General features: G+C 43.4%; 1 protein-coding gene across 2 annotated transcripts; it reads right to left on the bottom strand.

Annotated features, from left to right (window-relative positions):
* Positions 1-21,124: 21,124 nt before the first annotated feature.
* Positions 21,125-120,502, bottom strand: LOC117002486 (contactin-3-like). 2 transcript variants are annotated; one of them, XM_033071649.1, is made up of 22 exons: positions 120,390-120,501; positions 106,794-106,913; positions 95,201-95,335; positions 71,488-71,583; positions 58,802-59,005; positions 58,219-58,321; positions 57,060-57,244; positions 48,232-48,368; positions 46,080-46,209; positions 45,039-45,189; positions 37,377-37,504; positions 35,937-36,112; positions 32,854-32,971; positions 31,542-31,700; positions 31,311-31,460; positions 30,413-30,483; positions 29,049-29,283; positions 28,409-28,524; positions 27,631-27,817; positions 24,546-24,658; positions 23,297-23,465; positions 21,125-22,738 (listed from the first exon to the last, which is right to left on the bottom strand). In XM_033071649.1, the coding sequence occupies exons 3-22, from the start codon at positions 95,256-95,258 to the stop codon at positions 22,635-22,637; spliced, it is 2,790 nt and encodes a 929-aa protein (XP_032927540.1). In that variant the 5' UTR covers positions 95,259-95,335; positions 106,794-106,913; positions 120,390-120,501; the 3' UTR covers positions 21,125-22,634. The 2 variants fall into 2 exon arrangements, with proteins under 2 accessions (XP_032927540.1, XP_032927539.1); XM_033071648.2 differs by lacking the exons at positions 21,125-22,738; positions 23,297-23,465; positions 106,794-106,913 and having other exon boundaries at positions 24,594-27,817; positions 120,390-120,502.
* Positions 120,503-141,351: the final 20,849 nt, after the last annotated feature.

Raw genomic sequence — 141,351 nt, 5'->3', positions numbered from 1 at the left:
CCCAAAGTTTGGGAGTGCTCTGCAGCCATCTCAACCTTACACAGCATCTCTGACCCCAAATGTTCTGGGAGTGCTTCTGGAGCCAGCTCAGCCTACATAGCATCACCCAAATGTTGGGATGCTTCTGCAGCCATCTCACCTACACAGCATCTCACCCCAAATGTTCTGGGAATGCTTCTGGAGCCAGCCCAGCCTACACAGCATGACCCCAAATGTTTGGGAGTGCTTCTGAGCCATCTCCATTACACAGCATCTCCTGACCCCAAATTTGGGAATGCTGCTGCAGCCTTCCACCTTACACAGCATCCCTGACCCCAAATTTTGGGAATGCTGCTGGAGCCAGCCCGCTTACACAGCATCACCCCAAATGTTTGGGAATGCTGCTGAGCCAGCCCAGCCCTACACAGCATCACCCCAGCCCCAAAAGTGTGATTGCTGTTGAAAGCAATGTCAATCAAAATGGGTGGTTTCTCCAATGTTGTGATCTACTTGGAAATAACCTACTCCTAACTCAGAAGGGGAGCAAAAGAAGGAACAGAAAATTGCCATTGTGCCAGGATTTAATATTTACATCTCAGGCTTTGCCAAATAGGTTTGTTATTTATATCAGGAGCAGCAGGAATATTCATCAGTTGCCATGGACATATTAAGCTCACCAAGTACAACACTGAACCACAATCTGCACTGGAGTAATTTTTAAAATGCTTTCACACCGAGCGAAATAGTTTGTATTAAATTTAAGAGTTAAATGCTGGGTTTCTCCAGTGCTGTTTCTGGGGTTTCAGATATAAAAATGGAAATGCTTTATTGGAAATTTAATGGGAAGAGCAGTGCTGTATACAGGAACCCTAAAGAACTCCCCGTCACTAGGCAGCGTTCAGGATCGCAATTTACAGGGCTTAAAAAGCAGAATATGCAATGAGGGTGCCTGGAATCCCATTAATAGGGATATATTTCTGACGAGTTGGAATGCTAAATGTAAAATAACATTTTGTAATTTAAATGGAAACACATTTAGGGGCTGGGTACTGCCTTATTGCTGCTGGCATCTGTATTTGAAGTGTTGGTTGGGGTGTCTGAGCCAGGGCAGTAATCACACATGACCAAATCCTCCTGTTCTGCTTTTGGGCAAGCAATCCTCATTTCTGAAATGCCAGGATTCTAAAATATTGCTGGAGATGCAGGTTTTTTTTCTTTCTTGGGCTAATTTAGGGAAAGAAAAGACAGAGAAATTATCCAAGGCTTTGTAGTCAGAGCCTGTGCAAGGGGTTAAATCTGGGCAGGGAAATCTCAGCAGACATTTACTGGTTTTCCACTGAACCTGCCCTTCCCCAGCCCAAAGAACAAATCCAGCAGTAAAAGAACAGCTGAAAGCTGTCAGGCTTTAATACCCATAGATAAGGTCATTCCTTAGGGAGACCTGCTCAAACGCATAATAATATAACCAGGAACTGGAAAAGACACCGAGATATATTAAAAGATAAAGTAAAGCAGACTGAAGTTCAAACATAGAAAAATCTAAGCTTTATGTGGTGAGAGGTAAAATATTCTCACAGACAAGTGGAGGCTCTTGAGAGAGGAAGTGTTTGAAAGGCCTGGGAGCTGGAGAAATCCTCGGGGATGAGCGTTTGAAGACTTACATGATGCAGATAATGCAGGAGGAGGGGTGGGAGGGGGCCTGAACTCACCTGCCACAGTGGTCAGGGGGTCTGGAAATGCAGCAGGGACTGCAGCATCTCTGGCCAACTGGAGGAGCAGCAGTAGCCAGTTATAAAATAATAACCCCAGGAATAACCTAGAACCCAATGGAGCCTTGCTCGTGGTGTGGCCAAGGCTCTCTCCAGGGGCTCTGGGATTTTTGTCTCCATTGTAGTTTGCAAATTTTTGTGTTAGAACTGAGAAGGTCTGAGTTGGATTGTGGGTATCTGTTTTGAAGGGATTCCTCTCCTAAGCCTGTTTGGATTAATGTTGGCACTTTTTTGTTGTTGCTTTTTGTCTTTGATTTGCAGGTTTTTTAATGCAGCATCATCCTGTAAATCCTCTCAGTGGGGCTCCAGCCTGCTCTGGAAGCCCCAGCTCAGAGCACACGTTTGGTGAGGTTCAATATTCCATCTCCCCTGGAAAAAAAAGAAGCAGATTCCTGCTGGCAGTCCTTTATTAAAGCCCTGCCCACTCATGGCTGAGGGACAGCCCAGTGCAGGATTCTCAGTCCCCACCTGGCTGTGCTGGATGTGTCCAACAGCATTTTCAGCCCGGTGTTTGTGCAGGGACCAAGAGGCTGCTGGTGGGACAGGGCTCCCATCACTGGCTGGGCTGGGAGAGATGGATTTTGGGGGGGTGGTGAGGGACAGTGACAGCAGTTTGGGAGGAATCTTCTGATTTCTGAGAGAGCTGAAAGCTGCCAGGATGTCTCAGCACCAGCATTGGACCTGGTTATGCTTTGGGAGTGCAGTACAGGAAGGATTCAAGGATCAGTTTTGACACTGAAATTACCCACACTTGGTCCAATCTGTGAAATTTTAATAGTTCTATGGTTGAAGAAACAAAAGTGATTATGAGCTGGACTTGGTGAAGATGAGCTCCTTAAAAGTGATATTGCAAATGGAATTGGAGGGTTGGGAGTGTTACACCCTGTTAATTAAACTTTTCCCTGGCTAAGTGGTGCCCTGGTCTTTGCAGGCTGCTCGTGTTCCTCTCCAAACCCTTCCCTGCTGCCAGAAGAGCCTGGAACCCTTCCTAACGAGTTTCCCTTTTCTTTCTCAAACAGACTAAGATGTACTGCAGGTATTTTCTAGTTTTAGCATGGGTTGTTGTGCTCAATGTGCAGTTGTTATTTCCTTGCCAGCAATACTGGAACGAGCATCCCTCCACTGCTGCTGGATTCTCTTCCCTTCCATACAACGTGTGTGGGAGGGATTTCTCCCCTGAGACAGGCATGAAATCCCTCACTGAGCTCCTCAATGTGTTTTTTCTTACAGAGGAAACAAATATGAAGAATAATGTTAAAAAAAAAAATGATGTTTCAGTTGTTCAGTTTTGTATTTTCTTAGTGCTCTCACCAAGCAAAAGGGGGGTGCAAAGTGAAATCCTACTTACAAAATTCAGCATCTCTTGATCCTTCAAATGCTCTTCCTCCTCCCTGAAGTGCAGGGCAAAGGGGATGAATTAACTCTCCAGATTATTAGGAAAAAAGGATAAAACAGAGTGCAAATGATCCCTGCTGGGTGTGCTCACTGCATCTCCCGATCACCTCCTGCTGCCCCTCAGGGCCTCTTGGTGCAGCACAGAGCTCCAGCAGGACCAGTTTTCCTGCCTGGATTCTGTCTTTAGCTATTCTCCCCCCAGTATGAGTACATTTTGTCTAGACAAACTCACTTTTGACTCTGATTTTAGAGTTCACCTCATTTCAGCTATCCTGCAATATTAAGCATGTCTTTCTGAAGGCTGGGAAATCCCAGCTATTTGTGATTTAGTTAAAATGGCTCTTGTTAGACCAGGAATGATCTGAACTGAGGGTAAAAAAAAGAAAAATAAAAGATTTATGAAACATCTCTGGAAGTAGAGAAGTCATCAATGAGGTTTGTGTGTGTTCACTGTTTCCATTTTGTATTCAGAAGGCTTAGCCCCAGCTACTGCAGGAAAGTTGGGGAATTACCACTTGCAGATAAATCTTGTGTCTAAATTGTACTTCTTGGTTGCTAATTTTGCTAATTAAAATATCTATCACCCAGGCACGGCCTCAGACGGATTTAAAAGAGGAGCATCACTGTCTGTAATTTAATGAGGAGCTGTACATGATCCTCAGGTTCTTGCCTGTGCTGGAATTTTTCCCTGTGTTCAGGATGTGAAATGTGTGCTGGGTGCATTTGGACAATAATCCACATTTTCATGGAAGGGTTTGGAAATGTCACAGGGGGTTGTTCTACACTGGGGGCACCAATGACAACAGGACAATGGTTTTAAATTAAATGGGTTTATGATTTAATGGTTTAAATTAAAATTAGAAGAGGCTAGGTTTAAACTGGGTATAAGGAAGAATTGTTCTGCACTGGAACAGTTTCCCAGGTTGGACAGGGCAGCCTGACCTGCTTGAAGCTGTCCCTGCCCATGGAATTGGACTAACTGATCATTAAAGCTCCTTCCCAACCCAAACCACCCTAAGATTCTCTGATTCTGATTCACCAAGCTCTGTTTGCCCACAGCCTCGAGGTCTCAGGATCATGTTTTTTGTGGAAACTCTCATCAGATTCCTGCCTTGTCTCCTGGGGGAGGAGGAAGGGACCCTGCTCCTGTGGGACATCCCCTCTCCCACTGGGAATTCCCAGCTGGACCCCACCCTCACCCTCCTGAGGCACCAGGAAATGTGTTTGCTGCTCTGCCTCTGCATTCAAATGGGAAACAGCTTCCCTGTGCACTAATGTGCATCATCAGTCTTCCAGAGATGCTTGATTTCTGTTTGATTCTTAATTATTATAATAGTTAAGGCACTTAACATGCTTTAGTGATTTACTTCATTTAATTGGATGTAGTGATTAGAATATCTTTTATATTGCCCTCACTGCGGTTTTAATTTAAGATTATAATCTCATGGTTCTTTTCAGCTCCTCTGGCTTTCATTTAGATGCTGCTTTTCTTTTCTGATTTCATTTTGTTTATTCGTTTTTCCTGCTGATTCAGTAAACATGCTGCTAGGATGATTTCTTGGGAAACCTGAGTGTGGTTATAAATTCTTTCATTCAGTGCAGACATTAATGAATTAAAAAAAGATATGAAAATGATGCATGAGCCTGCACTCACCCTCTGGAGCTGTCTGTTGCTTTTTGCAGTAATTGGCTAGAATTAAAAAAAATAAAAGAGAAAAGAGAAAAGAAATTGTTCTCTTGATGGGGCACATGGAATAAGGAGATGGAAAGTGGTAAAGTGATGTCCTCTGTGTGTGTCAGTGAGGCATGTCCTGCCTCAGCAGGTTCTGACCCAGCGTGGCAGATTTTGGCATTGATCCCCAGAGGAGGAACTGCTCTGCAGAAGGGAATTCCAGTCTGAGGCTGCAGTTCAGCCACCCCTGCCCTGGGCAGGGACAGCAGCACTGGGGAGGAGGGAGGAGAGGAGGGAGTGCTGAACAGGCTCTTTCTGTGTGATCTGAGGAACAAACAAGCACTCCTCTGCAGGGACACTGGCAAATTCTCCAAATTAGTCTGACACATACAAAAGCATGTTCTTTTTTCCCTGTTGGTGCTGCACAAAAGTCACACAGATAATCCAGGTGGTTTGCCACTGTACAAGTATATATTATCTGTTTTTTTTTCTCTGTTCCAATGCCAAATTCCAGGAGCCCTCCATGGCTGCAGTGCTGCTCTCAGAGGGAAAGGGCCAACACAGATTCAGACAAACACAGGAACTTGGAGGAGCAGCAGGAGAGGAGTGGCTGCTTTGTGAGAAATTCCCATTTGCAGTTAGGTGGGAAAGCTGAGACATCCATTTTAAGGGCTGCTCAGTGCTTGGGGCTTTGTCCAGCTGAAACCCATGGAAGTAGAAAAGTGGTTTATGTGCTTTCTGTCCTTGGCAGCACAGACACTGCAGCAGGAACAACAGGGTTTGCTTGGATCCTAACAGGACTCAAATTACAAAACACCTAGTCTTTATCTTTAAAACTCACCAGGATCCTGTTCAAACAGAATAAAGGATGGGGTCCCTTGTGCAGGCTCCTGGTCCTCCAAGAAGGGTCTTTCCTCATCCCCCACATCCCTCAGCAGCAGTGGAACACAGGGCTGGGGAGCAGCTGGAAATACAGAATTCATTTTTCTGCCAGGACACCCAACATGGGGAAAGCCACTGATGCATGCAGGGCCTCAGAAGCAGGCTTTGATGAATTAGTTATTTATCCTGTCTCATCACCCTTGTGTGGAATCCCCTCTCTGGAGTGTGGAATGACCCTTCCAAACCAGAGCCCAGTGCCTTTCATCCATCCCTGAGCGCTGAGCTTTGTTTCCCAGTGAAACCAGGTGGGTTTTGTGCAGGTCAGGGGGCACCTGGACATGATTCCAGGTACCTGAGCCTGGCTCTGGGTGACCACAGCATCTGCTCTGACCATGCTGGAGCATCCCAGCCACTGCAACATCATGAAACATCAAAACAGCTCCAGAGCTTGGAGCTGCCAGCTGTCAGGCCCATGACACACATCCTAAAGCAGTGAAAGAGCTGTTGTGAGTGCAAAAATATTAACAAATCGTTGGCTATTTAAAGGGAATCATTTAGGGCTCATCTGGCTAATGAGGAAGAAAAAAGGGAGCTCGGAGTTGTAGGGAAATGTCTGAGATCAGCTGTGGTAGGAAACTACCAGGGAGCACACCTCGTTAGCTCCCTTGTGGAAAACTCCTTATCTGCCTCTTATTAGTCTTTCATTAATTAAAGCTCCAGAATTCGGAATTTTCTGTTAGCTGTTCTCTCAGCATGAAATTCAGCTAATTCTTCTACTATTGGAAACAAAGCTCCCAGAATGAAGTTTATTCTTACAGTGTTCTTGCAGTTATTTATTTCATATTGCTGTCATGCATGGATGAATTTATATGATGCTCTGATGACCTTTAGAAATTCTTCTGATTAAATGCTGTTCTACTTCATTATGACATTTCTGTACTTGTAGTACCCGATTTGATGTGTACAGCTTAATAACACAACTAGACATGAATGCTAATAACTTTACAATTCATTGCATTGCTATTTTTTAATGTAGATGAATTTTAAAACAAGTTTCTCTTGCTGCGGGCTTACATGAATCATATAAATTAGAAAGTAACAAAAGAACATATTAGCATTTGTTAGCCTGGATGCACAAATTTTGTAGTAACCATTTTAATATGTACTACAACTTTTCCAGCCTCAAGTTTAATATGTACTACAACTTTTCACCCTCGATTTTTCAACCAACATCATAATTGAATTGGTTTCCTTCTTGCCTAAGGATAATGATTTTACACTGATGGAATCATTATTAGATTCTAAGGATTATACTGATGATGCCTGTTTTACATAGAGCTAAAAAAATTAAAATTATTCAGCCGTAAAACACTTTTTTTTTTTTACACAAAGGCTACTGTAAGTTGGAGATAAATGAATTAATTATTGTGTTTAGGGTTGTTGTTAATATCCAGCATCCATAACTGGAGCCAGCTCCTTGGTGCAGGAGGTGTGGAGAGGTTTGACAGCCTCACACCAGGGCGTGCCCTTCAAGTGCTGCAGGTGGGAAGGGGCTGTGGTGGGGCTGCTGCTGGGCAAGCAGGTGTTCATGGAGGCAGGAGAGGGCTCCTGCAGAGCTGCAGGAAACTCCTCATGCACGGGCACAGCCCCCAGCAGGAGCAGAAGAAGGGTGGGAGAGGGGAAAGGAGGAGGCTTTGCCAAGGAGTTTTATGGCAGGGAGCTTGGGAGCTTTATTGGAGGAGCTGGGGGTTGGCTGAGGTGAGGTTTGAAGAGCTGGGTGTTGGTTCAGGTGGGATTGGAGGAGCTGGGTGTTGGCTCAGGTGGGGTTTGAAGAGCTGGGGGTTGGCTGAGGTGGCTTTAGAGGAGCTGGGTGTTGGTTTAGGTGGGTTTGGAGAAGCCGGGGGTTGGTTCAGGTGGGGTTTGGAAGAGCTGGGTATTGGCTGAAGTGAGTTTGGAGGAGCTGGGTGTTGGTTGAGGTGAGTTTGAAGAGCTGGAGGTTGGCTCAGGTGGGTTTGAAGAGCTGGGTGTGGGTTCAGGTGGAGTTTGAAGAGCTGGTGTTGGTTCATGTGGGGTTTGGAAGAGCTGGGGGTTGGCTGAGGTAGGTTTAGAGGAGCTGGGTGTGGGTTCAGATGGGGTCTGAAGAGCTGGGTGTTGGTTTAGGTGAGGTTTGAAGAACTGGGTGTTGGTTTAGGTGGGGTTTGAAGAGCTGCCCCTCACCTTCCTGAGGGGTAAAATGGCTTGAATTGGTCCAGGTGAGTGAGACCCAACTCACCTGCATCCATCACTCCTCCCTGAACATCCAAGCGCTGCTTCTGGGATGGAGGGAGGGGAAAACAACCCAGGTTAAGCATAAATGATGAATTTCTGCTATCCTGAAACCCATCAACATTTCATGGGTAATTACACTTCAGGCTGCAGAAATAGCTGTTGAATTAATTGATTTTGCAGTTACATCCTGATGTGCTGAGTGGGTGTTGGTCTGTGTGGACGTGTCAAAATAACATCTTCAAAAGTCTCAGGGGTGAAAGACATTTACCTCTGTCTGTTGAGTAATCAGCAATTAGAACACAACATAAATATCTGAACCCTTTCCTCTGAACAAGAGGAAGAAAAGCCTTTAAATGCATTAAATATTTTGTGCAATTTTTACCTGTCAAATGTAAAAGTGCCTGGAACTGAAATTCAGCAAGTAGTCCTCTTCCTCTGGCTTTTTAAAGCTGGAGGTTAACATAAATTAAAAAATATTTAAAAATCATGTTTCTTTAAGCATCTATTTAAAAAAAATTTAAATCATTGGCGAGAGAACAGTCAGCATAACTCCAAGGGACTGAGCTTCTGCATGATTTTAAAAAACCTTTGTGCTTGATGACTGCTGCTGGATGTCACTGCTGAGGTCAGGGAACATGATTGCTTCCCCTCACTTCAGCTTCAGTCAGTTTTATTCACTCCAAAAACAAGAGCAGGGAGCTGCAGCAGCTGTAAACTTGCACTTACTGCACTAATTGTGTACAGAGTGATCAATACATGAAATCAAATGCTCTGTCCGTGCTGCATTAAAACATTATCAAACTCCTGTGCTCCTCAGCCCCTGCAAACGTGGCTCGAGAGCAGCACAGAGCTCCTGTTGTGAGTGGTTCAATAGTTTCCCTAAGCTGAGATGTAAACTTGTCTCTAAAAGAAAAAACAAGCTGACCTACAGGTAATAGAGCTGCATTGAATTCATCTGGAGCACATGTTAAATATTCTTGACACCATTACCCTTTTCCTTAGGGAACTTCAGAGTGGTCTTGATGAATAATGAAAATAAGGAAAAACAACCTGTAAAAGCAAACCAGGAGAACTCAGTGGCCCATCTACTTTCAACCTTTTGCTCTTTGTATTCTCAGCAAAAGAAACAAAATCTCATCAAGCTTTCTTTTCAGCATTGCACAGGGCTTTAGACTATTTCCTATGCTCAGCTCTTTGGAACAACAAAACAAAATAATTAAGGTGTTTCCAGCAATGTTAAACCAAGTCGATAGCAGGAGACAAGATCTCCAGATCCCAGCCCAGGCTCTGCAAAGCACTTATTGAACAACGTGGCCTAAATTGTTTAACCTATTTGCTGCTGCTCCCCTGTCTCAAGTGAAGGCACATGAAACTGTCCCTGTCCTGGTATCCACCACTGAGGGGTTGGTTTTTATTTTGGGGGCTTCTGGAAGGGGATTTCTGGTCCAGGAACATTCCTAGAAAATCCCAGGGGTATTTCCAGCTGGTTGATGGTGTTGGGAGGGACCAGGCTGTCAGTGAGACATCCCTGAGCCTCAGCTGGGAGTGAATTCACTCCTTTTTGTTCAAGGTGTAAATCCCCTCCTGGCTGGCTGCTGGGAGCAGGGCAGCTCACAGGCACTGCCCCACAGCCCTGATGCTTCTGCTGCTTCACCAGCTTCATGAGCAGCATCTACTTTGGGGTTTTCTTGCTCCCCAGAGCTGGAATTAGTCTAAAAATTGGCCAGATTTCTTTAGATCTCTAGAGGAAGAGTAAAATCTGTTGTTGCAGTAAAGCCTCATTATAGACGTGGTATTATGTTCCATCAGGGATCAGTTTGGGAACATCTGTCATTGCTCTGTCACAGAAGGTGGGGAGTGGAGCTGCAGAGAAGCTTTAAGTTGAGTTTGGGGGATTGGGCATGATCAGGGACCTTGCCATGTGCTGTAAATGAAGGGCTGCTGGCAGAGGCCAAGCAGGCAGAAAAATGTTCCTTCCTCAGCTGCTGTGCCCTCTGGTGAGCTCATCCTAACTTCCAGCCTTGGATGGAGAATTAAATTTGGAGGTGGGAGAGGGGATGTCCTGTCTCAGGGGTGCTGTGGTGACTGTCAGGGTGTCCAGTGTGCACAGGAATGAAGGAAAGGAGCTGATCTCTGACCCACCACCCAATCCCCAAATTATCCCAAATCTGCAGGGAATGTTCTGCACCCCAGCTGTGTGACTGGAACAACCAAATCTGCACCACTAAAGAAATCTTGGCCCATAGGCTTGGAGCACACCTTTTCCTTTCCTTTTCCTTAGCACAGGTGATCCCAGGGGGATGTGCAGCAGGAATGCCCAAAGGCAGGAGATGTTCCTGAGGACTCCTGAGCTGTGTCTGTGCTGTGTGGGACTGGCCAGGATCCTGCAATCCTGCAGAGTCCCTCTGAGGAGCTGGGAGCAGTGGCCACGTTTCAGCAATTTCTGCATCCTGCAGCTGCCTGCTCAGGCAGGGAGAGCCATCAGCAGCCAGAATCAGCCATCAGCAGCCAGAATCATTCCAAACTGGGCAGGGCTGGCACTGATCACCCTCTCAGGAGTGACTGCAGCACAGAGATCTGTCACTCTCAGACTATACCTGGAATAATTTGGGTGCATCCTGTTGGACTTGTGGCCTCCCTCTTTGCAAAGAATAGGATTCTGCATTTGCTAGGAGGAAAGATTTGTTCTTCTGTTCCTTCCTTTCCAAACATTTCCTTTGGTGAAAGTGTGAATATTAGCAATTGTGTCTTAGAGTGTGGGAGCTCACGTTGGGCTGAGACGGTGCCTTGGTGTTTAATGTACAATGCACATAGCTTGGATGGATGCATTAATCATATTCCTATTGCCTTTGTTATGGTAATGGCAGAAACAGGCTCTTGGGAGGGGTTTAATTAAAAAAAAGAAGGAAAAAGGGTTGGGATTTTTTTTTTTTTTTTAAGATGCATTATATTTCAGCAGCTAATGAAGAGGAAATAATGATGACTGTGCACTGTAATCTGTATTAGAGCACTAATTAGACTATAGCAGAACTGCTTACAGATGTCTTTTAAACACCTGCCTGGTAATTTTCAGCCCCACGTGCTCCTCCTCTCACCAGAGCATGCGTGATGGGAGGGCTGAGGTGCCATGGAACAGAGCACACATAATTCTGTCTCATTTGCTGCTCCATATCTTCAAGACAAGGATAACATGGATGGTCACTGAAGGCCCTTTGTGTGGGCTGGGATCTCCATTAGCTGTGGCAGGTTTTGGGAAAGGACTCAGACACATTTCTGCCTTCCTCGTGGCCAACCAAAGGCAACGTGGTGTCAGGACAAGAATTCCCAGTGCAGACCGTGCTCCTGCATGTCTGTTAGTCCAGAATGTTATGTGTTGTACCTCCAACGTTTGTTTGTCATTGATTCAATTGTGTGTGTGTGGTTTTGAGACCATTAAAAGCTCTAAATCTGGAAATAATGCCGACCTTCATTTTTGAAGTTGTCTTTTACTGTCATAAGAAACCACAAATATTTTCACTCTGTTGTCTTATTTGCTTTTACGTTTCTGTCAATTATGTAAATAGTGGAATTCTAAACATGAATTACAAACATGCCCAAAATCAAGCAGATATTAGAGTTCCTCACTCAGCCTGTGATTCAGCTTGTTTCTCTCAACTCTTCCCAAAGGGAACCTTCCCTGACTTCATGTTCAGGTGTTGGAGGATATGGAGCTGTTGGTGCCTGAGATCCTGAGCACAGCCCAGGGTGCTACAGGTGAGTAACTCTGATTCAAAGCCTTTAATTTTTTTAAATCTTTGTGATTTTCAGCAGATGCACTGAATCCAGAGATAGTCACACATTTAAATGGAATATGACCACATTTTTCATGGAATTAATTTAAACATAACTGATAATATTTTAATTCATAGGTATGTCAGATTTTTTTTTTCTATATTTTGAAAATTTTGGTACTACATACAATTTCATAAAACCCAATTTCAGGTGATCATTGAGAGCTACAAATGATCTCATCCCCTCTGAGGATCAGTTCTTCCTTACAGAGGTGTTGCTGCTTTGCTGTGTGGCAGATGTGCACATTTATTCCTGCTGCAGTAGACTCACATGGAATTTCCCAAGGTTTTGGGGCTGGTGGCAGAGAAAATCCCCAGGATTTCACAGGGTGCAGTATTCATTGTCCAAGGGATCCCCAGGGACTGCAGCAATGGAAGGTGCTGCCCTCGGGTGGGAGGTTTACAGGCAGAAAGTAAGAAAAAATTGACTCCAAGAATAAGACAAGGGCCTTGTGCTGCCTGTCACTGTCCAGAGGAGATGGAACCATGTGCCACCTTGCCAGCATGAGGGGAATGGCCAGTCCAGAAGAGCTGAAACAAAAACCCTCTGCAGAGTGTCTGGGGTCAGATCAGTCCCTCCAGGGGCCCTTCCCTGCCAGCTCCCCAGGGCATCTCAGATGAATCCAAGGATCCTGGCTCATGTTGCTGTTTAATTGCTCACCTATACCAGCAGTATTCCGTGAGCCATATCAATCTAATCACAAACCCAAACAAAGCAGCAGTCACTCCAGTCCTTTATCTATTGGCAGGCAACAGCAAGCCCTCATCTCTTATCCACTCTGCATACACACAGTTTTTCTGCAGCCTTCATCAGCACCAGGAATTCAACAGCTGAGACCAACATTTATCTCAGTAAATCCAGCCTGTGTGCCTGCCCCTGCCCTGACTATTCAAACACGCAGCCACATCAGTGCTGCTCGTTTGGAAGGCGATGACAAGGGTCATCATTTTATTCTTTATCTCCCGCTTCACCTGCTCCTGATTGCCAAAGCAAGGCAGGAAACAGCATCCTGGGGAGCTCAGGGGTGTGGATGACAGCCCTGCCATGCCTGGCAGTTCATCAGGGTGTCACAGGAGGATGAGGAGCAGCGGGAGGCAGAGCTGAGCATCCTTGCCTGGGAGGGAGATGATGCTGCCAGCCCTGCCAGCCAAAGGGCAGAATTGCCATGGCAGGTAGGAAACCTTCAGCCTGGTCAAAAGCCAGTTTAATTTCTGAAGATGAGGCAGGTTTGGATTGAGTTTGAATGTCTCGTTCTTCCCCTCAGGGCTGTGTTTTTGGGAAGGTTTCGTTCGGCCGCTCTCCGCTCACGCGGCATTGACGTGCCTGAAAGGATTCAGCTGTCACAGCCTGACAAGAGCTGAAAAGCTCTTGTTAAGGTCACTGGTATCAGAGAAGTGTCTCTCCTACAACATCCCAGTGACTCAGGGCTGGTGGCACTGGGAGACAGGGGCTGGTGTCAGGACACAGGACTGTGACCTGCTGTCCCAGCACGGTGCCTCCTCCAAGGAGAGCCGTGGAACTCTGCTCCAGCTCAGTGCAAAAAAAAAAAAACCCAAAAAAACCAGCTCTAAACACCCCTGACCTTTAAATTCAGGCTGCAGCGAGCAGATCTGCTGCTAACCAAAAATCCAGGCTTGCTTTCATGTGTCTGAGCATTCAGGGAATAGATGTAGCTTAACATGCAAATGCTGGGCTTCCTGCAGCACAGCACAGCTTTTCAAGCTCTCTCATTTCACGCTGTTACCTCCATCCCTGCTGTGTCTGTGAAAAGAGCCTCTCTGAGGAAAAGTTTCCCACAGACACAAAATCCGACTGATGCTGTAAAAAAGCCCAACAACCATTCACTTATGGTTTAATTTCTGAATGCAGTGTCCGTCTGCAGCCTGGCAATCAGCAGCATCTCTGCTGCTGGCGTGTGGAGAAACCAGTCCCTCACTCCCTCAGGTTTCTGGGTGTGTATTTTATATATTTGTCCTCATGTTTAAGTGAAGGAGGGCTGAATCTGTGAGCCAGGAGCACTGTCCTGCCACAAGTGTACAGGGGAAGTTTTCCCTCTGGAGCAGTGATGCTCCAGTGCTCTTTGGTGTGTTCATCCAAGCATCTCTGTTTTGAGTTCCTGTGCTCACAAAATTCAGTGCTCTGCACAGAGAGGGAAATGGATGTCTCTTGTCCCAGGTAACGAGCCATAAGAGAGGGAAAATGGCCTCAAGTTGTGCCAGGGGAGGTTTAGATTGGATATTACGAAGAATTTCTTCCCTGAAAGGGTTGTTAAGGCCTGGAACAGGCTGCCCAGGGCAGTGGTGGGGTCACCAGCCCCAGAGGGATTTGAAGAAGGTGTAGATGTGCTGCTTGGGGATGTGGTTTAGTGCTGACCTTGGCAGGGCTGGGTTAATGGTTGGACTTGATGATCTTAAAAGTCTTTTCTACCCTGAATGATTCTGTGGCTCTCTGTTCAAATGCTTTTTTCCTTATCACCAGTGAAAAATGCCCTGCAAGCCCATGTGCAGCAGCTGCTGGGCAGGTGGGACTCACCAACAAATAATGTTTCCTTGGCACTTCAAATATCTTCCTTGAACCTTTTTTGAATCCTTAAAGCAGCACATGAGGCTTTGTTGGCAGGTGAAATAGATAAAATGTTCGATGTTTCTCTAATGCTCTTTTTTACTCTCTTCTAATTTCAATTTTTTCCCGTTCTATGCCACTAAAATATAATCCAACATTTTAAGCAAATTGTCCCTCATAGTGTCTGCTTGTATTTATAAGCTTGTATAGTTATTTTGGCCACAGGAGACAGCATGAATTCCATCAGCAATTCCTCTCCTTGGGAGCCTGGGGGTCCCAGCCCTGTGCTGCCCCAATGAGAACACTTTGGGAATGGCAAACTTGTGGCTGCACCTCAGCTGGGATGGGACCTGAGAAAAGGGCACGTGGAATATTGGAAATTAATTGAAGCTGGAGGAAAAAAAAAAAATGAGACTTAAACCTGATTTTTGTCAATTCAGTCTTGCAGTTGTGGCTGTATGTGATGGAGCCTGTTAGCAGAAGATCCCGGCTAAAAATCAAACCATGGTCTCTAAAATCTGAGCTTTCATCCCAAACATGCAGCTGGGTGTTCGTGCTCCCCAGTGCAAGGGAATTCTGATCCATGGGGCTCCAAGAGATGTTGGATTTTAACCCTGTCCACACTTTCTAGCACCAACTCCAGTTTAGCAGGGAAGGCTCCCCAAGCAGAATCTCCTTTCCTGAGGAACAGGAGCAATTCCCAGCAGCAGGAGTGACTTCTTTGCAGGAAGGGGAGGTGCTGGGAGCAGTGCCTGGCTCTCACCTGGGCTTTTCTCAGGCTCCATCCCCTTCAGATGGCAGCACTCTGACCCCCCATCACCTTCTCCATCCAAACAATCATTACAGAGCACTCCTGAGTTCTGGCAGCACCCACCCAGCACAGATGGCCTCTGACAGCTCCAAAGCATCACTGAGCTCTCATCTTTTGAAGAAAACCTTCCCCAAATGGTCTCATTTAGAGCATGGCCTCTCTCATTTCTTCCCAGAGGATAGCTAATTAATTGCAGGAGGGACAGCTCTGCTCCTCCCAGGGCAGGCACGAGTGGGTGTTTGATATCAAAACATTTATGGTTTGGTTTGGTTCCAGCACATCAGTGAGGAGAGATGATGAACTCAGTAGAATAAATATCAATAAATGTTTTGAACTCCTCATTTTGTCTGAGTTTGCCAGAGCTGGCCAGCAAGAGGAGAAATACCTTGTGAAAAAAATGTCTCTAATTTTTTACTGCAGTGGCCAGCCCCAATTCAATCTGTGTCATCTCTCACAAGTTCTATTAATAATCTGCTGCCAAAATTGGTGGTTGCAGCTGAGGAGCTCAGAGGAGGTTGAAATAAAGTTCTTGTCTTGCTTTCCAAGGTCTGCCTGCTCCAATCCAATTCTTCCTGGCTGCCCTTTCCCAGTCAATTGTCTGTGGTGGGAAACTTTATTCTCTTTTTCTTCTTGTGCATCAAAATGGCTCCAAAAGTTTCTTCTCCTCCAGGCAGGAAAGCCTGGAAACTCTGGATCTTTTCAATAAGCTGCATCAAAATCTGATTTCCAGACTTGTCTCTCTTCTCTTAGATGAGTTATAAAATCCCTTCTCTCCTCCCCAGCTGAACTAAAAATGGCCAATTTTTAACATGCTTTTTACAAGCGTGTCTACATGGTAGAAATGAGGAGTTCTGGCTTATCTTGTGTTATGTAAATATTTTTGTGCTTCCCAAACAAAGTTTTTCTTTCCCTTTGATCCAGCTTTCTTGTAGCCAGTTTAACCTCCAGAAAGAGTCAGGAGATTCACAGAGATTGCCACTGGCATCAGTCCTGAGGAAAACTGGAGAGAGAAAAGAAAACTCCAAATTACTGCTGTAAACAGCTCATTTAGAAATGGATGCTCACCAAAGGGAAGGGTTGTCTTTCAGTGCCCTTTTAAAGCAAATTTTCACTTAAAATAGCTGGGACAAATATAAAAATAGCATTTGCTTAGTGTGATACAAGATGGAAGTGGTGCTTTTCCAGCAGCCTGGGAGTGGCTCTGCCCAGACTTGGGCTGTGGGCAAGATCTCAGAATTACTGAGTTATTTTTATCCTTCCACACTTTTTGTGCTCAAAGTTTTCCCTGATTGTGTTTGCAGGGGGTGTAACATTCCCAAAAGAAACTTTTGTGACAACTTCAAACTCCTACAAGAAGAGACTGATTTCACAGAGTTATTTATTATTAGAGTTCTTTCAGAGTTATCCTATAGAGTTATATTTCCTAATTATAAAATTAGCACCAAAGCACCAGTATTAGAGGGAGGAAAAACAGCAAGTGCAGTCTGTAGATAAAAATGTTTAATTACACTTAGAAGTTATTGCACAGAAGATATAACAGTAAAGATTTTGGCAGTATTCTGGGTAGAATGACAGCAGAAGGTCTGGCCGAACTCCTGGTTCTGTGCCAGTGGCCAGGACTACCAGAATGGTTTCTACCTGCAGAAAAAGAAAAAAAATATATGTGGGATTTATACAGGGCTTGCATATATGTTTTCCTGGACATTTATCAGGTCTGCTGCTTGTACCTGCTTGAAGCAAAAGTGCATTTATTATAAAACCAACCAGCTGAAGATGTTATTGAGGTCATGGACGTGAAGGCAGGAGGAACCAGTGCCCTGGGAGTGCCTGCCTGGAGCCTCCTGGTGACTCTGCAATCACAGGCAGCAGCAGGACTTGGCAGAGCTTTGCTGTGCCTCAGCCCTGCCCTGCTTCAGCAGAGCTGATTGATCAGCCCAAGGCTGCTGAAATTGGGGTGAGGGATTCATTAGCCTGGGATCAGGCCCTCAGCACTGGATACACTGCTTGCTTCAAAACAGGTAATTAATGGTGCTTTATTTTCCACGTTTCCAAGGCAACACAAACCCCCAAGACATTGTTTTCCAGACCATGAACTGATGCTTTTGGCTGCTGCAGAAGCTCCCCCCATCTCTGAGGCTGCTGCAAAGGTACCAAAGCCATATTTTTTGTCATTATAGTCTATCTACATCCTATATCCAAAAAGTGATGATGATCAGATGCTGAAATGATCTGCTCTCACTGCAGAACTCATTCAATCAGCAGAGAGCTCTGCTATTCAAATAGATAATTAGTGTTGTGACAAGGGTGACTGTAAGTGCCTCAGTTTGGTGGCAATGTTAGGAAGTGTGACAAAAATTAAATTATTTGTCTGCCTTAAGCATGGCCCTCCTTGGATTGCTAATGAGGGAAATTCTTGTTAAACACATGTCCTGTTCTGACTCCTTCACAGGTCCTGGGAAAATGATTTATTTATTCTTTGTATCACCAGGGGGAGGAACGACAGGGCTTCCCCGTGTTTTCTCTGACTCTTTTTGTGTTTTTATCTGATGTAACAGATCACTGCTTGTGTTCCAGCACAAAAGAGAAATCCCCCAGGGACAGCAGTCCCAATGGACACCTTTCCTGCCCTTCCAGATCCCTTCTTTAGAGGGAATTGGCTCAGGGAGAGTGTTTAGGTGCTCCAGTCTCAGGGGAACATCCACAGCACCTTCCCTGGAGGTGACAAAATCCACCTGCAGGTTCAGGGTTTGTCCCCAGTGTCCTGGAAGTCCCTGCCTCACCTTGCAGGATCAGGAGACTCCCAAGGCCCCTGTCCCTGAGCAGGAGGATGCTGAGGAAGCAGGGAGTCCCTCTGGAGCAGCCCATGGCTTTTGTTCAGAGGAATCACTTTTATTGTGCATTTTCATCGCTGGCCACTGCTTTGGCAGCTGGGTTTAGGTCCCAGCTCTGACCAAGGGCACTCAAACCCTCCCTGAGTCCAGCCCTTCAGCCTTGGCTCTTCATGGAGTGAGGAAGCAAATCCCTGTCCCTCTGCACCCCCAGGACTGCAGGATTTGGGGGGATTGGGGCACCCAGCAAGGAGCTGGACTCCCCCAGAACCTTCCCTTTCCTGATGGACAATTCTGGCTGCCCCACTGAACTGTTTTGAGTTTAAATGATCATGGGCTGAATTAATGAGCATCCTGAAGTTGCATCCTTTCACAGGCTCCTAATGGGGGTTCTTTTGGTTCTTCCTTTTTCAGCCTCTGCCAGTGCCTTGATGTTCTCCTCCCCAAAGGGAATAAATGGCTGGGAAGGAATGAAGAGCACAGCACAAAGAGCAGGCATGGTTCAGACCTCACAGGACTAATTATGCTCTTAAAGGGTAAGAAAATAATCTTGGGTGCATTGGGAAGAAAAGTGTCTCAGTAATGCTGCATGGGGTTACAGGCATGTCTCCTATTTTGTGCATTTAAAAAAAAAAAAAAGAGAGTTTCAAAGACACTTCTTGACCTCAAAAAGATCAGTAAGGAGTTCAAGAAAAGAAATTTAATTCCAAGCGAGTTTACCAAGTTTTCTTGACCCTTAAGGATGGAAAAAGCAAAGGGAGGATGCACATGAAGGTCCTGTGAAATTCTAATACTAAAACACTCTCATGCACAAACTGTGAAGTCTGAAAACAGAGTTCAAACCCAAAGCAAACCGAGAGCAGGGTATGAATTCCAACGAGGGCAGTGCAGACACTGCAGCGTGGCAGCTCGGGCTCTGCAGGAGGAGCAGAAGGAAAGGTGATTGTGGAAACCCCAAACTTCTGGGGTGGCAGGCAGGACAGAGGGCTGGCAGTCACAGCCAGGAAAACAGGGAAATGGATCCCAGATTGGTGCCTGGGTTATTTGGGAGTGACTGTGGGCTGTATTTTGGCAAAGTACTCGTGCACAGACACACTGTGCCTCCCCCAGGGACAGTGCCCCTGCTCTGGCACCCCTGGCAGCAGCACAGAGTGGCAGAGCTGGCACAGGACTGTCCTGGAGGGGATGCCAGGGAGGTGTCCACACCTCAGCCAGCTGGGGAAACACCAACAAGCCAAAGGTGAGGCTTTAAGAGCTGCACCAGAGCTTGCTGGGGCTGCTGAGTAGGAGTTCAGACTGGAAAAAAGAGATATCCTGTCTCCTTTCCCTCCTCAGAGACCCAGGCTGTGACCTGGGGACTCTCAGGAACTCCCTTTTCTCAGAGGACAAGGACAAGGCTTTTCTCAGAGGATAAGGACATGGCTTTTCTCAGAGGACAAGGACAAGGCTTTTCTCAGAGGACAAGGACAAGGCTTTTCTCAGAGGACAGGGATGCTCCCCAGAGCTCCACATCCCCATCCCTGGCAGCTCCCCCATTCCAAGTGCCTCTTTTTATCCATCAGCCCTGATAAAGCAGCTGCAAGGTGCACTCAGGTCTGTCTCTGCTAAAGCCATCCCTTTTATTGCTTCTCAGCACTTCACAGCATTAGCATAAAACAATCCAGGCGTTGTTTCCCCTAAGAGAGCCAGGGCCTGTTTACAAACTCGTTTTATTTTCACAATATTCCATTGTTATTTATTTCAGACAGAGCTGTCAGATGAATGCACTCCCTCACGCTGGACAGCTTGCTTTATTGCCTGTTATTAAGACATAACAGATAGAACCTGGCAGGCTCTGCCCACGTCTGCCTGCCACCACTGAAAGGCAAATTAAGTTGAAAATGGAGATCTCCAATATTTCTTTGGCCCGAAGTGATATTAGTTTTTAACTCATTTTGTATTCATCGAGGATCCTGCATGTTTGTAACATATCCCACAGTAAACTGCTCAAAGGAAAAGTTGGGTTTTTTAAAAAAATTTCTTACTTCAAGTACCTCTGAGAAATTCAGGCTTTAGAATACAGCTCTGGTTTTGGATGGGGAATCGAAAAGAATGCAATTTCTAAAACTGCAGCTGAAGCCTCCATTCTTCCTTATGAGATTTCAAATATTAGTTGTTACAAAGTGCTGGTTATTTTGGGGAAGCACAAATCCAATGGAATGGCAGACCCACCTTCCCCCCCATCTCCAGTTCTTTTTGTATAAGTAATTCTATTCTTCTATTCATATTTTCTTTTTTTTTCTTTTTTTTTTTTTTTTTTCTTTTTTTTTTCTTTTTTTTTTCACCCACCCCAGGACTGAGTTGCTAATCTGGGATGGTCACAGGAGCTGCTCTGGAAATGCCTGCAGGAGGTAGGATTATCCCTTACTGCCTCTCCACCTTTTCCTCCTGCACTTTCCTAATGCCAGCTTGTTTTTTATCAACTCACTGGAGAACCAAGGCACTTCTATTAATGCAAATAACTCTGAGCTGCATTAACATGATATGAGGGAGAATTAGTTTAAAGGAAAACTGGACATAGGGGAAGAAGAGTAAGGCAGGAGTGTCCACCTACAACCACCTGAAAGGAAAAAAAAATCTGATTTACTCAAGAAAAATTACTTCAGTCTTGTGTCCACACTTGTGATTTGTTGGGATCATTATTAACCCTTATTGCAGCATCTGGGTCAGCTCCTTATTATGCAGGTAAAACTTTAAAAACTTAAAATAAATAGTTGTGCTGTGCCTGTGCTCCTAAGGAAAAGGTTTTAGAGCTGGAAAATCTCAGGTTTTATGGGAAGCTGCAGTGTGTAAGGAACAGGCAACTGCAGCAGGAAACAGGACCTGAATTTAATGCTAAATAGTGATACACTGAATAAATCATTATTAAAAAAACCGACTCTTCTTCAGTATAATTATATTGGGGTATTTTTTCCACTTTAGGGAAGAGGAAACAGCCTGATTGGATAGATGGGAAGTGAAGCCAGGTGGATTTTTGCCCATCCTGCTGCCAAGCTGTAGGTAGAAGCTTGGGCACAACCATTTTCAGATGTATTAAACCCCAAACATGTGCAAATGTGTAACAGGAACAAGCAATAACACCTTGGGATGTTCTCTTATCCCTCAATGTAATAAATATTTTATTAGAGCCATAGAAAAGAATGCATACAGATAACCATAGGATACACACACAACTGGAAGTTCAAGGATAAATTTCAACCTTTTCAATATGAAACAAGGTACTGGGTACATATCTCATGGAGATATAGAACTAGAAATCAAGTGAGAGTACAATGTAAGCGCATGAAAAATGGGCAGTACAGGAACCTGGACTAGAATTTTGTGAAACAAGAGTCACCCTTTGTTGCATGAAATAGAACTATTTACTCACTAGGAACACCTGGATTTCCATGTCCCACCCACCCCCCTGTTTGCAAGTGTCTGAAAACAACACTGGTCAGCCACATGGAGAAACAACTAATTTTTAATTCATTTATAGCTCTCTATGTACAGTATATACAGCTCTTGCTTTCCTCAGCAGCACTTTGTCTCATCTGGAGCTCATCTGCCAGCTGAGTGCATATCAAGGTGTTTCTTCTACAGTGCTACCAACATTTGATTAATCCTGGTTCTCCCTTTGTAGTTCTGTGTGTTGTAACAGTATTGTGAAATGATAAAAAACAAACCAGTCTTTAAGAGGAGATGCTTTATGTCACCTGGAGCAGGGATGCTGTGACCTCTCTGAAAGGTGTCTAAAAGGCTGATTTCACTGAAGCCACAACTCTACAAGTCAAATAAATCAGGCTTAATGTATTTTTAATCTACTGCCATGAAAGAAAACTCAGATTTCTCTACAACAGCAAGTCTGAAGAGTTGTACTATTTTTTTAAAATATCTAATATTGCCATGAACTTCCCAGACTGAAACACTGCCAGGAGGGCAGGAACATCATCCTTGATGGGGGAACTGGGGTATGAATGAAGAGCCTGGTTAGCAAAGGTGGGGAGATGAGGAAATGCATTTCAGAATTTACTGGTGAAGGGTGGGTGGATGAAGGTGCAAACATCCTCAAAACACAGCTGGGATCATTTCTCAGGAGCAGCAGTGGAGGCCCTGCCTCTGCCCTGCTCCAGATGGGATTTCTTTTGGGATTTCTTTCCATCTAGAGCAACCCCCACAGGAAAATGATCCAAACTCCTGCACTGCCTTGGGAGCTGTGTCACCCTCCCACTGGTACCAGCCACACCTCTGATTTCATCTTTTCCATGATAAATGTTATTTCAACAGTGCAGAACAATTCAGGGCTGCTGTAAAAATGGAGTTTTTCACTGTCCCTCCTAGCCCTGACCTGGCAGTGCCATCCCTCCCCTTCTCTCACACTGTATCTGAAGTATGTAGCATGTAAACTCCTTTGGTTCAAGTATTAAGGCATTTTAGATTCCCTTTTAAAGGATCTGCTAAACTTTACATGGTATTTTTACTTCAACTTACAGTGAAATATAAAGAATTTAAAAACACGTCAGGATAGAAGAAAAAACCATGCATTAACCACTGCAGTTTTTTTTTTAAAAAAGCACTTTAGTAACCAATTTTTTTACTCCCCAGCAAATGCAAATATATCAGCACAACATGGAATTAAGGGTCAAGGAAAATATTGTTGCTAAGAAGCTGGAGACACTGAAGATACTCAAGACTGATGGAGCAGAGCCTCTTGCATCCATACCTGTGACAAAGGAAAAAATGAATTGAGGATTAAATGAAAGCATAAGTATGTGCTGTGCCACATTATTACTCTTCCTAGATGCTAAGCAAAAATTACTGTAATTTTTTTTTTCTTGCAAGCACTAGATATCTACAAAAATACAGTAAATATTTTAAAATTACAGAGGTATCTTGCAAAATGCTGGGATCATGAATAGCTCTAGTGTTCTGGTTTAGCTGACAAGGTGCTGTTTGGTCAAAGGTTGGACTCAATGATCTTGGAGATCTTTTCCAAACTTAATGATTCTGTGAGCCTACTTTCAAGGTAATAGGTTGGGTTTTTTTTTTATTTTCAAAAAGGAGAAAAAGTAAAAAACTTAACATTTTTAATACCAATTTACATGTTAATTTACCAGTTCAGCAGAATGGAGTTTGCCATGCATAAGGGCATGAAGAATTTAACTGCTTTCCTTTTGATTACCTTATTACCATACAACATCTTCACATTAACTTTATTTTTTTTTATTTTTTCCCCCATCAACAAAGGAAGCAAAGACAAAGCAGAAGTGGCTGAACCTACTGGCTAGCCTGGGGATGAGGATCTGCTCACTGCTGCTGCCATCTCCCCCCTCTGTGGTGGCTCTGACCTCGATGAGATAATCATCCTTGAGCTGCAGCCAGAGCTCAGCCGTGGTCCTGGCCGTGCTCAGCACCTCCACCCTGCTCTGGCTGCTGGTCCTGTACAGAACCTGCAACACAGCACAGTCAGCGCTGCCCTGCCACCTCCAACAAACACCACTGCACTCTTAAAGGAGATGGGATGAAAGAAAACAGCTGGGGTTTGGTTAATATTCCATTTAAAGGAATAAGGGAACATCACTCACAGCCTTTTATTCCAGATTTAATTTAAAATGATGATAATACCTATTATATATTATTTTTATGACAATAATATGAAAGAATGGGTGGTGGGACACTGAAACAAGCTGTAAACATGTTCTTCTTGCCAGTACAACTCGGTGGGTAATCAGATCTTCAGCCTAAATCTGTAATTCAGGAATATATCATGTGGGATCCAGCTGTACAGAGCTTATCAGGAACATCCTCAGCTGTTCTTTAACACACACTTAGATGACATATTTAAACACTTCTACATTAGTGAGCTGATCAGATTTAAAGCAGATGCAACAGTGTGATTTCTGTCAGGGAAATGAGCAGGGCCCACAGCAGGTAAGAGGTGAAAGGGTTTAAAAATATCAGTTTAAGATATGTGATAATATATAATAAATATAATAATTATAATAATAAATATAATAAATATAATAAATATAATAAATATAATAAATATACCTGGGCAGCAATGGAAGCTACATCCATCAGGTAAAACCTTTCTGTTTCTTTCAAAGTTTCATCCATTTGGGTAAGTGTTACACATTTAAAAAGTGTTATGGGAAGGGTTTAAGTGTTCTAAGATCCAGGTGTGGGTGGGATCCAAGAGCTGGGCAGTGCCAGCATGGGGAGGGAAAGGGATTAGGGGACATTAATGGTGAGACACTGTTAGAATATGATTTAAAATCCCTAAAAAGGAGACCCCAGTGATGGGGCTGAGGGGTGCTACTGAGCATCCTCTGAACATGCACACAGGCAAGGGAATGCCAGCTCTGTCCCCAGTTCTGTCCCCAGCTCTGCCCCCAGCTCTGTCCCCAGCTCTGTCCCCAGCCCTGTCCCCAGCTCTGTCCCCAGCTCTGCCCCCAGCTCTGTCCCCAGCTCTGCCCCAGCTCTGCCCCAGCTCTGTCCCCAGCTCTGTCCCCAGCTCTGTCCCCACTGACCTTGTAGCCCGTGACCTCGGACTCGTTGTCCATGGCTCTGACCTCCTCCCAGCTCAGGATGACTCTGGAGTCTGTGACATTCCACACCACGTTTCCTGGGGGTTGGCTGGGTGCTTCAAACACACAACAAAAAGCAGGACTTTAATTTAATTGGCACTGGTGATTGATCCTCCAGCTCAGGTGACTGGCTGTCGTCACATTTGGGATGCAGCAGCTCCAGTGCAAGCTCCTCTCTGTGCACTTTATGGTTCAGAGGATAAATTCCAAAAACAGAAGGAAGGAAAAAGCCAGAATGGCACAGAAATGTTGTTTCTGAAGCTGAAATATCTGTTGCTGGTCCTTCCTTCAATACAGCCAGACAGAAGCATGTGCCTTAGGACACGGGTGATTAATTAGAACAAACTCTAATGATGGTAACAGACAATTTCCAATTTTAATACAGTGCCAAGAAAAAATTCTTCACCATAGATTGTTAGACAAATTTAGTCTCAGTGAATATTCAAATTTACCCACTATGTTGATTTACTGTAAGATATTATGTAAAATATTTGAAGGTTTTTTTGTCTGTTGGTTCTTCCAACTCGAGTTGTGGTTCTGAACTGAGCCTGTGCCAAAAGTGGGCTTTGGCCAAGGAAACCTGCTGGGATTTTTTGTTCATTAGCAACCCAAGCCTGTTATTTCCAAAGCAGCTGCATGCTCTGGGCTCTGCCCCTTCCTGCACCTTGGAGGTGCCAAGCTTTCAGGGAACTGCAAACCTCTTCAAACACCTCAGGTTGGTTTCCCAGAAAATGGGTCCTGCAGTGACACAAATCAATGATTAAAATCTTTTCTAAATGTGTTAAGGAAAACAATTTACTGTTGCTGTCACCTAGTGGAGGCAATTGCTGCTTAGGTGGACTGAGCTGTGCTTTGAGACTGGAGGTTCCAGCTCTGAGCACTCAGAGTGGTTTGGAACACTTGCATCCATTTGCTTATGGATTTTTTCCTCTTTTTCCCCTCTCCTCTTTTCAATTCTTTCACACAGGAAGTTCCCTGCCTTCTTTCCATAAGCAGCCAGATCAAACCTCACCTGAACAAAAAAAGATTATACTAAAAAAAAAAAAAAGATAAAAACCCTGTGAGGCTTAAAAAAAAATTATTCCAAAGTCAACCAACCACCCACAGCTATTTTTTTTTCATTATTTGTCTTGTTCTATGTACTGAGGAAGATTTAACCTGATATTCTAATAATAACCACTTGTTGTAAATGTAAGAGGAGATTGTTTCACTCCTGAGAATGAAGTGTTACAGCATGTATGAATCGTTTTCACACTGAGATATTACAGCTGAATTTCAAAGGAAATGAGTCATCCTTGAAATCCACAACAAAATATTAAGATGACATGTGGGAAAAAATGAAGAGTAATTATCTGTAAGAGCTGCAAGCCTCTGTCTGTGGGATTCAGAACTCCATTTGCTGCAGACACCAAAATCCCCAGCAATCATCATGTTCAGAACCTCGTTTGTGGCAGGTCCTGATCATCAGGACACGTCAGGAATGTCCAGGGAGCTGCAGGGATTTCTGAGCTGCTCAGGTGCTGAAAGCTCCCAGCCAGGAGCATTTCTCACAATTAGCTGATGGACACAACCCTGGTTTATTTTAAATGTGAAATAATTGTCACTTGGCATTTCACACAGCAATATTTAAATCTCCACTTGTTATTCCAGGCTGTAAATATGAATATTTCAAATTTAAAAGCAAAGATATTTTAATTGTCAAAGGCTCAATTTCAATTTGAAATACACTGCCAGTAGAATTGAACTATTTGTATTTCTTGACATGGCAAGAGTTTCTGAGATGTACCTGGGGGATGCAAATCCTTCACAGTGAAAACCACACCAATCACAAATATTCAAATTAAATTACAAATTGGGATTGATTACAGATCACACATTTGAATGAAAAATCAGTTTCTACTGCAGTAGCATAGAGAATTATTTTTCTTAGCAATTCAACTAATTCATCAAAATCTTCAGACTGACATTACATGGTCTTGCTCTCCTTAAAAGATCCATGGACATAATGCAATTAATTTTAATTTTTAATTATTCCAAACAGCAGTGACTGGCCCAAGAGCCTGATCCAGATCCTGGTCACATCAGGGGCTTGTCCAGCTCTCAGTCACACATCCCAAAAGTGGGGGGAACACTAAAAAAAGGACTGAAAATCCTTCAGCTGACCAGCCTGGCACCACCTCCAGCGAGCAGCCACCAAGATGATTTAATTAGAAAAAAATTCCTTTTCCCATGCCCTGTCCAGGCTGCAGGCAGTCAGTCACTTCAGCCAGTTCATGGTAATTGTGCACATAATACATTTAAACTCTGGCAAATCTGAGCTGGTTTAGTCCTCAGTGACAGACTGACACTCATTTTTGCCTACAATAATTTCTGATAAACTAGCTAATTCCATAATATTAATGCTACAACTCCGTCTGCTCGGGGGATGTTAATGACTGTTGCAGGGAGTTTGACCCTTCAGACAGATTTAATTGTGTGTTCTTGTGCCTCTGACAGAAACACTTCAAGACTGATGACCCTGATTCTGAGCTGTATTACAATGGAAGAGCACACTAAAAATATTTCCACTTGTAGAAAAATTAGTGCAGCCTTTGACAATCTGTTCTCCAGCTTAATTTTGCCTTTGCAGCAGCAGAGTGGCCTCCTGTGCAATTTGTTCAAGGGGAAGCAGTGGACATGAAGGATTGTTTTGCATGAACTCCATGAGGTTCATTGCATTTCAAAAGCCATGCCCCAGAGAACTTATAAATATGTTATAGAACACTGAAAAATTCAACAAGTCTCTTTTTTTTAACCCCCTTCTAAATAACAGAGATTTTTCTTTTCAATTTCTCCCAGTCATTAGCAGCATAATAAAGGTTCTGTGCAGAAATCCCAGCTCTTCCTTGGCAGGATTGGGTTTTACTCACCCTGCTGCAGCTCTGTGCAGAAATTTGGGTCACTCACATGGTGATTCCCAGCAATGCCCCCTCCTCCAAGTTCTGCCACCCCATTTGTGGCTCTCCCCATTTCTCAGGCTGGTACTCACGTGGTTTTTTGGTGGTGGCATTGACGGTGGCACTGAAGGGCCCTGCCCCAGCACTGTTGTAGGCACGCACTGCTGTGAAATAAGCCAAGTTGCTCCTCAACCCCGTAATTTTGATTGATGTTTCATTCCCTGCTGCTTTCACTCTGTTTGAAGATTCTTCTTTTTGGCCATTATTCCAGTACCTAACCTAGGAGATGAAAACCAAAACCATTTAAGGCTTGTGTGGAACTCGACTCTTTTAAGTGCATTCCTTTTTTCCTTCAGCTGGAAAAGGTAGAAATGCATTCAAGTTTCAGAAATATGTTTACTGGGCAAAAATAAAATATTCTTATCCATCTGCTTCTCACATTTGCTGCTCTTTTCAGTGTGACTGCAGGAAAAAGGCAATTGAAATATTAGATCTTGCTTGAATTAAAGAATGACAAGAGGAAAAATATCACTTCATTAAGAAGGAGACAAGCTCAGGAAAATGTGCCTTATAAAGTTTCTTTGAAAGTAAATGTAATTCTGAAAAAAAGTTTGGAGTTATGTCAGATACATGACTATCTATCAGCACAAGAAGCAAAACACAATATTCTGTGAGGTTTTTTTAAACAAAGATAGAAAAAATTATCCTTCTTCTGGCTGCAGGTGGGGCAGGAAGAGCAAGATCTGGGGTGAATGTGTGTGGTTGTGCTGCAGCCTGCACAGCCCTTCTGGCCCTCTTGGCAAAGAGGAGTGGGTTTTGTTTAACAAACAGGGGTGATTTAGTGAAATATTTTAATTTGCACAGACTCACCTCATAGCCCAGCAGCCTTCCATTGCTCATCTTCCAGGGGATGGCTGTCCAGGACACCTGGATGGCCGAGGAGGACAGGCTGGTGGCAGAAACCCCCGAGGGGGCTGTGCTGGGCTCTGTTGGAAATCAAGCAGGGAGAGGTGACTGTGGGATCAAACCTGTCCTCATCCCAACACACCTCTGCTCCCTGAGCTGCTGCTGCTGCTCCTGGGCTCCCTGCTGGGACAGCTCATGGAAGGGTTTCAATACAAACAATACAAACAGTTTCTTCATGTAGAAAAGCCAATTCTTTATTCACAAAGCTCATATTTATAGAAAATATCAGAAGGCACCGTGTCAAATCTAACTGGCTAGCAATACACTGAAACTCAGTTTACTTGTTGGTAAATGGCTTGTGTGCATGTCCATCAAATCTCTCTATTTCTGCTTAGTGTGGATTTTCCTCACAGATTCTCATGGGACAGATCTTTTGTCATTACAGGTGCAACCTAAGAATAGATTGCTATGCAAACTGATTCCTCTGATTGTTTCACAGGAGAATTTATAAGCTAGCTGCCAACTTAGCTAGAACAGCAGGGCCCAAACCATATTTTATTTATTTTCTTTGATGGCATGCAGCACTGGGAGGGTCTGGCTGTACCTTCCTCAGCTGAGAACACCGTGGTGACAGCGCTGAAGGGCCCCTCTCCTTTGTTGTTGTAGACCCCGACTTTGACCTCGTAGGGCGAGAAGGGCAGGATGCTCTCGTTCCTGAAGACGTATCTGGGGGTGTCAGGGGAGGTCACCACGGTCTGGATCCACGTCGTAGTGCCCAGGGGCCGGAAGGCGACCACGTAGCCAAAGCCTTCCCCGTTCTGCAGCTCCTCAGGGACGGGCTGGGACAAAGGCACGGGGGAAATCATGGGCTGGGGCAGGTGCTGGCACTGCCCTGGCATCAAACCCTCAGCCAATTCCCTCTGATACTGATGCCTTACAAAGCTTTCATGTTTTCCACATTCTGCACTGCATTGGTGACTCTGAACTCCACACAAAGTATTCCAGGGTCACAGAACAATCCTTTTCCAGCCCAGAACCAAGGACACTCTGCAGCTCCAGCCCCAAAAAGTGCAAACAGGGAATGGAGGAGAGAATCTGGGAGGGTGGGACTGCAGAGCCTGGAGCTGGGATGGGACAATGAACCCAAACTGATAAAAGTGTGAAACTCCTGACTCAGGGTCCATCCTGGGTGCAGCCATGGCCAGGCTCTGGCACTGCCCAAGGTGAATCCTTGAAGGGTTTTAATAAATCCCTGCTTTATTCCTGTAACTCTGCCCAGCCTCTGCTCCTGGCAGCCTCTCCAGGCATCAATACAGCACAGCAAAATGTGCTCCCTTCAACCTATTTTAAAGTCTGCATTTCAAGAAGGGAACAACTTTCAGGTATAATCTGTTTTTCTCTAAATATTCTGCTTCAACACTCTTCAGTAAATACAACTTTTCTTTCATCAATCCACAGTTCAAAAAAAATAAATAATTGCTTGGTCAGCTATTAGAGAATCCAATAGCACCTTCACACAGTGGCTTAAACCTTCTTCTGATGTGATTATGATTAGATAACCACACAGAGTAGTCAATGATAGGAACAGCATATTAACAGTTCTTTAAATCATTAAAAAAGGGATACATAATATAAACTGTATTGGTTAGCATGTGCATCCAGATTTAATGGTGGGAAAGCAAGAACTGCAGATCTGCACTGCAATTCTTTGGCTCAACCATCCCCCTTCCCTCTTGCCCTGCCCTCCTGCCTCCTTTTTAGCATTAACTTTTGTTTGAGAACAGAAGCAATCCCAGCCAAACTGAACTCCCTGGGGATTCCCATCCAGCACAGGACAGTGACAGAACCAAGGGCAGGGCTCTCATCACACATGGACAGAGGAGAAGCTGCTGCAGCCAGGGACATTCAGAGAGAGCAGAAAGAAAAGAAAGAAGTTCTGTGAAGCAAACTTCTCCCCAGCAGACTTACATCCCACGTTATGACCAGCTCAGATCTGCTGCCTCCTCCCCCACTGACCTCGGACGGGGGAATTTCGGGAACTGTGGAGAGGAAATGCAGAGATGTCTGCAGGGAGTGGAGACAGGAGAACACACCACATCCCCCCATGCATGAGTTCAACCCATATTCACACTCCTGCTGCAATCAGGGGAATGTTTCTGGGGTAGCAGGGGCAGTTCCCCAGCCCTGAGCCACTTTTATCCTTCCCTGGGCCAGGCTGGGTTTCCCCTGAGCACCTGGAGAGCCTCAGTAGCTCACAGATTCCACCAGGTCTGCTGTGTTTAGGGACTTGGAAAAACTGGAGACAAGCTTCATTTGTCTAGAGTGAACTCAGGGAATGGCCTGGGTAGGCAGAGAACCCAAAGATCATCTTGCTCCAGGCACTTTCCAGTAAAGCATGTTGCTCAGAATTCCATGCCCTTGAACACTTCAAGGGGTGTTACGCAGATAAATTGGGAAATGGCCTCATTCCAAGTGAGCTGGGGTTATAACTGATGGGTTCTTCTGAGCCACATGCTTGTTACATGGAAGGGTTTCACTGATCAAACCCCAGGAATGACAAGTCCCTGTCAAAATTAACCTCTTTCCATCCATTAATACCTTCAGACTCTGCAGCGCTGCCTGAACTGGCAGATTTTGGCACAGTAAATGCAGTTTAAATAGATTTAGATGTTATGCTTCTGTGATGTTCAGTAAAGCAACACAAACTGTCCCACAGCTCAATGGAAAAATATGAACAAACTTGTTACAGGCTTTATATCAAATGGAAATTGCAAGCTTGTCTGCAAAGAGCCAAAGACATGAACACTGCTTTTCTTTGAAATATTCAAGATTCTTGAATTAAAAACAAATAGAAGGACCCACTAACCTGCCTCTTCAGTTCTTACTTTTTCTGAGGGCAAACTAGGCTCTCCACCTCCTATTTTGTTACTGGCAACTACACGAAATTCATATTCAACCCAAGGATTTAAATCCACTACTGTGCTGGTGAAGGTTTTCCCATCGATCACATCCGGAACTAGGGAAGAGAAAAGGAAAATGCAGCTCAGGAATGATGCCAGAGGCACTGCCACAGGGCTGGGCTGGGAGCTGTGCTCACCTGTGGTGGCTCTCTGCCAGCCCACCGAGAAGGGAGTCCTGGCCTGGATGCTGTAGGTGGTGACGGGGCTGTGGTTGTCTGTGCCCTCCTGCCAGGAGATCTGGGCTGTGGTGTCCGTGACCTCGTCCACCCTCACCTGCCCAGGGGGCCCAGGAGAGCCTGCAACGGATGGCAAACAGATTTTTAATTTTTTTTAATTTTTTTTATTATTTTTTAATTTTTTTTTCCTGCAGCAGCCTGGAAATCACTTCCAGCAGCATGGATTTTTTTTCTGTCCTTTTTTTCCTGTTTTTTTTTTCCTTCCTCAGGGATGAAGAAAACAATTCAGACTGAAATAAGAACACTTATAATTATGGTTTTACACTCACTACACTTAACTCTGATAATTTCAGCCTGAAATACTCTCAAGGGCAGAACAGATGACTGGATTTTGTTTTTTTCACCAATAACCTTTGCTTAGCACATCCCTCTGTCTTTCCAATGTCTTTTCCTTTAGTCCTAAATGTCCTCTTCAATCTACAGATACATCTCTGTAGTCTGGAAATCTTTTACCTATAACTTCTTTACTGTAAAAGGCACTGGAACAATTTTTCAGCACCCCAAGCAGCAATTCAGTCAGAGAAACTTCCTGCTGCCTTCTGGAAAATCCTCATTCTGGGCATTTCCTGGCCAAAATGCTGGATTTTGTCTCACCTGCACCAGGAAATGGGGTAGAAATGGGTAACAGTGCATTAACAATGAGAAGATATCTGAAATATTTTAAAATATACTAAGTGCTGATTATGTAATGTGCTTTTCTAGATCAAAGCTTTTACCTTGCAATAAATGTAGCTGTAACATCAGCAAAGAAAGCCCCAGTTCTGGCTGAACTGTGAGCATTCCAGCTCGGAATGAAAAGCAATAATTCTGCATTATAAGCTTTAAACCCTAGGACAAAGCCTCTCCTGGGCTCTGGCAGAATTGCCCATTTCACAGCAAGGATTCTGGAGTCCCCAGCACTTCAGTCTGCAGAGGCAGCAACTCCAAGCACCTCAGTGAGCTCCTCTTGGCCCTGACCTGAAGGACTGGCAGTGAAAAGAGATGTGAAGTCACTGTTATAACCTGCAGCTCCTCATTTTTCTGAGAAAAATCAGGCTTCACCCAACACCTGTAATTCTCCCTAGCTGCAAGTCAGAATGACACAATTCAACTCCCAGCCATTCATCACCCCATTCAAGCCATGGATTGGTTCTGTACCTCCAAGATCGGCTGTTTCTGGAGTTATTAACACAAAATAAGGTGGGAAAGGAGCAGGGCTGGGATGTGTCCTCACCTCTCACAATGAGCTCTGCAGCAGAGGCCACACTGTCCACCTCTGTCTTCACCATGCACACATACTTCCCACTGTGCTTCAGCTGGATGTTCCTGATCATCAGATCCCCTGAGGCACTCTGGGGAATACAGAACATTTATTAATGCAAATACACCTCTGTGCAGTCCGGTGTTTTCTCTGCAAAGGGGAAAAAAATCCAGCAAAAACGTGAAGTTGTTCAAAAGCTGCTCTGCAGGACAGCAAATTACTGCTCATCAGCAGCTCCATGACTGTTGTCTGGGAGCAGTTTCCCAAAAAAACAGGAGGTAATGTCCTTTTTTTGGGAGGAATGAGCTCCAACATGGGGAGCTCATGCTGGGAAGCATCTCCTGCTTAGAACCCCCAGTAACCTCAGTGCCCTGTGACCATCTGTCCCAAAACCCTAAAAAGAGAGAAATGTGTTTTCTGTGACCATTATCAATTTAATTTCTAGACAAAATTAATGGAGTTTTGATCTAGAACTTGTAAGTCAAGCCATGAGAGATTTTTAAGACTAAAAGACAAAATTGAATTCAGTCCATTCTCCAGGTTATTGTGAGAACTTTGATTTAAAAGTTGTTCTAGGCTAAATTTCCCATTTTACAAACCCAAGTTCTGCTCTTTGTTATTCACTGAATATTTAATCTTTAGTCTTTTTTCCCATTGTTCTCTCTCAGATCACAGCATTTGTTTTTTTCCTGGATCATGAGGAACAGAAATAAAACTTGAATGGAACTGTAACTCCCTATCACTTTAGGGCTCTTTGTGCACTGTTTGTTTTCCACACCACTGAACAGAGAACCTGATATTAAACCTTTGCTAGACAATGTCCCTTAAAAAAAAAAAAAACAACTCCTCTTTGTGTCAGCTGAATTACTGCCTTAACTCAGTTCCAGTTGAATTTTCCAGGTGAAAAACACCTCAGTCAGATTTTAATTTTTAAATTTTCATTTTCAGGAGAGGCAGCACTTTCTTCAAGGGCAGAACCCTAATTTGTGGGTATTTTCAGCTACTTTGGCCACTGATCCATTGGCAAACAGCAGTTTGGGAGAAAGGCAAAGACACCATTTTGAAGCTTATTTTATTCTTGGAAAAAAAACCATGAACCTTTCAAAACATTTGGTTATTTTTCTTTGTTTCAGCATTCCAATGTCTCAATTCTTTACTCAACACAAGCTGAAGCCAATTCTGCCTGATTCCCTTCCATGTGTGTGCCTGGTCTTCTGTGAAAGCACAGATGGAAGTTGTTTGCAGGACAATTCAGTGCTGATTGCTTACAATAAATTAGAAGTTGAGTCAAAAGCAATCTAAAATCCATCTCCTTGATTGGGAGTGGATATTCAGGGAATGCCCAACACCAGCAGTGAATGCAAGCAAATCACGTCCTGCACAAACTGAGCTCAGCAAACTCAATTTGAGACATCTCCACAAAGGGGAGGGGAGCTTCAAATAGAACAGTTTTACTCAAAATAGCTCCCAGCAGAATGCTAGCATGACATTTAAGTTTTTTTTGTGGGATTTGGGAAGTGTCAAGGGGCTGGGAAAGCAGCAGGAGGCTCCCCTGTAGCAGAGACCCCTTTTTTCATGGGGTATCCCATTCCTGCCTGGTGACTCCAGCTTTGGCAGGGTGGACAAGCCCAGGTGAGGGTGAAATCTCCTCCAGCCCTCCCCCAGCTGCCTGGAACACAAACACAGAGTGTCCCATGCTGCTGGAATTCCTCAGGCCTGCTCTGGCTGCAGAACAACCCCAGCATCACCAGTGATGCTCAGGTTTGGGGCAAAACTGCTCAAAATTTGGGCATCTGGTTGGTCTGCCATGCTCTTTAATAAATCACCTGGATGAGAAAAAAAAACTCCAAAAAAAGCAGCAAGACAGCCTCACATCCCACAGATTTCCAACTATCTGGAAGATCAGGAGATGATCCCAGAACATCCCAATAACTACAGGATGTCAGAGGCCCAGGCCTTCCAGACATGGGTACATGGAAATCTATCCATCAAAAAATAAATATTTCCCAGCCAAGAAGGCTGAAGTTATTTTTGCAATGATATTTTCATTTAATAAATACACACTGTACCTACTGAAGGCTTAGAACATATTTAGAATTATTTACTCATCACGACCTGCATGTAACTCTAGACTGAATTATTCCACTGACCTTAATGTGATACAAAACCCATAAAATATTTTCATGGATCTCTTGGTAACCTGTCAAGTGTTCTACAAACGAGATCAAATTCCTCTTTACACAAACAACAGCTTAAAGAACCAAAACTCCTGAATGTCTACAGTCTGTAAAATCCCTCATGACGAATTGCTTTGTGTCTTTGGTTCCTTTGTCTGTCATTGTTGTTTTTCATGTGATCTTGAGGAAAACCAGGTAAAAAGGAGGTAAGAATTTAAAAACTTAAACACAGGGCACAGGAACAGTGAGTGATGGGCAGCAAGCTGGGCCAAGGGACCATTTCCTCTTTGACAGAAGAAGATTCTCAAGAAATAAACATCTTAATTTTTGTATGAGGAAAAAAAGAAGCTTGTGCTGAGGGAAGGGAAGGGAAGGGAAGGGAAGGGAAGGGAAGAGAAGAGAAGAGAAGAGAAGAGAAGAGAAGAGAAGAGAAGAGAAGAGAAGAGAAGAGAAGAGAAGAGAAGAGAAGGGAAGGGAAGGGAAGGGAAGGGAAGGGAAGGGAAGGGAAGGGAAGGGAAGGGAAGGGAAGGGAAGGGAAGGGAAGGGAAGGGAAGGGAAGGGAAGGGAAGGGAAGGGAAGGGAAGGGAAGGGAAGGGAAGGGAAGGGAAGGGAAGGGAAGGGAAGGGAAGGGAAGGGAAGGGAAGGGAAGGGAAGGGAAGGGAAGGGAAGGGAAGGGAAGGGAAGGGAAGGGAAGGGAAGGGAAGGGAAGAGAAGAGAAGAGAAGAGAAGAGAAGAGAAGAGAAGAGAAGAGAAGAGAAGAGAAGAGAAGAGAAGAGAAGAGAAGAGAAGAGAAGAGAAGAGAAGAGAAGAGAAGAGAAGAGAAGAGAAGAGAAGAGAAGAGAAGAGAAGAGAAGAGAAAAGAGAATATTTTCAGCTCACCCCTCCAACCTTCTCGAAGTGAGAGGCATCCCTCTGCAGCTCTGTGAGGGTCCCATTGAAGTACCAGGTGAAGCTGATGTCCAGCAGGGGATCGTGCTGCACCTGGCAGGGCAGCACCACGCTCTCCCCCACGGTCACATCCATGTTGGAAGGTGCCAAGGTGATCCTGGTTGGCTCTGCAGGGAGCACAGATATTGGTTATTGGGTTTTTCCTCACTGCTGAGCTGTGCCTGCCTGCTCTCCCCCTGAGATGGGATCACTGACAGCCACTTCCAAAGCACAGCTGGGCTGGGGATGCTGCCTGGAGCTTTGTGTCCTTGCATTGCCCAGCAGGAGCTGCTGGAAAGGTGAATTGGAGCCTGCTGGGTGCAGCCAAGCAAGCTGAATCCACAGGCAGGAATTGCCACCCCACAGCTGCCTGCTCTCAGCAATCCCACTGTGCTCTGAAGCAGCAGCAGCCCCTGGGCAGATGGAGAGGTGGGAGTGAGGGAAGAACCTAATAAACCCAGAAACTGGAGGAAATCCACTTAAGGAAGAACACACTGGATATTTGGGTCCATACATCACACAGAACATAAATAGTGTCATTAAGAACAGCTGTTTGTTATTCTGGAATCACATTAATGGAGAAAAAATTCAGCTACTGTAAATACTGTAAAAATAAAATTTAATTCTAGGAATTCTCTGTGTATAATTCTATTATTTCTATATAAAGGGACATGAATCATTTAGGAGCACAGGCTGAAAACATGAAGCTGTTAATTCACTGAACAAAATAATTCTGTTTGGACCTATGAGATATACAGGATATGTAATGCAGTGGGATAGTAGATCATTCTGAGTTTGGGAAATCTTTCAGGTACTAAAACCTTTGAAAAAGAACATTATGAGAAACAACATTTTTAGATAAACTTCACAAACTCCTGGCTCTTTTCATCCAGTATCTCAAGCAGCAGCCAGGAAAGGACGACTTGGAGGAAGGATCCCTCTGAACAACAATTCTGTGTAAAATTTGCTTTTGAAAGACTTTTTTCTCCTGCCTGTGGAGCCCCTGAACGCTCCCCTGCAGCTGGAGTTTCCACCAGATCTTTTTCCATAAGCAAACAGCATTTAAACCTCTTCTGGGCAAAACAGATATTCGACTGGAATATAAAATTACCTCCAAGATTATTTTTTTTTTTGATTGACATGTTTTTTTCATAACAAATTAAAAACCCCCACGAACTTAAAAGCATAATTGCACTATTTAGTGTTTAGAGAAGTGAGAGGAGGGAGGGAAGTGTTCAGAACTCCCTCACATCTCAGAAGTATCTCTGTCAAAGACAGAAAAATCCCTCAGTGCCTTTTCAGCTAATAAAAGAGCTGTTACAGCTCTCCTTTTATCTTTACACATTAAATAAATAACTTCTCACACTCTTCACGCTGTCCCAGCTCACCCACCTGTGACTCTGAGGCTGGTGGAGCCCCTGGCTGCTCCAAACTGGTTGGTGGCCAGGCAGGTGTAGCTGCCAGCATCGCCCTTGGTCACGTTGGCAATCCTCAGTCCTCCATCCTTTAACAGGGTGACCCTACAAAATCACCAGAACATTTTAAAAGGCGCAGCTTCTGCAGACAAAACTCTTTCATAGTTGGTGTTACCTCTGACATATTAAACTATTAAGAAGAAAATGAGCTCCATGCCAGCTGAAGCCAGGACAATTACCAACCTGGGGTTTGAAAATGTTGTGACCACCCACTGACAACACACAACAAATCTGAACCAACCATGTATCACTTTGGAAACATCATTTTGGACACCAGTGGAACTAATTTTTCAAGAGATGTGGGTTCATGTACATGTGTCTAAGAGAGAAATCCCACATGAGCTCCACCTTTTTCAGCTGCACCAATTGAAATAGGAATAATTTTTAGCCCTTGTGTTGTTTACCTCAAACAATCTTGCACAGTAACTTAGAAATAACTGTGATTACCATGACAACTCCATGGGATTGTTCATGAACTTCCTTTGTGGAAGGACTTGCAGGACAGAAAATTCCCTTCACCCCACACCACCTCCCACAGTGAGAGCATGGAAAAGCAGGAAGGTGTTTATAAAAGATGTGCACAGAAAAAAATCTGTGGGAACCCAGCACATCCCTCTGGCTGCCCTGGATGGTTCCAGACCCAGGCAGGGGCTCAGGAGCCTGGGCACAGAGCCCAGAACCCCTGTGCCTTGGATTTCAACCCCTGGGAAAAACTACCACCCTTACATGAAGAATTACAAGTCACAAAAAATAAGTAAAGTGTAAGTTAGATTATTATAAGGTGAAAAAGTAGGTTTTTAAGATTGTTTATAATAAGGGTGTGGGGTCAGGATGGAGGAACCTGGGTGTGTTCTGTCCTTCTTTCTCCTTCTTCCTGCATCCATCTTTTGGGTGATGTTGGCACTTTTAGATTGGTTTAGAGCAGAACCAGACTGTACAATAGAAGTGATAGGTATTGAAGATAATTGTAAATAATGTTGATGTAGTTTATAGTATAAAAAGATAATCCCAGCCCAGGGTGGGCAGTGTGCCTGGGGCTGAGCTGCTGAACGGACCTGGGCTGGGCAGGGAAAGAACTTTGAGATGAGATAAAATAAACACCTCTGGAAACAACAGAAGAGTATCCTGACTCTTTCTCTGGTGCTGAGGCTGGGACACAGAGACTCTAAAACAGCACAGGGGGTGGGCTCAGGCTCTGGAGTCACCACCAGCCACAAAAACCCCCAGCCCTGGCAGGGACAGAGGAGCAGCAATGTCCCCACAGCACAGGTGACATCCCAAACAGCAGCACTGGGGGCATGCACAGGGAAGGCTGATTTGAATCCCTCTCTCCCTATTTCTTCTCCTCCCATCTGTTCTATCCACTAAGACAACCTGCAGCAGCAAAATAACTGCATCTCTATAAAAATGCCCACAGTGATTTACAAAAGGCACCCATTTTCCTGACATGCCCAAGTCAAAAGAGCTTCAGAGCTTTTCTCTCCATCCCATCACCCCAGGTGGGAGGCACCAAACTGGAGCACAGCCCCTGGCTGATGGTGATTTGGAAATGCCCTGAGCTGAGCAGCAAACACAACCTCTCCAGGCAGAGCTCTGCCTGCATTAGCTGGAGTCTTGCTCGGTTTTCAGGGCAAGTGCCAGCTGAAAAGGCAGAAAATGTCACCAAAGTCAGCACTGCCACCCTGCTGCCCTCCCTCAGCAGAGCTGGGAGGGTTCTGCCTGCTCACTCATTACCCTGCTGCTTTCTCAGCACAAGGGAATGAATTCACTGCACACCTCTGCTGCTCTCTGTGTTTGCAGCACCCTTGGTGTCAGCAGATCCCTGTCACTGTCCCAGCTGAGTTCTGGGGTTAAATCCTGCTGTTGGGATAAACTTCCCCAAGGCTGCCGGGAGGGGTGGCTCAGTCTCTTCCCCCAGTGACAAGGAGCAGAGGAATGGCCAGGGAGGCTCAGATTGCATTTTGGGGAAAATTTCTCCAGGAAAGGGTCATCAAGGGTTCAGTGATCTCACCCTGACCCAAACCCACATTCCCCAAACGCAACCCACAGCAGTGGGAGCCCAGCAGGGCTCTGAATTCCACTGCCCCGACTGCAAATTCATCCTCAAATCTCCAGGAGACTGTTTCACCTCTGGAATCAGCAATCTGGGCTCCTGCCACACTGCTCCAGACAATGATTTTTGGAACTACAATACAGAAAAATATACACAACTTCCACACACTTTCCCCTTAATTAGCCCAAATTGCATTTTGCATTTCTTTAAAGAATGTGTTTCAGCTCTCAGTGCTGTAGCTGAGCTCCTCCTCTGGGCAAAGGCAACGCAATAATGAAATTAGCAGCTGCAAATTACAGCAGATAACAAGTCACCCTGTTAGAACAACAGAAAAGCACCTTATTGGGGTGAGAAAGAGAGCTATAAATAGGCACTTTAATCCATTTATAACCACAAAGCATCCTGAGGTAGCTCAGCTGATGAGGTGGCATTTGAGGTGGTTTTTCAAGGGAGGATGTGCCTCGCCAGTGACTTCCCCGAGCTTCATTAACTTGTTTGGGAAAATTCCTAAGTCATATTTGGCTGCACTTCATGTGAGATGGAACATTTAAAATTAATTAAACCGTGCCATATGGTTTATAGGTATTTTAAATGTGTTAAAGACACGAGTGATACATTTTATAGGTAATTAGAATGACATCAAAAAAAAGGTGTTAAAATATATCAATTATAGTTACAAGCAAGTGCTGTTGCACTTTATAGCTGAGGCTTCATCTACTTTGATGCAATTTCCAACAGAAAAAAATACAAAACTAAAGAAACCCCAAGTGCTGAAAAAGCCTAAGATCAAACAAAGGAAAAAGCAGGATCAGGGAATAAACCTGAAAATGTCTATTGTTTAATTAAAATGAATCACTTTCAGAGTGCTCTAAGCTACCTGCAAGCCTAGCTTGCCTAAAATAATTAAACAGAAAGCTTATTAAAACCCAGATATAATTAAGAATATTTTTTTTTCTAGAATTAAAACCAAAAAGCAAACAATACACCAAAAAAAAAATCAATTTGAGAAAAATATTATAATCGAAATAAAATCTTTACCGGTAAATTAGAAAAAGTTACAATTACAGAACAGTAAACACAGCTCAGAGCCTATGGAAACCCTGAACCCAGAAACTGCTCTGAAATGTGAGACAAAGCACAGCTTTTAGGTTACTCAGAATTATTCAATATTCACACAGGGTGCTGGAACTCTGCCAGGGAGAGCCCCAGACCTGTGACACACAGAACCAGCAACCCAGCCTTTGGAATTCCCTGCCCCTGCAGGTGTTTTTCCAGAACATTTTGCTCAAGGCCAGCAATTTTCCATGGAAATTCCATTTTCCACAATCTCCTGATACACTGGCAAATGGCACAAAACCTTTAGAAGGGACCATGGGGGAGTGATGGTCCCAAATCCACCTCAGCTCCAGCTGGAGAGGGATTTAGGAGCTGTTTGCTCATCAGATCAAAGCATCACTGACAAACTCAGCATCTACCACTAATTCCTGAGCAAAATTGGGGGAAATTGATGTTTGCAGAGATTCTTTTTCTCAAATAAAACTCCCTTAACTCCCACCCACACCCTGACACTGAGGTCACCAGGATGGGGAGGATTGAACAACTTCAGGACTTTGGGCTTCCCAATTTTTATAGAATTATTAAAAAATGACACCTCTTTATATATTGATATTTAGAGAGAGTAGACAGAAAGTGCCTCAGGATCCACTGGAATTTGGTGTCATTAATAAAAGTGTTAATGACTGAAACCTGTTCATCTTCCCAAGGCAATGCTCTCTTACTGAGCTACCAGACATCACCCAACTCAGGAATGACAAAAGCACAACTATTCCAGATATTATTGGTATGGTAATAAACACAAACACAATCCTTTCCAGTCTGCAACACTTCAGTGCAAAGGAACAGTGGAAAAGTGGGTCACAACTGTCTTTTAATGTATCAATCAAAGTCCAACTAAATTAAAGAAGATTAATTAACAGGCAAGTCAGAAAAAAAAAAAAAATCCTGTGCGAGTACTGCTAAATAAATGCATTACTTTTCACATCACAGCATTTCAAACTCTAACACAAAATGAATAAAAATATTTAATTCAACCATCAACCTCTAAGTATCACAATTTTTTATCAGGAATCATTTCTTTCCTCCCTTAATTTTCCATCACTCAGCCACAATGACAGCTGCTAAAACTGGAGTTTTCCTAAGGGAATTGCACTGGGAAGTCTTTTAGAGAAGTTTTTGCAGCATCTCCTCATCTTTTTCTAGTCTTGGTAAATTTAGAAACATCTAGGAATAAAGGTGAGTTTGTTTAAAGGTGAAATGCTGCTCTGCATTTTCACAAAATCCTGGTTTTAACCCTTTTCCAGTCAGGTATTTGAGCCAGGAGTTCAGGAGGCACCGCAGCCCACAGGCAGTGACTGTCAGGTACAAGCTGGAAATTAAAAGTCATGTACATCCATAAAACATTAAGGAAATCTTGGAAGGGGTTATGTCTGGGTTGGAGCTATTTTAGAATTTATGCTGTTTTTTAGTGAGTTAACCTTGGTTAAACATCTAATCCTCTTTTTATAGAGGATAAAAAGATAACAAAAATTTTTTCCATCTGGAGGTGGAGGTGTCTCAGGCACCTGATAAATTTAATTCCCATTTTCTGTCTTTCCTTCTGCATGTTATCCTATGCTTTCACTTCTCTCTGTGCTCCACTGCTCTTTAATGTTTAGCTCTCTTTATTAAAGATATTCTTGAAAAAAAAAATATTACATACTTTGCAAAATTAACAAGAAACAAGATTGCTTTCTTCAATGCTGAGCGATTTCTCAGCCCAGAGCTCATGAATCCATTTTGAATTATATTTTCTCCCCTCCACAAGACACACTATATTCAGCTCATTTAATTAAAATTTACTGAGTCATTATCCAAATCTTCTACATACAGAAAAAGCAGCACCATTTAAAAATAAATTAAGAATACGAGCAACAGTGCCACCAAAATGAAACTCTCTCAGGCTTTACTAAAGCATTGTGGTCAGTACCTCAGTGAAACCCAAGTTCTCTGTGACAAGAAATTCAAGTGTATTTGTGCTTTATCTTTATTACTCAAATAGGAGTTTCCTTAAGACACATCAATTCTAACCATGCTGCTGTAAATGTAATTAAAATTCAGCTCCTTCTGCCTCCCCACCTCTCCCAGGTGCTGTCCATGCTGGACCCACCTTGTGGGAGGAACTCATTCCTCCTGTTTGCTGCAATTGAAAAAAGAGCAAACCCTCCCCACCAGACTTCTCCACTGGAAATGGGAGTTAATGGCTGAAAAATGTACTGCTAATTTGAAACCCTTTCCTGAATCGCAGGAATTTGTGGAACCGCGTGAAATTCATGAATTGCAATTATTCACAGCAGACAGTAATGAACTCCAGGGTTTTCTGCAGAGAACCACACTCTGCTCTTCTCCAAAGGCCAGTTTACTTCATTTAGATTAATTCAGGATTACTGCCTCGTTATTGTGCTTCCTCTGGAAGCCATTTACAGTGTGTTGTCAAAAATAAACGCTCTGGGTCATATTTTGGAATTACCTGCACTTGGCAGAAGTAACAGCTGTAATTTATGTTCATAAACCTAAGCAGGCAGCATCATATTCAATTCATTTTTGGAAACTGAGTGTGCATTTTTTCAGCCTGGTACTATCACCCCAGATGAAACTGGTACCATTCTACTTTTAATGGAAATGGAACTGGACAAAAGGAATTTTCCTAAATGGACAAAAATCAGGTGCCGTGCGTTTTTTGCATTTTACAAAAGCAGCCATAAAAATAAAACCGACTGAGATCCATCAAAAGGCAACAAGTTTCACATCAATTTTAGAGGCCATCGTTTAATTTAATGCATTAATATTGTTTAATTAAAGGCTAGAAGTATTCAATAAGCAAGCAGAGCTGTTTTGGAAGGGATTTTGCTCGCCTGCTCGCAGGCAGGCAGCCAGGGAGGCTGGGGCACCACGGCCAGCTCTGCAACAACAGATGCCCCAACTTCTGCCAGATTGTCACATTTGACAACACTTAACACCAGAGCACAGGAAAACTCTTGTGGCCCCTGTGAACAAAGAGCCAGGGCAAAGATGACAGTGCCCAAAGCTTCTGGGTACAAGGAGACAGCTCCAGCCTGTGATGGAACAAATAAAGGTGTCCCTGCAGCCTCCCCAGGTTTCATCCAACTGGGAGCAACTTCTGTGTTTAGAAATTGCAAAAGAAAAGCACAACGTGGTGTTTTTCAGGAACAGGACCAGAAGAATTCTGTCTAATTGAGAAGCAGGTTCCTGATGCCAGGCTAAGCTGGGTTCAAATCAACACCCAGTCCTGGAGGAGTCCAGTTCCTTAAATCACAGCACGCTGCCATGGCAATCCTCCTTCACAGCCCAAATGCTTGGTTTCTTCAGTCTCACATCTTCTGGGCTCTTTTGTGACCTTCCAGGGCTGATGCAGGGACTGCAGCCTGTGCTACAGCAGAAAGGCTGAGCTGGGGCCAGAGTGAACTCCCAAAAAACAATTCTGGCTCCTCTGAGCGTGCACAGCCTGTCCTGAGCAGAATGCCCAGAGTGCCACACTGACCTCACCCATGCTAAATCAGACCTGTAATTACCTTAATCACACCTTTCCTCCAAGGAGCTGCCCCAGCTCACTGTCTGTAACTCCCAGTCTGTGTAAACACTGAAATGTGGAGCAGAAAGGCTGGGAAGTCAGCAATGCCCAGTGAGGAGAGAGGCAAACCCAAAGGCAGCCCCAGAGCAGAGAGGCACAGCCCTGCATTGTCTCTTTGTACAATTTAACCACTGCACTTGAGCAGTTGCAGTTTATGACTAATTCAATTATGCTTTAATGGGTATTGCTGGGGAAAAAAACATTTACAGGTTGTTGGAAATCAACAGCTGGGGGTATGGGTGAATCACAAACTCTCCCCTGAGAATTACAATCCCAAAACACATCCACTCTCACTCCAACCCTAACAAATAAACACACAGTGATGACATCTGTTATCCCTGCTAGGATCATGGCTGCTTGAAAAGAACCTGCAAGTGCATTTTCCTTTTCTTTTCATGTTTTCATCTGCTATTCTTGACCTCCCAATTAACTTTTCTTTCTCCTCTCAGCTATATCATCCCCATGGCTGTTACACATCTCAAATGCCCCTTTGCCAACATTTTCAGAGCATTTTATTGAAGCCTTTTAGTACTTTTGACAGGCTTTGCAATCCCAGTTTTCTACCTGGTTCTCTCTAAATCAGACCCAACTGTACATTAAACTGAAAACAAAATCTGACCCTGACCTTAGAGAAAGCAGCACACTTGCACTCTCAGTGCTCTCATACCATCACAACAAAAAAAAAAAAAAAAACCAAAACAACAAGCAAAGAACCCCAGGCCAGGCAGACTTCAGAGAGACTTTACAAGTGTTTGGATCTCCAGCTCACACCACTGCATAAAAAGACACACAAGAGCTTCTTGTAAGATTAAAACAAATAAACCAATGTAACGTGATACCTTTCATTTTCGTGTAGCTGCTCACCTCCCTTCTTCCAGGAATATTTGGCCTTAGGGAAAGCTTTGGGTTTGCACTCAAAATCAACTGTGCTGCCTATCTGAACCTGGATCAGTTTCTTCATTGGACTCTTGGAAAAATCTGGAGCAGAAGCTAAAACAGAAGGGGTAGTAGTAGTGAAATAAAGCACTTTTAATGAGATTAATGATACTGCTATTTAGCACTTACACTTCTCGGATTCCAAACGTAATTAACGCCATTAATTAGCTCAGACAGATCTGCTATTGGGCAATTAGGCATTTTCTCCTTTTCTGTACCTCATCCTGCCACCCAGGGTCTGAGCTGTGCAGGTGAGCACCCAGCAGGGCAGGCACAGAGGACAGAGCTCAGGGAGTGCCCAGCTGGAGGATTTACCCCATCAACCTCATTGCATCACACCAGGAGCATCACTGAACCCAGGGACTCAGGGGTCCCAGTTTCATGGCTCAGAGGGCAGGGAATGCCAGTGCAGCTCATTCTGGGTGAAGTTTTCATGAAGTTTGGAAAAGGCTTGTGGCCTATCCCTGTGGCAACACTGAACTTTGAAAGGAAATTCAGTGTTTGAGGAGAGAGAAATGCCCAGGTGTGAGTGTGCCAGTGCCCAGCTGTCACTGGGAGCTGGGGTGGATGTCACTCCCTGTCCCTGCCCCACAAGGCTGCACACACAGGTTTTTAACCCCATGGTGGCCCCAGCAGAGCTGAGAGCAGCTGATGGAGCCAGCACCACCTCCACACCACACCAGAGGTTTTAATCCTCCTGCCCAACCCCAAACCTCCATCCCTGCTCTTCCCCTGGTGAATAATTTATCCTGTTCTCTTTTAAATGAATGATTGGCCTGAAAATCCTCTGGCAGCAGATGACTCAACTCCTCAGCTCTGCAGATAAAGACATCAGGTTGACAAAAATGTTTTATTTCAGTGACAGCAGCGGAGTGAGTTAAATCTGAGGGGGTGTGGAGAGGGATAATGAGGTTTGTGTTTTAGTGAAAAAAGGAATATCTTACCTACAACCCTGAGCTCTGCACTCGAAGAGATGACACCATGTTTATTTTCAGCTATGCACTGGTATCTGCCAGAATCTGTCAGATTTAGATTTGATATTGTAAGTGCACCATTTTCAATTTGGATCCTTCCCTGAATATTAAGAAAAATATCTTTATTGATGATATATTTCCTGTGAAAAATTTAAAACAAGTAAGGAACAGAAATAGGACAGCATAAATACAATGAACAGGGTAAATGAAAAATCATAATCATGAAAACAGTTCTGAAAGAAGTGACACAACTGCATCGTGGTACAGCAATGGTGACCAGATATGGAGATCAATGCAGTGCATGAAGTAATTCTTCAAACTTGCACTGAGGTCTGGCAATCTCAAATGCCCTTTTATTTCTCCAGAAATATGGACAGAATCCTACCAGCCCCTCAGACAGAGCAGAGTAACCAAAGTGTGCAGATGGCACTGGCATTTTGCACTATTTAGAGATTTCACATGTTCCCCTTGCTAACGAGCTCTCTGTAACACTGCAGAAAAAACCCACCAGCCACTAAAGCAAAGACACAAACTGGAGTGCCTTGGAACAGCACAGCTGCTCGAGGATCTGGCTCTGCTCACCTTGCTCATTCTTGGAAAGCTCAGTTAGAGCAGGAAGTGACTAATCTGAGAGGCAGAACTGGTGAGAAAAGAATCCGTGAGAAAGGCAAAACCAAAGGAGCATCAGCTTTGGGGAACAACCTCTGAGGAGAACACAGCAATGGACTAAAGCCCAAACCATCCACCTAAAAGTGATTTCTGGGGGCTGTTTTTGGGATCTGGACCCAGAGCAATCGCTGCCTTTTGCCAAGGGCAGCACCCACAGCTGGCCCAGCTCAGCTCAGCTCCTTCCCCAACAGGTCCTGAGTGCAAAGGGCTCATCCAGACAGAACTCAGCCCCAAAGAGGAAAAACCTGAGCCTCCATCTCCTCTGTAGCTCCCCAAGCTGCTGCTCTGAGAAATGATTTGTTCCTGGAGAGGGGAGAGCTGAGTGAACAGGAGATGTTTGTGCAGGAGACCCAGCACGAGGGATGAGTGCAGGCAGGAGCAGAAAACCCCTGATAACTGCACACAGAGAGCTCCTCTGGGCTCTCAGAGCTGCCTCTCAGAGTTCCTTCACTGCTGCCAGAGGAGCTCACACTGCTGCCAAAAAGCTGGACAGCAACGCTCCAAACTGGAGAAATGGGGAGATGAATGACTCCAAGATATTTCTGCACTTCCTGAGGTAAAAAAAGCCCATTACCTCAGTGACTCTGTATGACACAGCAACAATGCTCTTAAATCACCCAGAGGAGATTCTGTGCTCCCTCATTTAACCACAAAACACCACCACTGCTTTTAGCCAGCACGGATGTAAGAAATGCTTTCCAGGGCTCAGCTCATTTTTCAGAACCATCCATGAATTCACCTGAGCAGTCCCTTTCTCCCCCAAAAAGCCAGTGCTGAGCACAGGGTAGTGGCCAAGGGTGAAATCCTTCCTGCAAAGTGCCTGAGTTCTCATTCCTGATAGCCTGAACGGGGCTGTTTTCCAAAGCAGTGACACTGAACCTCAATAAATAAGGGGCACCAGATCCTGTTCTGCATCTCTGACCTTTCACCTTCTAACTTCAACCTCTTTTCCCTGTCACCAAATGCATTACTTTCAATTATTTTACTATGACAACTCTACTGAAGCAAATATCTCTGTTATGTTGCTGTTTGTATTTCATTCTTTGCAATAAGCAGTGGTAAACCCATGAATCCTCAGTTTTGTCAAGAAGTTTGAAAATATTTTCTTACTACCTTTAATGAAATGCCAGCTGCAAATACAGTAAAATAATTCAAGTTCTCCATCCCTTATTTACAGTTCTTTATTTATAACATTATTAAACTTCCTTCTCCAGTCATTCCTTACATGCTTCTTTTTGTGGTTCTATTGTTTTTGAATCTGCTTTTGGCTGGAATATTTTTGTTCAACATAATTTGTCTTTGCAGCTTTTGAGGATTCATCAGGATGCTCTCAAAAAATACAAACCCAGTATCAAAGGTTTCTCTTGACTAACACCAGGAATTTTTGGGTTCTCCCATTTGCATGGATATTGTTAATTTTCCACAGCAGCACTTTTCCCAAACAGAATGTTACCTCTATTGCCAGCTGCTCTCCATTCTTCAGCCACCTGTAGGATGGTTTGGGCTTCCCACTTGCTCTGCAGTCCCAGTATAAAGTGTCCTCCACAGCAACTTCCACATCCTTGATGGTCTGGAGCCAGTGAGGCTTTGCTGAAAACAAAACACACAATGAACCCTCCCAAGTCACTGCTCCAGATCAGCATCAAAGGCTGAACTGGCACAGAACTCATCCATTTTCTGCACACACTGATCTGTACCAAACTGGTCCTGCTTCAAGCCCCCCTGATGAAACAAATAACTTATTATTCCTCTTATACATTTTTATTATGAGCACTAAGCCAGAAGAAAATTGGGAGTACAGATCACTAAAGCTGGACTATTGTGAAACCAATATTAAAGTCACTAATGATTAAACAACATCATTTTGCAATCGAGGCAAATGTAAGAGAAAGACATTAATGGTGAGACTGAAATTAAATAAGTGATGTGGCTAAATCATCAAATTAATGCTGAAGAGAATCCTTTAAGTCCTAAAAAAAAATAATGGTATGTCAGCCTTAGTGCTAAATACCATTTAAATTGTTTTCTAATGCAAAGCAGCACTTAACTGGATGAAAACATGGATCTATGAGATTGTTTTTGAAAGCAGAAGTCTTGGCACAGAATTTGAGTAATGCAAACCAGTAGAATAAAGTCCATAAAAATCACAATTTTTAAAGCCAAAATTTGATGCAATAATACCATACATCCTTCAGAATTACCCAAAATACAGTTAAAACTGTGAAGATATTTAAAACATCTGTTACAGCTTTCACAGGAAGGAGAAGGCTCACTTGAAAAATAAACATCAGTGCATGAAAGACAACAGCAATTTATTTTTATTCCTTTAGTGCTATTTCACACATCAGTTCAACACTGTTTTATAGTCATTTGTGAATTTTCTTTGAATTTATTTAATTTACTGGAAAGTTTATAATCTCAGCCTATACTATTTCTCCAAGAAAAGATAAATCCTGGACGTTGCCTATGGAGAAAACAGATGAAAAAGCAGGATGAACCTTGGCTGCAAACTCTTAGCTCTGGGCAAAGAATTTTCCAGAGTCCATTTGCTCATCTTAAGTCAGTAATTCAGGAAAATCTCATATGAAAACAACCAGGAGAAAACAAGTCCCTGGTGGTGCAGGGGAACATTATTTAACACAGTTGGAAGCACAGAAGGATTCCTTATTTCCTAGCATGGAAATTTCCTCTCAATCCCAGGCTCCTCAATGCAGTGAAAAGTCCTTAACATGACCATGTACAGCACCAGGCTTTTATAACAGTGATTATTGATCTATTTATGATTTATGTGTTCATATTTAGGGTTAACTTCTTACATAGGAACTTCCTAAAATGTATTCACTGAGGTTTTAACTACTAATAAATACCAGAATTCAACCAATATTTGCTGACAGTGAAACCCTCTCAATATCACTTTTTTTTTTACATCCCCATGAGGATTAACACCTTTCACTGATTTGGGGATAATTTATTTTTTTTGCACCCTCTTTATCAAGGTCAGCTTCAAAAGACAGGGTGACCTGATCTTTGTGTCACATGGATGAACAATTTCACTGGTATTAACTGGGGTTAAAGCTTCAAAATTCATGTTACAGCATTCAGGACAGCCATTGCTGCCTCTCCCATTGTCACTGGGAGGATTTGCCCCACATGTGCCAGGGGAATGGAAGCTCAGGGCTCCATGTAATGAGCACTTTGCACACCTAAATATTCATGCAACATTCAGCAGTGCCTGAATTACTGATGGATCCAGGCATGTTGGAATATTTAACATCTGCTGCCTATCTCCACCTGGAATTAGGTTAAATGTAATCTGCTTTCAAGTCTAAAGATCTTGGATTCAATTCTACCAATAAAAAAATCATTGTCTATCTAATCTTGTTTCAGGAGTGTGTGTCAGGCAGTCTCCATAGCAGGGTTTCCCAAGTTCTCACTCAATAAAATAAAGCAGAAATGCACAGAACAGCTTCCCAAGGCACAGGGTGAGAAATTCCTGCTGCTTGTCCATCCACAGGGAGTGCTGATGGAGACTTCAGTGATTTCCTGGAGGAAGACTCTTTTTCCCTCCCCATTACAGAAGGAGGAGTTGAGCAGGAAGAAAAGCACCATTTTCAATCTTTAAAAAGAGAATAATTTGACCAAGCAGCTCAAAATTGGAAAGGCAGCTCAACAGGGACAATTCCAGCTGGGAATACTCTGACTCCTGGCCAGGATAAAGGTGCTTCAGTGCAGGAAACAGGACAGGAATCAGGATACTCTGACACCCTCTCAGAACAGCAGCAGTGTTACTAATAGATAAAACCTTAGAGAATAAAGTCTTGTAAAGTCAGGCTTTGTAAAGTCAAGCCTTGTAAAGTCAGGCTTTGTAAAGTCAGGCCTTATTATTTTGGCGAAGCTAACTGCTAGCCTGGTAAGTTCCCATGAAAATAAAGAATTGTAACAGTGAAAACCAGTTAACAATCTATTCTAATCTATTCAATAACAATCTATTCTTGTGGAAAGACAGTTTACACCTGTGAAGGGGAAGATTTTACCCATGTGAAATATCTACTTCCCAAGAGACAAGAATGTAAATACATCCAGAAAGAGAAAAGTTTGATGAATAGATACACCAGCCATTACCAACCAATGAACTGAGTTTCAATGAATTGCTGACCAATTAGATTTAAACACAGGATGTTCTAATAATCACATAAATACAAGGTATGTGAATAAAGATTCAGCTATTCTACAGGAAGAAGAAGAAGTGTCTTTATCTGTTACAGCACAGCAGGACTTGCCAGGTCCAGCACTGCCCTTTTTTGTTGTGCTCTGCTTGAGAACATGGAATAAACAGCTTTATTTCTCTCAGGGTTTAGTCACTGCCAGGCAAATTTTACTGCCCAAAATATCTGATTCCACCATCACTGCCACATCTGTACTTGGTAACAAAGCCTCATTTTCTCCTGGAACTACTGCAGAGTTATTGGGAGACCTGGTTCCTCCTGAGGAGAGAGGAAGGAGTCACTCCTTCCCAAAGCAAGCAAGCAGCACATCCTTGCTGAGATTAAAAAAAACCCAACAAAACAGATATTGTCCTGTAAGCTGAGAGGCTGGAAGTTAATTCTGGAGGTTCACAGGGTTTGAGACTGTGACAGCAATCTGTATTTTGGGATAATATTAAGAATTCTTCAGAACTTGCTGTGCAATCTTCATGAAAGATTCATCTGGAGCTCCCCCAGGATGAAATGCTGTAGGTAAGTGATTTTCTACACCAGGTTAGCCATCAGCTCCATGGCCAGTCACTTGGAAAAGCACCAGCCTGGATTGTGCTTCAGCTGGTTTAGCCTAAAATATTCCTTGCAGTGCTGATGGTCCCAGAGGCAGGGAGAGAACAAGTGTGTAACTCCCTAAAAGTATCCCAGTTACTCCACAAAAAGCATCCCAGTAACTCCATAAAAAACATCCCAGTAACTCCACAAAAAGCATCCCAGTAACACCACAAAAATCATCCCAGTAACTCCATAAAAAACATCCCAGTAACTCCACAAAAAGTATCCCAGTAACTCCACAAAAATAATCCCAATAACTCCACAAAAAGCATCGAAATAACTCCACAAAAAGCATCCCAGTAACTCCATAAAAAACATCCCAGTAACTCCACAAAAAGTATCCCAGTAACTCCACAAAAAACATCCCAGTAACTCCATGAAAAACATCCCAGTAACTCCACAAAAAACATCCCAATAACTCCACAAAAAGCATCCCAGTAACTCCATAAAAAGTGAGAGATCTCTCAGCTTTTTTGGGTGTTGATGATGACCTTCTCTTCCAGCCAGTTAAGCCTGCAGCAAACAATTGTTGCTTCATTACACTCCAGGCCAAAAGGGAAGGAAGAACATTTTTTTTTTTCAGATTTTACAAAACCTTTGTGACATTCTGGGGGTTGATGTGAAGGAGGACCTGCAGTGATGCTCCTGGAAGGAGCTGAAGGAGTGACACTTCCCAAAGGCTGTGCTGGGATTTGTAAATTATCTATGGGTTAACAATACAGAAAACACCTATTTTTATCTATTATTTCCTTCAGAGTGAGAGAATCCAACAAAAATCTGTTTTCAATTCTCTAGGCTAGGGGAATAGAGCAAAGGGAAGGCAGAACTTCAGGGGCATGACTCTTGCAGGGAGCTCTGTGCTCTGCTGGGAGCCAAACAGGGATTCACACAACATTTTGCCTTCTTACACTTGCACTTTGACATTCCCACCATGAAAACTGGGCTGGAAATCTCTGAAACACCTCTGGGGAGCTCAGCAAGAAATCAGAGCAGGAAGAACCTCCTGGAGCACGAGAGGATGGAGGATGAAGCAAAGGGGGATGTTGTAAGTGCATGACATATTGTTGGCTTTTCACAACTATTGAGATAAATTCTATATGTGCAATGTTAAAACAGCTTTTCTGTATGAATATAAATTTTTTTTTCTAATAGCAAAAGTTAAACTTAAATTTTTAAAAAATAGTATACTTAAACTACCTACTCAGTTGAAATAACAACCCATAAATGTGTAATAAAATTCTACAGCTAACACAACAATTATCAACACTCACCAGCTGCAAAAAGCCAAAACCACCACCCAAATCAAAAAGTAATAAAAAGAAAATTAAAACCACAAGCCAAAAAACATGCATGCTCTAAAAAAAGCAAACCCATTGAGTGGCCATGCTAAATAGTTCTCAAAAAAAAAGTTAAACTAGTTAAACTATGCATAAAAAACTATAAATATACAACAAGTTAATGTATTGTAAAATGTATTTAAAGAAACATTCCCAAATCAACAGTGTGCAATTTGCAGCTTGCCAAGCACCCAATGGTTTTAACCCTTTACTTTATTTTGTCTCCTGTTGTCTTTTTATTAAATCTTTTAAATTTTACCAAAACAGTAAAATGTGTTTTTCACAGGGGGTAAAAACCCGCCCCAAAGTGGAGCCTGCAGTTTCCAGGCAGTGTGACCCAAAGCCAGGCTCTGACACTCACTGATGCCTGCAGCAGGCATGAACATTTATTTCCTCTCCAAACTCCAAGCAGGAATCACTTTTGTTCACTAAAACAGCTGGGCCTGGAGAAGCAGGGACACCTCCCTGAAAATGTCCATTTTATGACTCCTGTTTGAAAATAAAAACGCCCTCAAGCAACAGGTAATTCCAAATCACTGGGAAAAGCTTCAGCATGTAAAAGAAGACAAACCAATTGTCTGGGCAGCAAGAAAATTATATTATTAGACAAAATTAGCAATTAAACTCTAGGCTGACCAAACTCAGCAACTCATTATTATTATTTAGTCGTTTGTAGCTTTGCTGTTGATGTTTTGAAGACATCTCTTAGTCAAGCTACCAGATAAAAACTTTATATTCTTACACATACACAAATAACAGTTTCAGTTTAATTTTGCTGATAGATTATTTAAAAAACACCCAAAATATACCAGTGGTTTTTTAATACACTAAAAAAATGATGTAGATTCTACTTATTCCTGGGGGATTTCATCTTTATTATCACAGCACTGCAGAGCAAAAGAAGAGCAGCAGAATTTATTCCTCCCTGTCAAACATTTTACCTTGGTGCTGCCAAGCAGGACTTCTGGTATATCAGCATGGGCTAATTAAGAATATATTTTCTTCAATTATACTTTAAATTAATTGCTTTACAGATCTTTACCATGCTTCATGTTTAATTGTATCCTAAAACACAAAAATGAAATTGTTTCATCTCCTCTCATTTTTCTCTGCCATGAAACATCTCCGTAGATTTTTTTTTTTTTTTTTTTTTTTCTGTTATCTCTTTATGGGAAGCTAAAAGCAATGACAAAGGAACACGCTAATAAAGGGAAAGCAAATTATTTATATATTCAGGTTCTACACTCAATCAAAGTTGGATAATCTTGTCCTATTTTTAGCACAATCTGAACTCCCCTGAGTAGAAAACTGGCATTTAACAAATGTTGGAACTGTAAAAAGGACAAAAAAATGAACATTTGATGTCAGGATTTTTGTGATAAAATCCTTCAGGAGAAAAAAGGAAGATTAAAAGTCTGTGAGTATTGTAATGAACCCAGAGTACCTGGTTTAGAATATCTGTTTTAATTATTAACACCAACGAGGGGTTGAGAGCCATAGTTACAACACACCATAACTCCAATAAAACAAACTCATTTCAGTTTTTTTCAGGATGAGAGTTACAGATGTGACAGATTTATAGGAATTTCTGAAAAACTGACCATGGCAGGAGTAAGGCTGAGCCTGTGTTCAAGGGCTTTGTGGATTCAAGGCTATAATTCATTACTGGGTGAAAAGGAGGCTTTTAACCAAACTATTTATGCATTGGAAAACCTAATTTCCAGACTTCAAACTTTCCAGTTTCAGCTCATAAACCAAATCAGAATAGGAACAGAGCAATAAATGTTTCAAGCTTTTGTTTAGGACCAGCTTTATGTTACATTTACAAAGAACCCTCAAAGTTGGCAAAGAAAGAAAAACCTATTTTTCAGGCACATGAAATATTTTTATCGACATTTTTTCCTCCTAAAGATTTCTTTTCCACATTATTCCACTATGAAAACTTGAAAAGCATTAACCCCAATCCTTCTCATACTGTTTTTTGTGGGTCAGGCAGAAACCTGCTTTGTTCTGCCAAGAGGAAAATCAATGTTGCCACTACTGAAATAAAAAGATATTTGTACTTTGGCAATGTTTATATTTTTCTATGTTTGATAAGCAGACGCCCTAAACTTCTACCAGTAAAGTGTTTTAACAGCAGCCAGCATCCCCTAAAAACAGCAGATCTGTGGATTTTTGACAGCATTGGTACTCTCTGGCAGATGGGTAATTCTTTATGTCTTCAGTTTATTGCATTAGTTTCCCCCAAATCCTCATCTGCTTTTGGAACAACTTCCTTAAATATTGATCTTTTATTGGAAGGCTGAGTGGGATGTGGTTAGATCTCTTCACGAGACAGATTTCTGGGCTTTGGCACCAGAAGAGGTGGCAATCCATCAGAATATCTTCTGCATTTTATCTCTAACTTCAAATTATCAAAAAGAGTTCAATGCCCTTATCCTGAATCCAGGCTCGTTGGAATTCTAACTGCAACAACAAAGCAAGTACCAAAATAAGAAAGATTACTTAAATCTATTTAATTCTGCAGAATGGGTTCCATGAAGCAGAACAAATGAAATGAAGCAGTTGGAGTCCCATTACTGCCATTACAGCTCTCATTATTCTTTTGAAGATAAACATCCATATCAGGGATGACTTTAACATGGGCACCCATTCCTACTGGAACATGAACTCCATCTGAGGGCTCAAATCCCTCTGAAAACATTCACGCTGACCCAGGTGTTACAGAACTGAGCTGGGTTGCTTCTATGGATCAGCAACATCCTTCATTTCAGCTCTGTGGCCTTCTAATGAGCAAAGAAGAATTTGGGCAGCAGGGAAGGTACCCCAGGAATGGCCACTTGGAATGGCAAGGACTGATGAACAAATCTCTATTTTATATTTAATTTATACTGATGTATTTCACAACTGCCCCAATTTAACACTGCCATAGGAAAATTGAGCCAAAATGATGCACAAAGCACAACTCTGGAACTTTCAAGCACCAAAAAAGCCACTCAATAAAACCCAATACACAGTGCCAAGTTTGGAATGGCTGAGGACAGCAGCAGGTGAAGCAGCTTGGATTTATTGCCCTATATTAATCACAGGATTTCTCAAAAAGTCATAATTACAATCAGTGCCTGGAAAATTTGCGTTGCTTGTCCCCCTGTCCAACCTGACCTCGAACATTTCCAACCACAGGGTGTTCATTCAACATAAAGATTCATCTGGAAGTTGGAAAGAAATCTCTTTTCCTTCCTCCTTATCAAATCTATTGTGCCTTAAAGTAAAATCTTCATGGACCAGAATCTGTGTGTTGTACCAAGCACAGCTCCCCGTGGAGAGGCAGTAAAGAACCTGCTCCCAGTTGCAGAGGAATTGTGCTCTGTGCCTTTATCCAACTGAAAAAAAAAATCCCTTTACTCAAATATTCCTCCATGAGGGAAACATTCCAAGGCAGAGTCAGAAGCACTGTTTAAATTGCCATTGAAGTAAAGAAAATTATATTTGCTGAGATCTGGCTTTAACAAAAATTCTCAATTACCACTTTGCTGCAAATCACTCTTGCTTTACACCACCACCAGTGTGCTTTGCTGATACTCATTTCACTCTATAGCCTTAAATGCACAAGAGACTGCCTTTTTTCCAGCTATAAAATTTCATATTATTTCATTTCCTATACTGGATTATATCCTCCCATTTATTTACTCATTTTAAAATAAAATTGGCTGTTTTGAAAGCACAGGATTGAGAATATCCATCAGTAATCTTTTCACAAAGCAAGACAAAATTTGTACTTCCCATAGATGGGAGGCCTAAATGATCCCCCAAATAAATCCAATTGACTGAAAATTGAAGGTTTCACCAATGGACCAAGAAATGTTTTTGAAAAAAAATCTTTCTGTCACAGAAAAAAATACCAAGCACAATCACTTTACTCCCAGCAAGCCTTGTGAGCTTTTAAGCCATTTCTTAGAGACCTTACCAAGAAACTGCTGCAGAAATTCTCATTTTCTGGGAGCACTTAAATGCCACTTAAATGGATTTTTAAGCCTAAATGCCTGATGGAACTGCAGGAACTGGAAATTCCAGAGTACCCCAGTACAGTTTGATGAGTAAAGAAAGGTAGGAGAGAGGCAGAGGTTTCCTACCATAGTAAGTGAGACGTCCTCTGGCAATGTTTTTTCCTCTGGAGTTTTCAGTAATGCATTCATAGAGCCCTGCATCCTCCTGCTGGAAATTAGGGATTTCAATCATGCCATTGGATTTCCTCAGCTTTATTTTACTTGGAAATGGCAGCCCGTCAGTTCTTCTCCAGTTAATCTGAGGCACAGGGCTAAAGAGAGAGTAATGAGATTTTAAACAGTTTTGCTTAAAGTCCTTGATTGTCATAATGAGATACTTAAAGCAAACTAAATTCAGCAGTGACTTGCAGGCTGTGTTAAAAGCAGTAACCACACTGTACATGACAGATGGGCAGACACTCTGGCACCTGATTTGCATTCACTGCTGATTCCTGCTCTGCATTTGTGGTACCAGATTTGTCAGGATAACTCTGTGAATGCCCAGTAATTGCAAAATTTCCTGTAAATCAGCACTGGCCTCCCCAGAGGACAGCTGAGATTTACCAGTGGCTTCCATGGAGGGAGAATCCAGGCAATGCTTTTGGAATTGCCATCCTCCAGCAGCCTTTTATTCTGATTTGCAAACTTTCCCTGCCCTCACTGGGGAGCCAAAGCAATAGTGTGTGATCAAGTTATCAATCTGGTATGGGCACCTGACAAAGCTGCCTGCAAGCAAACCCCACACTGGTAAGTAAATACATTTACAGAAACACAAATGCATTCTCAGATCATCTGTGAAAGAGAAAAGGTATCAGCTGTGAGTGAAGCATCACTCAGAGGAGAAACACATTTCAATCTTTATTCTGGCTATAAAGGAAGAACAATATTATGAAAGCATCAAGTGCATTTTAAGAGGAAAATTCAGACAACATTCTCACAGACTTCAGCACCATTTCTTTGCACAGAGAAAAGAGACTTAATAAAAAGGTCACATGCAAAACCACACTGAATTTACTCCAGTTAATTTGAAATAAAATGTAAATTCCTGTGCTGCCAATATACACATCTTAATTCTAAACAAAATCAAAATACACTCCAGGAGTCTTTGCCCTCTTATTTCAAGGCAGGAGCTGTGATGACCAAAATCAGGTGTTGGGAAAACACCAGAACAAACTGCCAGAACTCCAGACCTCTTGTGCAGGTGAACCCCAAGGTGCTTCAATTTTCAGTGAAGATCAGAACTTACTTTCCCAGAGCAAAGCACTCCAGCTTCACAGTGGAGCCTTTGGCTGCTGCGAGCGTCTCCGGGAACTGAACTTCTATTTTGGGCTCATACTCCCCCATCACACCTGTGGGAGACAATGGACAAGGTCAGACTTTGAAGGTGATTTTTAAAGGCTTTTCTTTCTCTCTTTTGCAATTCAAAATGAAGTTTATTTCTCTGCTTATAAAGGGAGGCACAGTCAGATCAGAGTTAGGACGCAACAGAGCTTATCTTTTTAGAAAGATAATATTATCTTTGGATTTTAATTTAGTTATGCATTACATTATTAAAAAAAAAGAAGAAAGAGGGTACACCTGAGGAGTTTGAAGGGGACTACACAAGGAGCAAGGAATGTGTGGTCTTTCTAAATGGGAAAGGCAGAACACAAAGGACAACTCTATACAGAGACCACAGAGTTGAGGGAGGGGATGCACCGAGTTAGAAACCAAAAACCCCCAATTTCAGCTGTACACCAACACACCAGCCAACCCAGGAGAATTCAGGGTGCAAAGCCCCACAGGTGGGTGGGTGATGCTGGGAACGTCCCCAGTTTTGGCAGCCGTACCGTCCGTGCGCAGCACCAGCGGCGTGGGCGAGCCCAGCACGGGGCTGCTGCTGGCCCTGCTGGTCACCACACAGCTGTAGTTGCCCACGTCCGAGGGCTCCACCTTGGCTATGTACAGGTGGCCTGTCTCCTGGGACACGAAGCGCCGGCTGTCCTCCTGCACAAACGACGGGTACTCGTTGAAGATCCAGGCGAACGACAGCTCTGGGTGGGGGAAAAAGCACAAAAGGTGATGGATGGGAATTCCCTGTGGGATCCAGGACATTCCCTGGAGCCTGGGCAGGGGGCTCAGATGGCTTGGCACAGTGCCCAAGACCCCTGTGGGTTTGATTTAAGTCCCTGGGAAAAATTACCATCCTTATATGAAGAATTACAAGTCGCAAAAAATACGTAGAGCATAAATTAGATTGTTAGATTATTAGATTATTAGAAGGTAGAAAAGTGAGTTTGTAAAATTGTTTATATTAAGGGTCTGAACACAAGATGGAAGGATTTGGGAGTGGTATGTCTTTCTCCTTCATGGCATCCCTCTTTTGGGTTAGGACGGCACTTTGGGATTGGTTTGAGAGAAAACTGGACAGTGCAATGTAGGTGTCACATATTGGAAGATAATTGTAAACATCAAGTGTGTAATTTAGAGTATAAAAGATAACTCCTGCCCCAAGGGCAGGCAGTGTGCCTCCAGCTGACATCAGGATGGACCTCTGCAAGTCAGGGAAAAAGTTCCTTAGATAACAAAGAATAAACAACCTTGGAAACCTCAGAAAATGACTTCTGACTCTTCCTTCAGTGCTTTAGCTGGAAAAAAAAGAAACTCTGAGACCCCCAACTACTGTGCAGTGAGTGATCTCTGAGACAGAGACACTGCTGTTCACATTTCCCCACTTTCTGCTTCCCTTCAAAAGTCACTTTATTACTGTGTTTGGGTGGGAAGGAAAAGGATTTGACAGGAAGGGCTCACAGATATGTGTAGAACAGAAAGATCTTGGAATGTAGAATCTGAAGAAGGAATAGAAGTGATTGCAAGTTTTGATACAGAGGAAAAGAATTGCTGAGCCAGTGTTAGTGGGTAACTAAGAAGGCAAAGGATAAAATGAGTTGGAAGGGGCTTTTATGACTCTGAGCAAAGGATAAATCCACCACAAAAAACCCCATGATTTTACCAAGCAAAAAGATTTTCACAGGCAAACAAGAAAACCAATGCTGCAAGTAGAAGAAAAAATCTCAGAATTTTCCACTGCAAGAAAACTGAAAAACGACTTTTAGCTCAAACTGTAACACACTGATCTTCTGTGATTGGAAAATAGTAACATGAATATAGTAATGTTAGGATAGGCTCTAGGTAATAGTAAAAGTGTTCATTGGTTGTTATGTAATAAGATGCACAGTAAAGAAAGAAATTCAATGCTTTGTAACACGGATGGAACAGAGTTTCAGGACACAGGGTTTGCATTTAGCCATCAGCTCTGGGCTCACCCCTGACCCACAGCTGCTGGAACCTCATCTGTGCAATAAACAGCATCTCAAGAGCTGTCTGAATCTCCATCTCTCAGTATCTGACAGCATTGCATTATTTACATTTATTGCATTATTTATTGTCTAGCAAACAGCCAATGACTGAGAAAACCAGATTTTAAAAAATACCAAAACTAGCAAAACCCCCTATTTTTTCCTCCTCCAGCAGAAAAAAAAGGCCAAAGTAATCCAGAATGTTAAGGGGTTTCTTTAAATCTCCTTAAATCTCCATTTTTTTTTCCTCCCTAAATTTAATATGCACAGAAATAGGAGCAGACAGCAAAATCGAGAGCAAACTTGGCTAAAATGGAAAGATTATTCATTCAGGAGCTGCTTAACTCCTCAGCCAGATGATTAGCAGGTAGAAACAGGACAGGATAAGAATGTCAGAAGGAGCCTAAATTCCCAGTAGGGCTCATCACACAGCAAAACTGATTTTTCATACAAAACTCCCTAAAAACTCCATTAAAAAAATTTCTGTATGATGGGGCAAAGTAGCCCTTGCTACCATTCATTATGATTGTCTGAAAGCAAAGGAAAAAAAAAACTCCATACGTAAAAAGATAAGCTTAGAGATTTGGCAATCCAATCCAAAATGAATTTGTTTTGTTTCCTGAGCATCACTGAGAGCTTTGTGTGCCAATTTTAATTAGCAAAAACCCCTTCCTGTGCGAGGCCACGTGTTTGTCTCATCCACTTCCTACAGGATCAAAGGAAAATAAATTTTTAATGGTGTTCCAGGCAAGGAATAATTTTTCACCCACGTGCCACTTATGCAAAGATTACAGCTCCTGGAAGTGCTAATTAGCAATGATTACAGCTTGATTGACCTCTCTTGGTGTTGCAGTGTCTGCAGCACTGGAGATCAGCCCCTCCTGCACAGGTTTAATTTGAAGGTGCACAAATTTGGGGGCACCAGGAAAGGAAAAGGTGGTACATCCTGAACCCTCAACCCCTCCCCAGGCTGCCAAAGCCAACAGGACAATTTGACACAAGTTAAGACAGGTGGGAAATAAAACCCACTCAATAAATGAAATTATTAAGGTATTTATGGGCTGCCTGGCATCAAATGACATGGCTGATCAGTAAAGTGCATTTAATTTTCTTCTATCAATATTTAAACCTCTTCCATTAGGATAATTTTGCAGCAGTGGCGTGTCCCAACCATTAACAGGAGTTAAACTTCTGTCATATTTAGAAATATTTATTGCCAAAACCAGAGCCATAAGGAGGAAAAGACTTGCAAGATCTTCTCAGGAGCAGCAGTGGCTTTCACCCCAATTCTCTCCTCCAGAACTCCAGAGGTGCAATTCATTTTTAGGGGAGGGAAGGCAGCAAGGATTTGTCAGGAAACAAGGGGGGAATTATTACAGTTGGAAGCATTAAATTATTTCAAAGAAAGAAAAAAAGAGAGTACACCTGAGGAGTTTGAAGGGGACCACCCAATGTGTGGTTTTTCTAAATGGGAAAGGCAGAAAAGAGTGGAGACAGCAATCACAGGGCTGAGGGAGGGGCTGCACACCAAATTAGGGACCAAAAAACCCCATTTTCAGCTCCACACCAAACCCAGACACCCACAAGGCAGCAGTGGGTGACACCAGGCTTTACAGCTTCTGGTATTTACTGAACCACTTGTGTGTGATTGCTCAAAATATTATTGCTGGCTTAAAAAAAAAAAAAAAAAAAAAAAAAAAAGAGAGAAAATATAAAGAAAAAAGATGCCCAGAAGAGTGTGAGGGTGGAGAGATCTGGAGATGCAGCAGGAAAAGAAGCAGCTTCATTTCATTCCTGTGATTTTGGGTTAAATCAAGAGCAAACTCACTGAAATCAGTCTCTGGGATTACAGCAGCCATGCAAAGTGGATTCCAGTTTAATTGGCTCCTTCAACAGCCTCTGAATAAACACTCCTGAAAACCTAATTCCCCATTCAACACATATTTTTCATATTTTCACTGACTCTCTTAAAAAACTCTGGGGTATTTCTATCCCCATGCCCCACCACCATCACCTCATTTTATATTTACTGTCCTTTACAAAATCGTATTCTTATTTTCCAAATAATAATAATAAAAAATCATATTAAACAACTTGTGGTGTGATTTATTATGTTTACACCATTTGCCTGTTGCTGATCTTAGGGCACCCTCCAGGGACACAAACTCACTCCCTTTCTGCCAATTACAAGTTTTCAGTTGATTTTCTGTTATAAATGGAAGTAATATGCCTCTCCTGGGCTTCCTCTGAGTTCTAAGCCTTTGCTTTCCAATGCATTTTTTCCTTTTTTTGGCGACCATACATGGGTAAGGTATTGGAAATTACAGTTATTACTCAATTTTTATTTGCTTACTACATCTTGGTTGGCAGCTTCTCTTTATTTTGCATTATTTGATTATTATTTACTGTGCAGTCTCCAACACACTCAGCATGTTCACACTGTTCCAGGCCTTTTGTGCACCTAAGTGCTCAATTAAAAAATGCTTATAAAATTACCTGTCATTTTTAAATCTGAATTCTTTATGAAATTCAGCAATTAAATCACCATGGCCTTTGAGGTTTACCTCCAAGGGTCATTTCCTGCTATTTATGAACCTTACAAAACCCTAAATTACTGTTGCTAAAGGAACATAATGCAGTAAAACCCGCACATTTATTGGTTTTTAACTATGTTCAAAGTCAAGCCTTAAGTTTATGCACATCCTTTGGAAAATATGGCTTTGAATTATGTTTAAAGGATTTTAGAAATACAGAATTTAAAGAAATTACACATTTCTTCTAAGTGAGACTGAAACACTTCACTAGGAGATCATTTAGAGAACCAGGGTGATTTTACTTCTTGGAAACTGAATTTAAGTGACAGCAGCAGTGGTGGAAATTCCAAACTGTAATTAAATTCAGGAAGTTGGAAAAACAGAAGTTTGGGGGGAAAAAAGGCACAAAGACAAAAGACAATTCACAAAGTTAATTTTATCCACTCTTTGCATAAATAATGTCAGGGCTTGCTCCTTGTCTTCTGACACCTGCTTAACATTTACCTGGAGCCCCATAATTCACACCTAAATGAGACTTCTAAAATAGCCACAAGCAAGTGATGTGGACAGTATTCTTCTGAAACAGATTTAAAATGTTCCAAAGTGACTGGATTTGAATTAGCCAAGTGGGTGTTTCCAGAAAAAAAGCTGGTAGGAAATGAAAATTCTTGATTTTGGGGAGCATGGAGCACAGTAAAGAGTACAAGGTTAAAAAAAACAAACAAACAAAAAAAAAATATCCAAACAATCAGAAAAAAAACAACCACCAAAACATAAAGAAGGTTCATGTCAATCAATCAATCCCAATTATTTAATTCACTTCTCCAGTTCTGATTTTACAATATCCTGTAGCAGAGACACAAGGAGAAGTTAAAATAGCCTGGAATTTTATCTCCAAATTTTGTCTCTGTCTGGAATTTTGTCTCTGCCTATCCCACAGGAGGGCACCTGGAAAACTGTTTCTAAGAAAGCAATCAGACAGAATTTAGCAATGTCAGAAACTGCAATTAAAACCATGGAAATCTGCAGCAAACAGCTATTTTGAATGATCTATCTTAGGTTAAAAATAATGGAAAAGTAACACTGATTTTGAGAGGATAATAACACACTCCCTAATTAGGGCAGAAACCAATTAGTTCATCATTTGGCCCAATTTCAGCTCAAAGTGTGATGAAATGGCAGAAAAGGGAACAAATCTCCTGTTTGTGGATGAGCAGCATCACCCAGGAGGGAGGAGCTCTGAGCACTCAGCTTTTTGTGGGATCATCACCCACAAAAATGAGCATTTTCCAGCACTGGATGTCTGCACAGGGACCTCTGGAAAATGCCAACAAATTACCTGAAAGTAGGAAATTAATTCTTGAGGTAAAAGTGCATGGAGGTCCCAGAGGATGCTCTGGGGTGCAAACTGTCCTTGCAGGGAAATCCTTGGGTTACACTGCTGTGGGGTGTGAGTGCTCCCAGGGGTATCACTGATGTCATTTAGCATAAATTACCTTCAAAAATCTCCTTAATATTTTTCTTTTCTTTCTTGGGTCAATTTTCCTGCTTAGCTCACCACCTTGAGCAAGCCCCCAGCCCCAGCTGCTCTTGGTGCCACTTTCTCTGTGCCATAAACCAACAACATCTCCCTCATTTCTCCTGGCAAACCTTAAAGATTGCTTTCCAAATAGAAATTTCAGCTCTGGAGGCGTAGGACAAGGTGTTTATGTGCTCCCATATGTGCAAACTGCAGCTCCAAATGTCACGAGGTGCCACTGGCAGGAATGGCAGCATTCTGGCAATGGAAAAGCAGTTTATTTAGTTTATTATTTGAGATAAACTGTACATAACTGCAAGGTTTAGGGTATGTTCTTGTACACATTCAATGCCCAGAAATTAAACAGTCCCAGGTATGTCCAACTGGGAAAAACAAACCAAACCCAGGCTCAGACTGAATTTCCAAGGGGGATCCTGGGGCTGTTGGCATTCAAGCAGCTCTATCACTGATAATGAAAAAGTCTTTAGCTCCAGTCACACTTCAGAGAACAAAGTGGGCTGGTATTTACTTTTTGTTCATGTTCTCCATATAAAAATAATGACAATTACAAACCCTCTACAGCAGGGCTGGAATTGTGGCCTCCAGGAGTGATGTGAGACAGTGAGATCTGCTTACAATAGGTGCAGTGTATTTCCAACATCTGAAATTTCACCTGAACTCTGCAGAAGAACTCTTTTGGCTGAATTTTTGTTTATACAAAATGTAAACTGCGTGATGGGAATGCAAATCCAGCCACAAAAAGTGAAGAATCCCCAGAAACTAATTTTATTTCAGAGCATAATGGCAACACTCTGATTTGAAACTAATGTATACCATTAATTGTTTTGGCATAAAAGGAGAGTTATTTTATAGCTAAAATATACCAGATCAATTTTCAGCCTGCTGAGCAGGTCATCAGGCATGCAAGTTGTGTGTATGGAACAGCCCAGAACAATGAGAGCAGTGAGACACACACACAATATCCTGCAATTCCAATCTACTCATTTAATGAGAATGTTGAAATGCTTCAGCTGAAGTTGCAAGGTTCCTACTTCAAGCTAAAACCTGATTTTCATTTTTAAATGAAACATGGTAAGAGTCCACTTGTCTTTTTTCGATTTTGGAATGAGCTTTAGTTTGATGCAATTCTTCAAAAAGACTAATTTGTATTTTTTTTCCTGCTGATCCCACAGCCCCAGAACTGGCCAAGAGGTAACACACACAATGATCTGGCACACAGGGATGTCACACAGCCACTAAAAGCCCCTTGCTCCTCACATTTAATAATTCCTGGGGCTTTCTTAAATCACTCACAGCAGCATCACAAGCAACACTCACCACTGGAACTAAAGCACCAACATTTCTCAGCTCATCCTTGGGACACAGATGCTCCAGACTGATTTCTCTATTAGCACCAAACCCCTCCTGTAAGTCCAGCTGCAGAGAGCACAGCAAAGAGCTCAGCAGCCCAGGGACCACTAGCCAGGAGCAGCTTTTCCTGGCCAAGCCTCCCCAGCAGGTCACACATCCCTGGGTGCTCCCAGGGCAGCCCAGATGTTAATGAGAGCCTGAGAGAACAGCTCTGTGCCCTTGGCTTCCAGTGCTGAATAAAAATCCCCATTCTGCTTCCCCTGGAGCTGTGCAGGGGATGGATTGGTTCCTCTTCATCACATTTCTGCACTAATTGCTCCAGACTCGCTGTGTCATTCCAGGAGCTCTGGCTCTGAGCACGCTGCTCCCACTCTGGAAGCAGCAGAAAAGTAAGAAAGTGCTTTAGGAAGCAATATGTAAATACATCCCCATTAGCCATATCCATTTCAAGTGACAAATTGTTCTTTTAATCACCTCCCTACAACTTTACATTTAATTGCTGAGAGCATTTCCAGAACTCTGTTGTGCTTTTTCAATAGCTGGAAGGATTTTAAATTGCTTCCTGCCTATAATAATTTTGAGGATAAAAAAGGCGATAGTTTAGTTTATTGCTGAACTAAAATAAATCTGATTTCTTGTGAGTGTTAAATATTAGGGACATAAACCAAGGAAAACGAATGGAAATACCCAGGAGTCAATTTTCAAAGTAAAGCACCAATATTTATATGTGGAAGCAGTAATTAGTGACACTTTCATTTGGTACTCTTGCACTCTTTTAGGAGAAGGTACTTGATAAAACCCTTGTGAAAAACAAAAATTCCTTTCAGCATTCTTGTTCTGAGTGCTGGGATCAGCTGGGACTGCAGCCACCTCCCTCCTCCTAATCAATTATCCTCTTTCCAAAGGAAAAACCCAAATATTTTAGTAGAGAAGATAATAAAGAGCTGGAGGAGAAATACCCCCCAGTCACAATTTAGGGATAAAAATAAACCTGGTGGAGAGCCAAATGCAGTTATTGCCTCCAGTTTCCTCCTCTTTTTCCCAAGGCATAACTGAGATACCTGGGACTGGGTAAGTGAAAAGGTTCAACCTGAATTTTTTCTTGCAGTTTGGTTCTTCCCAATCTACTTCTCCAATTTTCTTTCCATCCACCCATTCTTCTGAGATACCCCACAATGGAACATGGGGTTAGAATTCTGTAAGATTTTGGGGTAGGAAACTGCTCAAAGCTTCTTAGATCACTCACCCACCTCTGTGTCACCTTAAAAACATGCACTACAAAGCAACTGAAGATGGTGCACAAAAATATAAATACGATATATTAATTTCAGCTTGGGACAGAGGTTTATCAAAAGAAAAAAGCAGACCGCATTTGACAAAGGGCACAGCAGAGTGTCTCTGGTTTGGTCCTGGTGGTGAAAAGAATGCCCTGGCAGGCAGAAATCTCTGGAAGATGCAGCTGAGAATGTGTATTATTTCCCTTCACATGGACAAACAGAGGTGTCTCTCAGGTGCCATCTGATTTCAAACTGCCAGCTGAAATTTGTGCAGATGATGATGATGACGACACCAGCAGGACTACTGAAAAATATGTTTTAAATAAAAATGCTGTTTCTCCTTGGCAGATTGAAACAGCACAGGAACATTATGGAGCTGTTTTTAAGGAGAATACCCTTACAATATTCAAGGTACCACTCCCCTTAAAATATATTTTTGTTCAAGAAGCTCTGCAAGTGTGATTTATTGCTGGTGCCCAGACGTGTGTCATCCACAACCTGCAATTAAAGCAGGAAGCAAACGTGCAAAACCAGGATGGTGAAACGGGAGTGTGGATGGGATATTAGAGATAAACCCTTCCCTGGGAGGGTGGAACAGGGTGCCCAGAGCAGCTGTGGCTGCCCCTGGATCCCTGGAATGTCCCAGGTTGGAGTAATGGGACAGTGGAGGTGTCCCTGCCATGGCAGGGCTGGAATCACAGCTTTAAGGTCTCTTCCAACCCAACCTTTCCATAAAACACTGATGTGCAGCAGGAAAGAAATCATATCCTGCAGTTGCACCTATTTAACTTTGCTTTGCTTCAAAGGTACAAAATGTTTCCAAAGCCAAATACGTCAAATTAATTCAACTTATATAGTTCCCTGAAAAATTTTGTTGCTATTCAGGAGTTGCAGAAGAAGCAAAGCATCCAAGTATTTTTGGCATCTGAGACTCTTTCCATGCCATTCTGCCCACGAAGCAGAGCCCTGCTGGAACTTGCAGGTCTCCAAATGACAATACAAGAGACACGAGCAGAAATCTGCAAGTCTAAACACTCGTTTGGAACAGACATGCCATTATTCAGTGAAGGATTTGTCACAGCAAACACTGAGCAATAAATTGGGATCTATTTTTCCATGATCTAATATTATTTCCTATCAGCATGTCACAACTCTGACACAATATGCTGTGAGCTGAATTGATCCCTGCCCTTCAAATCCAGCCTCATTTATGGATTAAACCTACATTTATCTGGGAGTTATATGAAGAGGAAGGACAAATCCTTGCTGCTTTATCCATGCAGGAACATCCCTGCCATACTGCAGGAAATAGGAACACACAGCACACAAGGCTGATTAGGAATAAATCAGAATTTCCTTGGGATTTTCCAAGCAGCAGCTCATCAGCTCCACAAAATTCTTGTCATTTATTCAAGTTCTCCTGGGTGATGGTCCCATTCCCCATGGGAACAATGCTGCAGGAAGCACACCAATGTAAAACTAATGTGGAGTTTTTCCAGGGAAACTAAAATTTGTTGAAATGTTCAAATAACCATCAAGCAGATCTTCAGTTCTACCATTAAAAATCAACTTTTTCTCTGTGTATAAAGCAGCTTCAAAGCACCCCAGACAACACAAAAGGACCATGCCTCATTGCCTCCTCCTCTCTTGAAGAGCAGAAATACCTCATAAATCCAAAATCAATGTCAGATGAGGAAAACTGACTGTACTAAACAAATATAAATCAGAGTATATAGGAACAGCAATACCAGCTGAAGACAAGCTACACAATAATCACAATTCAGTACAGTAGTAACAGGAGGTAAAACCCTACAGGAACTCAGATTTGCTTCACTGAGGGCTTTGTCACTCGTTAGATACCAATTTTGGACCAAAATCAATAGCAGTGAAAAATCATTTTTAGATCTCCATATGTCTAGCTTTTCCCATTCTTGGCAGAATGGGCAAAAATTAGCATCACATGAATGTTTTTTAACCAGCTGCACATTAACTGTGTCCAACATTAAGTTTGGGATATGGAGATGTTTGTTGGATCGACAGCCCCTTAAAACCATTAAAGACAGAACAGTAACACAGTAAAATGTCAAAATAGCTGTAGAGATTCCAGCGCAATTTAAAGGTTTTAACAACTAGAAAAGTAGTGGGACAGCTACACAAATCCATTTTTGATGTTTTGAGAATGTGGGTGAGATGATTTACTGATTTTTGGTGGCAAAAAAAGGGTATTTTAACAGGCTCCCTGCAACAGAATTTAAAGATCCAGAAGTATGGCCATGCAGAACAATGACAGATGACCATGTTAATTATCCAAACATCACTGCTCAATTATGAAACAACTTTGAGTATTTAACATAAAACCAGCCTGATCAGGAAAATATTTGGTGGGGGGGAAAAGTCTTCACACTCAAATAATTTACCAAATCTTCCACTCAGTAAATCCCAAACAAGACTGCTAAAAATGGGAATTTTATTCAATTTCCAGAAAGGGGAAATGTTGCAGCTCTAAAAAAGTATTGGAGTGGTCTGTGATTCGTAAATGGAGTTTCATTGTTGATTTAATGCTGGATGTCCACACTCCAGTGGAGCTGGAACTGCACACTCAAAAGGACAAAACCACTGCAAACTGCAGGAATAATTTGCTCCCCATTGAAAAGGGACATTCACACAACTTATGTAAATATCTGTGCCTAAGATAAGCAAGGAAAAAAATGTGATAAATTGTGGAAGGGAAGCAATTTTCTTTTTGCATACTATGAGCTGGGGATGAACATTGGTTTCTATTGTAACTGGGATGCTGTACATGCAGGAATAATCACTATTTAATCAAGTCTCTTCTTGCAAACTCTTTACAGAGAATGCAAGAAATAAGTGCAATTAAGTTAGCAAGATCTTAGAAACTGCACAACACACCAGAAAACAAAAGCAGGGTATTTTGGGGGCTACAGGGGGAGAGGAAACAAGTTGGTGAAAAAGGTTTTTAGAATTAGTATGGCCTGGAATTCTTCGATAGCTCAGTGCAATAAATACAGACTCAAAAAATTAAAAAAAAAAAAGTCAGACCACTGACCTGGAAAGGGCTGAACATCCCTCAGGCCAGGTCATGGTCCTAAACCATCCCTGCTCCTCCTAACAAACCATTTCTGCTTCCTGGCTGGATGTTTTATCCCACCCTGGCAGGGACACTGTGTGTTTGATGCCAGCCTGCTACAGCTTTATTTCAGTGAAGAAAGGAGGAGGATTTTTTTCCCACCTTGCTCCATGTCTCCTGAAAACCTCAGTTAATCCTCCAACTCTCAGCCATATTCAAGGATTTGAAATAATTCTGGTACCAGTTCTCAGTCCCATCTGGTAACTCCTTTTTGCTCAGCTCTGTTTTTATCATGAACAGCACCATTAGTGTGGGGGTGTCAATCATCTCCCATCTGCTGACTGCAGGAGGAATTCTCACCTCTCCCAGCCACTGTTCCAGCACCATGAGCACGTCAGGCATCACCTCCTGCTCACAGCTCAACCCAAACCCTGCCAGCAGCGTTGCCTCAGCTTGGCCATCACCTCTGGGTGTAAACCCACACACAGGACACAGCTGCAGCAACAGCTGGGCCACTCCAGACCTGGGACTGCATCTAGAAGGAGAATTTCATCATTCTGGTTCTAACAGATAGCTGGGACATGACCTGTTTTCTCAGCTGCTGAAAGACAAAGCTGCTGTAAGGCTATAAAGATGATTTAAGAGTATGTATCAGTTTAGAGGGGAAAAATTCTGCAAGCTCAGACAGTTGTAAAATTGCCACTTTATGGCTGTGTCTGCTTGGACTCTGCCAAATTTATGAGGCCACAACGCCTATATTATTGAATATAATGTCTGGCTTCTATTACCTTGCCTTTGCAATCAAATGTAATGTTTAACATCACAGCCCTTCAATAATGACACTCTGTATCAATTAAAAACAATAAAACCAGTTCCTTTCAGATATTACTTGGGGCTCAATAGCAATTAGTCAAAGACTGAAGATGCAGAATGAGGGATGAAAGGTACTTGCAACTTTTGGTCCACCAAGAATCCATATACCCACTTTTCTCACCCCCTCAGTGCAGCAGTGGTTTAAATGACACAGCATCACTGCATCCCAGCACAGAATGTCTTGATTGCAAGAACACAGGCACTGTCAAAGACAAGCATCTCTGCAATTCTCTGCTCACAGGGAAAACTGGATTCATTGAGCCTCACCAATTGTGAAATTGGGCAGAATGGAACTCCAGAAGATCCTCCATTAATTACAGGAAATCCCATAAAAATCAGACACATTAAGTGCACAGAAATGACCAGGAACCAGATAAAAGTAAATCCTCTTAAACACATCCCTCCTTTGATTTTGGTTTCCTCCTCCCTGCATTTACTCCAGAACCCATATTTCGCTGTGATTGTGATTTTTGGCATTTCCAGGGGTGCTGCCCAGCCCCCAGGTCCCCCCTTACCTCCTGCCCGGGGCGGGGTCCCGCAGAGCAGCACGACCCCCTGGCCCTCGCGCACCGACACCGCGCTCCTCATCCTCGTCCTGGAGCTCTCCACATCTGCAAACAGAAGAGCAGCACATCAGGAGACAGCAGCAGGCAGGAGAAATCCAGCAGATCCCTGGAATCCAGCAGATCCCTAAAATCCAGCAGATCCCCAAAGTCCTGACCTCCCATCCCCTGTGTGCAGCCCAGCACGGTCAGTGCAGAGTTGCAGACAAGGCTGCTGGGCACAAGGGAGGGTGACAGAATTTGGGATGAAGGGAATTCATCTGCAGGGAGATAATTGAGCAGATCCTGTGGCTAATTTTGTTCTTCTGCCTGGCTTCTGCTACCCTGCTTTGATAACCAAAATGGAGCCAATGACTTAAAAATAGGTCCTCAAGCCAGTGTTTCTTTGCAAATGAAGGATAAAATGAACACAGCATCAAGATCCAACTAAGCTTCCCTGTCCAATGTAAAATGACATTAATAACAGCTATTCAGAAAACAAATATGGATCTTTTCCAGGAGAAAGGAGCCTCCTGGACCACATTCCAGTAGGAGAGTCCCTGGAGCATCACTAAGCCAGAGCTCTGCACCTCGGTGTGCTGACCCTCCTTGGGGCTCTGGGATTATTTTAGGAGCACAGGACACCCTGAGTGGAAAGGATCCACAAGGATTATTGAGTGCATCTCCTGGCCTTGCACAGGACACTCCAAAAATCACACATGGTGTTGTCCAGCACTTCTTGGGGGGAGGAAGCAAATGCTTCAGTTGCCATAAATGCCAGTATTTTATAATAAATTTATATTTAATATTTAAAATAAAATAAAATAAATATTAATATAAATAAATTTATATTTTATGTTTATGACTCACTCTGCCTGGTGAGTCAAGACCCAAGAAAGTTGGACCTTATTACACCCTTGAACTAAGCTAAAGACAACATGTAATACAAACCAATACACTCACAGCCTTTTCCATAAATAAACCATCTATTTTTCCATAACAGAACAGAAGCCAACTTAAAAAAAAAAATTGTTTAGAACCTTGTATAGGATACTAAACTAACACAGTCTTTAAATAAGGCTGTCTTTATAACCAAGCATAATAGGAGCAGTGAGCTGACCAACAGCAGCTATTTCCCAAAATATGATGTTTTTTATTACTGCAAAGCAACAACTGTTACAGTGAGAACACTGAATAAGAGTGATTAGAATTTCAACAGCTCCTTTAAAAAATGCTGCAGTAAGAGAGGTTTGTACAATCCTTTGTTAGTGCACATAAAGTTCACAGGAATGTTTCTCAGAAGGGCTCTTATCAACTTCCCAAGTGAATTTCCACGCAGGTATCCTCAGAACAAACCCAGATCCTTTCGCTGGATATGATGTAGAAGTCACAAACTGATTTCACTCAGGGATCAAAACAGGACATTAAATTCTTGTTTCAGGCCTTTCAAGCATCTTGCTCTTTCCCCCATAACATTATACACTCATCAGCTGCCCCAACACCATTCCCCAGAGCCATGGAAGGGAAAACCAGGAGCTGCCAGCACCTCAGAGAACACACACTGATTTGTACCAGGATGAATCACACCAAAAGAATTAGTATTTTACATAAAAAATTAATTTAGACCACATTTTGCCTCTTACATCACAAGTCATAAATCTTAAAAAATACCATTTCCATAGCTGAAATGGGTTTTGAAGCCCATGTGTTTATTTATTGCAACTACAGAACTTTAGAGCCTTTCTTGTCTTTGTGTTGTCCAACAGATGATAAGGGCAGGATGGGATTGGGCTGGGAGCAGCTTGGGGGATGTGGCACATGGAGGATTGGGAAGGGAATCATCCCAGAGGGACCAGGCAGGACCCACCACAGCTCTGAGCTGCTGCAGTGCTGTAAAAATTGGAATTATTTATCACTGACTGCAGGTGAAGAGTGTTGCCACATAAAACCAGTTGTTGGGGAAACAAGAAGCAACGCACACCCATCCAAAAATGAAGAATATGAGCCATACTACAATAAAAAAATAATTTCCCACAAATTAGCAGGAAGTTCCTCATCCCACCTTCCAGAGCAGCTCAGCTACCGGAGTCACCACAAAATAGCATCACTTCATTTCCATACAAACTCCTGCACTGCCTGGCACAGCTTTGAGCATAATGAGAAGCAGCATGCAGAACAGGAGCAGGGCTCTTGCTTAGCATTGCACAGCCCAGCCCCAATCCCTGACCTGCAGAGCACTGCCTGCTGCTCAACACCACGCTGCTCCCATGTCCAGGAGCTCTGCAGCACATCCACGGGGCTGAAGGTCAAACCCAGGCTGTTTGGAAGTATATCAAGAGTGATTGTTTATCCTTGAGCTTCTTTGTCAGGTTTTTGTTTGATTTTTTAAATAAAGCTGCTATTCCAAGCACAATAACTCCAGGGAGAAGAGCTGCATCTCCTAACAAAACTTATTATTGCAGGAACTCATTGGCAAGGGACATGAAATCCTCAGGGTAAATAAAACACCTTAAAAGGTGGACTAATAATGACAAAGCTTGTTTATTTTTACAGATTGAGCTGTATCCCTGAAATCAGAGGTTCTTACCCTGCTGAAATGTCTCAGCAGATAAAATATAACTGCAAACAAAGAACAGGGATCAGGACAGAAGATTGTTTTGAGGAGAGGTGAGTCAGAACAGGACTCACTTTTCAGCAGCCATGAGATGACAACATCCCATTGTTCAGGCAAAGAAAAGGCCAGAAACACATGAAGTATTTCTGCATTTTATCTGCTGGACTAAGGACTGGTTTACTCATCAGCAGATTTTTGAAACTCTTCAACCTGGTCACCAAACTGAAGTGTTTTCATTAGTTTCTCTTGCCTTAATCTTTTCACTTCTTCCTTGCATTTATTACACCTCGCTTCTAATCTCCTTTCATCTGAAATGCAACCATTCATGGAAAAAATTAACAATTTAATTACTTAACCCTGCCAGGCTAAGGCTCTAATCGTGCTGCTGAAAATATTTTGGTAAAAATGTTACAAAAATCCTGACTACAGGGGAAAAAAAAATCCAATATAAAAACAGCTAGAACTGTAATTTGCAAATTAAATGCTTTTATTGCCTGTTTAGAGTTTGCCACATAGAAGGAAGTTTAAAATTAGCAACTGAGGCTTTCTGACTCCTGAAACAGCATTTTCTTCTCCTTTCCCCTGCTAATACATGTATTTGCCTCATTGCTTCAGCACCAAGTCCATAAAGTTGTATCAACTGAAATGCACATGCCATTGCAATAAAGTGAAGAAAAAAAACACAATTCAGCTTTGCAGAAAAGTCTTTGATTCTGCCCAAAGTGGGAACAACAAAACGAGTTCCTGCCCATATAGAAAAGATGTGAAAACTGCATATTCCTCTGGGTTCTCTCCTTTTGTTGAATGAGCCAAGTTTTCAGTCTTAAGCACTGAGACAAAGATTCCAAAAAGTGGAGTGACAGTGATGTGAGTATCCAACCTGTAAGAGCTGCATTTGAACACTCCTGTGGCACTCAGGGCAATTAAAAGACATGGATTTGTGGATTCATGAGGGGAAAACACGACCTGGAGCATCTCTGTAAGGTAAACTGAACTCAGTGACATTTTTATAACAGAATAAATCAGAACTCATCTGCAGAGCCCACAGACCAAACTCACTGCGAGCAGCTCCCAGATGTCTCTGGTTTGTGATCCCGTGTCATCCAGAATGTGAAACACTCATCTTAGAGAAATTAGGATTTTAGTTAAAAGTTAGAAGAAATTAGGCTTGAGATAGTCACCTGAAATTTAAATAATTGATTCCTGTCAATTTATGTTTGCTGAGCTGTGCTTGCAATGGGAAAGGATGAAACTGGTAGGCAGGTTCAAAGAACACAAACAATTGCAACCAGAAACTCATTCTTTGCAAAACTGGAGCTGCCCCAAAAGCCATTTGTATTGTCATTGATAGAAAAGGTCAGGGTGAGGAAGACTCGCCTTACTTCCTCCTTTTAAGACCCCTCCCCACAAAAACGAACCCAGACTTAATTCAAGAAGCCAACCACGCTGCTTAATTGCCATTCCAGCTAATTACCATGGGCAGTGGGGATGGGAGGGGCTGGTATTATGAATATGGATTTGTTTGAACCTTTTGTCAATAAACAGACTCTGTGACCAGCTGTGATTGTGCAGTGTGTGTTAGAGGGTTACCTCACACTGCTGCCCAGCGCTGAATAAACATTCACTTTGTAACTTTAAATTGTTAGAGAGGCTTTGGTCTGTCATAGTTGAGTATCAGCGTTAGGCCAATACTCATATTTTGGTAAATCAAAGGGATGGGGCAGGATCACATCAAACACCAGAGAAGACACACAGCATCCTGCCATGAAGAATTCAGAGCGTTTCTGGTGCCAGAGCTGCTCCACACACACAGCTGTGCCTTGTGGCAGTGCTGACTGATGCTGCATTTTGTCAAGAAACCTGGGGGATATTTCACCCCTGACACTAATTCTGTACACAGGAGCTTTGCAAGATTTGCAGGCACTGCTAAAACTTACACCAAATCCTATTTATTATTTTAGGTAATACACAGAACACATTCACTGTGAGACGAGCAGGATTCAGTTTTTCAACTTTTTTTTTTTTTTTAAAATTCAGATTTCCAGCTCCAAGTCCAGTAGCACCCAAGCATCTCACCACACTTGTATCAATTGCTCTTTATTGTCAAACACATGTTTATTAGCAATTCTACCATGTTTTGAAAACTGCAGAACAAAGATTCAAGCTCTAAAAACATAATTGTCCCTTAATAGCCATGAAAATATTTATTGTATTGCTACATCAGACCCACTGTTATTCAAAGGAGCAGAACTTGTTAAATATACTTTAGGTACAAGTCTGCATTGGTAGGATGTTCGAGTGCCTAAATGAGTCAGACAACCAAATCTGAGCTGTTTTCTTGAGTGGGTAATTCTGAAGTGGGGACTCTGTTTGATGTCAGCCCATAATGAAGCACTAATTCACAGCCCACTCGCCCTGGAAAAAGTCACATTATTAAAAAGATCGGAAATTCCACTCTCCCAGCTCTTGAGGGCAAATAACAGCCTCAGCACGTTGTAATAGCTGTGTTGGTAATGAGAACTGCTGGAGAAAACAGAGTAACGCCAATTTGTTTCTTTAAAAAGAAAAAAAAGAACACAAACAGCAAAACCAAACAGCCTTCAGCCCTAAATCACCTGTGTGCATGAACAAACCTCCCCCACCACCCTGCACCCCAAAACTGGCATTGCTGTGGTCATGAATTTTATATTTCTTCAGACAGGCACCCAAATCTGGATGTACACTTTGCATAAATAATTTCCACCAGGATATTTGGGATAAACTGCCTGTTAACCCCAACACACCAAGGCTGCAGTGAGCCAGTGACAAACCTGCTGCTGCCTTCCCAGAGCTTGGAAAATCACAGAGGTAGGAGCGAGGGATGAGACCAAAAATTATCTCTGTAACCAATTTCTGCTGGGCTGAGAGAGAGGAACAAAAATATGAACAGTGCAGGAGTGAGCATTACTCAAAGCAGGCAGGGTGGGGGTGATTTTTCTCTCCAGGAGAGATCCAGAGGCTGCTGGTGCAAACACAGAACTCCACATCAACCTCTCCAAAATCCCTTCCTGGCTCAACTCACATTTTATGCCCTCAAAGCAGGGTGAGCAAAACAACCTCCCACCCTTCAAATCTCACTTTGCACCCAAAATGCTGCTCAGACAACCTGAGAGTTTGAAATATTGCCCCCACCTCTGCTCCCATCAGTGCCACCAGCAGAGCCCATAGAAATATTGCCAATAAAATGCAGCAAACCTCAGTGCACAGCAGACCCTGCAGGTTGTTCCCATCCCAGGAATTGTGAATATTGCACAGGTGAGCCCTGCTGGGATGAGCAGGCTGCTGGAGCCAGGTGCAGTGAGCAACCAGCCAACAGCAGCAAAAACACCTCACAAATCTTTACAACTCTTCCCCTTCCCTTGAATCAACCTGAGGTGCAGGAAAATACGAAACAGGAGAAAATTAAATGCTCTTACACCAATTAAAGGAGAATAATTCAAAAGTCTGTGTTATATGAGCACAAAAAAAAATAGGAAAAGCTGAAAAATAAGTTAGCACAGATGTATCAGTGTGGTGAGCAGGAGATGCCAGCATGGGAAGAGGTAGAAGAGCTTCAATAATGAGGGGAAAATGGACAGAAATGGATGAGGTGGTTTGTGTGGAGGAACTCAAGGAAGGGACCAGAGACAGCAGAGATTAAAACAAAAAAAAAGGCAGTAAAACAATATTAATAGCATAAAAGTTGAGTCAACATCCCATAAGCAGGAGGTGGTTTTTTTTTTAAACACGCTTTGCACTGGCAAAAATGCACTGAAAGAACTGGAAAAAACCCAAAGCAAGCCCTAGCAGCGTTACTAGGGAAATGCATGTTTTGAAAGGAAAATGTTCTCCAATAGGTATTTCCAAAAATATGCCTTTCACAAATTCTTATTATCTGGGAATTACCACTCAACTCCAGGCAAACACAGCACTGAACAAAGCAATTCAAGCAATTTGAGAAGCATCTCAGGAGGCAAGGATGTTTGCTCAAGGAAATTATCCTACAGTCAACTTCTCAGATGCAACACAGATTTTTTTTTTTATTTTTTTCCCCCTAACACTTTCCCAAAACAAGCCCTAAGAACATCCTGACTGTCTGCTAAGCTCCAGCCCTGGTAACCACAAAGCAGGTTTAGTGCTGAAGAACACCAGGCTATTCACATTTCAATAGTTAAACAGATGGCTAAAGCCCTGCCAGATCTAGCTCTAATTATGTGAAGGTTTGTTTATTTATTAAATATGCAGCAGTGCTCCCAAAAAGCCTTTCCTCAATAAATAAATCAATGAAAACCATCCTACAACAGCTCAGTTTGAAAGCACTGGGAACATGCTGATGACAGTGGGATTTGTTTTATTTTCCTGCCACTGACTTCAGTCCTTTTATGCTTCCAGAGATTCCACTTTCCACAGAGAAATGGGCAGATTCTGCCCCATTTATTACAAAATATTTCATCACCAGAAAGGATTCCTGGGGTCTGGGCAGCCAGGCTCTGCCATTTCCTCACCTCTCAAGGTGTGGAGCAGCTGGCACAGGTCCCAGCTTTGCCTGGGGCCAGCAGAGATGTGACAGTGACAGAGAATAAAACAGCAGATGGACAAGTGTCCTGCCCACAGTGCCTCACCCCAGCTGCTCTCCAGACCTCCAAACCAAAAACTTGGGAGCCAGCACAAACCCCAGTGTTCCCAGCCCTTCCAAAGCTGTGTTCACATCCAAATGGGTGGCCTGACCTGGGCTGAGCAAAATAATGTGAAATATTTTGTTGTATGTGCAATGAAAGAAATCATCTCCCCATCCATCAGCTACAGCAGTGAAATAACATACCAGGAGTAAGAGATCCAACCTTAACCCATTACTGACCCTGCCAGAATCACCCAGGCCATTTTCTGCTCCAAAATCAGCTGGGTTTTATTTCCAGTTCAGTATTTTTAACTGGACATGTTAAACACTAATATACTTCAATTTTTCATATTTATTTTAATAATTCTCCAGTTTGCTACTTCTCAACCTCAGGTATGCTGTACCTCAACTCTTTATTAAAAGAAATACAAGGGAACCTGGAGCAGGTGACAATTTCTACAAAACTGAATTCAATAATCCACTTGAAGTAAGCTGTAGAAAGGATAAGGTGCAAGGATAGATTCACACTGTGACAAAAATAATATTTACAGAGGAATTTAGGAGAAATTAAAGCTAAATTCTATTACTGAAGATGAAAAAGAGGCAGAAATAAAAGTAATTTTCAGAGCACATTTGCCTGGCTCATGCAGAGGAAGAAGAGTTATTTCACTGTATTAACAATTCACATCACAATCTGAAGGAAGAGGTGGGCGAATTTTCACGTTTGACAATTAAAGTGCCTCAGCCTCAGCATCCTGAATGCAGCATTTGGGACTGACATTAATTGCTCCTGTGAAGTTCAAACCTACCATTTCTGAATCAGGGGTGTAACATGCTCCACTCCAACCCCAGCAGGATCTGAGTGAGCACCAAGATGTCACCACAGCATAAAACAGGCTCTGGAAAATTGCTGCAAACATTTCTGACTATAAATCTCTGGGGTTACTCGCTGGGATTAGACTGCATTAACAGGCTCAGAAGGACAGCACAGATAAGAAAAATGATCTATTTCTATTTCTATCCCAGCACCATACAGCAACACTGAGGTTGTAGCTTAATGGATGCTCAGGAGCACATCAAAGCAAACCAGAAGAGATTTTGTTCACCTCCTTCACAGTAGCAAAAAGTGGCTAAAGCAGGTCTGGAGTTATTTCTTACAGTATTCAGGGAACAGGAATGCAGGGAAAGGCATTTCTCACCCTGATGTCATTTGCAGCTGACAAGCAAAACTGGTATTTTCTGTGGCAGATAAGGCAGAAAAATGGAAAGAAACTCCATGTTACTGTGATGTGGACAGAGGAGATGCTCAAAACAATAATAATTTGCCAGATTCACATAAAAAAAGCAAAAATGAAAATTAGAATTTTATCTCCATGAGGCAGACCATGGAGGAGCCCATGAGGCAGAATCATTTCTTCAGTGCTGAAGATGAAAGGCAAATGATGAAGTTTCCCAATGAAGTCACATCTCCAACCTGTGCACAAGCATGAGCTGTTAATTAATTATTTAATGAAAAGCAGAAAACCACTGCACAACCTATCCAGTACTGCACAAACATATTACTCCCTAGTCCCTAATAAAATTAAAAGAACACACTGAGGCTGCAAACTCAGTTATTTGGAGGTAGAAAACGCCAGAATTAAGGTTTCCTGAGGCCACAAATACTGGCAGAGGAACAACCCAAAAGCCCCAGCAGGGAGATTCCAGCACCAAGGGCTGGTGGTTCACACCAGAGCCTCCTGCTATTGCAGCAGCCACTTTCCTGTCTTGCCTGGAAACCTCTTCAGTGCTGCTGAGTGTTTAATTAGTTTTCAAGAGCCTGAGTGCTCAGTGGAAGGTGTGAAGATATTCTTTACCCTTTACACTGAGCTCTGGCTCTGTGCTCCTGGGGGGATGTTTGGGGCAATCAGAGGAGCTGTGGCCACTTGTAGCTGCTCCAACACACAGAGCTGGACCTGTGGTGGCTGTTCTACTGATCTGTAGCTGTGTAAATAACTTTCTCACCCTTGTACTTCCCACCAGCAGCTCCCAGCTGGCAGCACAGGATCCCTGGTGCAGGGTGAAGGGATTTGGGAGCAGCTGCAGGAGATGCCCAGAGCAGCTCTTGGCAGGATGCTCCTGCCTGCTGCCCATCACAAGGTCACAGCACTTGATCCTGGTGGCTTTTCTGGGGCAGGACGGCCACAAAGGCTGCAGCCACACAAACCAAGGCAGAATGCCACCCCAGGTCAGTCACTGCAAAGTGGGGAAGGGCTAACACAAGGGTCAGCAGTAAAACTGTGCTGTGATGCCAACACAGACATCTCCCAGCTCCTCTCATCAGAGGGAGACAGGAATAACCTCTGGCACAGCTTGTTTTCTCCAGGCTAAGCACTGCAAGCACTGCCTTTCATCCCACCAGAGCACTGCTCCTGCCAGTGACAAGCCCAGGCTGATCAGTGACAAATTCACCTGCTTGTTCCAAACCCAAATTCCATCTGCTTGTACCAAACCCAAATTCCACTTGCTTGTAACCAAACCCAAATTCCACTTGCTTGTAACCAAACCCAAATTCCACCTGTTGATAACCAAACCCAAATTCACCTGCTTGTAACCAAACCCAAACTCACCTGCTTGTACCAAACCCAAATTCCACTTGCTTGTAACCAAACTCAAATTCCACCTGATTGTAACCAAACCCAAATTCACCTGCTTGTAACCAAACCCAAATTCACCTGCTTGTAACCAAACCCAAATTCCACTTGCTTGTAACCAAACCCAAATTCCACCTGCTTGTACCAAACCCAAATTCCACCTGCTTGTACCAAACCCAAATTCACCTGCTTGTACCAAACCCAAATTCCACTTGCTTGTACCAAACCCAAATTCCACCTGCTGATAACCAAACCCAAACTCGCCTGCTTGTACCAAACCCAAATTCCACTTGCTCTGCCCCACATCCACTTCTGCCCCTCACAGCCCCCCTAAAATCACAGCAGCCTTTCCAGGACATGTGCTAGAGCTTCAGCCTGGTTACAAAACCTCTCTCTCAATATTAATCATTGCTGTGACCCAGATGTAATGGTGACACGTTTAAACCCAATCATTGTAATCCTCATGCAGATAACAAATCCCATGTTTTGCTTTATGAAGGCAGGGAGATAATCATTAGAAAATTAAACAAAGAACAGATAACAAAACTGCATTTGGCCTGGCTCAGACTGAACTGGGATCTGCACTGGCTAGAGGAAGAGCAGAAGATCCTTGCAAGCATGAGTTGGAATAAATTAAATTATTTAAACAAAGCATTTGTGGTAAGAACTCAGCACTTTGCCCTACTCAGTGACCCTGTACAGGCACTCAGGGCACTCAGACCTCACTGTGCTCACCTGTCTGGCTTTCCCTGGGGGCACAGCAGCCCTGTCCCAGCCTCTGGGATGTGACAAACCCATTCTACCCTTGCCATGCAGTCAGCAAATACCAGAGCCTGGAAGGATGCTAAGGTCCCACAAGTTTAAATACAGAGCTCAGATCTGCCATCACAATGTAAGTTGATTTTTATTTTATTTTTTTTCCCACTAAAGAAGGATTTATTATGAGGCAACAAAAGGTTTCTTGAAGAAATAAGACAGTAATTCCACTGAATCCCCATCAGGAAAGATAGGGGAAAAATAAGGGATGGATAAGGTGCAACTGGCTTAAAGAGATGCTAAAGTTACTATTAAATGGAAGCAAAAAAGAGATACAAAAATAGATGAAAGAGTAAGTAAGTGCAGCATGTGTTATTAAGAGCTGAAGTTATGAAATACTAAAGAGAAAAATGCTACACTTTGCTAACCAAAGCAGCATAAAAACTCTTCTGAAAAGAAGCTGAAATAAAATCAGAAAGAGAGATGTAGTAAGAAATCAGAGCTTCAAAACCAGCTGAATGCAAAGGAGTGTTAACAACAGATAAGGAAATGCAAAACACCACTGTTAATATCAGATTATTAAAAATCAAAAGCATCATATCACACACTCATTTGATACCCAGGGAAGCCTCTGGCAAATCACACACAAGAGTTCAGCCAGCAGATGAGAAGCTGTGGCAGTGCAGAACCAGCCCCTACACCCAACAAATCACTGGCTCGTTTGATTTTTAACTTAATTAGTGGGTAAAAAAAACAGCAGTGCCTACAGTAGAGGCAATCAATGCGATTCCAAGTCAGCAGATGTGACAATGACAGCAAGTTCATCCAGGGAACCTGCACTCAGGGACAGGATTCCTGCTGGGGCTGGAATTCATGTCCCCAGGCTCATTTCTGAGCATCCTCCCATCCCCAAAATCAGAAATCCCTGACCACAGGCTGCACAGCCCTGACCCTGCAGAGCTCCCCACAAGCTCAGGGAGTGGCTGGGTCTTTTCTGGAATTTGTAAATGACAAATAGCTGTGGGCAAAACACTGCTTCAGCTTCAGACTCCAGTGCTTCTCACATGTCATTAATATTTAAACCTGGCTCAGCTCGTTTTGGGTAAAGAGGTTTTGACTCGGTTATTTCCATTTCAGGAAAAAAAACATCTGTACAACATTTTTGTAAAAGGTTGTAGAAATAAAAAGTGCTAAGGAAACAGATGAAGACATCTGAAATACAAGTGGTAAAGAGAGCTTCTACCCAGCTGGTGAGTTCATGTTCCCAGCCTGCTCCATCCCCCCAAAGCCAGTCCAAACAGATTATCCAGGAGCACTCTATTTTTTCGCTCTTCTTGCAGCAAGAGACCAAAAAAGAAAATGCAGGGATCATCTGAGCACATTAACCTCCCTGGAAGAGAAGGGAATGAGACAAGATCTTCAGAGAATTGCATTCTGTCTGCCTCCACAGTAATGGCATTACACTTGAATGAAAGCAAAATTATGTGGAAGACTGTTAGTTTACTGAGGGGTCAAAGAGATGACAGCTGTGGCAGGAGGAGGCAAACCTTTAATATGCCATGATGGACCAATGTGCACATCCTTCAGTGGGTGAATAAATGTGGCTGAACAAGGGATTACACCTGAGCAAGCAATGGCATAGATTAATAAATTCAGCATCAGACCATTCAACAACAGAGGCTGCAGGAGGGGAAAAAAAAACAACTCCTGAGAAATATCTGAGTTCTGCTACTCCATTTAGTGAAACAAATACAATCCCAGTGCTGCTGAGGAGAGTTTAATACATTGAGACATGTACATAAAGAGAAAACCCCCAAAACACAGGGGGACCTCCAATCTTTTTGCTGGTATCTGAGCAGAACTGTTCTGTGACAGATGCTCCATGTGCACACTGATCCCCAGCCCAAGCCAAACTGCTCCTTGCAGGGTGATGTAATCCTCAGAAATATATCGTTAACTGCAATTTAATAAAAAGTCATGGGCTGAAAAAATGCAGTTTCATAAAAAAAGAGAGAAGATGTCTCGCTGCACAGGGCTGGGAGAGGCAATAACAGGAAAATAAAATCAGGTACTGCATCTCTTCTCATAAGTACAGAGAATTTCCTTGGTTATTAAATGAGACTCCCCACAAGTCCCAGCCTGTGCTCTCTGTAACTACTCGGTGCCACACTGGATGAGAAACAAGACATAAATACATAATCAATACAGGAATAAAGACACAAGCAATGCACTGTAACAGGAGCAGCTCTCACTTCCACTGCTTCAGTTTTAAGATGCTTGCTTTGCTTTGCAATGAACATCAGAAAGCAAAATACACAGGTTGGCAGCAAACTGGAGCTCTGCAAAAGTACATTTAAAGTAAGGGGATACTCAGTGAAGGCACTGAAATTGTTATTTGCAATCTGCCCACATTTATTCAGCAGACAAGGGGTTAATTCAGTGAAACTTTACTGTGTATTTCTTAAAAATTCACTGAATGTCAGAGTAATTCTGTACATCACAAGACACCTGTGCTTGTTACAGAATGACAGCATCACTTAGGTTGGGAAAGATCTCCAGGATCCTCAAATTCCCCAGCACTGCCAGGTCCCACTGAGCCACATCCCCAAATCCCCTACACATCTTCCAAGTGACCTCAAAAGGAAAGGACAACTGCTCTACATGATTTGAAGAACACCTTCAATAAGATAATGTTGTCTAAAACCATGCCAGGGGACTCTGTATCTAAAAAATAAAAATAAAATCAAACTCTACACCTATTAAAAGATGAAGTCAAATTCTCTCAGCCACCCAGCCAAGCTTTCCCTTATTCCAAGTCCTCATCAAAAGCCTTTTAGCAACACCCTTTTTTTACATCACAGCTTGTTGCTGCAAAACACATTCCAAATTGATATTCTAAACCTTTATTTCAGTTTGAGGAGGCTCCAAGTCCAATAGCTTTATGGGCCATGAAGGGTGGGGTAGGACACAGCAATGCCATGTTCCTGTTGACTGGAACAATTTTCATGTTTGATTTTTAATTTTTTTTTAACTTGCAAAAACTGCATTTGAAAGATCAAAGCATTCAATTGCTACTGAATGTTCTTATTAACTTCAATGGGCTTTAGATCAGGCCCTTAATGGGGTATTACTGCAATGTAAACATTTTTAAATATTATCTTATATTATCAGTAGCATGTTAAATGGGCTAACAAGACCCCATTAGAGTAATTCTGACAAACAAATCAAGGGCTGAAATACTTTCCTTAGCAAGGACTTGCTTTGATTTTTCAGCTAATATGAACTCTGTTTTCCCAAATAATCCATATTTTAGAGTTTTAAGAACAGTCCTGTAATGCAAAAATCCTAAGGAACATCACTACTTTTCTTAAACAAAGATACCAAATATACACACAAAAAAGAATTAAAGTATTTTTGATTTAGAGCTTTACCAGGTGAGCAAATGGGCAGGAAATGCTGAAATTTTTTAGTTATTTATAAATTTTTTTTTACAGAAATGAAGCCAGTATTTCAAAAGGCTCCTGTCAAAAATATTTAAGAATTTAGGCATAAAGTCTAAAAATATAAAGTCATATTGGTGTTCACTGTCTCCCTTGCACTCAGACACATCTTACATTAAGGGAAATATTTAATAAGAGAAAAAGATGTGGGGAGACAAAGTCACTGATGCTTTTTCAACTCCATTTACTGCCTAAACCAAGCAGCAGCTGCCCCTCAGGAGGATGTGCACCTTTTGTAGGAACAGGTTTAATGCTGTGACCTCCTCCCTGGCATTCTGAGGATTCAAGCACCAGGATTCTCCCAGTTCTGGACTGTGCACCAACAGGAAGAAACAAAAGCTGGGATTTTGTGAGGTTTTGGACGCTTCAAAACCTGGGCAGGGGGCTCAGAAGCCTTGGCACAGTGCCCAAAACCCCTGTGGGTTTGATTTCAGTCCCTGCGAAAAATTACCATCCTTATATGAAGAATTACAAGTCACAAAACATAAGTAGAGTATGAATTAGATTGTTAGAAGGTAGAAAAGTGAATTTTTAAAATTGCTTATAATAAAGGTCTAGAGACAAGATAGAAGAATTTGGATGTGGTCTTTCTTTCTCCTTCTTGATGGCATTCATCTTTTGGGTTAGGATGGCACTTTTGGATTGGATTAGGAGAAAGCTGGACAGTGCAATGTAGGTATCATGTATTGGAAAGTAATTGTAAACATCATTTAGGTAGTTTATAGCATAAAAAATAAAACTTGCCCAGAGGGCAGGCAGTGTGCCTCCAACCAACCTGCCAAACAAACTCAGCTGGTCAAGGAAAGAATTCCTTAGACAAGAAAAAATAACCTTAGAAACCTCAGGAAATGACTTCTGACTCTTCCTTTAGTGCTCAAGCTAGAAAACAAAAACTCTAAATGCACCAAATACTGTGCAGTGAGTGATCTCAGACTCAAAAAACCCCCTGTCACAGTTTTGGACACAAAGCTGGGGGTCCTGCCCGAAACTCCAGCTTCTCCCAAGAGATTCCAACTTCCATGAGCAGCAAAATCACGGCCAGGCAAGCCCTGCCTTTGCTCAGAGTGGCACTTTTCCCAAAAAGAGAAACCATAATGCTGCAGATCATTCAGTCTGTATTTCTGGCTGAGCTCGTAGGCTGCCCTAAACTTTTTGGAGGAGTTAAGCTCACGCAACATCCTAAACCAGCACTAAATAAAGTAACCTTCATGAAAAAACTACATGGGGGAAAATGATGCAATAAATAGCTTTGGGAGGAAAGAAGTATTTTTTAGCTCTCTATTTCTAGCTCCAAAACATTCCTCCCCTTATTTTCTATGCCAGAAAGTCTCTGCTCTCTCCTTGCCACACTCCTCTCCTTCACCAGCTATTCATGCACAAGCTTTGAAAGATAGTAAGAGACAAGCAGATTTACATCAAGAAAATAAAGAGAGATAAGGTTGCTATGGGAATAAGAAGACAAAAACTGTTACTTAATCCAACATAAAAAGGATGAGAACTGGAGAGAGCTCAGATGGAATTGAAGCTGTCACCCCAACCAAGGAGGTTATGATCTGAAACAACTGCTTTTTCTCCCTCATTTCCTCTATGCTTTTATGTAATTTCATTTTCTCATCAGAATCTCTTTACAGAATACCGTATTTCGTGTTCAGATTCAAAAAAACTTTAAAAAATGAATTAGAAGTAATATTTTCAAATATGTTGCTCACTATTGTCACTCACTAGGCAAAGTCTTGCAAAAGCTGAAATATGTCCCCTCTGCAGCAATGCTGTGATGTAGATGTGAAATTGGAGATGAATCTTCAGATTTCATACACAAATTATGTATAAAAATAGATTCAGCCATGTAAATTACTTACTTTTAACTACAGTCTATGGTCTACAATAAAGTTTTACACAGGCTAGTAAGCAAATTCAGATTTAGGGTTTTTCTACAGCTGCAATCAAAGGCAATTCTTCCAAACTGTGAAAGAACTGTCACACACCCCCTCTCCCCAAGAAGTCAAGGCACCATTACTGTCAGCAGTTTATCTCACAAAACACTGTCTCTTATCAGTGCTTGCTGGAATCACTTCCCAGCCAGCACAAAACATCGTGGCAAGGAATGAATCTGTCCCATTTTCAGGTTGTTGATACAGGATAAATGTTTCTCCCCATTTTGAAAAGGGTAGGGAAAAATCTCCTTCCTTCCATTCCACACCCCCAGAGCTGCCCTGACTCAATAAATCCAGGGCTCTATGATCTCCCTACACAGCAAACCTTAAAAATGAGAAATTGGATGAAACTCTAAAATACCCAATTCATAAAGTCTCCACCAGTGGATAATCTGTGGCAATATTAAGGTTGGAAGTAATCTGAGATAATCAAGCTAAAAACTTCTCCTGGACATGCAGCACAGCTCTGGAAGAGGAATTTTTATTTGCACCTTATCTCTCCCAAGCTATGCCCACTATCTCCAATATCAAAATTTGCCATTCAGGTGTTTACCAACAGTGAGATCTTTATGTGCCCCCTCTGAGCTACAGGAGAATCCTTAACTGAATCAAACATCAAACTACCTGAGGATTTTCTTCATTGCTTTCAGAGTTATAAATAACTGCATGAGGAATCTGGATAAAACATACACTAATTACTCTTGACTATGCAAATGAAGCTATTTTTAATTCAGGTTTAAACCACTTTCCAGTTCTCATTGCACAACAATTGCCAAAGGCAAGGGAATGCTGCACTTTGCTTTGCAGCCCTTTGCTTTTTGGTGCATGCAGAGCACTTCCAGTGCACCAAATAATTTTGCAGAGCAGGTGTGACTGCAGCTCACAGCCTGGGAGGGTGGAGAGGCAGCACAGGAGATGCAGAATTTTCTGATTATTTCAAACAGGACTCTGTTCACTCTGCTATCTCTGCTGAGTGCAGTGATGCTCATTCCTCACATGGCACTTTTTAACAAAATGACACTTCAGAGACAGGAAATAACCCTGATGTGTATTTAGGATAAATGTGGCAAGGCTCAGCTTTGGGACTCTTTTAACCTTTGGGACCACACAAAGACTTCCCAAGGGTCATTGGGCTTTTTCCTGGCAACTTAAATGGAAACTTGGGTCACAGCCATCACTCTCAAAGCCAGATTTCCTCAGCACTCCTTGCACTGTGCTATTATTCCATGTGGGATTAAATAATCCTTAAGGTCTCTTCCAACCCAAACCATTCTGTCACTCTCATTTCACACCACAGGGAAACCAGCTGGCTTCAGTATGGAATTCCTTAATTTATATCACTGTACAGTCACTCTGTACCCCCCCTCCTTCACCAAGGCTTTCTGCTCCCATCTCCTGAGTGAAAATACTACAAATCCTTGGAGTGGCTGCTTCAAATAAAGTGATTTCTACATTCAAATGTTCCTGAATATCTGACCCCCAACAATGCAGGAATAAAGGACAGCCAAGCACAAGCACATTTACCTACACATAATTTGCTTTCTATTCCAAGGCAGCAAACATTTGCCTACAGAAAGTTCTGCTTCCCTGCCCAAAGGCCAGGCTTTGAAATGTCTTTGATTTTCTTGAAAGGCCTCTAAAAAGTCACCAAGAAAGTCACAACTCTGTGTTCCATGCAAGGAGGGGAAAAAACATCATGCTCTGCTAGTCAACTATATTTTAATATTCTGTTTATAGTTATGGAGATTTGGCTCGTTTTAGCATCAATAAGTTCTGATTGTGCTAATCAGACAAGAATATAAATGAGTTTTTATTCGCTTAGGTTTTCAAGCACGTTTGGTAAATATGGTTGAGGTTAAGCTTTGGTACTTCACGATGTTGTGTTATTTTGTTACTGAAAAAACAGTGTGTAAATTGTGTTCTAATCCCTGATAAACACTGATCCCTGAAATCTCACATCCTGTATTGGAAGAGCTAAAGGCTACTATTAACACATGTGTTATTACACAAAAAACTGAGAGGTTAATTATGGCCCAAATAAAGCTTTTGTCCAAGGCACTGGCAGCCACATATTTAAAATCACCAAAAAATTAAAAACCTAAAGCATTCATTTTGAAGATCATCATTAAGAACAACAAGAAAAATCAGAACAGTTTCTACGGAAGAGCTTTTTTTAAACACAAAACTGAAATATTCTTCATTCTGCTGTTTTGTTGAACATCTGCCAAATTATTCAGCTTTAGATTTCAACCCAGTGTACCTCCCTGTCAGTCACAGCCTCTTCAATCTGATTTTTTTAACTCCAAGATGTCCTGAGCTTCCCAAATAAAGGGCTGGAAGGGATGGAAGCCAAAAGTCTTCCAAGAACTTCCAGGATCTCACTTGTTTGAAACTTTGGCAATGTTGGTCCACACTAAAACCCAAAAATCACCCGTGGAGAGGCTCCTCTCCTCTCCTGTCCTTGTCACCAGGCAGGCTGGCTTAATGCTGGGGAAAATCAGGGAAAGCTGGCAATCTTCAAAAGTCACTTTTTCCAAGGTATCTGAGGAAAAAAGGCTGAGATCACACAGCAAATATACAGCCATAAATAAAACACCAAGCAATGATCTATCTACCAAAAATCCAGCAAACAGAAGTCCTAAAGCTTTGCTAGCAGTTATCACAATTCCTATTAAATCAATATTCAGCTTGTGGATTGGAGTAAGTATTCCAGTAGGGATTACTATTCAATGTGCTCAAGCTCCATAACATTTTACATGAAATATATTGGAATTATTTGCTCTGTTGTATTGCACTTTAAACTGCAGCAGGCAGAAGAACTGTGTAAGTACAAATGGGCAGCCTTCATGCTCAGTAATATTTGCAGTAACAGAATTTTATTGCAGGATAAACCACTTGGAAATTCCTTCTTGGTAATTTATGTGAAAATCAGAATTGCCACTAGCCAAAATTCCTCCACTCCAATGTCATCAAATGTGCAATAAGCTTAATTAATGAAGATGAAGGCAGCATTTGTCTTGTTGAAATGAGGCATTAATTGTGTGAAGGTGAGATTCAGCTTTAAGGTTAGACAGGATCTGCAGCACAAGGATTGAGGAGGATTTCTTCAGCTTGGAAGAGAAAGCAAAAACCAAGGAGACTTTTCAAAAGCTATGAAAGGTCCCCCTTCCAAAAGAATTTGAATTGAACATTTTCTGCACTCATGGAATTAAATATTGTAACTGGTAAGAGCACGCCCAGCATGGAAACCCAATTCCTGGAAATTGAACTTGGAGAAAGTCAACAAAGGTCTTTTCATGGGCTTGGGACTTCAATTTATATCCAAGTTTATATTTAGCTGACCAGAAAACACAGATCCTCATGAAGGAAACCCTTTTTTCCCCTCACCTAATTCCAAGTGAATGGATTAAAAGTGGTCACCTCACCCAGGAGTGCCCAAGGCTGCCACAGAGGAATAAAGCAGCTGCAGAGGAAGGCAAGATTTACCCTGGAAAAGAGTCAATCTTTAGAAAAAAAGCAAGAGGTGAAGGCCCTACAAGAATCAGAAGTGCAAGAAGTTACACTTGGAATTAATTCATCACTTCACCTCAGCTCACAGATGAGTTTTGCACTTCCACTGTTGATGTTGCTTTGCATATTTTGCTCCTTTTTATCTTTGAAGTTGCACTTCAGAGTAGCTTAAAACATAATAATGTGTGTGTTTTGAAATTTTGAACAAGGCAGACATTTTGAGATTCCACATATATATATATACATATAGATAATACATATACACATATATAATACAGACATATAATATATATGTATATAGACACAAATACATATATAAACATATCTATATACACATATATAAAAATATATTTATATATACATATGTACTCACACACACACTTTTAAAATCTTTTTTAATGCTCAGTAATCCCCATTTTGCTCCCCAAATGGGCACCAAACTCTTCAGAAAAAAGCAGAAAAACGCAGAACTCTTCAGAGCGATTTCTCATTTTGTCACTAACTGAACCCAAACTTTCTGCCAGTGCAGTGAATCCTGGCAGTGCTGCACAAGCCATCCCAGCTAAACAATTCTGACAGTCACTGCTGGCATAGCTGCACTTGAACATGACGGCTGGACATGTATAATGCACAAAAGGGAGATTACTATTAATGTGCAAAAGCATTATGCATCAAAAGCCAGGCTGGCTCTGTCTGAAGGCTGTAACTCTTAATGAAAACTGAATTTGAACAAGAGTAGTAGATGATGCTATTTATTTCTTTTTCTTACAAATGAGCTTTTACCCAAAAAGAAACTCCCCACCCAAGAGTAAATCTGAAGAGGATATTTCTGCTTTCCTTGTGGCATGATTTAATCACAACATCAGAGCAGCAAGAACACAGAAGGTTTGTTTTCATGCTCTTTGGAAAATAAAGAATCATGCTCTCCAATTTCATAAGTCTCCTAAACTTGATACTGAAAAAGAGGAGAACTGTGAATCTGATACATGACATTGCTGTGCCTGAGGGCTTAACAGTTTATTTCTGTATTAGCCTGAGAAAACAAAAATGAAAAAATGAAAATGGAGGCAATAAAAACACCTGAATTGACATAAAGAAATACATAGAATATGATCTAGTTTTAAACTCTAATGGACTGCTGAGTAAGGAATTAGAAGAAAAAACTCTTTACTGGCAAATTTTAGTATAAAGTGATAGAACAGGAACCAGCCTTCAATGTCTAAATAGTTTCTATACATTACAGCAGTGCATAGGCTGGGCTTTTTCTGTGTGGCTTTGTGTGTTTTTGGATTTCTTTTTGCCAAGGCTTCCAATGGCTAGATGAAAAATAAAATTAATAATTATTTTTGTTTTTCTCTATTTAAATAAAGTGCAGCAAAGACACTGTTTGTGGTGGCAAGGAGTCAGAATTTTAGGGGAGAAAGTCAACCCAAGAGGCATCTCCAGTGTTTGAACAGTGGACACAGTGTTTGAAATGTGCCCTTTCATCTCCTGAAGGAAAAAAATTTTATGCATTTACACACAGAATCCTCCTTGTTCTGTTTCTTTCAATTCTCTCTTTATTCACAGCTTTCCTTCCCCTTCAAAAGCTGTTTTTCCCCTAAATTCTCAGGAGAAGCTTTAAGAACATCCCTTTCTGAGGAGGAGGGTGCAGAGCTGGTTTTAGCAGCAGAGCATCACAAGGAATCACAGAAATCAGAGCTTGGGCTCTGCAGGGCTGGAGCAGGGAAGTTTTTACACAAAATTTCACAAATTCACCAAAGTGCTCATCAAATTCAGCCTCTCACATCCCAGACAGGAATTGCTGCCCCAGTCCCCAAAGGACCAGGTGCAATCAGGGCACTCAGGGTGGGTGAAGGCCCCACAAAAATCAGGAGTTGCAAAAGTTACACCTAGAATTAATTCAGGACTGCACCACAGCTTAGTTTGGCACTTTCACTGTTGGTGATGTTCTGCATATTTTGCTCATTTTTATCTTTGAAGTCGGTCTTCAGAGTAATTTAAAGATAATAATGCTAAAGTGTGTGTTTTGAAATGCCTCTCCTAACAAGGTAGACATTTGGAAACCCCACATACATTTATATTTTTAATACTCAGTAATCACCTTTTTGCTCCCCAAGGTAAATGGACAAAGAGACCATGGGATCATTAGTCATACAGATGTAATCATACTTCAGCAAACAAAAACCCAAGGGTCACTGTTTATTTTCATTAGATCCTCTCACATTCCCCTCTGTGATGAACCACGAAGATTCACAACAGATAAAGGAAAAGCAATTCAATATAGGACACTGCAATAAGGGGCCTAGTTTGAAATACATTATCTGCAAAGACAGAGAATGTCAGGGTTTATAAGCCAAGATCAGCATCATCTCCTTTGCTGCAGCTATGATGTTATTTCATAACACTGAACTGCAGACAGCTCTTACAAGAACTGTCTTTTTGCTTATAGGCAAAGCCAAAGAAAAATGGTTTTCTATGGGGAGGCACAATACCTGCTGATCTGTCTTAATAACAGGTTAAAATAACATTCTCCAAACTGTCTGACAACTTGTTTTTACATTTAGAGCATGCTCTTACTAAAATCTGTTTTGAAATCAATTCAGCTCCAGGATTCCCAAGTGGATTTTAGCAGCCAGCTGTTCCAAAAGTCCACTGAAGGGATTCATGCAATTGAAGCTAACAGGTGATGTTAGCACTGAACACACACCCAGGCTCCAAATATCAGGAGATTTTTGTGTCAGCCTGAGCCCCTCTGCAGAGTCTGGAGGGAGATGGGTCAGGCAGCTGGAAATGCTGAGTTCAAACTGCATCTGGCTCAACTCTTGTCTCTGCAAGTGCTCACTGGGACTGCACAGAACCTCCTCAGAGGCAGCAATCCAGCGTTAAACCAGGGATGTCCATCCCAAGCAGCCCTGCTCCACCATGCCAGCTGTCTTTTGGAAACAGGAAAAGCAGCTTTTCACTTTTTCCTGCTGGTTCTCCAATCTACCAACTCCCCATGGCCACCAAACTGGTGTTTGGTGAGTACCCAGCTGCAGGGAGTGACCTGAAACAGGTGCAGAGAAGGGCTGGGAGGATGGACAGTGCTTTAATAACATCACTTCCCTTTCTTTAAAGTTCTTGACTGAGCCAAAAACAAATCCAGACCCTCTGAGGCTCCATGAAAAGCTGAATGCATCAACCTTGGAGCTGTGTGCAGGGCTCCAACTCTCCTGAGCACAGCCAGGACACAAGCACTGCTCACAGGAGGGAGGGGATGGCAGGAGAGGCTGGCACAGCACAGGACCAGGAGGAAATCACAGCCAGGGCACTGCCACAGCATTTCCCTCCATCCCTCCTGCATGGGGTTTTGGAAAGCAAACTCATCCATCCAGAGCAGAGCTGGGGATAAACCACGGGATTTTCATGTTATTTGAGGAACAGCACTGCCCCCTCCCCAGGGCTGTGCTGACCATCCTGAGAGGGTGCACAGGGGGAATTTGGGCACTGCCCTGCTCTTGACAAAGCCCAGGGGCACAGAATCCACCAGAGCCAAGCCCTGAGGACACGACAGGAGCTTCTCCTGTCCCCTGGCACACTCAGCACCACTGGAGAGGCTGGAGCAGAAGGAGCTGAGCACACCCTGAGCTGTGTGAGCACTGAGCCCCAGCAGGGGCAGAGCAGTGGCTGCAGAGCTGATGTGGCTGCAGAGAGGAGAGGCAGCAGCAGCACCAGCTCCAGACTCTGAGAGCTCACAATAAACCCCATTCTAAAGCAGAGTTTGGAGAAAAGCTGCAGCACTGAGCCACAGCAAGAATCTGAAGTGTCCAGTTAAAGACAACCATTGCAGCACACCTACCATGCACTGCTACCAACAGCATCCTTAATGCACTCAAATGTCTTCTGCTTGCTTTGAAAGCACATCCCTAAGTAGCAAAGGTTCTTTTAATTCACTCACTTTAATGTTTGCATTATTTAACACGTCTGTTGCATGCTTGGTTTCTAAACTGCACATAACTTGTGCATTTTCAAAGCCTCTGGGTTCTCCTCAAGTGCAGCTGAAACCTTGAATCTGGCAATTTGTGCACAATTCTAAAAGAGAAGTTAGAGATCATTGTTACCTGCAAGGCAGCCAACAAATGACACCAGGAACAGCTGCTCCCACAGCAGCAGCAGCATCTTCACTCTCCTGAATTCAGTGATTCTGCTTGTCTCAGAGGAGCTGTGTTTAAGTCTTTCAGGTGGCAAAGTTCAACCTGTTAAAAGAACAGACATAAAACTGAATCCCCTGACGGTCCTTAAGAACTGGCTGCCTTGTTAATGCACTTTTAAATAAATACAAAGTTGACAGATCCTCTAATGTTCCTCTTTTTTTTCCAGGACTTAATCCCCCAACAGAAGGGTGCATTTGTATTTCACCTTTTTTCATGTACATAAGGTGCTGGAAGTTTTATTCTTCAGCAGGAGCAGAGCTGAGAGCTCAGCTGATTTTGCAGCTCCCACTTCCCACCAAGCTCCAGCACTGATTTATTTGTGAGATACAGTGGATTTAAAGGAAGGGAGTGCAGGAGGTGAAACCATTCCCAGTTCAGCAGCTGAACACATCTGGGAGGAGCAGCTTGTGCTGCACTCGCCTTGTGCAAACCATGCTGGCAGCAACACAAACCAGCCACTGATTGAATTAAAGCCATGTCCAACCCATCCTTTTTTTGATGTACTGGAGTGTGATGTGCTCACTGATGGCTTTTTTAGTTTTTAATTTCTCTTTGGGCTTCTGCACCAGGTGCAATGAACCAATTTACTGCCACTTTGTCACTGGCCAGATGATAAACCCTGTGCCTACCAACCTGGCCAGGATATTATTTGATTTGTATTTTTTCCCTAAAGAAGATTTTTTCTTTAGTTGTAGGACAACTCTGCCCTTTGTATTTTCTGGATGTCACTCCCACAGCATCCTCATCCTTGAGAGGAAGGGGAGACAGGCAGGACACAGCCCAGGCTGAATGATTCCTTCTGGAACATAAAGGTCAAGAAAGCAACTACTAATTCTGAGGAGCCAAATCTCAGCTGTCTGAACTTGATGTTTCCGTGTGAACTACCTTTTAAAATGTTTTTTTTACATGAGAATTAAGGGTTTAATACTGCTGTAGAACAAGGGTTTGAATTTCAAGCTAAGCTCCCCAGAAAAAGAATTCAGAGGGTCCTCCCTGATACATCCCCAACCTGTGATTAGCTAGAATTTCCTCTCCTCCAGAACACATCCCTTTGCCACAAGGAGAGCATTTTTTCCTCATCCTGCTATCCCTGGCTGCTGTGGGACCCACTGTCACATCCACCCAGTGCTCAACTCCTTGCTTTCTCATTTTCCCCACGTGCTTCTAAACCACAAAATAAGCAAATCCAAGCCCTCACATCTCTATCAGGTAATAGGTATTGATTCCCCAGCAGGAAGCTGCTGCCAGCAAAGCTGGCACAGAGGAAGGCTCAGTGCAGGGATGAGCAATTCCCAGGCACCCCAAACAAGGGGAACATCCCACCCAGGCTCTCACAGAGCTGAAAAATGGTATTGATTTCCAAACAGTGATGGCAGTACAATAAATTCTGTTAATTTTGCATGGTAAAAACCTCAGAGCAGAGCTTTGGTAACAGTGGAATTCTTCCCAGAATCACAGAATATCCTGAGTGGGAAGGATCCCACAAAGATCATAAATCCAACTCTTAGCCCTGCTCAGGACACCCTGAGCATCACACCCTGTGCTGACAGCACTGTTCAAAAAAAAAGTGAGATCACAAAGAAACCTGTTCTGTGGCAGATCTGCAGTCCAAGGCTTCACTTTTCTCCTTTTTTGCTTGGTTTTTGGTTTTGCTTTTTTTCTTTTTTCTTAGCAGAGCAAACCCACCAAAAAAATCCCAAACTAACAGAACCAAAACACAACAAAACCCCACAAAAAAGAAGAGAAAACTGAAACAACAACAACAACAAAAAAAAAAAAATAAACCAAACAACAAAAAAACCTTTGTGCTGAAGCTGTAAACTTGGAGTTGGTCATTTCTCACTGGAATTTCCAAGGGCACCAGCAAAGCCTTCCCAAGGGAATGTTTTCCATGGAATGTTATCCAGCACAGGAGCATTCCAGAGCAGCTGCACAGATAAATCCTGCTGGAGCACCACCAGCCCAGCCCCTGGAATCCAAAATTCCACATCTGCCCAGAGCAGTGGGGCAGCCAGAAGGGCAGGGAGGGCACAGGGGAGGAGGTGAAGCAGGAATATTAAAGTAGGTCACTCTGTGTGTCAGCCTTCTTGCAGTCTTGCAAGGGAAAAAAAAAATTATGAAGAAGCTAAATTAATTTGGTTTTGTTCTCTAAGTGCTCTGGGCAAAGCAGAACATGATAGATTCATTTCAGGCCAGAAAAAAAACTGCTTTGGTAGAAGCTAAAAAAAAATTTAAAAATTGAAAGCTTTGTATGTGGGTATAAAATCATAAAAATACATTCCAACCTCTGGCTGCATTATATTTTAATAAATTTTAATATCTAAAGAGAGAACAGTAGCTACCAGCTAACATTGCAAGACTTAAATTAGTTTAAACACTTCATTTTCCCTGTGTTCTGTGAGGTTCTGCTAATCTAGGATCTATTCCTGAACACCACTGCTTCATTTTTAAAAGCACCACACTCAGGAGTGCTCAGATTCCCAGCTCTAAGCCAGATAAATGCATCCTTGTGCTCGATAATGGCTGTTCTTTACAGAGATGCAAACCCAGATGCAGACCCAAAGCATGAACTTATTGAAGTTTCTGCTCAGTTCATTGCTTTCCTATAAAGAAAAGGAGCCCACAGTAGTTTTTTCTCTGCAGAGCTACATGAAGGGCTGCAAAGCTGAGTTGCCCCTGGCCAAGTCAGGATCAGGCTGTTTACAGAGCCTTGGTCAGTCTTGGCACTGCAGAGCTTCTGCCTTGGAAATTGCTCCAAAAAGAGAAAAAAGAAAAAAATCAAATATTGAACACCACAGCAGCTCAGCTTTGCCGCAACCTTTTCTTTCTTACAGCGAGGATATGAAAATTAGGATGTTAAAACCCCCCAAAATTATATTAGAAAGGCTGCAGTGAGTTGTTTTTGTAAGATACATATTCTAATTATTTTCCAAAGAAATCCACTGCCAGTGCTGGGGTCCAAAATCCAAGAACAATGCTGAGCATCCCTGCCACCTTCACAGCTCCTACACAACCCCAGCTGCTCCTCAGCTCCCAGCCCTTGCCTCTGGGTTTTGTTTTCAGAATGTCCCATTTACAAATTAAATTCCAATGAAATATTAAAATAGCCATATTAAAACACTACTAATAAAATATCACTTATTATAAAATTATTCTTCATATTAAGAGTCATTTCATGTCCCCCTTTACAGAAGCAAAGGGGCAGATCCACAACATCATCTGGGGGGTTTTAATAAAAGACTTAAAGTAGCTACCCCCAAAATTCAGCACTTTGTACATAAGGCCAGAAAGAATAAAGAGAAACAGCACCTGGTTGGAAAAGCTCACAAAAAACAAAGTGATAGTCACAGAACATGCAAAAGAAAATAGAAGTGTAGTTTTTAAATCAGAAATTTCCCTATTACTGATCTGTTTTCAGAAGCCAAAGTTATTTCAAGGCAGTAAAAAAGCAAAGCTGTGAAGTGGTACAAAAAACACCAGGAAAAATTAACAGATTACATTTCTTTATTATTTATTTATTTAACTTTCAGAGAAAAGTCAATTCTCATGAGTCACTATGACCATTTTTTTAGTGGAAATAAATAGTTATCCAGAAAACAAAACAAAACAAAACAAAAACCCAAACAAACTACCAGCCAAACAAATTAAATAGGATGGAAGCACACACATATTAAAAAATTCAGCTTCTTTTTTTTTTTTTCCTTTAAAATTAGCTTTCCAGACCTTTGATTTTCAGATCATATTATATGGCAAGTGATGCACATGAATGTCTGAAAGAAATAAAAAGCTTGGGAAAGGTTCAAGAGTCAATAATTTTATTCAGTGACCTTAATTTTTACTACACAGAGTCAAACATAAAAAGCAGTAGTTCCCTGAAGGTGGAATTTTTATTCCTATATATAGAACTGGAACTTGTCAGAGCTGGCTGGCAAGTTCATTTTAAACTTGGAGTTTGAGCAGGAGGAATTTGTAGAGTCATCGAGTCTAAATTAATCAGAAATTGCTGGAACTCAGGAGAGCTCTGGAGACCCAGAACTTATTTTTCTGTATTGATCACAAAGCACAGCACAGAAAATCAAGTGATGTCCTGACACTAGAGGTCAGCAGATCTTTGCTAAGGCAGGGAATTATTAAAATCTCATAAAACCATGGGATTGTTTGGGTTGGGAAGGACCTTAAAGCTCACCCAGAGGCCACCCCATCCATGGCAGGGACACTTCCCATTGTCCCAGGTACTCCAGCTCCAATGTCCAATCTGGAACTGAACATTCCAGGGATCCAGGGGCAGCCACAGCTGCTCTGAGCACCTGTGCCAGCCTCACCTGGATAAAATATGAGATTTACACTCAATGATGAAGTCATCTCCACAGGGCAGCACCAAAGGATGAGGTGCTGAACACCCCACAAGAAGCTCAAGCAGCTCAATTTTCTTATTTATCAGGGAGGCAGTGATATTCATTTCTGATTCCCTTCCAAATGAAATCGTGAAAAGTGGCCAATGGAGGTGTGAAAAGTGGTCAATGCAGATGTGAAGTGGCCCCATGCAGTTGTGAAAAGTGGCCCAATAAAATTGTGAAAAGTGACCCAATGCAGGTGGTTTCAGTGAGGAAAGAGCTGAGCTGGTGATTTCCCTCCTCTCTGAATCCAGCTCTGCCTCCCCACTGCAACTGAAGGCACCAGGGCCATGATGAAAATATTCCAGTTTTGCATGGGAACTCCACACTTACCACTCCACGGTCAATCTAAAAATAATGAGGAAAATGCTACAATCACAGGTGTTTGCAAACCCAAAGGAAAGAAAACTCTTGTGGTAGTTCTCCATTTGTACCTGATTTATCAAACCAATCTTTCTCTAATTCCAGGTAACCTCCAGATTTTGCTTTGATACCAACACAGCCCAGTTCACTTGGATCTGTGTTGGGATGAATCCAACTCAAAGGTGCTAAAAACGTCTGCAAATATCCAGGGAAGGTCAGACTGTCCAGTGCCACAGCTGAACACTCATTATTCACTAAAATCAAACTGGGATCTGTGATTTGCTGCACTGAGGCAGAGCTGGTGCCAGTTTGAGAATTTAGAAGGAATTTCTGTCAGTTGAAGGAAAGAGTTAATTCAATTTGACATCATCCACCAGGCAGATGAAGAGAGCAAGATATCAGAGTAATTTAGATTGGAAAGGGTTTGGAAAACAAACCACAGAGGCAATGTTGACCAGCACAGAGCCAGCAGTGGCAGCACACTTCTGGAAGAAACACAAATGCATCCACCACACCTGAAAGGCTGTAAATAAAAAAGGATTGACCAGTTACAAAGAAGAGAGGTAAAAAGCCTGCTAAGCAATGCTGTGCCCTGCTCCTGAGACAAGGTTAGTGTGGTTCTACAAGGAAAAATGGGATTGCTCCAGCTCCTTTGGGGTCTCATTGGGGACAGCAGGGCTCGATAGGAAGCTGCAGCCCAGGCAGCCCCTGGGAGGTGCCCATGGCCCTTCCTCAGCCCTGTCCCTGCAGGGCACTGACAGCAGGGCAGGGACAGCATTGACCACTGCAGGCACAAAAACAGACAGAAACGTCACAAAAACAGCCAGAAACTTCACAAACATCCACAAAAACCAGCCAGAAACGCCACAAAAAACAACCAGAAACTACACAGAACCCAGCCAGAAACTACACAAAAACCAGCCAGAAACTTCACAGAACCCAGACAGAAACTCCACAAACTTCCACAAAAACAGCCAGAAACTCCACAAAAAACCAGCCAGAAACTCCACAAACTTCCACAAAAAACAGCCAGAAACTCCACGAAAACAGCCAGAAACTCCACAAAAAACAGCCAGAAACTCCACACAAACTTCCACAAAAACCAAGCCAGAAACTCCACACGAACCAGCCAGCAATGCTATGCAAACCAGCCAGCAACTCCACAAAACCCAGCCAGCAACTCCACAAAAACTTCCACAAAAACCAGCCAGAAACTCCACAAAAAACAGCCAGAAACTTCAGAAACTTCACAAAAACCAAGCCAGAAACTCCACACAAACTTCTCCATTACGGAGCACTGAGCAGGATTAAAGCTCTCTCCAGCGTGTCATTAGCAGAGGCCTAGTTAAAAGCATCATTTTATACAAAATTAATTTACAACAGCTTAATACAGAAGAAGCAGCAACTGTTCTGTGGAGAGTTTTATTACAACTTTTCCTGTCTGGCTGCATTTATTGACTCTGAGGCACGGTCCCCTGCCTCCCCAGCCCATCCATCCTCTGCAGCTGATCAGAATTCCCTGAACACGTTTCACAAAGGTGCTGATTTGCCAAAATATGAGTATTGGCCTAACACTGATACTCAACTGAGATGGACAAAAGCCTCTCTAACAATTTAAAGTTCCAAAGTGAATGTTTATTCAGCGCTGGGCAGCAGTGTGAGGTAACCCTCTAACACACACTGCACAATCACAGCTGGTCACAGAGTCTGTTTATTGACAAAAGGTTCAAACAAATCCATATTCATAATACCAGCCCCTCCCATCCCCACTTCCCATGGTAATTAGCTGGAATGGCAATTAAGCAGCGTGGTTGGCTTCTTGAATTAAGTCTGGGCTCGTTTTTGTGGGGAGGGGTCTTAGAAGGAGGAAGTAAGGTGAGTCTTCCTCACCCTGACCTTTTCTATCAATGACAATACAAATGGCTTTTGGGGCAGCTCCAGTTTTGCAAAGAATGAGTTTCTGGTTGCAATTGTTTGTGTTCTTTGGACCTGCCTACCAGTTTCATCCTTTCCCATTGCAAGCACAGCTGAGCAAACACAAATTACAGGCAATCAATTATTTAATTTTCAGGTAACTATCTCAAGCCTAATTTCTTCTTACTTTTAACTAAAATCCTAATTTCTTTAAGATTAGTGTTTCAGTGGTTCTGCTCTGCAGAACACCCCTGAACTAATCTGAGTCCCTCCTTCTCCCTCTGAGCCATGGTGGTGATGATGGCCACTGTCCCCACATCCTCACTGAGTGTCACAGAACATTTATATCCTTTCTCAGGCCAGTGCAGCCCCTGCACACCCCAGCAGGGCTTTCTGAGCCCCCTGCCTGCAGTTCTGCCACCCCAGAGCTGGAACACTCAGAGCCTTCAGCTCAGCTCAGCCTTTAGCACAGGGTGATCCCATCCCACTCACAGCAGCTCAGCTGCACAAAGAGTCATCAAGGATGAAATTTATTGTGAATTCCTGAGGAATCCTGTTCTGTTTTAGGACCTTCACCTCCGTGCATCAACCACTGAGAGGCTCTTCACACCCTGCCAGGTTTTTACTCTGCAGTGCTTGTGGAGACAGCTCAGCTCAATCCATCCTGGGACACCAATGGGAACCCTTCACAGAAGAACCAGATTTGTATTCCTCCCAAAATTCACCAGGAAATGTTTACCAGACTCTCTTTAAACTCTTCTATTTACTCAGTTACGAGATACAATTTGAAATTAGGAACTCTGAAGCAACAGCAACTCAACACCCAACATACACTGAAGATAAATTCCCACCCCAGTGACCCAAATCTCCTGCCATTTGTGGTTCCTGCAAACTATTTTTGGTGTTGGTGCAGAGAAGGTGTTACACTGACAGAGCAGATTAATTTTTCAAATTTGAAATGCAGCCATTAAATTAAATTAGAATTATATTGCCCTTTTCTGCATTACTTAGTGAAAGGCCACACACTGAATTTCTGTGGAAATCTTTATCTCATCTGCACACAGACTTTGTGTGCCATGATTAACACCAAACTCACTCCCAGGCTCCAAGCAAAACCTTCCCTCAGTGCCAAAATTGTACTTCCCAAGCATACAGGTGGAAAGGATGTTAAAAAACAAATATTTTCAGGCTGCAAGTGTCTTGGGAAGAATCCTTTATCTGTGGCAACCCAGAATTTTGCATATTTAACACAAAGAAGTGTTTGAGATTCTGTACAAGTGTTAATAAAATTGAAAAGTAGATATTCATATTCACCACTCACTGCCAAAAGCCAGCTTCAGCTGCTACTTTAAATATTTCCACTTATTACTCTGTGCAGATACATTTCTCTATACTTCAGTAATTATTAAATGCCTTCCCAACCCATCACAGTACAAACTTTGCATTTAAAGCCATGCTGACTAACAAAAATGTTAAAATTGCAATGCACCCTTGATGACATGACCTGTGCTCTGCCCATTAATTCCTCCTTTCTTGGAATAACAATATTTTAAACCAATAATCAACTTGAAAAATTCTTTTTTATTCTCCAAAGAGTGACCTGTCACAAACCATGTATTTCCTCTGTTATTTTCAGGCCCCTGTTGGTGCAATTTGTATGCCTGAAGCTTTCCCCCTGTGACCTACAATTCCAGACACCCTTTTGATAACATTTATGGGTCACCACCTCCAACCAGGCGTCCCAAGACAGGTGTTTCCAGAGGTCAGGAATTCTGTGGACCCACATGACAGCATGTCACAAATTATTTCAAAATAATGTAGGGCTCGTGAATTATGATAAATAAAGCAGAGTTGTTGGAGTTAAAAAAAAAAAAATTAATATGAAGTTGGCTGAACTCTGGCTTGTGTAGCTGCAGTGGGGGGAAAGGGTGAGACTTGATTGTTATTTTCGTAAGAGTGACTCTATGTCTGGATTTGTGTCCCAAACTCCCCAGGGCTGCCAGGACTCACTGCCATGAGCACAGGGAGCCTTGGGATGGAGGAGATGCTGCTGCTGAGTCAATTCTCAGTCCCTGGAAAGAAGGGACCACTGGAATCAGGATGGTTTGGGTTGGAAGGGACCTTAAAGATCATCACATCTCCCACCCCTGCCATGGCAGGGACACCTCCCACTGTCCCAGGTGCTCCAGCCCCAATGTCCAGCCTGGCCTTGGGCATTCCAGGGATCCAGGGGCAGCCACAGCTGCTCTGGGACCCTGTGCCAGCCCTGCCCACCCTGCCAGGGAACAATTCCTGCCCAAAATCCCATCCAAACCCACTCTCTGTCAGTCTGAAGCCATTCCCTGTGTCCTGTCCCTCCATCCCTTCTCAATTCTCTCTCTCCATCTTTCCTGTGTCCCTTTCCAGGCCACCCTGAGCTCAGCCCAAAGCTTCTCCTGTGCAGGTGAACAATGCCAGCTGTGCCAGCCTTTCCTCCCAGCAGAGCTGCTCCATCCTCTGCTCACCCTGGAGCCTCCTCTGGGCTCTCTGCAGCAGCTCCAGCTCCTCCTGTGCTGGGCAGGGCTGGGGCAGCTCTGCAGGTGGGGTCTCACCTGAGAGGGGCACAACCCCCCTTTCCAGCCCAGGATATTTTTATGATCCACTCCTCACAGCCTTTATCAACACAGGCAGAGCTGTCTCTGCTGAGACACAACTATCAGTATTTCTCTCCAAGCACCTTCAGCTCCATCCACTCCAAATCACAACTTCAAAAGCCTCTTTCATCCTGCACGGTTGCCCCAATAAAAACTCATCACTTCCCACTGCATACATAATTCCACTTTGATATTCCTTGCCCAGAACAAAGTTGATCCGTGGTGTCCCGGCCAGAATTAACACCCTTGTCCTGCAGATCCCCAGGAATGCTGATCCATGCTGGCTGCCCTGGCTCCAAGGGTCACCTGCAGCAATTTGTCAGCAGTTCCCTCTTCATCAAAAATTTAGAGCCTGCTGAATTTCCAATGATGCTACAGCCCGCGGTAAAACCGTCTACCTCAAATATTTATATTTTTTTTAGCAGAATGTGCTGTTCTCTCTCATATCTCTACTCAAAATCACAGGATAGGACAAGATGCTATGCCTGAGATGGGCTTCAAATCCCAGGAAGTGAAATTTAAGCAGATCCTGAACTGAGGCATCCAAGCAGCAAAGTGACAACAGGCCAGCAAGCACTTGAATAAATAGAACAAAAAATCCAGCACAAACTTGAAGCCTGTCCCCAACTCCCTCCCAACACAAAGATTTAAAACAAATTAAAAATGAAATGACAAAACCCAACCACAGACAGCCCATTAAACACCACAAAACAGCGACATAGACACTCCACTTCAAAAGTGCTGACAACATTACTCTGCAACTTAAAAGGATGTAAAACTCAACTCAAAAATACTCCCAACATCCAAATGCACCAAAATTTACATCAGCAGGGCCCTGTGTTTAACTTCTCCCAAGAAGTTACTTTGATTTTCAGGGCTCCCTGTTGTTGCTTTTAGTCCCAAAAATCCTCATCAAAATGAGCACTGCAGCCTCACTACAGGAGAGACTCAAACTCCATCAGAGCAGACACAAACAACATTTCCAACCCACTAAACTCCCCTTACACTGACAATTTAAACTGCAATATATGAGAAAAATCATTCTGTGCTGAATGCCTTTAGAGCTGACAAATTAAACAGTCAGACACTCTGGGATTGAAAAACTCCAGAGACTTTTTAGGTTAAACAGTAAAATGTGTTGCTGCCTACACACCTGTGCACATGTATTTACAGAGAGATATTGATATATTTATGTATCAGTCTAATAATGTATACTAAAGAGAGAATGGCAGAAAAATCTCCTCCTTCTCACCCTCTCTTTCCTCCTTCCAAATCTCATTAATGCCCAAATGTCTGTAAGTAAATTTATTCCATTTAAATGGCATTTTTGTCTTATGACCAACCCAATACAGGAAGAAACTCCCTATACATCACCACATCTTTAAAACATCCAATCCAACCTTAAAACATGACCTGTGCACTGCATTAGCCAGGAATTTCCCCCCAAAAAAGCAGTACAGATACTTCTTTGTCCCAACAGAAATTAAAAAGAATTCCTAAGAGATGTGAGGATGAGAACCTGCACCTCTTCCCCCCCAGATGCCACCACAGCCCTGGGGCAGCACAAAGCTCTGGCCTTAATTTGGCTTTTTCAATGGAAAAAACCTCCAAGATTGCAGATTTTAAACTCTTTAATAATGCATTTCAATGCAGACTTTTCTGGCCAATTTACTGGGAGCAAGACAGGACAGCATTTCCCCACTGCCCTGCAGATGTCTGATGGCTGGGCTGGTTTTATTTGGGGTTTTTTAACATTAGAGAGTCTAATCCATCAAAAACTCAAACAAATAAATGTATTACATGACACAAAGGCAGATGATTGTCCTCCAAATGGGTCTTACACACAGTGTGAATTTGATGTTTTATTATTATATTACTTCCTGACCAACATCAGTGAAACCCCCAGACCAAAGCTGACATAAAATTGATGCTCCAGCATCATATTTGTTTACAGCCCAACATGCAATAGGTAAGGAGATGTTTTATCTCTGTTTAACCACAAAAGAACAATTAATTCCCAAGAAGTAATAAAACAAGAGAGACAAATGGGAAAGATGCTTCAAGCAGGGAAGCAAACAAGAGGAATAAAGGAAAAAATGTGACATTTTTATTCATTATACAGCTTTGCCAGGTTTTTCTTCTTCTTTTCAAACATATATATATATGGGAATGGAGGAGCTTGATAGAAATACTCACCAATTTCAGCAAGGAACTGAGCTTTGGGAGATATGGCCACAGGTACCCTTAATCCATCCTGTCTGTGATTATCTCCCTCCAAGTCACATGCAGGAAAATAATCCCCAGCAGCATAGAGCACTGATGTGAAAGGAAAGAAAAGCTCAAAGTCACAGCTGAATGCTTAGAGCTGAACCCATTTCAGCAATTTTTTTTTTCCCCCTTCTACTTCTTACTTGAGACCAAGGCAGCTTAATCTGCATTGATGTCTATGAAGTTTCACTTGAAAAGTTCTTCAGTCTGAGAGAGTTTCCTCTCTTATGAATAGGAATAAAATGCTCAAATATTTTTTTTCTGAAAAAGTTTCTTTTCTTTTTCACAAAGGAAACTATGAGACATTGCCTGAGAACTTGAATACTGCATTTCAGCCACATTTCAAACCAGTAGCACAGATATTAATCAAAAAATGAGATTGTGAGAGGAAAAAACAGCCAACCAGGAGGCAGAACAAAACCCACAGGAGACCATGAGAAAATCATTAGAGATGTTCTGGGGATGAGTTTGGCTGATTTGTGTGCACATGACAGGGGAGCAAGAGAATCAACCCATTTTATGGTTATTATTGATAACATAGAAGATGTTATTTTCAACTATTATTTTCAACTATTATTTTCATTTTAACAAACACTTCACCACCTCCTCCCACTCCTTACTTTCTCTGGGTTTTGCTGCCCACATCCCTGCTCCCTTGCATTAATCCACTTAATCCCAGCATTAGTTTAGATACACATTTGCTTCATTAACTCACTGCTAGAGGAGACCAGTACCCAGACCCCTGTGATAGCAAGAAAAGTTCACCTCACTTTTGTACAATCTAGATATTATAGTTATTATTATTTGGGTATCTTTGGTCCTTGTGTCTTCAGGAAAATGAGCCTCAGCCTAAAGACCATAATTTGGAAAAAGCAGAAATTAGAGTTTAAATTCCACTGAGTTTTCTTCCACTGACACTGAAAGATGAATGTTACAGCCCATCCCAAGATTAATGCACACAAATATGGATGATCCACCAAAAGCAGCAAAAAAGAACCACATTGTTTAGCCAAACAACTGTGGAACACCTCTTTTATCTTTCCTATGTAATGAGGTCTCACTTTCAGGGAGGAAAAAAAACCCAACCAAGTATTTAAATTGCTTAACAAGATCTCTTTAAATATCAGTACAAGGTTAGAAGTGATAAAGACTTCACTGGTTTTAGCTAGGCAAGTTTGATAGCTCTGGTTTAAAAACAAACAAACAAACAAACAAAAAAAAAAACAAAACCAAAAACCCAAACAAAACTGGAAGGAGCAGAGAACCACACTGAGATAACATCCAGTGGTGATGAACCTAAGAGTATCTAAAGAACTAAAAAAATCAATTTCTTGACTTAGGAACTAAATTCAAATTAGGGAATCTCTGTCTGACAAAGGTCTGAAAAACATGGAAGGAAAAGAAGATGGGGAGAGAGGTTAATTGGTCTGAAAAGTATTGAAAGTACCAAGATACAAAATGCCCTGGCAGGAAAATAAATCTGCAGAGACAGCCCATGGAGGAGATGGAGAGACAAGCACAAATTTACATTTGAGGTTCAGGAGCTTCACTTCATAGTGATGGTAATACTGTTGTGAGGTTAATTATGGCACCAAAGTGAGTTTGGGGTACAAAGTCACTCTGGGAGCTTTACTAACCAAATATCACCTTCCTTCAGAGAGTGACAGTTCTCTTGTACCATGTCTAAGAGGAAGGCAGCAAGCCCCAGGCCTGAGAAGATGTTGTTTTTTCCTCCAGATCTCCAAGGTTCACTTCATGTCTGAATGCACCTGGCGTTGCTCTCACCATGAATCGTGTACTGCAGACCAAGAGAAAGTGCTTTGCCAGAAATGACCTCAAACTAAATTCATAATTCTTTAAAAACCAATAAACCCACTGAAGCAGAGAGCTCAGCCCTTCTGCAGTGGGCTACAGGCACACAAAGCTGCTTTATTCCCTTTAGCAGGATCCACTAGCACCTTGATTTAAAGCTCAGAGTGGGAACTGTTGATTGGTTTAACAGCAGCTCTGTGTTCTGAGCCATGGAAGGAAGGAGAGGCCAGAAGACACCAGAGGTGCTTTAAAAACACAGATTAGAAATGAGCTACAGAAATTCAATCCACCACTAAAACTTCATTTTTCTGTGTCCTACCTCATAGTTCTTGCTAAACCTCACAGATCTAGAGGTAGCATCCCTTAACCCTTCCCAGATGTTCCCAGAGAACTCCAGATGTTCTGCATTTCATTTCTCTGGAGTTACCATCATCAGGAGGAAAGAAGAATGGCTATTTGTGCATGTCAACACAATATATTGGATGGGTTCTCATCCTCCTCAAAAATTGTTCTAAGCTGAATATAGAATTTGAGCAGTCACATCTTTCTCACATGGCCTGAAAGAGGCTGCAGCTGCTAAAATATTTGGGACACCTCTGCATCCTTCAGTGTACAGGAGAGTGAAGGTGAAAATCAGAGCCTTGAAGAACACATTGTGCCTGGCTTGGAGTGATTCCATTAATGCAAGAACAAAGTATAAACTCATCTACAAGAAAAACCCTGCACAAGAGTACTTGAAGCTGTGCCTGAAATGTGTGTTTCAACTCATAAAAAAGAATTTTAATTCTACAAAGGCTTTTGGAGCCTTTAGGTTTTTTTTCATTTCTTTTTGACTAAGCAGACCATTAAATTCACCTGACCACAATGAATCAGAGAAGCAGGATTTTTCAAAGCCAAATATTAAAAGAGATTTTTAAGACTTGTTTCACTTTCCTATAATATTAATTGGATCTCCATATACTGGACATCGTGGAGAGGAAGAAGACAATCACAGAGCTTTTCCAGCTGATGATAAAGCCTTGCTGGGATTTTGTTTCTGCCCCTTTTAATCAGAAAAGTCTCAGGTATTAAAACACACCCCAGTGAAACAAAAAACCAAATTTTTTTTTAGAAACCCTCCACACAATGCAAAGAGAACTTGGTGAATTTATCAGAATAATGCATCCCTTAGGAAGGTTTGCAAGGAACCAGATAAATAAAAAATAAATGTGCTCAGAACTGCACTTTGCTGCATCTGGAAGTGCCCAGGGCCAGGTTGGACACTGGGGCTGGGATGGTGGAAGGAGTCCCTGCCATGGCAGGGATGAAATAACCCTTAAGGTCCCAGCCCAAACCATTCTGGGATTCTCTGTAAATTCATTATTAGTTAAACTTTACAAAAGGAAAGAGTAAATGGGTTTTCCATCAGTGCAACATTAACATTTCTTTTGTGAAAGTAAGAAAACCACACCAGCTCTCTGCTGCCATCCTTGCTCTTATCTCAACCCCTTTTCACAGGTGCCATTTAACCAGTTCAAATCACTCTGCACAGGAATAAATCAATCTGAGAATGGAATGTCCATTACCACCTTTAATTAGGCTCATTGGACAAGCTGCTGAGCCTTCTGGAAAAGAAAAATGTGGATCATCTTTACCAATCTAGAATTAAAAGAAATTTGCATTAGAATTACAGGCACTTAACTGTCTGCAGCACTTATTCTGGGGAATAATGCACTTCAAATTTTTTCTGAAAATACAAATGTGGAGGAACTGCTGATTCCTGTCTCCCTGCTGCAGGGAGCCAAGGGCTGGGAGAAGATGGCCTTTGTTACAATATTGTAAAGGAGTATCAGGACAGAGGAGATTTTTTTTTTATTCTGCTTGTTTTGCTAGGTTGACTGCAGGGAACAAAAAAATGGCATTTTTATGTTCAGGGTGTTGTTGTACGCTCCAAATAAAAATTCCAAGCCTGGTTCTCTTAAAAATGTCACTCTGGACTATTTTCTGCTGGACAGAGAACACCCTTAGCCACTGAAGGTATGTCTATGTCATTAGGGATTTATAAGTTTGAGATATATATATTTTTTTTTTCAGGCTGGAAACACCTACTGTGACAATGCCCAAGGTCCTCAAAAAGGCAGCAGGTACCAGGTGAGGAATTAAAGGGATTCAATGACCCAGATCAGAACTGATGCCTATTCTCCATTAAGTAATCAAGAGTCCATCTCACAACGAGAACAGACTGCAGAAAACTCCAGATTCAATCCCAAACCTCAGCACTGTTTTCTGTGTTTCACACATTTTACTGCTGTGTTTTCATTCTGCATCCACAGCTATGACAAGGTGTGGGACCTTTCTGTTCTTCCATGGTGACACAGAGGCACAAGCAGTTAACTATGCAAAAAATCTGTGATATCAGGATGTAATATCAAAATCTGTGATATCAGGATGTCCAGAGTCTGTAGGAGGAGAGAACAGTGCTAAAAGAGCCCAACAGGAGGAAGCACGAGGTGCTGGAGCTTTGCACCTTCCTTAAGCTGCTCAGCTCCAGATAAGGAGCTTATGCAACTTTCTAAACTCTGGAGAACATGCAGCAAGTGATGGTAAACAGTGCTCAGGTTCAGGTACACTTGGGACAGACACTTCAGGAGTCATCCTGCTCTCTGGCCAAGGAAAGAAGCAAAAAAACCCAAGTACCCTCCCCCAAAAAAAAAAAAAAAAAAAAAAAAAAAAAAAAGTCTGTCCAGGAAACTCAGTCACAGTTTAGTAGAGCAGATGAGTTAATGTTTGCTCTCCTTGCACGGCACAGTGAGCCCAGCTTGTGAGCTAGAGATTATTTCACATCTCTGAGTGGAGCCTGACTATGAAGAAGTTGCTTTCTGGGGGTACTTTTGAAAACAGAGGAGCTTTAGAAAGGAATATAAACACTGCAGCCACTCCAGTCACCAGGCACACCTACTGGGGGCTGTTCAGATTTTTCATCTGAAAATAAACCTGGGAATAAATCTATCAACCCACAATGGGCCTCGCCAAGGGTATTTATGGGACAGCACAGGGACAAGGTCAAAGCCTCAAGGACTTAGAACAGGCTTGATTAAACTCCATCCAAGGAGCTGAATGAATAACAAACAGACACTCCAGTCCTCTTGGCAGCTGTTGAAGAAAGCGTGGAAAAAGCTTGGAGAAGTTCTTTCTTTCACCTCAGTGCCTTCTGGAGAGGCACCAAATGCCTCCTCACCACCTGCAGTGGTGTCACACTGCAGGTCAGGGCTCAGCAAACACCACAGCAGCTCCCAGGGCTGTGCTGCTGAAGAGGATGGGGCATTTCCCCATCAGGGTCCAACTTATTTCTGCTGTTCTGGAAGGACAGATCTGCAGAACAACTTTCCAGTCTCCAAAAGCACCTGATGAAATACTGGAACTTCTTAATTTTAGTGTGTGAACCACAGTTCTGTGGCAGGGAAGAACATGCTACAGAAAGAAAAGGTGCCAAGCAAAATCCACAATCTCTTATTCCAGGAGAAGAGGGCATGGAACTCTACTTCTTCATTGAACAGTCACTGAAGAACAGCACTGTCAGATGTAGCACCTCTTGTGTTTACATTTTCAGCTCAGTGAGGAAAAGAGATGCTCCAGGAGACTATAAAGTACAGCTCTTAAAGCATTAGCAACACTGCTCTTTGCCAGGGCCATAGCAATCTTTATTTTCTTCAGCAATACAGCAGCAAAAATAGTCAATGTGAGATTCAAAATCAAATAGCTACAAAAATTATAGTGAGAAATTGAAAAACTGCAAGATCTATAAACAGATTAGGCTCCACAACCCAAAGGAAAACGACCATGTGCATGCAACCACTTCAAGAACTGCATCTGATTCCACAAACAGTTTGCCAGCCCTCTGCAAGGCTTCACTGCTTTTTCCACTGTAATTTCAACAGGATTTTTAAACCAGGAAAGATGTGGCACAGTGGAACAGTGATGTGTGAGAATGCAGCCCCTCAAAAACGGGTGGGAAGAGGAAAATAACTCAGGTTTACATTAATTTAGCTCCTTCTAGCATGAAAACTAACTCTTGCTTAGTCAAGAGTAGAAAAGTAAGTCCATGCCCAAGAATGGGAAAAGGTTACACATGAACAGATGCTGCTCCTCATCTTGTTCTGGAAGGATAAAAACCCATTTAAGTGCATTTCCCCTGCAGGCAGGCAGTGATGGCACAGAGCTCCTGGGGGCTGTGAATGCAGCCCTGGGCTGAGACAGGTCCAGGTAAACTGGAATTCGACTCCAACACACAAAACTGAAGTTTTCAGCACGAATTTAGCCAGCCAACTTCTAGCACTTTCAGCAGGAAGACATTAGGGTAGGTAAATCGAGGTACATCTTCCTTCTTTTAGGAGCAATGAGGAGATCTTGAATCTGAAACAACCAGATGTTTTCTGTGGGGTGGAAAGCTCAGTGTGCAAACAGATACAGCTTTTCATACACCACTGACACACACACAAATGTAACAGCTCTGCAGCATCAACAAATCTTCATCCAAAGGAGGTGCACACTGCTAAAAACAGGAATTTAAATGTTCAACTGATGCAGTTGAGGGACTACAAACCACAGAAACCTGGGGTCCTCTACTGATCTTAACAGAGGAAAGGAAAGCACCTGTGTCAGAGTAGATGCTAATGCTTCTTCATCCTGTTTCTCTAGAGAATTTGTTTTTAAAAAGTGAAAAAAGGGTCACTGTTATTATTTAATTGTCCAGCAGCTGCTCCTGGAGCACACAAACTTCAGAGGTAAAGAGGTGCTGGTGGTGCAGTGACCTGGCAGAAATGTTCCCAATTATACCCTGCTTTATAAATTACCCAGGCAAAGCAAACATGCATATACAGCCTTTTCTTTTTATTGTCGTTTACAACCTCCACCAACACACTGGGCTGAGATGTTAAATAAATAACCCAGGGTGCTGCAGAGAGCTCTCCTCCCACTCTGCTTTGCCCACACAACAACCTGCACCACACTCACAGCAGCAGGCACCAAAAATTTCCTATTAGACAAAGAAAAAGCCATCACAGGAATGCTGATATTTCAGCCATGATGTGAAAACTCCACCACCCAGGACCACACCAAGGGCTATTACTTGATTTTTGTCAGATGCTGGAGCAGTTATTTCCCCCAGTCTGGCAAAAACCAGAGCCTGTTTTCATGGGTTTAGATACCAACTATCCTCCAGCAGCAGGACAGATGGACAGGTGGGACAGACACATCCAGGTGACTGCCCTGAGCTTTAAGAAGGCAGGATAAAATCAAAATATTTTGCACTACCCAGGGAAATAAACAGTAGTTTCTGCACCAGCTAGGATTTGCTGGTTTCTCCCTATAAAACCCTCCAGTAATAAGTCATTAGAACAGTGTTCTTCATCTTGCACATCCTACCAGGAATGCTGAGGTGCCAACTTCAACAAATGGAATGTCTTCCAATGCAGAGATGCGTGATCCTTCTGCAAATGAACTATGAAAATCTGTATGCTTGCAAGCTAAACAGAATTTATCATTTACTGATCCACCCTGGATTGGATTAGACAGGAATTGCTCCTTATGTAGTCAAGCACTGCAGTACGCTGGAAATTACTGTCCTGACCTCAGCACAAGCTGAAGGGATGCTGGACATGCTTCACATTAAGCCAGACTGTGCAAAACCAGTTGATTTTCCCCACCAGTTTACTCCAATGAGAGGTTTACAGCCACAAACAGCTGTAATTTATTATATTTTACATTTCACAAAAGGCCTGAACGTGTTGAGCAGTAATACTCTTCAGAATTGTCAAGGCCTATTGAAGTGAAATATGCTTCCCACATCAGGAACATGGCACTGTGATTCCAGCAGTGCTAGAAAAGCAGTAGGATTTTTTTTTTTTTTTAGACTCAGTCACAAAAAAGAGGAATAGTGAGAGGAGCGTTTTTAGAATAGTTAATACCAGGGTAGCTCATTACTCCTTACAATGTTGGTGGGAAAGGAATCTGGATATTACCATGAATTTTTAAAGAGGCTCAAACCACTGTTTCAGAGCTACAGTGAAATTCAAGAGTTCTCACTTCTTTGTTAAAATTGAATGTACAAGCAGGTCTTTCCTCAGCCATATATCTCAACACCAAAGCAACAGGACACAGGAATAGATCTATAGGAACAGATCTATAGGAATAGATCTATAGGAATAGGTGGGAGACCTGCCCAGACCTGGTGCCCCTTGCAGTGCTGTGTCCATCAGCCCTAACTCAGAACAGCTCTGGACTCCACAGCTCCCTTTGTGCACTACACAAGTGATTACTAGGCTTAAAAACTGCTTTATTTACTTTTCTTCATTTAAACCCTGCGTGGAGGGACTGATCTGTAAGAGCAGGAGCAGTGCAGCCATTCTGGGTTCATTCTGCAAATAAACTGGGATCAGGAAAGCAGAGACAGCTCCTGCCACAGCCCTGCTCTGTCCCCAGCTGCTGCAATTCTGCATTTCAGGGAGCACAAGGCTCCCCAGGGTCTCAGGGAGATTGGTGGCACTGTCTGATAAGTCAAATTTCACTTGCACAAAGATTTCTTTCCAGCTCCTTCCTGCTCACACCTATTCACTCCTTGCCATGACAGTCAGTGCTTCCCCCTCAAGCTGCAGCTCAGAAATGCATTATTTGTATTTTCCAGCAACCAAGAACTGGCCTGGCAAAAAGAACCTCCCAGACAAGTCTGGTCTTCCCTGATTTTCTCTGCCTATTACCACTCACTCCAAAGCCTACAGCCCACATCTCATTTTCTGGGAGCCCCCCACCCTGGCTGCTCTCCAGTCTGGATTTTAAACACTTCATCATTCAGTCAAATGCAGATAAAGCTCCTCCTGTGTGCAATCAGGATTAAGAAAACACTGAAATACATGTCCAGGTTTCAATCCTGGCTGTTCCCATTAAATGAGCTTCTCCAGAAGAGCATGAGCTGCAGCTGGGATTGTCCAGGGCTGAGCACAACTTCAGTAGCTCCCACTGCTGCTTCCCCCAGCTGGAAGTGCAACACCTTTTCTAGTTAATTAATTATTCTTTACATTCATTAACAGATATATTTTTCAATAGGAAATACCTGGATGTTGCAATTTGGGAAAAATTCCCACATCAGCTATGCCAAATAAAAGTTTTACTTATTTTAAGGATTATTATTATACTCTATTAAATGTAAAAAGTTAAACTTCAGGGGTATAAAACTAACTCTTTCAAAATAAAGCCAATGCTATAAACACTAATGACTTGAACTTTAATTGGCATTTTCTCAGACCAAATTTCGACACAGAGAGTTTTACTTTAATAAAATACCAACTCCTTTATTTCATCAGCTGCCCATCGCCTTCACTCTTCACTCCATCAAGAAGACTGAGAATCCATAAGATATGTGAACTCCTGCCACTTCCCCTCACTCTGTATTAAGTCTTTTCTTTGTATTAGACAGCACACTAAAAAAAAATTAATCTATATACAGTAAATTTCAGCTGACTGTAGTCAAAGCTCAAAGGTTTTTTTCCCACTTTTGTTACCCCAACAGTGCTCTCCTGGATACAGCAACTCTGACCTGGTTTTCATCTGTCTCAGTGGGCAAAAGAACTGTGTGGCTTTTTGAGCTCTGAACCAGGAAAGTTTGGGCTACAATTCTAAACAGCTTCACTGAATCAAAGGTGGAGATGTTGGCACAGGAGGGAACTACAGCTCTTCCAGTTTCCTTTTTCTGCTTTCCAGTTGTTTTTCAATGGGACAATCACTGACTGAACTATCCCTGGTTTGGCTGAGAAGGAAATTTCAGCTGTAGAGCTGCAAAGCAAAACAAACAAATGAAAATAGCTGAAAAAAGAATTGCTGTCACTGCAGATATATTTTAAGGACAGCAGCAACAGAGCACCAAGGCAAGTCCATTTCTAGAACCAGTCGTTGTGGCACATTCAGTTCTGAAAAACCAAACATTAAGTTCCTAAGCTCCTTCAGACAAAAGTTAATTTCAGAGTATCCTGCCATTTAATCCATCTTGACATCACCCATGCACAACAGGAGCTAAAGCAATGCTTGCATCACACAAGTCCCTGGAAAAAGTCATTTCTCACCACTTGTGTCTCCAGTAGTGCTCAGGGTGTGCATGCATCCCACGGCACTCTCAGCCACTGCCCCCTGGTTTCCCACCATGAACTGGGAGGTTATGGATCTGACAGCACAAGTCAGACCTAGCTCCAAGAAGGATAAAAAATTACTTTACAGATGAAAAAACTTCCTATTTTCCTCGATTTTCTAGCAAACCAAGACCAGGCTTGTAATTATTTCTCAAGCTCAAAGTCAGGAGGGATGCTCACATGCAGCCCCAGTCATTCCTCATCACTAATAAGTTCCCTGTCCCTGCAGGCTTGCTGCCTCCTCAGACACTGCTCACACCACTGTGAATACACAAAAAATCCTGTTTGCAGACTGCAGTTAATCTGTGTCTTCTGGTATCAGGGTAAATCCTGACAATCACTTCCACACATATAAAACCACTGGCTTATGTCACTTGTAAGACTCAGCCTCTTCCAGGAAGAACAGTAAAAAGATTGAATCTATTTGCAGAAATCTCCCATTGCTGTATCACAACAACATTAAGATGTTCTTGTGGTATTTCAATGGGAAAATTCCCACAAGAAACACCACAAGAACATAAACATAAACAACATCAAAGACAGTGAGGCTAGCTCAGGAAAAACAAACAACAAAACCACCGCCCCTGCACAAGTGGTTGGAAACATTTGTTTGTGGGTGGAAACTCCAAGAGAAGCATTACAGGATAGTGACAGGGAAATATGGCATTGCTCCCTAGCTACAGTGACGTGATCTTTAGGAATTTAAAGAACAAGTTGTTTAGGTGGGTCCATGTATCACACCCAGCTCCAGGATCTGCAGGGTGTGCAGCTGGATGCACGCTCGGATTTCTGGACCAGATCCCAACTTAGCACTGGAGCTGAGTGAGTGACAGAGCTACAGGAGCTTGTCACCACCCCACAGCAGCTCCAAATCCCCCAAAAATCCAGTGATTTAACTTCCTTAACACAGAAAAAAACAAGCTTCACATCAGCTAGACAGCCCCTACCTGTTCTGTTCACTGAGGTCCAACCCCAAAACCCACTCTGGAAAAACCCCACAGCCACTGGCACTGGCAGCTCACAGATCCTGTGCTCTGAGCAGCACCTCCCACTGCTTTATTCCCAGAAAACATCACTGCTTCCAGCTCCAAACCTGCAGCTCATCCCTCCCCGGCAGTGCAGGGCAAGGCTAGCAGAGATGCAAGAGTACCAGGGATGCTGAGGGATGCTCAGGGACACTAAGGGACGGTGAGGGACACTGAGGGATGCTCAGGGACACTGAGGGATGCTGAGGGACGTTGAGGGATGCTCAGGGATGTTGAAGGATGCTCAGGGATGTTGAAGGATGCTCAGGGATGCTGAGGGAAGCTGAGGGATGCTGAGGGACACTGAGGGATGCTGAGGGATGCTGAGGGATGCTGAGGGACGCTGAGGGACGGTGAGGGATGCTCAGGGACACTCAGGGATGCTCAGGGATGTTGAAGGATGCTCAGGGATGCTGAGGGATGCTGAGGGAAACTGAGGGATGCTCAGGGATGCTCAGGGATGCTCAGGGATGCTGAGGGATGCTGAGGGATGCTCAGGGATGCTCAGGGACGCTCAGGGATGCTCAGGGATGCTCAGGGATGCTGAGGGATGCTCAGGGATGCTCAGGGATGCTCAGGGATGCTCAGGGACACTGAGAGATGCTGAGGGATGCTGAGGGATGCTCAGGGATGCTCAGGGATGCTCAGGGATGCTGAGGGATGCTCAGGGATGCTCAGGGATGCTCAGGGATGCTCAGGGACGCTCAGAGATGCTCAGGGATGCTGAGGAGCAGGGAAGAGTGAGGCAGGACAGAGCTCTCAGCGCTCTGTGCCTTGAGCTGCAGCCCCAACACCAAATCAGCAGCATTTTGGCAAGAGTTAAACACCTCCACCAATCATTCCCCTAAACGCTTTCAGAAATACATCTGCCAGATTACTATGGGAAGTCTCTTGCATAATAAACAACTTTCTGGAACAATTCCACATGGGGTAGTAACACACTTTCAGTGCTTACAAGTTCAGTGATTTCCACTCCTGATTTCAGTATTTTGTTCATAATTTCCCATTTAACATTTAAAAAATGCATCACTGAGCAAGCCTGGCATGCAGCTGAAACTAGAATTCAAGTTTCTCTTGCAAAACAGAGCAGTGAATACTTTGGAGAGTTTCTTGTCCTTCTTAAGGTCTCGGTTTTGATTTTTGCACTCGCAATAAAAACACTGAGATTCTTTCCCCTCGTGTAACACACGCAGGATGAGGACAGCTCTCAGTATTGATACATCAGTATTGATTCTGTGCGTGTGTCAATGGCACCACTAAGGTTATCCTGAGCACCCAGTTCGCACCCAAGGCTATTGCTGGAACGATCCCCATCAGGAGGAACGCGCTGATCTCCCTCCCCGACAAAACGATGGATTTGGGTTCATCACAGCCACTGAATTGGCAAATCCCCGTGCTGGGGACACCGGCAGCTCGCACCCACGGTATGAGCCATGAAGTTGCAGGAGAGGAGGGTTCGAGAAGGAGCAGCAGAGCGGCTGAGGCTGCTGCAGGGAGCGGAGCCGGGCAGTGCCGAGCCGGGCTGTGCTGAGCCGGGCCGTGCAGAGCAGGGCTGTGCCGAGCCGGGCTGTGCCGAGCCGGGCTGTGCCGAGCAGGGCTGTGCCGAGCAGGGCTGTGCCGAGCCGGGCTGTGCCGAGCTGGGCTGTGCCGAGCCGGGCTGAGCCGAGCCGGGCTGTGCCGAGCCGGGCTGTGCCGAGCCGGGCTGTGCCGAGCACCGAGCCACCGCCGGCACTTGGTGGCCAGCTCGCCCTGCTCTGTCCGGGCTCACGGCAAAGTTCCGCGATCGCCAGGACTCGGGCAAAGCCGGGGGACGTGCGGAAAGAGCCAAATTCTCATTCGAGAGGAGAAGGGAAAAGCTTTTCCAGGAGCGTTCGCTGGCGAGGTTGAATAACCAACACTCCGGATCGCCACCGGAGCTGGGGCGAGCTCCGAACGTGCCCTCTCGCATTTCACACCATCAGCAGCTCATTAAAATCAAAGCCAGAGCTGCCCAGCTTTGCAACATGAGCAACTCCGGACTCAGAGCAATTCTGGGGGGTAAAAAGCCCGAACCCCGTGTGAACGCTCCGACCGCAGCAGCTCCGGCACCGCATCCCCAGCGCTCGGGGGAGCCCCGGGCTCCCGGACAGGGGGAATGGGGGCACAGCAGCTCCTGCAGGCAGGAGAGGAGCCTGGCACATGCCACCAGCGAGCATCACCCAGGCGGGCAGCGACACGGAGCAGCGTTGCATCCCCGAACCCGGCACGGACCCTCCCGCTGCCCCAGCCCCGCTCCATCCTCCGTGTCCCCCCAGCCCCGCTCCATCCTCCCTGTCCCTACAGCCCGGCTCCATCCTCCGTGTCCCCACAGCCCGGCTCCATCCTCCGTGTCCCCACAGCCCGGCTCCATCCTCCGTGTCCCCCCAGCCCGGTTCCATCCTCTGCATCCCCGCTCCCCAGCCCGGCTGCCCCGCTCCATCCCCCGAGGGATGCGGGGGGCTCGGCGCTCTCCTCTCAGCCGCTGCCCAACTTTGTTGCCCGAAGTTGCCCACCTGCAGCCGAGCCTCCCCAGCCGCCGCAGCGCTGCCGATCCCCGCGGAGCCGGCGCTGTAATCCTGCGGCTCCCGGCGCCTCTTCTGGAGCGGCGCTGGCCGCGCTCCCGGCGGCGGGGCGGGCTCGGCGCGATCTCCCGCCCACCGCTCCTCACGGCTCCGGGGCTGTACAGCCCTCCCAGCCCGGTCCAGACCTGCCCAGCTCGGTACAGCCCTGCCCAGCCCTGCCCAGCCCGGTACAGCCCGGCCCAGCCCTGCCCAGACCTGCCCAGCTCGGTACAGCCCTGCCCAGCCCTGCCCAGCTCGGTACAGCCCTGCCCAGCCCTGTCCAGCCCTCCCAGCCCTGCCCAGCCCTGCCCAGCCCGGTACAGCCCGGTACAGCCCTGCCCAGCCCTGCCCAGCCCTGCCCAGCCCGGTCCAGCCCCTCGCCCCCAACCCTGCCCAGCCCTGCCCAGCCCTGCCCAGCCCTGCCCAGCCCTGCCCAGCCCTGCCCAGCCCTGCCCAGCTCGGTACAGCCCTGCCCAGCCCTGCCCAGCCCGGTACAGCCCTGCCCAGCCCTGCCCAGCCCTGCCCAGCTCGGTACAGCCCTGCCCAGCCCTGCCCAGCCCGGTCCAGCCCTGCCCAGCTCGGTACAGCCCTGCCCAGCCCTGCCCAGCCCTGCCCAGCTCGGTACAGCCCTGCCCAGCCCTGCCCAGCCCTGCCCAGCCCTGCCCAGACCTGCCCAGCCCTGCCCAGCCCTGCCCAGCCCGGTACAGCCCGGTACAGCCCTGCCCAGCCCTGCCCAGCCCTGCCCAGCCCGGTACAGCCCTGCCCAGCCCTGCCCAGCCCTGCCCAGCCCGGTACAGCTCTGCCCAGCCCTGCCCAGCCCTCCCAGCCCTGCCCAGCTCGGTACAGCTCTTCCCAGCTCTGCCCAGCCCGGTACAGCTCTGCCCAGCTCTGCCCAGCCCTGCCCAGCCCTGCCCAGCCCTGCCCAGCCCTGCTCAGCCCGGTACAGCCCTGCCCAGCCCGGTACAGCCCTGCCCAGCCCTGCCCAGCTCGGTACAGCCCTGCCCAGCCCTGCCCAGCCCGGTACAGCCCTGCCCAGCCCTGTCCAGCCCTCCCAGCCCTGCCCAGCCCTGTCCAGCCCTGCCCAGCCCCTCGCCCCCAGCCCTGCCCAGCTCGGTACAGCCCTGCCCAGCCCTGCCCAGCCCGGTACAGCCCGGTACAGCCCTGCCCAGCCCTGCCCAGCCCGGTACAGCCCTGCCCAGCTCGGTACAGCCCTGCCCAGCCCTGCCCAGCCCGGTACAGCCCGGTACAGCCCTGCCCAGCCCTGCCCAGCCCGGTACAGCCCTGCCCAGCCCTGCCCAGCCCTGCCCAGCCCTGCCCAGCCCTGTCCAGCCCTCCCAGCCCTGCCCAGCCCTGCCCAGCCCTGCCCAGCCCTGCCCAGCCCCTCGCCCCCAGCCCTGCCCGCCGGGGATGCTCCGCTCCCGCAGAGCCGCGCTGGTCCCGCCCGCTCCCGGGGTGGATGCGCTGCTGTGTGCGGAAAGTTGAGTGTCATGGCTTAAATCAAAACTCCATCTCTCTGCTGGGCTGACAGCCCAGGGAAAGAGTCAGGTTCAGTAGGTGGCTGGATGGAACTTTTATTGGATCTGGCTCCGGCTGATCACGGCGTTAGAGCTGTGTGGTGTAATTAAGGCTGAGCAGAATTCCTTTAAGTCCTTTTTTCCCCCCTTTTCTTTCCTGTAGCAGGTAGTACTAAATTTCCTGAAACCTGTATTAATCTTTCAGCATCCCAAAGCACAGTGAATGTGTTATAATAATAAAGTGTGCATTAGCTCCCTGTGTCAAAGTTGGAGTCGAATTTTGCCAGGAGTGACGAGTCAATCACAGCACCACGGAATGGTTTGGGTGGAAAGGGACCTTAAAGCCCATCCAGTGCCACCCATCCATGGCAGGGACACCTCCCACTGTCCCAGGCTGCTCCAGCCCCAATGTCCAACCTGGTCTTGGGTATTCCAGGGATCCAGCGGCAGCCCCAGCTGCTCTGGGCACCTGTGCCAGCCCTGCCCACCCTCCCAGGGAACAATTCCTGCCCAATTTCCCATCCATCTCTGCCCTCTGTCAGTCTGAAGCCATTCCCTGTGTCCTGTCCCTCCATCCCTTCTCAATTCTCTCTCTCCATCTTTCCTGTGTCCCTTTCCAGGCCACCCTGAGCTCAGCCCAAAGCTTCTCCTGTGCAGGTGAACAATGCCAGCTGTGCCAGCCTTTCCTCCCAGCAGAGCTGCTCCATCCTCTGCTCACCCTGGAGCCTCCTCTGGGCTCTCTGCAGCAGCTCCAGCTCCTCCTGTGCTGGGACCTTCCCAGAAGGGAGAAAGGACTTGCTGGCTGTCCTTTTGTACAGAGGAGCTCTGGACAGGGTGGTGATGCTTTGCTGTCACGGCATAAGGAAGAAGGACGTGAGGAAAACAATTTGCTTCTTCAGCAAATAAGATTTAAGACACTGCCACCTCCGTTTCCCTTTCTGTCCAGAAGTGTCATGAATTATTGAAATGTGCAGGCTGAGAAACAATGACATCTCTGGAGATAGCAAAGACTTGACACAGCATCTGTTGACCCAGACTTGGTGTAGGAGCTCTGACCTGAAGAGATTTTTTACTTTTCCATGCATGTGCAAGTCTATAATTAAGAAATGTCCAGCGCAGAAGCACAGCCACTTCTTTAATGAAAAGTGGCACTGGTCTGAGGAAGGGATGTCAAAAAACAAATTATGTCAGGAAAACAAGATGCATTTTAATTGGCAGAGTGTGATCAAATAGGACTCGTAGAGATGATAGAATTACAGGGATTTAATGAGTTCCCATGAGCTGGGCACTGAGATTGGTACCAGCAAGGTCCAGCTCAGCCCTGGCACGGAGCAGGAAGGTGCTCTCAGCCTCTTTGGAGCTGATGTAGCACAGTCTGATAACTCCACATCTCTGAAACTCCACTTTGGGCTTTTGCCTGGAAGATAACACTAATTTCTCAGTTATTTTTTGCACAAAGCCTTACTAGGACTGGGCTCAAGCCTTAGCTCCCCAGCAAGCTCCAGCTCAGGCAGAGCACTGTGAACTCCTCTGTGGGGCAGTGGCTGAGCACAGGGCAGGATCAAACCCCAAAAGCAGATTTGGCTTCCTCAGAGTTCTGCTGGTCACATATTCACGACACCCTTATGAGTCTTATGAGAGCTGACAAGGTCAGGGACTTATGGCACAGCTCTGCACATGGAAATATCAGCTTTAGCTCTGCAAGGCCAGCCTGAGAAGGATAGTCTATATTTTTATGCTTGACCAACCACAGGGGCTGTTCCAATTTGGAAAATGCATCCTGCAGCTTACCTTGCCTGTCACCTTTGTCACCTCCAGCCCAGCCCCATCTTTGGACTCCTTTGGCCAACCAATATATTTTTTCAATTTCAGTTAAGGACTTCAAATTCCTATCACAGGTATCAAGTTAGGGCACATAAAAGATGCTTTTATTTTAAGTTTGTCAGAGAGGCACTTTGTGAGGTAGAAAAGATGACTCTAATCTTTAAGATGACAAGTTAAAAAGGACAAAACCCACTCTTCCCCTCACTTATTTTCCAGCAACCCAGGCATGCAGAAATAGTGGGTCTGTAAGTGCTTTCCCTGTATTCATTTCAGAAAACACAGCAAAGCTGCAGTGTCACCACACACTTACTGAAGGGGAGCAATTTGCAGACACTGAATCTCTGAGGTTACCTGGAAGGTTTTCACACAGCCCCTGAGCTTGTGCTGCCCTTCTGCCACCTGGGGCTTCTGAACCCACTGCAAAATTCACATTCAATGATAACAACTGAATTGCCAGCCCCATGCTCCTTCCAGCTAATGATGGTTTTTTTTTCATTCCCACTTGTCATTCAGACATCACTGTCGACAGCTCTCTGAAATTACAGGTGAAGAACAGCAATGCTTCCACTCTGGTGTTGTCTAATTAATGCTTCCTAAGGATCAAAGTGAGAAAAAAGCCCTGCACAGGTGTAAGCAGGTACATGAAGATCATATTTAAACTTCCCTATTAATAATTTGTTTTGAAGGCCTGGCTTAACCCTGTCCATCCTGATGGCAGCTGCTGTAGACCTAAATTACCAACTGATTTCTTGCTCCTGTAAACTTCACCCTCTCACTGTTCTCTGCTTTAGTTGCTGTGTCCACTTCCAAACAATTTTTCCACGTTGATGTTTTCACCACATGGATTGCCCGTTTAACTTTTGTGTCCTGCTATGACAAACCTTGTTTTTCAAATTTTAGATGGGAATTTTGCCACCAGTAACAAGCAGACTCAGATACACTGTAAATTCCTCCAGAAAAAAAAAAATCAATCAGTGCTTTTCTACCAACTGTTTTAGCTTTAGAAGGGTTTCTCTTACCACTGGCTAGTGGAAACTCACCTGAAGCTTAAGCTGAACTAGGTTTGTAAACCATCTCTAGGACATTGCCAAAGTGGGATTTTTCCAAAGGGGCTCATTAGTCTGGTCTTACCATTGACAATCACTATCAATTAACTGAAACAGCCACTAGAAAGCAGAACATTAAAAATAAATTTAAAACCTGTTGAACATTTTTCTTTCAGTCCTTCTAGGTGTAAGGGTTAGAGCAGCCCACCTTTTCCAATCACACTTTCAAGCATAATAGTGTCAGTGGCAAAAACACATGGACAAAATATAGGAAGCTTTGGATGTAGTTAAATGAGTAGAAAATCGACTCTTTTCAGTTGTACTTATGTGATTCTTATTTAAAGAGAAGTGCTTAATGTCTATTTAATCTTCCTAATTTTTAAGTGATGCTTCCCTCCTTGAGCTGACATTGATACCAACTAATCTGAGGCCTTGATCTGCAGGCACAGAGGTTGTGCATTTCTTTCAAGGTCAGCTGTAAAACCTGGGTTTTTTGGGTTTTTTGAATATCTGTGTCACAAGCCAAGGGGAGATTCCTTGGTGTGGTGGTGCCACAGGATCTCTGCCTTGCCTGCTCCATGGTCACCAGCACTGACCCCACCATCAGCCATGCTCCTGGTGCCCATGGCCAGCTGGATTTTGCCCCCACTTTGGATCATCCTGCTCTCCACACGTCTGGGAGGTGCTACCTCAAAATAATTCTGTTCTCAGAAGCAGCCAGCACAGCTCTGGTTCAATTTCACTGAATTTGATGGTAACACTTTTGGCATTGAACCCAATTGATTAAATCACCAAGCGTCCTAAAATTCCCATTTCATTGCCTCCAGGAGCTGCTGCTGGTGCTAATAAATGGAGAGTGCAACTGGTGTTGGGAGCAGCAGGAGGGAAGGGCCAGAAGGGGGAGGCTTAATGAGAAGCCCTGTCTGTATTAAGGAAATTAATTCTGTGGCTGGATGAAAGTGCAGCACTGGAAGCCTCAGTTTGCCCTGGCAGAGTGTGTGTGCATTTAAGGGTTTACACCTCTGTCACAGCCCCAGTGGTGATCTGGGGATGCAAATGTCCTTCATGCAGGCAGGAACTGCAGCAGGCCACCGTGGCTGCTCCAAAACCCAGCAAAAAAGGGGATTATTGCAATTGTGCTGGAGAGCATCACACAGAAGGAAAATGATAATAGGCAGGTTAAGTGCAAACTGATATACAATATCTTGAAATCACAGAGAAGGAAAATTAAAATGAGGAAATGATTTCACATATAGGTAGATGGAGGCATTAGAGCCATCTGTGAACTCTGGGAAGGAGAGGAAGGAGAGTGGTGCTGTCAGATGTGCAGCATTTGCCCATCAGAAAGAAGGGATTGAAGGCTAATTCCAATCAACAGGCAATTTAAGTTTTGTCATTATTTCAGGGTTGGTTTTTTTGACTCTGCTTTTGTGTGTCGTTGAAATATTTGTGTATTAATAGCTGCTCATTTTAATAGCATTAACAGTAATTTGAACAGCTGCAGCTACCAGGCATTAAAACACAATCACTCCCCTATATTTCAAGTTATTTCTGCAGTACTTCTGCCTGATTTTGTCACATCCATTAAAATGCAAGGGATCAGTTCTTATCATTACCCATTAACTGGCAACCTTGAGCTGAAGTGTTCAGCAGGAAGCAGCCTGATGCCTGGAGGCCTGGCCAGCCATTCAGTGCAAGGCAAAGACATTTTATGGCTGTCCTGGAAGCTGAGTGATGGGCTGTGTAACTTTCCTAATCAAATCCAATTAAACACAAAATTCTATTCCCACCACCCCTGCCATCCTTTGTTCCAACAAATTGCCTGATGTACTATTCAGGTTTGCTAAATATGGAACATTTACTAAATGAGAGGTTTTAATTCCACCAAAAGCTCAGTTTATTAAAGAAATGAGATATTTTGTTTGGAGTGTTGAGGAGCTCTCACAGAGCAGGAGGCTCTCCCTGGAGGAGAAATTACTTCTCCTGGGCTCAAGCTGACTTTTGAGGAGGTGAGCCCACAGAGGATAAATGAATCCAAAAAACTACTCAGAATTTGCTGTTCAGGGGGTGAAAACAGAAACCAAAGCATAGGCAGCCACTGACAGTAAAATGTGGTTGGTAAATATTTGACCAGCAGAGAAATAATCTTGAAAATGCTCAGAAATGTGATCACTGGCACTGTCATACCAAGGAGGAGAGGAGGAAACAGCAGCTCCTCCTCCTTCCCTTCTCAGCCTCACAGGGATTTTTCATTCTACTTAACTCTTATTTTTAAAGTGATTTCTGTAATGGGACAACATTTTAGATTTCTGTCTTTTCCCTCCTAGCTGGGGAATTCATGGCAGCCAAACACCAGGAATTGTCTTCATCCCCTCAGCCATTTCTTACTCAGCACCTTCCATGCAGCCAAGGAGTAATTCTGTAGAACTTTTAAAAACCATCTGACACTTTAAATGCTAATATAATAAAGTAAGTTCAGGCTTCAGCATTATGCAGTTTCATTCATGAGTTAGCTCAGGCATCCCAAACATGTCTGAGGGGAAGAAAAGGTAAATGCATTTAATCCTTTGCCAGCAGGATCAGATGCAGCCAGATAAAACAAGGAGCATAAATAACAGTGACCTGGAAAGAAACAAAATGAAAACCAGCCTACCTGAGAGACAAACAAGGCAAAAAAGAGCCCCAGGAGCTGGATTTAGTGAAGTATTTCTGCCACTATTTACATTTGTCTCCATGAAAACACACACCTTAATTCCTGCCCAGCTTAAGAATACTTCCCTAAATCAAATATTAATAATTTTGAGATCTATAAATAGCCTGATGGGAAAACTCTGCATCAGTAATGAATACAAATGACCCTGTGCAAATGTCTTTGAGCAGGAAAAATAAGGAAAACAGCAAGTCAGTGACCTCCAGCCAGAATGTTCCTGCAGCTCAGCGTGAGGGCACTTGTGAACCTTAACACATTGAAAGCAGACTTTAAAACACTTGGAGAATGTTAAAATAAAAGGAATATTCTGAGAGAATTCAAATGGACAATGTATTATTTTCCCAGTCCCTGCTGTTGATCCTTCTCTCCAAACACCAATTCCATCCATGGCTGGCAGTTTTCCACCTTCTTCAATAATTCTGTCAAACTTTCCTTGACAGCAGAGTGCTGGTTGGCTGGGAGATAACATCTCTAATTTCAGCAATAGAATCAATCCAATATCAGGTTTTCCACTCACTGAAACCCTGCACGGAGCTGGCTCCAAAAATTTCGAGATGTTGGCTAGAAAGTGGAAGAAAACAAGTTACTGTTTTTTTCTGTGCTTTATTAAACTTTGTCCCACTGGATGCTCTTTCTGTTAATTAATTTTTCCTTTACAATTCCAGGTAAGCTATTAATCTATTGACTTGAGGATTTTTCAAAGCCTTTCCAGAAATAAACTCTGGGATGAAAGGATCCTAAGCTGTGCATGAAAAGTAGAACTGCTGGTTTGTCATTTTCGAGCCCATGGTTTATCCCAAGCCTCTCTAATTCCCTTGATGTGGATGTCAGGTGGAATAATACAATGAAAAATTACCCCAAGATTTTGTTTCCCATTGCAGAGGTGATTTCTACACATAGTTTACCAAGTTTTTTGTATAAAATTTGATTAAAAAGTCACAAACATTCCAACTCCTATTATTTAAAAGCAGCAAATTAATGAGGGTTTGGGTATAAATTAGCACTGGTTTTATTCTATTCATGCACTTCCACCTCATTATCTTTCCTTCTCTTAATCCCATTGCCCAAAAATTTGCTTTCTGATTGTGAACTCGACAGAAACTCCAACACTCTTGCAGTTGAGGAATGCAAAATCATTTAAATGGAATTCTTTTTGCTATTAGAAGTTCCTGGATAATACAGGAAAATGCCACAAAATTTTCATTATTGGAAATAGATGGGGTTTTTTTCCCTATGAATTTTTAAATTGCCTCTATTATGGCCCACTGTGTATGAAATAAATGTGATTTAAACAGTTGTGCCCTCTACTGGCATAAAGAAAATAATGAAAAAAGAGAAAGAAATCCCTTTTTTTCTGGGTATTGTACCAAAACACAGTGCCCAAATCAACTTTTTGTAGTTCCTTGTTTTATCCTTTTTTTTTAAAATTATGTTTTAGTCATATTTGAAGACTGTATTATTTTCATCATTAAATCTTAGCACATGAATTGCTTACAGATATTATTTTTTTTAAATAAAAAATCTGTTTACACTGTTGAGAGAGTACAAAAAGGCCTTGCCATAGAAGAATCTGATGGTGGGGAGGGTGTGTTTACACAGTTAAGAATAATTTCATTTTTATGAGACTTTTAAGAGCTGTGCTGTCAGACACCATGAGAACAAAGCTGTGTGACAAAGTCCTTTATGAACTTCAGAGCAACTTTGGAGCTTCATTCATTTTAAAGAAAATCTGTAGGAGTTGATGCATAATGTGAATTTGAATATAGAATTTCATGTAATACAGGAGAATCAAAACCTGCTGAAACCCTTCTAATCAACTCTTCACCTCCCATTTAAAAGAAATCTTGATTTTCTGTCCTATCCCCCACTGGTGCAGCTGTCAACTGGCATTAAATGGAACAACAGAGAAACAAAAGCATCCCCTTTGGTGAGGAACTCACATGCTGCCACTTCCCAGCAGGGGCAGGATTAGTCAGGGATGCTAATTGCAATCCTAATTGACCCATTTGTGCCATGATATGAAATCCATTCAGCACAGTGGCAATGATGCTCGTGTCTGCCCTGGCTGGGGGAGCAGCCTGTGCTGGGAGGCAGCTCCACATCCTCCTCCAGCCTGTAGGAATGCATCAGATCCCTCATTTTTCACCTTTTGGAAAATGCAGTTACAGGCTGCAGATTAAATAGATACCAGGCCACACAGATCAGAGAAGAAAAAAAAAAAAAATTACATCCCAGAAAACTTAATAATCAGCAGATGAAGGGGCCAGTGTACTCCTGTGTACTCCTGCCCCTTTCTTTGGCTCCAGCATTGTCCCCCTGCAGTGGAAGGAGTTTGTTTACCAGCAGAATCCAAATCATAAATCTCAGAATTAAGTTATAATGTCCTCTCTAAGTGGCTTTATTCATAAGGACCTGCATCTGGAGATGAGGTGGGTACAAATTGCACAGGGTCAGCCTTCAGAAATCTCAGGCTGCTATTAAGGGCTTCATTGCCAGAGAAAACTGCAGTGCCCAAATGAGCTGTAATCACACAGGAAAGCAGAGGACAGACTTGTGTTACAACACAATTCTTTCTGCCAACTTCTCTGTGCTGAACTCTGTCACAGTAGAAGTGAATATTCGTGTCTCAGGTGTGGCTGTTGCTTTGAACTGCTGAGCATTTCAAACATATTTAGCTTTATGGCAGAACCTTTGTCTGGACAAAAAAACCCTTAATATTCTAAGTTAGGAATCTACTTTGTGACTTTGCTGAATCAGTGGAAAGCAGAATATTTGTTTATGTATCACAGGAGTATGTCAGAGAAGAAAACCAATCCTTTTGCCACGATCATCTCCACCCCTGAGCCTGGTAATCAAAGTTTTGACCTTCAGGCAGCTGTTCAGACCAGTTCAGTCTTTGCTGTATGGGGCAGTTTGGGCTTCACTAAGTGCACTCCAACTCATTAACTGGTTACAACAATCAGCCAGGGTGCCCAGGGTTACACGTGGGTCAGTCATAGATATTCCTTCCACTTCATGCACACACCAGAGCTGCTTCCCCACTCCTCTGCCCAGCTCCTGTCTCTGGCACAATCCCCCTGTGAACAAGAGTGCAAGATTTTCCCTTCCTTCCACTTTTTGTTGCCATCAGGCATTTTCTGTGGCCATAACTCCCATGGTGGGAATGCAGGTAAAGGACATCTGAGAGGGAAGTGCTGAAGTGGAGAGGGAGATCTGGATAGAGAGGGATCCAGAGCTGGATCCTGCCCTGAAATTCCCTGGTGTGATAAATTAACCACGGTGCTTCACTGTTGTGACTTCACCTCAGGAGCATCTCCCAGTCCCAGACAGAGAGAACAGACCCACCCACAGAGCCCTGGGAGGGCACTTTTCTATTTCCTCACAGCATGGGTGTGATTTGAGCAGCTGGAGCAGCACAGCAGCACTGGTCAGCCCTCGTCAGTGAGGGCAGTGCTGGGCTGTGACAGCTGCTGGGGCAGCTCCTCAGATCACAAACTCCTCCAGGCAGCTCAGAACTGCCCAAACCTACAAGCAAACCTGGATCCCCATGCTGTGAGCACGCAGGGCTCAGGGAGGGCTGTGGAAAGCAGTGCTGTGATCTCCTGAGCACCTGGGGCACTCACCTGGCTCAGCTCCCAGGCTGCTGGGGGCACTGGAGGTGGCAAATCCTGCATCATGTCACAGCATCTTCACAGTGACATCTGTGGCTGGTAAAACTTTATATCTAAGAGCTCAATTCATCTGCTCACCTCTCTGCAGCTTGCTTTCTCCTCTCTTGAATTGCTTTACAATTCTTCCCCTTTCTGCTGCGATTTTGCTGGTATGGGAACTTTGCAGAAGAGAAAAACAAACAGATCAGTGTTTGATGTTGTGCTTTCTGTTGAGAAGTTTGTTTTCTTTTCTACTTCCATTGCATCAATATTAACATGTTGATTCATAAGCCAAATAAATAAAGGCTATAAATACATTCTTTCTGTTTTGTTTTTTAAATTGTGAAACCTCAAAGTTACAGTTCCCACAGCAACTGCACAATGTGCACATACATTAAAGGCAGGGATATTGCCACCCAAGGCAGCAATCAAATATGCATGAGGGACTTATTTACACACGAGGACCGTGCAAGTTTGAAATCCCAGAACCAAGAAGCACCTTGGATCTGTCCCTGATGCTCTGCTGGGAAGAAAAATCCAAACGTGTTGATCCTTGTGGGCACAGGGGAACTCAAACTTGACCTGTGCAAAGTGATAATGAATAATGGGATGGTGTTGCCTTTACCAGAGCTAAAGATGCTGTGGATAAAGTAATTACTGTAATTATCTGAAATCCACAGCCAGAAGGTGTCATAACAACCAAAGCATTATGAACAGAAATCATTGTTCGCAGTCCTGACGATCCTTAAGTGCTGTGAAAGAATTTCTCCCAGTTTGGTTGGGCAGGAGTGAAGAGTGCTCTGTGTGTTGGAGAAGTTCATGCTATCCAAATGCTGCTCCTTTGCCATCCATGAGCTGATTTAGTCCTGCTTTCTGGACCTCCACCAACTACTGGTTAACCCAAATTTATTCTTCTAGATGATGAATTCAGCATTTCAGCCCTTGCCCAGTGCTGGGATCTCAGTTTGTACCAAAGGCTGCTCTGCTGTAACTGATGCTCTTCTCTGGCCTTGCCATTTTAAACCCAGGTTTTCCAACAGTGCAGGCAGTGCTGGCATTGCACCCAGAGCCAGGAATTTGGGCATTTCCCTCAGCAACATGTGCCTCCTGCTAATGAGGAACAGCCCAGAGAGCCCAGTTCTCTGAGAGGAGAGAGAATTCAGATTTAAACATTCAACAGCATAGATCATCTTCTTTTCCATGGTCTATTATCACAAATAGAAGCTGTAGGCATCAGATTTCAGTGATAAAAGAGAGGCAGCATGTCATCAAGTGACTGAATTCTTGGTGCCATTAATCTCTTACAATCTAGCAATTAAAAGGAACTGGAGAATTCCAGAATTTGAAAGGAAGGGCCATTAGCATGTTTAACTATAAGCAGCTGGATATTTTATAGGCAAAAATGGGCGAGTGTTGATTAGTTTTCAGGCCTTTGCAGCCCATCTCAGCTGCTCTGGCAGCTCTCCTCCAGCACACACACACAGAGAGGATTTATGACCCAGAGGAGAGCCCTGTCCTCAAGTGTCACCTTGAACCTGCTCGTACAGATGGGCTCCTGCACTGTCATCCACATCCCTCACATCCAGCACCAACATGTGCCACCTTCTGTGAGGACACCAGAGCCTGGTGTCTGTTTGTGCAGAGAATGCATCAGATTTGTGTTGATAGAAATAAGAGTGATTAGCATAAATTTACCTTACCACAGGGACGACATTTGAAAGCAGTTGTATCAAAGCACCATCATTTCTGTGGAGCAAGTTTGTGCTGTGAAAGATGCCTTTTAAAACGCTTTTATTTCTCTGAAAAGCAACAGGAATTGCCAGGCAGATAATTTTTCAAAAATGTTCCAGGATTTCTTATGGATATTAATTTCTGTTTAAGCCTCTCCAAACTTTGGCAGAAAGACAAGTTTCATTTTTCTCTAACAATTCCTTTGGTTCTGCAGATGTTGTAGCCAGATTGGCAATAAATTTTGCTGGAACAGTTAACTCAACTTAGGGAAAGGTGCTGTTATTTAATATTCTGCTTCTGTCTCACCTTTTGAACCTTAATTTATAGGTGGTGTCTTTTATAGCTACCATTCCATATAAGTCTACAAAACTTATTAGATTATTATGTTGTCTGCCAACGAGAATCTGATTGTTTTTCTAAATAAATATCTTCAGAAGCATGAGCATTAAGCATGGTGTAAAAGGAAAAGTCCATTTTATGTCCCATTTCCAAATGGATACACGTGTTTTGATTACACCTCCCTAATTTCCTCCAGTCTGTTTCTGTCTCCCCTTTATTGGCCTGATTAAAAGCTTACTGGAATGAGTGGGAAATCAAACCTCTCGTTGACTTAAGTGGCTTCAAAGCAATTTTCAAACAGTTGCTTCACATTTGTTCCTTATTACACCTGAGAAAAGCTCTGTTTTCCTCCATTCTCATTTTGCCTTGCCTAAAGATCAGGAATCTGTCTTTGCTCTTTCATAACCCCAGACCTCTGCTCTAGTAACCATCCATGAAGTGCAGCAGCTCACTCTCAGTCCAGAAAAAGACCTGGCTGCCAAACATGTTTGATATTCCTGTGAAATGGAGTGTGGCCTCCACCCTGGGCAGTGGCCAGGCTCTGCAAGGTCACTTCTGGCTCTTCTGGGAGCACTGCACAGGAATTGCCTTTTTCTTTTTTTTTTTTCTTTCTTTTTTTTTTTTTTTTTTCCTCCTCCTCCCTCCCATTCAGCAGAAAATCTAATCAGAGATTTTGGTCCTGTGTTCCACTGTCAGGGGTTCGTGTGTGACTTCTCAAAGCAGCCAAGGAAACCAAAGCTGCTCCCAGTTAGTCTCATCTCCCTGTCCTGGGCTCTGCACCCTGCCTGGGGTGTGTTCAGGAGGCACAGAGATCCCCAAAGCTCTGCCCTGGTGTGGTGCTCCTGCCTGGCCCTGCTTTCCCTTGGCATTTTCCCTTGGCTGATGCACTGATGGCATTTAGGCTGCCAGTTTTGGCAGCTGGTTTCTGTAATTCAGAGACAGGCTCTGAGTTTGGGGTTACAGCTATCTGACCAGCTGCAATTCAAGAAGACAGGAGATGGCTGGAATTGTACCATCATGCCCATGACAGCTAACATTTTCAAAAAGACAGCAGAAGCTCACCTGCAAAACGTGCTCAGCTTCAGTGGCTGGGTTTGCTGCAGCACCTGGCCTTGCCATGAGCTCAGGGAATTTTGTTTTGCTTCAGTACCTTGGGAAGTACAGAATCTATTCCCATCATTGAGAAATAGCAGTCTTTCTGCAGGCAAAGCAATCCCTTTGCATCCCAGACCAATCTCCTCTGGCTGGGGAAGTCCCTGGGAATTTTCCTGTCATGTGAAGGATGCAGAGTGAGGATCATGCTGGAGGTCACACACAGCCAGGAGTTACAGCCTGGCTGACAGCCCTACGAGAGTTCTTCCCTTCCCTTCCCTTCCCTTCCCTTCCCTTCCCTTCCCTTCCCTTCCCTTCCCTTCCCTTCCCTTCCCTTCCCTTCCCTTCCCTTCCCTTCCCTTCCCTTCCCTTCCCTTCCCTTCCCTTCCCTTCCCTTCCCTTCCCTTCCCTTCCCTTCCCTTCCCTTCCCTTCCCTTCCCTTCCCTTCCCTTCCCTTCCCTTCCCTTCCCTTCCCTTCCCTTCCCTTCCCTTCCCTTCCCTTCCCTTGTTTTGTTCTTGCAGGGATTTAGGGAAGCTCCCTTGCAGATTCTGCACTGGAGCCACTGTTCATCCTTGCAAATTTTATAAAACCCTTTCATAAGAGCCAAGAGATGAACAGGGCAAGGTTCCTTCCTGTTGCACTGCAGTGGAATGGTTGGCACTCAGCTGGAGCTAAATTAATAAACTTCTTTATGATGGCTGGAAGTTATGGCTGCTGTAGTGTGGAGCAGATAATTGGAGTGGTCAGAGTTGTATCTGCAGTGCTGGGAAATTGATGTAATAATTCTGGACCAGAAATTGTCTAAATAGAGAAGAAAGCATGAGCATATGCATAATATATCTTCTAGAATTCTGCCAAGACCTCCAGTGAATTGGATCTGGAGTTAATAAACTGTTAAATAAAATGCCCATGACAAGGAAAAAACCCAACTCATTAACTAGGCCTATTGACAGATTCCCTGATAAGGTAAACAACAGTCTATAATCATTAACAGCTCGTGCAGAGATCTGCATGGGTTTGCTGATCCCAGTTCTAATAGAGCCATTGAGAAGGAATTGCAAACACAGGCAGAAAGGACATCGTTCTCATGTGTCACTTTTTATGGTGTTGATTTGTATTTTGATTCCTTTCACAGTGAAGGTTGCTAGGAGTTATAGCTGTCTGAGGGTCAACAAATTTCACAAGGAGCTGGTCCCCTCCATCGGCCTGAAACAATCCCAGAACCTTGAGCTCTGAAATTTGTGACACCCACATGGAAAAGTATCATTTGCTGTGATTTATTCTGGCAGGTACATTATTGGGTGCATGTTAACCAGGACAGATGGCTGTGCAGGAAGGAGCACAAGGAGCTCCAAATCACACTTTTGGAAAACTTTTCTCAGTGCTGTGTATCAGGAGCAGAGAAGAACAGAGCCTTTTGTGGGGTGAGGTCCCACCAGCCAACGTGAATCCATCACTGCTGGCTCTCCCAAACCTGCACCAGGCTCTCCATGGGTTCCTAAACGCCTAAACAACATAATAACTGTGAGAGCAGAGAGCAGAAATACCAAATATTAATGTGGTGTCACTGCAGCCTCTTCTCTTTCATTACTTTGCCCTTCGAGGCTGCTGTGTAATCTGGCAACAATACAATCCAGTATTTATATATCCTCTCAATGAAACATCCCTTGATGTCAAATTTGGTTTTCAGCCTTGCACTCATGGAGCAATTCCTCTCAGCCAGGGAAGCAGCAGCAGAGTGTGAGGTTGCTGGCGTGTCTCCAGTACCATTGTTAACAATTATGACATGACTGTCAAACCTGATTATCAGCTCTTAGGGATCTCTGTGAGATCCTGTAAGCACAGCTGCTTGGCTTTTCCCTCAAACTGCTCTTGGAAGGCAGGAGAAGAGGGAATGGGCTTGGCCTTTGGGAGGAATCACTGGGTGCTTGCAGGAGGCTGTGGCAATCAGGATTTTTTGTGCTCATGTGGAAGTTTGAGAAGTTTGTGCCCAAGAGCCTTGGTTGCTCTTCAGACCCCTCAGAGGGATATTTTGGTGAGTGGCCACAGCAGCAAGTCAAGGAAGGATGCTGCCCCAACAGAGATGTCTAAATTGGAAAGGAGAAGGTATGGAAAAGGGGGAGAGGGCTGGAAAAGGGCAGTGCAGTGCTATGGTCACCTGAATCCCACATTTGCACCACTGTGTAAACCAGGAGTTCCCTTCTGCACTGACCACACTGAATCCCCCATCACCCCTGGTTCCATCACTTCCCATCGTGGAAAACTCTCCCATTGCTGCTTCCTCTCAGGTGAAAATAAACTGGAAAATGTCCCCAGAGGAGCACACCTAATGCACAGCCTCAGGAAATCCATGCCAGGGGATGAGCCCAGCCCTGTTGTGCAGTTAAATTGTAGAGCCAACAGCAGAGAATCTGCTCCATTAAAGGGGGCCCTGTCCCCCCAGCACCTGTGTGCTTGGCATGGCACAAGACAGACCATGTGGTGATGAATGAATAAGAAACCAGTGATCCTGGTGTTAAAAGGTGAAGGGAAATCATCCATTATCTGCTATTTTACCTACTGCAGTAATTTTTGTTGCATTTTACCCAAAGGAAGCTCTGGCAGGAGGTTCCAAAGGCTGCAAGGAAGGAGCACCTCAGTTACCTGCTGGATGGGGGAAGAAAAGTCTGCAAACATCCCTGGAAGATGGAGAATGATTATCCCAGGCAGGTGTAAACTCTACCTATTTGCTTTGCATCACCACCCCTAATCTGCCAGGGGAGGCTGGAGCTTTGAGCTCAGATGTTCAGCAGACCTCTGTCTCACATCCTAATGGCACAAAAAATAACAGGTATTACATTTCACATGCTATTTCTTCGAGTCTGGAACATCCCTCTCCTGCTGGCCTTATCAAAACTCCCACTGTAATTGGCAAGTTTTCATTTCAGTGGGAATCTTGGGGGGGGTGTTGGGGGGAGGTCATTGATTTCTCACAACAGATTCAATCTTTTTATATGCCTGACTGCCCTAAATCACTACAAGTAGGAAACTATTTTCAAAATTTCTCAAGAGCCCTGAATGTATTGATTGAGTCTAACTTTGACTTCAGACATTAAATTCTTTCTTTTCCTTGAGAAAAACAACCTCTAACCTTCTATAAGGCCACTTGGTTTTAGTTGTCTTGCTCCATTTATTTATGCTCCTCTCAATGACAGTCAGATTAAGCCTTTGACAGCTTGTTCAAAATTTCCTGATTATTGTTTTCCCATTTTCCGATGAAAGTTAATTTTATTCAGATTTTCTCCCATTGTGTTGGTTCAATTACTAGCCCCAAACAAAGAGTTGTTGTATTTTCTGCTTAATAGCAGCATATTGCCTGTGTAGTCATGTTTATAATTATTTCTCCTAAATTCCACTATCTCCAATTAAACTGCAAGAACTTTGAAACTTCGAAGTTGGTTAATGGGGAAAAAACCCTTCACTGTTGGATAAATCTTTTTGCTAATATTCCTCCCTTGCCTTTATAAATACACCCTGAGATTTAATGCAGTTAGCACGAAGATTAGTGATAACGTTTTACCTCATTTCCCCCAATCTATTACAGTGTGCAGCTCAATTAGAATTTTTAGAGGTGGTCCATCATGTTAAGGGCTGCCACTTTGGATTTGAAGTCATGCCAGAGCTCAGCACACAGTAGCACCTCTGGGGGCTGAAGTATCCCAAGCCTTATCAGTTCAGAGCTGGGTATTTGGAAAAGCAGGTGGGATGGAGTTTATCTGGAATGATTTCCAGTACATGGAATAATTTACAGAGGAGCAAAATGGCAGCAAAATAAAGGAAAAAAAAAATTAATTCATTCAGTTAGGGTAGGGAACCCAATTCTGTTTTCATATCTTTGTCACTCAGAAAGTTGAGAATTGTTCACCAAGTGATTGTCTCCCAAGTTATTTGGGGAATGCCTGTTACAAACAAGAAATGAACATTGAAGAAATTCTTCCATGTGGAATAGAGCCTTTAGCTGTCCACAGGAGTTTTCTTTCTGTGCTCACTCTTTTCAGAGGAGATTGGCCAAACCCCAATTATCAGCTTTATTTGCAATTACAAAAAAAAAAAAAAAAAAAGAAAAAAAAGGCAGATGCATCAAAAATTAGAGCAGTTTGGATAGTCAAAGGCATCATTTCCCAGAGCAGCTGTGGCTGTCCCTGGATCCCTGGAAGTGTCCAAGGCCAGGTTGGACAGGGCTTGGAGCAGCCTGGGACAGTGGGAGGTGTCCCTGCCATGGGTTGCACTTTGCATCACTTTGTCCTTAGAGAATGAGGAGCTGGAGAGGCCAGAGCATGTTTTATGGCATTGGAGGAATCTAAAACACTTCCAGCTCCCCAATACAGAAGCAGATTTTGGAGAACATTCCTCCAGTCTGTGCATGCAGCTGTATCAGTGTTCAGGTGTAATCCCAAAGGCTTGCAGGTGCCTTTACATGCAGATTTTTAAAAATCAAGCACACACTGCAGTTTCCAGTGCTTGAGTCATGGTTAGGCTTTAAATACACACAGACAGCTCTGCCAAAAGCTGGTCCCAGTGGGAAGCAGTCCTTGGGAGCACTGACACACAGTGACAGAACATCACTGAAAGGAGCTGCAGCCTCAAATCGTTCTGGAAACTTTGATGCAGCAACATAAAGCCTGTAAGAAACTGCACTTCATAAAAACAGGCACTTCCACACACCCAAACTGTAATTCCCTATGAAAGTTAATCTTTTCTATTACTCTTATTCCATTTGTAAATGGAATGCTGCTTTGAGTTATGGCCTGGTGCAGCACTTCTTTTATGCTTCAGTAGTCATTGCTTGGGTATTTCAGGTATTTATTGTAGAATCTTGTCTACTCTCATTCATCAAACACCTGCACACTGGTCCTGCCCAAGGAGGGCTCAGAACCACAGTAAACTTGCTGTGGGGATATTGCAAGTTAGCATTTCTGTTCCCTCTCTGCAATACTTTAATTAGAAAACAAATAATCAACAAGCACTCAAGCAGGTGCTCGAGCCAGCAGAATTCCTTGTGTGCCTAAATCATAAAATCAGAGAATCATTCAGGTTGGAAAGGACCTTTAAGGTCATCAAGTCCAACCATCAACCCAGCACTATCATTAAACCATGTCCCCAAGTGCCAAATGTAAGTTCTTTTTGTGCTGTAAGCTGAACCCTGACACAGCCATAAAACCCACTACACAAAATTGAATTTTGCCTTACATATATGATAACATTGATACTATTTTTTCGAGCTGTCATCTGCATGAAAATACAGCTTCCTTTTCATGCAGAGAGCTCTTTATTCCATGGGTGCTGTGGAGAATCTTGAAAAGACTCCTTGGAGCTGTCAGCCACTGGTAGCAAATCGATGTAATCTGCATTACAATACTTGCATCATGACTTTGAAGAGGGACCGAACTTGTCTGGCTGGCTGTGCATCCAGAATCACTTCAAAGATCCCATTTCTGACATTCAGGGATGTCTCTGGCTTTGTTCCAATTCATTGCCTTGCAAACTGAATTCAGAGGCAGCCGAAGAAAAAGCCCCTCCCTTCAAATCCCTGGGATGTGCAGCGGCACACAGTCCTGGGGCTGGGCTGGCAGTCCAAGGGTTTTGGTTTTGTGGGGAGGCAGACAGGGTTACAGCAGCACCACCTGTGTCCCTTGTGTGCCCAAAGGCTTGCTGACCCCACAGGGAAAACTCTGCAGGAGTCACTAGGAAATAATCCAATTTATCCCCCTTTTCTAGAGACCGGTGATGAACTGTTCACTGCAGCAACAGAAGATAATGCTGTCACATCTTACATATTGATATCCTCCCTCAGACCCTGGAAAAAGGTATAAATGTACTTTCATGCACATTTTGTAGTTCACATCTCCTGAACACCCACAAAATAATGTCTGCACTGTTCCACTGAAAGCAAAGCACAGAAATCACAGAATATCCTGGGTGGGAAGGGACCCAGAAGATCAGTGAAGTCCAGGCAGTGCAGAGGACCACACCGTGTTCCCAAGAGCACAAAAGGCTGTAAGAAAAAGCACTTTCTCCTCCCAAGCTGACCAAACAATCATCATTATCATCATCATCATCATCATCATCATCACCACCATCATCATCATCATCATCATCCCTGCTCTGTAAGCAGGCTGTAAAACCCCAGAGCTCTCACACTTACCCCCCAAATTCTTCATCACACCCAGAGTCCCCCAGACCCCAAGCCCTCCCCTATGGGAACCCAGCACATCCCTCTGGCTGCCCTGGATGGTTCCAGACCCAGGCAGGGGCTCAGGAGCCTGGGCACAGAGCCCAGAACCCCTGTGCCTTGGATTTCAACCCCTGGGAAAAACTACCACCCTTACATGAAGAATTACAAGTCACAAAAAATAAGTAGAATATAAGTTAGATGATTACAAGGTGAAAAAGTAGGTTTTTAAGATTGTTTATAACAAGGGTCTGGGGTCAGGATGGAGGAACCTGGGCGTGTTCTGTCCTTCTTTCTCCTTCTTCCTGCATCCATCTTCTGGGTGATGTTGGCACTTTTAGATTGGTTTGGAGTAGAACCAGACTGTACAATATAAGTGATAGGTATTGGAAGATAATTGTAAATAATGTTTATGTAGTTTATAGTATAAAAAGATAATCCCAGCCCAGGGTGGGCAGTGTGCCTGGGGCTGAGCTGCTGAACAGACCTGGGCTGGGCAGGGAAAGAACTTTGAGATGAGATAAAATAAACACCTCTGGAAACAACAGAAGAGTCTCCTGACTCTAAAACAGCACAGGGGGTGGGCTCAGGCTCCAGAGACACCCCTGACCACACTCCCCAGCTCTTTTCCCCTATTTCATTGCTGAGGTGCTGCTCACACACCTCTGTCTCATCCCACCCCTCTGACACATCCTGCACATCCCAGCAAAGTCATTTCCCCACTTTCTGCTGCTGGAAGATCTTCCTGAGGGGAATTCCTGCTTTGAGGCAGGCAGGCTTGAGTGCCACACCAACA

This window comes from Catharus ustulatus, chromosome 13, assembly GCF_009819885.2.
Source record: "Catharus ustulatus isolate bCatUst1 chromosome 13, bCatUst1.pri.v2, whole genome shotgun sequence".
NCBI lineage: Eukaryota > Metazoa > Chordata > Aves > Passeriformes > Turdidae > Catharus > Catharus ustulatus.
Note: the sequence above shows the minus strand (reverse complement) of the source record. Positions and strands in the feature narration are given on the sequence as shown.

Coding starts and splice junctions, on each gene's coding strand:
- LOC117002486 (XM_033071649.1), bottom strand. CDS start 95,258: ATGCTGCTGCTGCTGTGGGAGCAGCTGTTCCTGGTGTCATTTGTTGGC. Junction 31,461..31,541: donor CTGGCAGAGAGCCACCACAG/GTGAGCACAGCT, acceptor TCTCTTCCCTAG/TTCCGGATGTGATCGATGGG. Junction 30,484..31,310: donor AGTAAGAACTGAAGAGGCAG/GTTAGTGGGTCC, acceptor TCCTCTCCACAG/TTCCCGAAATTCCCCCGTCC.